Source organism: Clarias gariepinus, chromosome 6 (genome assembly GCF_024256425.1).
Source record: "Clarias gariepinus isolate MV-2021 ecotype Netherlands chromosome 6, CGAR_prim_01v2, whole genome shotgun sequence".
Taxonomy (NCBI): domain Eukaryota; kingdom Metazoa; phylum Chordata; class Actinopteri; order Siluriformes; family Clariidae; genus Clarias; species Clarias gariepinus.
In genome coordinates, this window is record NC_071105.1 from 25,731,333 (window position 1) to 25,867,500 (window position 136,168).

Genomic DNA, 136,168 nt, shown 5'->3' on the forward strand with positions numbered 1-136,168 from the left:
TTTTTTGACCGTGGGAGGAAACCGGAGTACCCGGATGAAACCAACCAAGCACAGGGAGAACATGCAAACTCTGAAGCGGAACTCAAACCCGGACCCTTGAGGTGCAAGGCGACAGTGCTAACCACCATGTCACAATGCCACCCATCTTAAAATATTTAAAACAAAATGAAACTTTTTTTTTTTTCATTAAAAAAAAATATGCATATTGTCCAACTAAACCTCAATGAAAGGATAAACTGCTTTAAATAGCTATTTAATATTGTAAGCAAAAATGCAGTATAGGTTCACAACATTGTTTAAAAATCTGTATACATTCTCCAAAAATGACCAGAATAAAACAATTAATTCAAGCATAAACTGTGTAACAGCATTTAATTTTAGAATAAAAAGCTTCATAGTCAGCTTAAATTAATCTGGGTCCCACAGTCTTTTCCCTACCCATTGTAGATTTTTGCCGGGCTGATGTTGTTTAAACCCATAAGTCATATCCTAATCTGAGTTTTAAGGATTACTTTTGTAAACAATAAAGCAGTACAGGTTCACAACATTAAATAAAAAGCTGTATAATTTCTATAAAAATAAATAAGAGAAAGCAATTAATTAAAGAATAAACTCTGTAACAGCATTCAATGTGTCACTTTCACTAGAAAAAGAGCTCCACAGTCAGCTAAAATGTCCGGGTTCCACAGTCTCTTTCTTGGCCGCTGTAAATTGTAGTGGGGCTGATGTTGTTTAAAGCTAGTGAAGAAAGCTAATTTAATTGTTATAACATGCTTATATAATCAGATAATCTATAATGCATGGCAGTCATCGTGATCAAGAGCTTTTAGTCTCATCTCATAATTTCATCTGTTGCACAGATTTGAACGTCTGCGGTTTAAACAGTGCATTTGCATTAGATGAATAATTAATAGACTGCTGATTCTCACTATCACACATTCCCAACATGCACATTTTTTTCTTTGCAAAATTCTTTGCATCCCAATGTGTCATGTCACAATGCATCGTTACACCTCTGCTTAAAAGTTATACAAGAGTTTTATGGTTATATTTGCCTTGAATTCATTTTATCATATAATTTAATCACGCTTTCTCCTCTCGTTTTTTTTTTTTTTTCAATAGCTACTAGGACAGGACTTTCATGTTAAAGATGACTGTGTTGCTTATTTAAAATTGGAAAAGGTGACATTTCTGTACCACTGGCAGGCCGTCTGCATAAGGAGCAGCATCATTGCTGGCAACACAGTAATTTTTTAGTTTTTTTTATCTATAAATAGAATTTTAGCAGTTGCACTAAATCCCCCACACTTACTATAAGCCATTGATTGTGTTTCTGTGCTATGTCCCTATCTGCTGTCATGATCAAAAACACAGTAAAAGATGAAACATCACAGTGTACCATGCTTCTAAATAAAACTTTGTGGATATTTGTGTAAATAGATTTATATATAGATTTATTATTATATGCAGATCCATGCGATAGGTATATTTGTTTTTAACCTGTTTTTTTTAAGGATTAATGTCTTTGATTAAAAGAGGAAATTATACAGCATCTGAATCTATCAAGAAAAAAATCACTCAAACATGTCCTTGCACTGCTGCCAGTCGATAAAGAAGGTATGTGAGAGTAAATCAAAATCAAAATCCTATTGCACACAATTTCCATAGGATGTCCTTGCATACCATAACATTGTAAGTCACCTTCAATGACCAAAGTTGTAACACACCCTTGCACAAAGCAAGGTCTAGTAAGTCAAATTTGGCCAAAGTTAGATATAAAGAAACACAAGTGACCTACACTGAGCCCTGACCTCAACTCCACCGAATATTTTGGGTTTATATTTAAATTTTACTGAGAACTTTCTAGCTGAAACAGTCATGCTTTAGAATTTAGTTGAAAGAGTGAAGAGTATAAAATTAGCAAATGGCAACTAAATTTAAAATGGGATGTTTAAAAAGCACACATGAGGGGTCAAAGTCATGTGTCCGAAATTTTTTGTCATATTTTGATTTTTATATATACAATGCGGAACTGTGGCTAGCACTGTGGCTAGCACTGTGGCCTCACATCTCCAGGGTCGAGGGTTCGATTCCCAACCCAGGTCTGTGTGCATGGAGTTTGCATGTTCTCCCTATGCTTGGTGGACATCCTCCTGGACTCTGAAGGACTGGCACCCTGTCCAGGGTGTACTCTGCCTTGAGTCTTAAGCTTCCTAGAATAGGCTTTAGCCTACTATTTCCCTGTACAGGATTTATGATATAGAAGACAAAAATTAATGAATACTGTATACCATTATATTCATTAAACAAGGCCTAGCTATTAACTATCATTAAAATTGTTTAAAAGTAAAAAAAAAAAAAAAACAATATTAGAGAGAGGGAGAACTTTTCTTAGTTTCCAGGCAGTAATCTGTGTGCCATATGGACAATCCCACTGGCTGGCCTAAGCCACATGAGCAAACCTGTGTATAAACCCACAACCAGAGCTACTGTTTGTTTATTTATTTATTTATTTATTTATTTATTTATTTGATTATTTATTGGCAAATAATACAGTATATTACTCAGACAGGAGTTAGTGAGTAACATCACAATTGTGTGTTATGTTGATTGAATGTGAATTTTTGATAGGTTCACTTAGTTGGTCAAGTAACACCATACTGTATGTTCTTGTCTCATTTGATAAACGTTGTCTCAGGTTTGTGTGCTAAAATTTTATTAAGCAATTCAAATGAGAATTATGTAAATTCATGTGACTCAACTAACTCTTCAGTAGCCTATCCATCCATCAATTATCTATACCCCTCATCCTGTGTAGGGTCATTGGGGGCCCGGAGTCTATCCTAGGGAACTTAAGGCACAAGGCGAGCTATACCCTGGATGGGGTAACAACCTGTGGCAGAGGACAATCACACCACACCATTATATATTATAGGCGATCTGGAGACACCAATTCAGTCTTGGATTATGGGAAACAACTGCAGTACTCTGAGGAAACCCACCAAGCATGGGAAGAACATGCAGACTTCACACACACACACACACACACACACACACACACACACACACACACACACAACTTCAGATGTGATTCAAACTTCCATCTCTTATTAATTTATCAGACAAATGCATAGCATTCTGTCTAACAAACATAGTTGGTAATCCAACTTTTAATGCAGTCATCCATCCGTTTTTAATAACAAAAGAGCTTACAAATGTTCTTTTTAAAACCTTCAGAACTTGAAATGTGATATTGCTTTCTGCAATTTGCTCCTTCAGATGGGACTGTTTTTCAAATTAACATTTGAGAGGAAGTACTTTATAATGAAATGCATAAACTGCCTGGCCAAAATAAATGTCACATACTCCAATATTTTGTTCAGACATTTAGATTTGGTTACGGCGCATGTGACTCTTCGTTTTCCCAGAAACTCTCTTTCACAATTTCAGGTCTGGAATATGCTTGTGCCATCAGTGTGGGGAAAAAAAAAACCTGTAGGTTAGTACCTGTAGGTCATCAGATGACACATAATACTAGACCTGACCAACTGAAGCAACCACAGATCATAACACTGCCTTCAGAAGCTTGTACAGTGACCACTGTGCATCAGGGTGCTTCATGCACTTCCCTTCTTACCCTAAAAAAACCCTTTGCTCTGGAATAAGATGAAACTGGACTCATCAGACCTTTTTCATTTGCATGTTGCAGCCCAAGAATTTGACCCTTTTGAAATGGCAGCCAGACTGTGTACATTTTATAATACTAGATTACTGTGCAAACTGTTTCATGCAGTACACAATATCTCTGCATGCTGTAATCATTTATACAGTACACTATGTATAACTGTTGTTTTGGGGCTAGTAAATGAAGCACTTTTTAAACAGCATCACCTCACAGCAAAACACTGTGGGAGCAATGAGGATGTTATAATCTAGATAGGTTGCAGAAATATTTATAACCCTGAGGTCTGTATAATTGATGAAATAGCATGCATTTGTGTGTCTGTGTGTGTGAGTCAGCTAGTTGTGTGAGTCTGATGGGGGTTGGCCACCTGTGCAGGATAGGAACACCGTGGGTGGATTTTGATGATGCGTACCAAACTTGTTTCACTATCGACACCTTCCCCACAGACAGCTATGTGAAGGGATCTGAATGTGTGTGTGTGTGTGTGTGTGTGTGTGTGTGTGTAAGACAGAGGAGAATGAGAAAAGAGAAAGACAGAATGTGTATGCGAGGAAATGAGAATACAAGAGAGAGTGCAAGTAAATACAGCACTAATGACATACTTTAAAACAACTGAATATTTAATCATTTTGCAGTAAAATAAACCATATCAAATTTGCATTCTGCACACTTTTAGAAAACAACTAATAATCTTAATAGGAGGACAATGGCAAGATAATGGAAAATGAGATTAGTATTCTAATAATTACATTTTACACATTAATATGTTTGCAAATCCATTTCACTTTATTTCACTGACGCAAGCATGGCACACACAGCTGTAATTGGCCATTCTAAAAGAAATGTTGTAATCCTTTGTAACCTGTACATTTGAACCAAGTAAATATACAGTACTGGATCTTTTTCCTGACTGAAAAAAGGTATTGCATTAACAGATTAAAGAGATATGTCCAGAGTGTAGGAATGATGCTTTTCCCATCGAGTCATTTAAATACCAATTATACGACTATGTCACCCATAAAAGAGGCATGAGAACAAGAAATTCGATATGCAAGTATCACAATACCATTAGGACACTGAGCTTTAGAAGCCAAATACAGCGGCAGCCAAAAGTATTAAGACAACATATGCCATGTCTTATAGTTTTTTGCATAAACCATGTGATGTCACTAATTAGATCTGCTGTGCAAATTAGAATTATGGGCTTTAGTTAATGGATGGAACAAATATGTGGCAGGAATTTTACTCTTCGACTTACTTTTAATTAAAATTCTTAAGTGAACAGCACACTTTTGTGGCACCCTTTTGCACATGATCTTCAAAACAATCAGGCAGGCATGGATTGAGCAAGTGACACCAGAGTAAGATGCTGACACAATTTTGACTGTATGTCCAGCCTGATCCAGCATAAGAAATACGAATAAAGGCCTTAACTCAAAATATTCATTGTTGCATTGCAATGTCGTTGCATATATGAATACAGACTAATATAGACTAACGACATTAACCAAATTAACATGATTTAAAAAAATATCAATTATATTACCATACCTGTTAAACAGTTCCAATAACAACTTCAATTGCTCTGTATATAACCGGAGGAAATGGCATGGTTGCATTTTGGAAATTTGGTTTTAAAAAATCGCTTTGTTTAAGTTCATTGAGCTGGTTGAGTCGTACAATCCCAGACCACTGATTAACACGGAAATAACTGTCTGTACAAAAAGTTGATTGAAATTGATGCTATATTCTAGTTTTATTGAAATCCTTCAGTATTGTATCCCAAAGAGCAACATCATGTTACTGCTTTGTCTGCCCAAACAACATTATTATGGATAGTACAGTACACTGCTTATAGCCTCTAGTCTTTTATGTTATTCTCACACAACATTATGTTTTGTGCCTCTAAGAAAGAACTAAATTGTCTAGTGTGTTTAGTGAACACCAGGGGTTTGCAAGTGTACAGTATATATTATCAATAAGACAGCTGGCATTAGACAACTGCAAGTTGTTGTTGTTTTTTTTTTGGTAATTTTTTTTTAAGGTTGCTGTCATGTGGATTGCTTCGGATCAGGTCATGTCATTCCACAATCAATACTTTACACTGTGGGTCATCCACTAGCATGCTGCACAACCCAGCAATATACAAGAACGAAGGTTACAAAATCTCTCTGCTGTTCTTTCTCCTCCTTTCCTAATATTAATTACGGCTTCTTTGTAATTCAATCAGCTGAACTGTCATTTACTTTATCAGAGCAGTACAGATGGGTACATCAGCCTGCAGAGAAGACATGTTCCATCAGTGTCACATTAGCACTCTTCATCTTCAGTCCTCACTCTCCAGTCACACCAACACAAATATTCAACACCAAATGCTCGGAAGCAGTGGATTCAATCCAAAGACATTTAGGCAGAAAGCACTGAGAATGTTGCCAGCTATGATGCTGATAATAATGACAACCAGTATATACGTATACACACAGGCACTGTGTACAATAAGTGTGTATGCTAATGCATGAGGAGAAAATGTAAGCAATTACTCGTAGTGTTCACATAAGTTCATTTTAAAAGGTACGTTGTTCCTGAAATGCCAAACTAATGACATAGTGCTAATATTTAGAGATGCTGTTAGAGCAAAGGATAAAATGATCAATTTTCTAACTATGGTATGGAAAGGCCTCCCATAAATCTCAGCATAATTGACTTCAAGCGATTGAGCTGACTGCCATTATGGGCTCTGCTTGGTTTCCTTGACAACGATTGTCTAGGCTTTTTCCAGCATCATAACAGCACAGAGCTGAGAGAGGACAAAAAGCTTTTAATAACTAACAAGCCAAAGCTCAGTGAGAACAAACTGTCTCTATCACATGGGTTTTATGAATCAATTTAACACAATGGAGAGAAATAAAGGAAGTTATCGTGACAAGATGAGTGGTGCAATATGACTGCGTGCCTTTGTTTCTTAACCCCTGCATTTAACACGAATGCATCAAAGTGTAGCTTATTGCTAAAAAGAAAAAGTGTTTCATAAGCAACTGTACTGTACAGTAAACTTCATTTGGATCTGTTGTATAAACATGAAAGTTTACTGTAAAACAAGTAAGTGCGGTCTGATTGGATTTAAGGGTCTTTGCATTCATGTCTGATGAATTTTATGTTCCACTTTATATGTTATAATTCATATGTACACAATTTTTTTTTTTTTATCAAGTGCACTTAAGAATTCTTTAAATTGTCCCTTCAAAAGCCTTGAGGTTTCTATGCAGAACTGTGGAAATGTTTTTCTCTTTCAGAGGAGTGTTATAACATATGAATACAGGTTCTTGGTTTAAACCAATGTAGGTAAATAGTCAAATGGTTGGCAAACAGCATAAAAAGTCAGTAAACCAAGACATAATTTTGCAAAGTGACACGGTAAGGATGAGAAACCTTTGGGGATTTGCATTCAGCAAGTGACATTCATGTTCTGCGAGGTTCAGATTAGGATAAATGATTAGCCGCAATATTTAGCCTTGATAATTTTAGAAGAATTTTAAAGAATTTTTATAGGGTTTTTAACATCATAGTTCTGCTGAAAAGAGAAATTATACCCATTAATAATATCGTATTTGATTAAATCTAAGCAGTTAATGCGATTTTGGTCGCTTAATATTTATCTTTCAAGCAAGCCAGTTTGACAGGTAACCATCCGTACCTGACACAAATTCATCATACTGGTACATCTAAATGTTCCGTCCTCAATTCAATTCTTTAGTTTTTAGTCTTTAATTTCCCATTAAACCAACTGTAAAAAAAAAAGGCCTCTGTGCTCTAATCCTAAAGAAGATGAAACAAATTTGGTTTTTGATATTTTTTTGTTAAACACACCCTAGAGATTAATTCAAATGAGTCATTGGTCCACTTTTTGTTCAGTATTTATTTGCGGGCTATATATATATATTGTTGGAATGTCTCTGATCAGGCTTAATCTCTATTGGCATGTCAGTATTTGCAGAGAAAATAATAAACAAAATGAACGATAAACAGGAAAGTTTTGAGATTTAGTCTAGTGCAGTGCTACTATACTCCTGTATGCATATCCATAATTAAGCAATATTACACAACAGGGAGTGCTTTATTGCTGAATATAGCATAGCTGTGATGTGGTCGTAAGCTCGAAGATGGAACCTACAGTACAGTAAGTGCGAGATGCAACACAGCCATGCTATATACAGCAGTACAGCACAACCTCACGTGTGTAATTGCTTTTATACAACAGTTTCACAAACACCATTTGTTATCACCAGATTATGATTTGTTTGTTTATTAAACGAGTTATTTTGCTCCGCCAACACAAATCCTTCTGCATCTGGCGAAGCTCATGACCGGAAGTTAATGACTGAGAGTTAGTGTAATTAACAGGGGTGAAAATAGTTTTAAATTCTTACCGGTACTATGTAGCCCAAAGGTGAGGAGAATGAACCATGGACGGGGTGGACAGTTCTGTAAATCTTCATACACTTCTCTCTTTAAAATTCCACTTATTCTGCTTTAGAATATCAGCTACCTTATCTCTGGGGTTTCGAGGTTACATCCCAAATAGCGTTAAATGAAAAGCTAATTCATTGGGTGTACAATCACTTGACCAGAACTACAGAAGAATGTTTTTTGTTTGTTAAGCCATTCATGACTTATGAACCATTCAAGCATTAAGAAGCATTTAAATTAAGGCATAAACGAGTGAGAAACAGGTACAGATGATGAGAGATGATTAAGACGGTGCTTAGTATACTGATGATGCGGAGTGCTGAGGAACAGACGAGAAGGGAAATGAGGTTGCTGCTGAGGTTGTTACATAGACAACCAATTTTTAAATGACATCTTTAGGCATTTTGCAGACTTTTAAAGTAAAACACTATGTTCCCATATTAACGATATATATAAATGATATAATTTAATTTAAAATGAAGAAATGAGGAACTGAACATACAGCACTATGAGTCTGTTCGCATGTTGTACTGTATATGCAATCAACGGGTGAACCATAGAGAACCACCGTTGCCATCTCAGGAAATAAAAAAAAATAATTCAAAGAAAAAAAAAGGGTAGGCATGCTGAAGTTAATACTGTATAGTTCAAGAAAGAAAAAAAAAAACAACAGAAAATATAAACAGAATTAATCACCACAAATTTGCTTTAATTTTAAAAGATGGCCTCCACCACCAGTATTTGACAGCTTGATTCAGCACATCCTCATGTTCAATAACTCATTGCCCATTTTCTGGCTAGCTAGGATTTTTGCCATCAGTCTATCTATGCGTCCATCCAAGACTCTCATTTGTGTAATATGTTGAGAATAAATGGTTGAATATTTTGTAGAATTTATGCAGCAATCTCATTGTAAGCAGCAGATGTGCTGATTAGATTTTGGAACTAATCCAAACAGGATTATGTTCAAATGCCTGCAATTTTTTTTTTCAATAGCTTTGTTCCTGTTTAAAGTATATTTTAAGGCTATTTAAGGCATACAAGTTAGTAGCAAGAAGAACTACTGTACAGTTCTTGGCTGCAGAGGCATCTGTGTCAGCACAAGTGAGTTATATTTGCTTTACATTATTCTCTGACAGGAAATTGTACAAAGAGCCTAGATTCTGTTTGTGGGATGTAGGTTATTTTATCAAGCTTTTAATTTGCTATTTTAAGTTGTTGATGTAATAAAATAAAGAAAAACAAAATAATGTTACTTTAGTGTGCTCATCTGTCGATAAAATGTGGCAAAGGTTTGAAGAATAGGCTGATCAATTCCATCCACTACGCTGACGGATGTAAGCATAGTTCAAAGTCTTATCAATAAAAATGAAATGTATCCATTGTCTCCAACCATGACATACAATTATGGTCTCCTTCTTAATATGTCAATATCAATGCATACATGAGCTCACAGATGCCCATGATTGTCGAATGTCAGTGTTGATTGATTGACAGGGGAGAGAGTATGCCACCCACCTAAGATAGCTTGGATAATTTTCTCCCTTGACTCCTGGGCACAAATGTATATGGTATTGTTGGAATGTGAACTCATAAGTCGGGGTAAAGCTTTTCTCTTGCACCACTTTTAATTTTTATTTTTATTTTAATGTTAAAATGCAATTTTATTCCTTATGTTTTGAAAAAAGGTACCATCAAATTCTAAATCCAATTAAGAATGAATGTAATGTACACAGGATCACAGCAGGATAATCTCTTACATTTTTTTGTTTCTTTTGTGTGTGTATGTGTGTGTGTGTGTGTGTGTATGTGTGTATGTGTGTGTTGGTTGTCACACAGACATTGAGTACATAATACCCTTAACACTTAGCCACTGTTGGTGACAAACGTGTGTTGCCATGGTTACCACAACACTGATGCCCTAGTTATGTCCAGCGCAATGAACATTGGCACATTATCTATAATGTGTGTTACTTACACACAAACGAATCCTTCATAAAGTGTGTTTTAAATCAGAGGTTCTGTTTAAATACTCATCACCTGTATTTGGTTTGAGTACGCTAGCAATGCTTTTTGTGTCTGCTACAGTAGGTGAACCAAAGTAATAGTTAAAGTAATGTGTAAAACAATGCAAAAGCATGCAGTAATTTTAGCTAACTAATTTAGTTACTTGTGATAAAATCGTCCATGTCATGAAGACTGATGTCATGATGCTGGTTGTTGATGATGAGGGATTATTAATGGGAATGATTAATCCAGTAATCTTGATTCATAAGCAACAAACATTTTAAATAATGTTATAGATGACTATAAACCTTCATTGACATACAATATAATCTGTTGTTTGTGTGTGTGTGTGTATATATATATATATATATATATATATATATATATATACACTAACACCACCACCAGGTGAATTGAACACTGTTTATCAATGATATATCCCAAATTGGTTGCATGGCCATGTAAGAAATGTGTCAGAACACCCAGTGTATCAGCCTTGCATATGGGCTTAGCAGACAAAAAAAATCAAGATGGTTGATCCAGCTTCCAAATTCTCCAGATCTTAATCTGACCAAGCATCCATGAAATGCAAAGGACAAAAAAATCCAATCTGTGGAGGCCGGATCTTGAAACCAACAGCACCCAAAGGATTTGCTGCTAATATCCCAGTGCCCGACACCACAGCACATACGCAGAGGTCTATTAGTACAACATATTAATAATTATTAGGACACCTGACTATCACACACGTGTTTTTTCCCCAAACTGTGGTCACAAAGTTGGAAGCACACGATTGTTTGTATCTAAAAACATTACATTTCAATTCAAGTCAACTCAATTTTATTTATGTCACACTTTTAACACCATTCATTGTCACAAAGCAGCTTTACAGAATCGAAAAAAAACAAAAACAAAGGAAATGAGCATGAAATGTGTGAGAAAATATATGTAAATAAAAAATTATAAGATTTACCCCGATGAGCAAACTGAGAGAGACATTGGTAAGGACAAACTCCCTGAGATGTCAATAGGCAGAAACCTTAAAAAGAAACCCAGACTCATCAGGGAACCCATCATTATTTGGGTGATAACAGATAGCAGGGATTAATCAGCAAACATACTGAGTGTTAGGAGCCAGTATAACAGAAGATCAGTATAACAGGAGATCAGTATAACAGGAGATGTGTTTAAGTTATATGGAGTCCACTTTCATTATTGGATCAGGTACAAAACTGTTTGTAGGAATTTCCATCCTTAACTATTTTGCTATTGCAGTCACAAGCAATTAGGGAAGAGCTGCCTGCATCAGCTAAATCCAAGACCATTTTCATGGTCAAGTGGAACTGTCCCCAGTCACCACATGCAACCCAAGCACAGGGCCACCATGCGATGAGATCATCAACCAGAAGCGGGGCACCAGGATTTTTTGTGCAGAGCGCAAGCAGCGACTTCAGCAGGACTAACTGACAGCATAACTAAAAGGGAGAGCCAGAAGAATACACATACAGTACATGAGCTCTCACTGGGTAGTAAAGCAACCAGTCACCTTCAACAAACCTGAGTGATCAATTTCCCTTCACTTGAACTTAAAAGGGAGACACTGTGTGTTAGTGGTTAATACTTTTGCCTCAAACCTTCAGGGTTTAGGATTCAAATCTTGCCATATGGCCTGTCTGTGTGTGTCGAGATGACATGTTCTCTCTGTGCTCAGTGGGTTTCTTCTGGTTGCTTCGATTTCCTCCCACAGTCCAAGGACATGCGGTGTAGGCTGATTGGCATTTCTAAATTGCCCATAGTGTATGAATAAGCATGTAGTATGTGTGCTTGTACCCTGCAGTGGGTTGACACCCTACAGTATACAGGGTGAATCTTGCCTTGTGCCCTAAGTTCTAGTTTAGATAATGGTTGAATGGAACTAACTGTTTCCATGTAGGTGAAATACTGTAAAAATGACCAAAATACAGTAATCATCACCTAAATTGATATGTAGTCATTTTATGTTAATAGTCCCAGTAATGAACACTACAACACATTTCTTCCAGCGCAAATGACTTACATTAGCTGGTGAAGTGGCTATATTACACCATGCTGTGCATTTATCTCTGCCGAATATTTTGCAAGTAAAATACTTCACTTATGTGTGGATGTCCAGATTACATCACCCTATAAGGTTTTGTCATATGCTCACTGAATTTTCAATCACAAAATGCCTGCATTATATGTGAAAAGATATAGCTTTCAGTAGGCTGCAAATGTTTCCTGGTTTCTTCTATAGATTCACCTCAATGCATCATGCTATCAGAGAGCTTCTCAGGCCTAGTAGTATTTTAATTTGAACTTTTTCTAAATTGTGTGACCATAGATTAATGAACATTATTGAAAGCAATTTTCTAAGAACCTTTACTATGCTCAAATCAACCTGATGAGTACATTTCTCATATATTTAAAATGAATAAGGCCATATGTATCTGTAAAGCTTTGCTTTTACCTTCCTACATATTTAGAGTCAAAGCAAGGTTGCCATGGCAATGAGCTTGGAAGCCAAACCAGGGTCCTTGGATGACAAGTGTGCCTGTGTAGTTGTGTGTGTGTGTGTGAGAGAGAGAGAGAGAGAGAGAGAGAGAGAGAGAGAGATAGAAGACTAGACTAGGATTAGGGGAAATAGAATTAAGCTCTCACTGAAACCTTACCTCCCTAAGTACTTAAGGTCTTTCAGGTCAAACAGTTACTTATATAAATGTTTGCTTAGTTGAGTTGTTTTGCAAGCAGTTTGATGATGCACAGAGGACATATCAGACACTGCAGCTTGTCTCAGGCTGGTTCTTAACTATCATATAATATCATCCTTAAGTGTTTACTATTACTGTTGACCTGTTTTTGCTCCTGACCAGCTCAGCTCATTCGGGCAAATGTATATACTGTCTAGCAAGATACTAAGATAATATCTTAAAGTAAAGATATTAAAAATACTGCTACATACATAAAAATACTGATACATATCTGCACTAAAATCCTTAAATAATGCTCTACAGAATTTATATACAACTGTATGGGGTTTTAATAGAACACTTGTTTTGCAATGTAATGAGCATCGCAAAGCAATGATCAGAATCCAAGGGTACAGAATTGGTACTGAGTTTTATAGAACTCCATAAGCCTGCAGTAGGACTCTATAGAATGTTTGCTTTAAGATTTGCATGATCTTTGGAATTTGTACTCTATAGACATGCAATAGAACTCTATATAACGCTGTAGCCTGCATATTTAACAGAATTCTGACTTAGTTCTATAGACCTCTAGGACGTTTTTGAGATGTAACCACAACACTGATGCCCTAGTTATGTCCAGCACAATGAATAACCCTTAATAAAGTGAGTTTTAAATCAGAGGTTCTGTTTAAACACTCATCACCTGTATTTGGTTTAAGCATGCTACTGTAGCAATGCTTTCTGTGTCTGCTAGGTGAACCAAAGTAATAGTTAAAGTAATGTGTAAAACAATGCAAAAGCATGCAGTAATTTAGCTAACTAATTTAGTTACTTGTTTTCCTTTAAAACAAACTCATCAGCTGTTTAGAATGCCCTTATATCTTCATTGCTCTAAAATATCGACAAGTTACACAAGAGCTCTTCTTGTCCTTTCAAGTAATTAAAAAAGATTGTTGCTCAGTCTTTGATGGATTATAGATTATCTTTAATTCTTTATTCGCCTCTCGCGAGATCTGCTCATGGATGTGTTTAGCTCAGTTTCAGTGGAGGCCTCTGGCCACGCAAGGAAGTTCTTCTATTTTTCTTCTACTCCTTTTAAACTATGTTTTTTATTTGTTGTTATCACATTGCTTTATTTATTGGCAATAGTGTAGATTTTAAAATAAATTATTTTGCGGAGACAGTACTTGTTTATCCTTGTTTAATGTTTATCCTGATTTAATGCTGTGGACTGGGACAAGAGGACTGAGACATTAGGTGTCTTGATGGACTTGTGTTTAGCATTTGGTACATTTGGCATTCACTACTGTGATCATTTTACATTTTTGGCTTTATATACACCAAACTAACAATAAGATGGGAAAAAAATGACCATGGTCCAAAAAACAGACCACTATAAGTGTTTCAAGCTGTGGATAAGCTGTGACATCAACTGCATAAACCTTTTTTTCAATCAGGGCACCAAGCCCAGCTCCCAGGGGTTTCGCAAGCCAGTGCACTCCCAGTGCCAGTCACACTGGATAAATAGGAGGTTTTAATCAGGAAGGGTAAAGCTTTTTTACCTTACCCAACCCCAAGCCAATTTACAGAACTCTTTCTACCTTACTCTATTTCTATACCAGTTATTTTCTTTTTAAACTTTTTCTTTTAGTTTTTTTTTAAAATAAAAATCCAATAAAATCTGTCATTTAAAGACCAAAACCAAGGAGAACTGTCTGCTCTTGGCTGGAATCAAATCTGCAGCCACACTGACCCCCTGTGGATAAGACAGAAGACCCTTTAACTTTGTAATCAAAATTTATTTGAAAATCTAAATCTATAAGGAATGAATTAACATATAATTAACATTTCTGTTGTGTGGTAAGATGTATGCAAAGAATCAGGGAACATACAGGTAAAGTTGTCAAAAGTCAGGATCAGAATTAAGACAGATGTGCTGGGATTTAAATTACGTTAATCAACAAAAGGAACATTATATTGTCACCTACAAGCTGCTTTTACCTAGGTAGTTCATTTTCACTAAAACAAGGAACTAAGAAAGATCAAGACATGTATGCCTTTATACGAGTAGATTATATGATTATGTAGACAGGGCTCATCATTCTGAAAATCTCTCTAAAATTATATTTTGCTCTTGCTGTGTCTGTTACATAACTAGAAGCAGATTATTGATGATGAGCCCTCTATTGGATAATTACTGCAGTGATTAATATGTTTCAGGTGGCAACAACTTATTTAACCCTAACTGATGCAAAGAGTAGCTGCTCATTTATTAAACGAGCATGTCAGAAGACATATCCTGTGGTCATGCAAAGTAACTGTGTTTCAGAAGGATCAAATTAGTTCCCTACATCAAAAAAAGAAAAAGATATTTCCTTTTCTTCTAAAAACTTCTAAAATCGAGGTAAAAACTGTAAACGGCATAAGAAAAGTAGAAAGAATAGTGGAAAAACCATCCTCTTTAAAGAAGAAACGAGGGTGGGAACACATCCTAAATACGTAAGCATGATGGGAGAGCATTTAAAGGCTTAGTGAAATGAAATCACACCACAGAAACAATTTGAAGAGAACTCAAAAGATTGGGACTAAACAGCTGTGTAACTTACTCATCGTCTACACTGCTTATACCGTATACAATATATATAACATATATATAAACATATATATATTCTGTTTCAGGAGCATTTTCATAAGTTGGATTTGTACAGTACTTAAGTCTGATACATTGAGTTTGTGCAAGTTGAAGCCAATCAAAAGTACTGTAACAGTGTTGTCTCTGCACCTTTAAATCGCAAGGAAGATTCCCGGACACTATTTTGTCTCAGAGCTGTGGATTGCGGGCATAAATTGTTCCAAAAATGTGTTTGTAATTCCAAAGCACTTGTATATCAAAAATATGAAATTTTAGTGGAAAGCAAAAATTCATATAAAGAAATGGTTTTAAAAAAAGAATTGTAGCTGGTGTGAGGGAGATGTGAGAGAGGAGGAGGAGGAGGAGAGGGCAGGGGGTTTATTGTGTAGGACGACACACACACACACACACACACACACACATACACACACACACACACACAAACTAACTGAATCACTACTGCCTGGCTCAGTGGAAACTTGTTCTTTTTGTGTGACTTTCTCTCCAATGACACTTGCTTTAACCTCCTTTTGTTTTTTGTTTTTTTTCCAATTTTCTCCCTAATTTAGTCGTGGCCAATTCCTCCCCGTCACTAGGGGGCTTCCACATTAAGGCTACTACTACCATTCACCCAGGAGGGCGAAGACTATCACGTGTTTCCTCCAACCGCGTGACATCAGCCGACCGCATCTTTTCGAACTGCTCGCTCACGCACCGTTAGGGGCGGACCTCCTTTTGAGGACGTTGCAGAAATGTGACATTGCATTGTTGTGGACACAAATAAAAAATACACGTCACACAGGTCACAAAGCTTTAGTAAACAGTAGCTGCATACAAATATGTTAATTATATGAGTGAGGCCGCACTGAGACCGAGCATGGGAGACGATTACCCACAATCCCGTAGCATGAGAGAGAGAGAAGAATCATTTGCTCAATTGTGATTATGTGCACTCGGCAGACAAAGCATATACAGTACGTACTGCTCGTAGTGCAAAACATAACTCATTTATTAAGTTAAAATGTATTAAACATTTTTGTTTGTCTTACAAAACACTTGCAGACCAGGTTAGTTGGTTTTACTGTTTCAGGCTGTGAACTCTGTTTTGTTGAGGATTTCCCAAAATTAGGTTTATTCAACATCAAGACAGCTTTACAGTACAGGACAGCCATTTTCGATCATCGGGCTCCCAAACTGATTTACTGAAACCAGTGTTTCACCTACACCCCCACGTTTCATACAATTACTTACACACTGAAAATATTGTACATAAAAGTAAATATTGGTGTCTGGAGCAATGCAATGTCTATTTTTTGTACAAGTTACTTCTATGTTAGTTCATAAAATGTTTGAATGTTTATAAACCGGGGACTACCTGTTATTTTATGCACACTTCTATACAGTATATCATAACAGAACACAAGATGTAATCCCCTGATACACTATTGCACTTTCCCCAGCATTTCACTAGTTATTGTGTGTGTGTGAGTATATGGCATATATTGGTATCAAAGAAGACAAGAACAAGATACATTTACATGTAATGTAAATGTATCTTGTACATTTACATGTAACAGAGAAATGGAGAAATGTTTAATAAGACCTGTGAAAAAATGTGTTTCTTAGTCACTGGTTGATTATAACTGTGACTCATCCTTGCGTGTCTCTCTGGGAGAAATAAAGAGCTTGGATAAGATAATCATGTCCACTGGTGACCGATACTTTAAAAGAAACATTAACAAATTAAAAGCCAAAATTAAATAGACTACATTATGTGCACAAAATAATCAACAAAAACAACACCTCTCCTGAAATAGTAACTTCACAATATATACGTAATAACTCTGTGAGAATAAAAAATAATATACCACTGGCTTCTCCAGGTGGTGTATCACCAGTTTACTGCACAGAGGTCTGAAATGTAAAAGCTTTAGACAAGAAATCCTGAACTAAAAAGATCAACAATATTTTACTGTCTCACTAGTATGTACTGTAGTTCCCATAAATAAGAGCAAATGTAAGAAAATTTTTCCTTATCTTCAAGGTCTTTAAGGTATGGTGTACAAGAAAACCTTGCCTTCAGTTATGTGGCACCTGTGAGCAGTATATGAGCAGAATACATTCATTCTACAAACATGTCCGACATCACCCTTCTGTGTCGGTTTCTAAGAACCACTTCAAATACATTTAGGCAGTCTTTTCTCTGACTTAATCCATGGCAAAGAAATCACAACAGCTCAAGTTTACCAGTATAAAACTATTCAAAAATGCATCTCTGACTTCAAAGAGTCACGAACTTGACATGAGTGCTAGAGTAAAATATTTTGGTCCTTATTGGTGAAAGGAATAATCTAAACCTGAAATGGACTATTAGAAATACTTACATTCCAAGTTGAGTGAACGTTGCAGGTTAACAAGAACATCAGTTCGTTGCCAGGCAAAGACTTGTCAAAACTTTAGCTGGAAGGTGAAGAGCGATGTTATGAACACTAACACAAGGACACAAACCCTGGCAAAAGTTTTGAAGACTAGGCTGATTGCTCACAGAAATAGCACAAATGTTCATTGCAGCCTGACAGATGCAGATTTATTAACGACTTTACCACAAAAATTTATAAATATATTAAAGTGTGACTACTCTGAGACTCCACCATATAAGGCATAGTAAATTACTAGAATAATTAAAGGTCACAAAGGACAGAAACTGAATCATAACCAATTCCACAATATATTATGGTCTATTTATTAATGCCTTACTTTATTTGTGTGCTCAGGTCAGTATGATTAAGTAAGTATCAAATTGTCAGTGGAAACTGCATAATTTTTGAGTTCTGGCATGATATAGCTGTGGACTTACTAGGTGTACTGAGGAATCACTTGACGAAAAAGACATTTGCTTGGATTTGATACAGATGCATGCAACAGTACATTCCATACCTCGACAAAGACAGTTACTAAGAAAAATAGATTTTAAAATAAAGTGTATTACTAGTATTGAGACCTGAAAAGTGCAAAATGTTTCACAAAGAAGTCAGGTTGTAGGTAGCCTCATATCTGCAGAAAAAGTAAAACTTTTATATACTGTAAAAGCACCTAGAAGTACCTATCCCTGAGGTACAAGGTCCCACAGAGTGTTGGTTATATAAGGAGACTCCAGGGATTACTTGGCCACTTCCTCAGCACAATCAGATTTAAGACTGTTATCCCTCCAATAAAATTATAATAAATAAATTATATATGAGTTCAGAAAACATGCAATATTGCCAAGACAATTTAAAAAAATCAAAGCCCTTTTGTTGTCCTCCAGGCTACAATAAATTGGAAATAGGCACATTTTAAAATGCTGCCTCAGCTAATCTGCAAGCTTACTGTACCAACCTATCATTCCTTTACCCAGAGATCAGGTTGCAAATCACACTTTATACTGACTTGTCAAAATAGACCTTTAAGAAAGTCCAACAAAAACAAAATAAGATGCAAAGTCATAGGGTTTTATACTAAGAGAATGAAATTACTGTTAATGTAACTGTGCACAAGCGAGCTTCATTAAGACATGGTTTTTAACCCCACTAAACACCTTTGGTATGAACTGTGACCCAAGCCTTTGTGACTCACTGCCTGATCTCACTGATCCAATTAACATTTTATTTTCTAAAAACAGCCAAAAGACATTAATACTGGATGGCTATAATGAGCTAGGGTGTGTTTGATCAGGCAACATTCATAGAAAGACAGATTTTCAGGAACAGATCAGAACTTCCAAATAATGTCTAGATTGCTTTTAGAAACACTTTATAACATTTCATTGGATAGTCATTAAAATTACAAAATACAATATTCACAATTTTCTAATTATTATTATTATTATTATTATTATTATTATTGCAACAAATGAACTTGAATATGAAAAGATGTCTAAATTTACACACATGCAAAAAATAAATCCATGGACACTAATTATGTCTTTATGCATTCTATAATAACTTATGCTGCATGTCCTGCAGTTTCTTTACACTAAAAACTCCAAAAATATCACGTTAACCATCACGAGAGTTCATACTGTAGTTCATTCATAGTGTCTTCAGTAGTGGCATCTCTTAACCTTGCCATGACAACTAATTAAAATGATATACAGAACTTTTGGAGGTAAAGTTTAGATTTAGATACAGCCATGTTTGTCTTCTTTTTGTGGATAAAGATTTTTGATAAACTTCACTTTAGTTTAGCTTGATCTTCACAAGGTCTTTCTGTTATGACATTTCTACCATGTTACAATAAAACATGAGGAGGAAAAAAAAGTAACTGCGAAACACACCACATCTGATATTACAGTCACTTCCGCTAGGTAACAATTTTTCCAGCGTTACCTTCAGGAATAAAATAAAAAATATATATAAGTCAAGAGCTCTGAGCTTTTTTACAAGCAACCCACCACAATGAGCTTATCAGTACAGCCACTAGATCTAATTATGATTTAATATTTTTGTTGCATTTCACATTCATAAAAATAAAATAAAACTTGCAACCCATGTACATGTACTTTAAATTTTTGGTGGCACGATGGTTGTGGTGGTTGGCACTAGCCCACCTTGCACCCCCAGGGGCTGGTTTCGATCTCCACCTTGGGTCTATGTAAGTGCCTGAGGGTTGCATGTTTTCGCCAGGCTTGGTGGGTTTCCTCTGGGTTCTCCAGTTTCCAACTACAGTTCTAAGACATGCGGAGTAGGCTAACTAGAGTTCCCAAATTGCTCGTAGTGTGTAAATGAAAATGTGAGTTTATGTACTGTATGCGTGTGTGTCCCCTGTAGGGAATATATACAAGACAAAGAATGCAACTTACATTGTTTTCTTAACCCCCTGAAAACCCTGAGGAGTTGGGCACGTTAAAATGCCTTCGGGAGCAGAAAAAGAGAATATTGCATGAAATGAGAGAGAGAGACGAGGGGAAGGCATTACCCAGTTTGTAGGACTAACTTAAATGTACAGTACACAGACCCTAGGCGAGATTCCAACCCATGGGTGTTGCATGGTGATAGTTCTAACCACTAAGCAACCATAATCCTATATATAACATGTTTTATATCACGCACTCACTCAACATGTCAGGGTACACCCAGTATGGGGCACCAATCCATCACAGGGCACACACATACAGTACATAAACTCACATGCTTATTCACACACTACAGTACGAGCAATTTGGAAACACCAGTTAGCCTAATCCGCATGTCTTAGAACTTAGAAAACTACAGAACACAGAGGAAACCCACCAAGCACGACGAAAACATGCAACCCTCATGCACATACGTACATAGACCCAAGGTGGAAATCGAACCCGGCCCCTGGAGGTGCAAGATGACAGTGCCAACCACTACACCATCGTGCTGCCAAAAATTAAAAGTTAAAATAATATTTTAAAAGCACACTAATTAAGCATGCAGTCATTGCAAATGTTTACTTAACTGCATACAGTATATCTTCATAGAAACTGTTTTAGAATAATTTTGAGAGAGCTTTGAATGGAGGAGATTTCATTACATTGGAGTGTTGATAGTTTGGTTATGACATGGCCTACTTTTGTAGGTTGTTTTTTCAATATTGCCTCATTAAAGTGTACTGCAAGATGTTCCTTTTAAATATTACACTGCATTTTGCAACAGCAGCCATGCTGTGTGTATGATATTTTTGTGCGTATTTGGAGTTTTGGAACCAATTTGCACTTTTTTTTTTTTTCATTTTATTTAATTTTAAGTAGAAGAAGAAGAATTACATTTGCTTTGATTTTTGCCTCAAACGGAAAAAAATCCGAGCTGGAAATCAAACTGTCACTTCATGTAGCAACAAGCAACCATTTTATATTTAGAATACTCACAGGCAGTGGAGGTCTTACAACAAAAGACATATTGAGTAGTACGTTTGTCTTTGCAAGGCTTTATATAAGCTTATAAGTCCTTTATATAAGCCTAGTGACAAAAAAAATCATGAATAAGAAAACTGTCACTTCTTGGGAGATTTTCATGTACATTACCTCCATCCAACCATCAAATGTATTACATCTCCACAGTTAACAGCCACTTCCAAATATTTCTCTACACCCACGTTTCTTCTCACTTTATGAATAGGAACATATTCTTCCCTCCATGCAACCTTGTTTTTATTTTTTTGAGCTTCTTTTCAAAAATAACTTTTTGTGTGTCTCCACTTAGGTTTGTTTTATTTATTTTTTCTATCTTTGTATCTTTTAAGCAAATTCTAAGTCAGGTCTTAAGTCAGACAGTACAGAGGGTTATACGCAATATCTCAATATATACACTATTGTACTGGACTCCTTTTGAGTCGCAGGCTAGCACAGAAAAATGTGGCCTTGTAATGTTTCCCTTGGATTGATGAGAAGGTGCTAGACTGAATGCGGTGTTATAAATAAATAACATTCTCACAGCCCGAGAGCACAGTTTTCTGCTTATTGCTTATTCAATCTTATTCAAGAATATTGCCCAAAGTAAGACAAAAAGAACATGCTAAGTATTTCTTGAAATATTAGTTTCATATCTCATTTAATGTAGTTATAGTGAATGATAAAATAATAGGGTAAGATAAAAGACACCAAGTTGGCAACTGCTATCCCTGAACAACCAGTCCTCCTTTTTTTCTGTATAGGCAGTTACCAGACATAGTATCATTCTTTGTATTGTATTTTTGAGCTCTTGATTATGTTGCAAGAGTCAGCTATGTTCGTTGGGGAATTGTGTATGTGACATGTTGACTGTTGTCTTGGTATCACCCTCCATTGCTATACTATCATAGTGGATAAGCCCCAGGGCTTCTCTGTTTTTTACTCATTACTGATGATCACCTACAATATAAATTTCGTCTGTAACATGCATCGAAATGAAGCAGTTTCTGTGTTTGATTTCAACCCTTGGCAGAGAGACTGCATAATAACACAAACCAACAAAAGAAATAATGCATTTAATGTTAGAATTAACTATGGAGGCTGTTTCATATATTTAAGCAGCATAGTGATTAGTGTATAGTACATTAGGTCTGGGAATGGTTCAGCATTGCAGTCAGTGTTGTAAACTTCATATCTGACCTGCTTGCTTACACCTGCATAAAAGTGAAAAACTCCTGTTTGCTCAGCCTTTTAAATTCCAATACAACAATACGCCTCAACCAGATGCCCTGTGAACGTTTCTGGCAATCTTTAAAAAAATGAATAGACAAATTAGAATATATGTTAATTTTAAATAATGTATTTGTATGAGGGCCATTCAAGTCAAACCAGGACTTTTTGAAGTCAAACCAGGACTTTTGAATCAGAATAACAGAACGAGGTTATGGGAATAAAAACTATTTTTTTCTTTATTTCTCAATTGCACTTATTCCACTCCCAGCATTTCACTAGTGCTTGAAAACCGTCAATGCAGAAAAATTTCTCAGTATGCTGCAGCCATGATCAGACTGCCTTCATCACATCTGAAAAGCGCTTGGAGTGTGGTCAGGATTGTTTGGGGACATGGCAATAATTCCCAGCCAAATTCTTGTAATTTCTAAGTGGTATTTGTGAATGATTGTGTGTATAGTTCCCACAGACAGATGCGTCTCTTGGCAACAAGTTCGGCTTCCATTTTCAAAGATCAGGCATCGCACTTGCAGAATGTATATGGAATGGACTGCAATGGGCTCCAAGCCACCTCGGCCAGATGGGAATGTATGGTGTCTGTAAATGTCAATTACTTTTACTCTTTAATAAAGAGAAAAATTTCACAAAAGTCCGGTTTGACGTGAATGCCCATCACATTTGGTTTGACAGTGGTCTTCTGTGATGCGTTTGTCTTCTTTTCTCTGTCTGTCAAAATCACATTACCCCGTTGTTTCTGTAGATCTTTTGCCCTGTAATAGTATATGACTAATGTGCATGCTTGTGTTTTGATCAGCAAGATGTGTATGAGAGCCAGGACACGTAGGATTTCAGGGATAAATCTGACCATTATGCATGGCAATGTAATCAAGCCAGGGAGATTCTTCTAAATTCTAAATTATTTTTACTAAGCCAGTTATTTCTAAAATCTTTTACTGTTAAAATTCAATTTAGGTTTAAAGCTAAATGGGTTCTAATTACTGTATGTAAGCATATATATGCAAAAATTTTTAGCACTATTCCTGTGGGACCCAAGAAATGCAAGCATTTGTACTTCTCTCTTAATATATAGAAATACAGCTCTCAGATACTTATGCATACATTTAGAAACTGTATAAAATATAAGAAATATAGAAAAATATATAAAACTTTCAGCAGGCAAGCTAAGATCATCTCTGGCTCAGAACTGTTCTCCTCACTGTAGATATTCTCTATTCTCCAGAGTGCCCACATTGGCCTTGAATCTTTCAAAAGCTCCTTTTCATGTTGCAGCAAGCATTTTTCAATTAACTCACATTTACAGACAGATTCAACTCCTGAGAATATGTCAAATACCAGCCTTGGCTCCCTGGGACTTTTGAGGTTTTTTTTTTTTCAAGACAATAATCACGCTCACTATTGTGTGATAAAACTGAAAAGATGCGGAGGAGGTTAAAAAAAAACAGTTCTACTCTAGCTGCTGCTCACTAGTTTTACACCAGCTAAGGGCGAAATGAACAGAATCTAAAAAGAAAGGGTTGAGGTAACTCAAGTACACACAGGAGGATGCAGTGGAGTTAAGCAGGTCCATGTGTAGAGTGTAGAGGTTAACAAAATCTACAACAACTGAAGACTGAATCACATTCCTGTGATCAGAAGCTGTCCAAGTTTAAACTGAAAAAAGAAGCAAACAGAGTCAATTGTTAGAGTTCAGTAGCATAGGGGTTTAGTGGTTAACACTTTTAACCACTCCAGGGTTGAGGTTTGTAGAGTTTTAGCGAGTTGGTGGATTTCCTATAGATAATCCAGCTTCCTCCCACAGTCCAAAGACGCACACATTAATTGGCAGTTCCAAATTGCCCATAGTGTGTGATTTTGTGTGAGTGTATGTGTGCTAGCGCTCTGTGATGGGTTGGCACCCCATCCATCCTTGCCTAGTCCCATTGTTTCTTGGTTACCCCTTTATATGTTGACAGGATCTTGAACACCCAAGGCTCAACAATAGGGAGATAGGAAGGCACCAGCTCACCCAGTGAACCACATCCCAACATTCATGTGGTGCATCAGGCTCCTCAAAAAACCACGAGCTGAAGCCAACATCCTGGTGCCAGACACCACAGACTTTGAATTATGTCCTGAGGGGCCAAAGCCAGCCCAGTGGCACAAAAACACAAAACTGGGTGGTTTTGAAATTAATGGTGTAAATACTATTATCCTGCGAAAATTGGCCAGTGCTCTCAGTGAATACTTGGTCTTAGTAGGTGTTATGTGTCAAAGTAACATTCACATAAATTCCAGGACTCTGTTTTTTTTTTAGCAGAACACTGTCCAGAGCATCACACTGCCTTCATTGGCTTGCCTTTTTTTTATAGTGCACCCTCGAGTCAGCTATTCCCCAGGTAAGTGAAGCACACACACACACACACACACACACACACAGCTATCCACATGATGTAAAAGAAAATGTGATCCATCAAACCAGGCACCTTCTTCCGTTACTTCATGGTTCAGTTTTAGAATTCTCATGCCGTTTTCAGCAGGAGACAGGGTTCAACATGGGCACTCTAAATGATTATAGTCATGCAGCCCTATACAGCAATATTGGTGGCAGCAGCAGCAATGTGCCAGAGAACACTGCTGTGCTAGGTGGACATGTTGCAGTATATGGCAAAGACAGGCCCAGGCAAGTCTTGAGTGAAGCAAGGTGTGCCTTACATGCATGAAGCATGGTGTGGCTCAACTGAAGCAGGGCATAGCTCAGGTGAAGTAGGGCTCACAGAGAGGGGTCTTACAGGCTACAGCATTGGCAGAAAACATGAGTGCACTCAGGAAGTGCTTTAGTGTTAGCATTGCTAACAGGAAGTATCTCATTGCTGAAATGGGTAACAGGAAACAGATCATGGCTGTAAGGTTTGTCATTAATGTACAGTATTGGTGCAAATTTTGTTTTGTTTTGCAGATATCCCAACACTTCTTGCCTTGAGTTGTAATCATAAGTGGGACACCCATATTTGCTCACACCACAGTTACAAATAAAAAGTTGTAATACATTCACACCTGCACAGCAGTCACTGGGGAGACTATAGCCTTGTACAGAAAGTGCTGATAAGACAGCCAATCCGATTGTGATTATATTAAATATATAGCTATTATTAAAGATAGCTTTGTATCATTTAACTCTGGCAATGGAGGTCTCCTCCTTCTCAGAATGAGCCAGCTGGATGTGCTGAGCTGTTAGTTCTGCATGGCATATGTCCATTTGGATGGTAAACTCCCTTGCTTGCTGACTAGTGCATAGCTACCTCTGTACTTCTTTGCTGTCTGCCTTCCTTCACCACTTGGCATGGGGATTCTCCTCACGCTGAACACCACTGTATCCTGCATCCCTCTGAAGTGTCAGTCTTGCATTATGTCAGGAGCTTGGACTGCAGGCATGGCATAGTTGCAAATATTAAGACATTTGGTAAACAATAGATAATATAAACAGGATCAGAAACTAGAAAGAAACCCAGAACTACTTAAGAAAACAAGAAATCAACAGAACAGATGCAAGGCCAGAACATAACCAAGACCAAACCTATTTATACACAAGCTAATCAAGCTAAACTGGATACAGGTGCCTGCAAAGGAGATTATATAAATCTGGTAAAAAGCCTGCTGGGAACTGACGCCTAGTATCCTAATTTAACACAAAAGTCCAAACACAAAACATGAAACCTACATGAGATTCAGAGGTTATACCTGACATGAGGTGGCATCTCTCTTTCACTGCAGTAATATGCAATTTTACTGACTTAAAGTGCTTAAAAGAACATGAGAGCAAATACACCATTACTTTTTGAGTGTTTTAAACTGTACTATGACAGCATACTGTAAATAGTAGTTCAAAAAAGACATTACCTGGAGTTCCATACCCTCCCTAGCCGGTAGCTAGTAGTTGATAGCAGCATCGCTAGTGGGTAAGATTTGGCAACACCAAATTAAGGGGAAAATGGGGGGAAAACACACACAAGACTCCTTCCTTTCCATTATTTAAAGTCCCCATATACACAATTATACATGTTTCTTTGTAAAACAGCATTTTTCAAAACTATTCAATACTTGTCTTAGACTTTGTGTGGAAATTAAATTAGCTGTTAGCCTCATGTACATGTAGCTGTTACTGTAGAAACAAAAACATATTAGCACAACCACAATACTGTATATAAACCAGTCATTTGTACCTGAGGTGTTACAGTTTTAACCAATCAAATCTAGCAAGCTATTTTTTCATGATAAAAATAAGAATTATCTAAAAGTCAGTTGACCTTTGTACAAAAATGAAAGCTCCATGTTTCTCCTGTATGGAACTCAGAATGTTAGCAGCTAGCTCTGCACCCCCCATTATGTCTTGTGCAAACTGCATTTTAGAAACAAATTAGAACGATATGACATTTCATTTCTGTTTTACACCTTAATGTAAGCATTTCTCCTAAAAAAAAAAAAAACTGATAGATTTGGGTGTGTTTTAAATTGAATAAATCCCTAAATAATGCAATGTTAAATACATCATGTAATTAATAAAGGCAATAATGTTCCGTCTACATATCACTTGAAGATATGCAAGCTAAGTCTAATGTACCGTGGATATTTTTACAACCGGGGAAAAAAACCCAATCCAATTTGTCAGCTGTGTCTAATGTTTAATATCCTTATATTTTGGTTAAATATAGTGCAATAGTTTGGATATGAATATCCTAAGAGCAAATGAATGCAGATTTATGTGTGACACATGAGTGTAATTGAACAGATATACCAATTATCTACTGTTGGTGAATTGCACTCGAGTTCTATTTTCATAGACACACTAAACCCACCCAAACACACAAGCTTCAAAAGCAAAGAAGAACACAGTATCCTAAGGATGACAGATACCTGCAGTGCCAAGCTTGGTGCTTGAAGAACAATGTGCACAGGCAACTAAAATGTATGATCATATGTAACCATTTACAGTACCTAGAGTTTAGATATTATTAGCTTCTTTGCATCCTGGCCAATAAAGTCATATTCTAATTGCAAGTAAAGAGTTTGCAAAAGCATTTTACATAAATATACATTTGCTGACCACTCTATACACTCACTCACCTTCTATAACGCTGGAGCCTATCCCAGGAGGCTTAGGGCACAAGGCAGGGTACACCCTGGACAGGGTGGCAATCTATCGCAGGGCACACACATACTCACACGCTATGGGCAATTTTTAGGAACGCCAGTTAGGAAACCCACCAAACATGGGGAGAACATGCAAACCCCATGCACACATAGACGGGATTCGAACCTGGATCCTGGAGGTGCAAGGTGACAGTAATAACCACTACGCCGCTGTGCCGCCTCACTCTATAAAAAAAAAGGATTTAGTCAGCCACCAAAAGTTCTCCCACTTAAATAGATGCGAGAGGCCTGTAATTATCATCATAGGTATATCTCAACTATGAGAGACAAAATAATAATTAAAAAAAAAAATCCAGTAAATCACATTGTAGGATTTTTTATGAATTAATTGGTAAATTCTTCTGTAAAATACAGTAAGTATTTGGTCACCTATAAACAAGCAAGATTTCTGGCTCTCACAGACCTGTAACTTCTTCTTTAAAAGGCTTAAACTTGTTTAAACTTGTTATCAGTATGGAAGACACCTGTCCATAACCTCAAACAGTCACACTCCAAATTCCACTATGGCCAAGATCAAAGAGCTGTCAAAGGAAACCAGAAACAATATTGTAGACTTGCACCAGGCTGGGAAGGTCCTGGAGTGGCCTAGGCAGTCTCCAGATCTCAACCCCATAAAACATCTTTGGAGGGAGTTGAAAGTCTGTGTTGCCCAGCGACAGCCCCAAAACATCACTGCTCTAGAGGAGATCTGCATGGAGGAATGGGCCAAAATACCACAACAGTGTGTGAAAACATTGTGAAGACTTACAGAAAACGTTTGACCTCTGTCATTGCCAGCAAAGGGTATATGACAAAGTATTGAGATTTAGTTATTGACCAAATATTTATTTTTCACCATAATTTAATGAATAAATTGTTTAAAAATCCTACAATGTTATTTTCTGTATTTCCTTCTTATTTTGTCTCATAGTTGAGGTATAGCTATGATGAAAATTACAGGCCTCTCTCATCTTTTTAAGTGGGAGAACTTGCACAATTCGTGGCTGACTAAATACTTTTTTGCCCCACTGTAAGGCATGTTGTATTAATACTGAGTAAAACCTTTATTGCTTAATAATTTTTGCTCAATAACTGGTTTTCCCAATGTGTTGAACATATTTGTCCAAGATTGATATGATTATATTACTAACTTGTCAAAGATTTTTTCAACTGCACATTCATAGAATTGCATGTTTTGGCACATGTGAAAGAAGCTTAATTGCATTTACATCTGATGACTGGGAAGGTCATTGTCACTTGTGGTTTGTGACATGGTTTGTAATAATACTAAAAGGAGCTAAAAATGTGTCCATAAAAAGATGCAGATGGATGCAAATGGTCATCAACGGTGAACATCAACTTATGAAGGATGTAGCTTAACAGTTCTTGATTAGTATTAAGGGATTAGAAAACCTTCTCCACATAATTACACCACCCCTATTAGTCAAACTGTTGACCCAAGACAGGCTGGATCCATAGATACAAGCTATCTATTATAATCATCATTTACTATTTTATTTTGATCAGGGTTGCAGCAGTGATGAAAGAAATTGGGCCAAAAAAACCTTTTGCTGAAAAGTGCCTAACATCATGGGGCTGTAAGGCATCAATGTTACCCTCTGTGTTCCCATGGGAGTATGATGTTAAATGAGCTTATAACTACTAGAGTCACAAAAAGTTACAACTGTGTTGCTAATGTTAGTTTTAGCAAGCTGAGTTCATTAACCAGCTGCATGCAGGGATTGATCACTGACCCTTATTCGCTTCAGATTTTGCATGCTACAGACGAACACCAATTTAATTCATTTCGTTAATACTTGCCAAGTCTCGCCAAGATTATTTAGATTAGATATTACTAGTCAATTCATGAATATTCTTCTTATTTATTGTGTACTTGTATAGTCTGAATCAATCTTCAAGTCTCTAACAAGCAAGTTACACATTATGTCAAGTGGGTGGACCTGGGTTCTCATACCTTTTACTTTTTCTTCTGCTCAGGCAAAGAATAAGACTGTGGTAACTTAATAGTTTAGCGATCCAAAGGCTGCTAATAAGTGAGATTTGGCAACACCAAATCGACTCCTTTCATAACAAACCTTACAAAAAAAGTCAACATATACACAATTATACATTTTTCTTTGTGAAACAGCATTTTCCAAAGCAATTTAATATTTTCCTTAGATTTTGTGTGGAAATTTAATAAAATTTTAAACAACTATTAGTAGAACCACAATATAGTCCTTAATATTTAATGAGTACACAAATGTCCATTTACGTGCATTTATTTTGTTATATAGCACTTTATCCAAACATATGATTGCAAAATGTTATAAACCACAAAATTAAGTCAATTGCCAGCTCTTTAGTTTACCAGCATCTGCAGAATAGGCAATTAAATTAAGACATTAACTATGAATTAAGCTGAAGACTACAATGAAGAACAGTTGATAGTAGGATCCTCATCTGAGTCATTTTATGTTAGTTTCTAAAGTTTGCTACAATACAAACAAAAAAAGCTATTTCATACAAATGCCTTAGCTGCCAGCAAATGTAGTAAACAGTCTACAGCAGAAAGATTTCCCTTTTTAGATATCCGAGTTATTGTTGGTCTTTTGGCTGCTCTTGTCAAGGGGTCACCACAGCAGAACATCCGATCCGCATACAACTGGTTTTACACCAGATCCCCTTCCTGACGCAACCCTTCCATTTTATCCTGTCTTGGGACCAGCACTGCATCCAGTGGCTGGGGTTTGGGCATTGGGTGGGAATGAACCTTGGACTTCCGTATGACAGGAGAGAAACCAACCACTGAGCCACCAACTCCACTAAGTTGTGACCAAAATAAAATAAAAATAATAAAGTATAAGATACACTCCAGTTTTATGCCTGCATAATATTATTATATTTAAAAATATGACCAGTAAGACATTGTACTGTATGTGTGTACTAAAATTTCAAGGTTTACCTGTTTTTGCTAACACACACTAACTCACATGGTTTAGACTTTACTGACCTCTGTTGGTGCATAGAATCAAGACGAGCACAAACAACATCCTAATTGTATTTACACCATTTAGAAAATGTTAATGGTCTCAGTTCTAATCTCATTAGCATTATTAGTGTTTATGTTTTGTTTTGTTTTGTTTTTATAATGAAAAGTGAGAACTGGAATTGACATGACCGTATAACTCCTCATAAGAAATTGCAATAACAAGAAGAGTTCTTTTGTTTTAGATATAAACTAAATATATTTGTGTTTGAGGTCACAAGGTCAATATACAATTTGATAATTAGAAATTATTTACCTGTTATATGTTTCAATACTTTCGCTCACCTAAAACCGGATGGTTTGTCACCAAAGATGGCATTTTTAATTAAGTTGTTTATCCTGTCTAGATGAAGATTTCAGAAAATAAACACTGAATTTCTAAACTACTGTCTCATATTCAACTTTTAATTTTAATCCCGAAATTCCACAGTCAAAATAATTAACCTTCAAATAATTTAACTTCGCAATAATTGACCTTGCCGTTCTAAAACTTTTAGAAGGGGGCTGTATAAATATTTATTGATTTATTTATTTATTTTTCGACATACCAAGAGCTGAGGCCAAAAACAAATTTTCATTTACAACCGCAGATTTTTGAATGTATGTAAAATCAGTTAGTATAAAAATATTAGTCAGTTTTATAGGCCTCCTTACTCAGGCATGCTTTTTTAGTCCATAACTGTTCTACAGGATTTAGGTCAGGGATTTGTGATGCCATTTTAATACTTTCTTGTCTTTAAGCCAGTTACATCTAGTTAAGTCTTCTGAGTTATGCTCAGGGTCACTATCCTGCTAAAAGATACTGTTGTTTAAACATTCTTGCTGATATTAAGGTTTTGTTTGACTTTTTCTAGATTATTTTTTCATCCTAAAGCCATTTTATTTCTAAAGTGCACCAGGTGTTTTTCATTTAAAATAACCAGACAACATGCCTCACAATTGGGATGATGTTCTTCATATTTAAAGACTAAGTCCTTTACCTTCATACATAGTACTGGCCAAACAGTTCTCCCCCAAAAGGACATCTGCAAGTTATAGTCTGACCTTTTGTCTAGCGATAGGGGCTTCTTCCTTGCATGCTATTCTTTCAAGTCATGACAATGTCTTCATGATGCACCTTCTGTATGTATTTAAAATCATAAGGCCCCCAAATCCAGACCCCTTGGTGTAGGCCTGGGTTTAGATGAATATTTTAGACCAAAGTTTGTTTATCCATAGGGGTTCATTTGTGCTCCTTTTCTGACTTATGCGTGATTGTACAAATGCTTGTAGTACCTTTAGTTGTTGGAAAAGTCTTCCTGTTTTTCTGAGATCATGGCTGAACTGCTTGTATTTTAAAATTTTTCCATGCTCTTAATTCCAGTGTCTAGCCTTTAAAAGTCATTACATCAATTCCTGGAATCTTTCAGGCTGTTTAATTTTTTTTTTAACTGCCTCTGAATTTGGCAAAATAAACGTGAAACGTTTAGTCATAACATGAAATGTACGATTTGTTTAAAGAAATTAATAACCCTAAATAATCATACATAATTTGGCAAGCTTATTTTAATTTGGTCATGTTTTCAGGTAATTCATTAGAAACATATGTAATCAAGACCAAGTTATTGGATAATCAGAACTGTCTGGTTTCATTGTGTAAATAGAATATGATAAGAACATTGCGTAAACATCAGGGTTATGTAACTGTTTCAGTATGACATAATTGCTATATACAGTACATCTACATTCAATCAACATAAAATCTTTGTTAACATTCCTTGCATGTGTAATTAAAACAATATGATGAGAAATACAGTATGTAAGACATTTGTTCAAACTCAGTCAGAAAACAAGTAACAATTAAATGCTACTGTAAAATACAAAAATAATCTACTGTTCAGTGCAAAACAGCATTACATGTCTTTTCAACACAGTAAACACCTAGTCCAGAAGGACTAGAGCAAACCTGAGAATAAATGTGGTACCATATTCCAGTGTCATGCTCAGTGTGATGGCTCATGTATGTGATGTTACTGTAATGTGAAAACTCTTTGGAAGCTACAGTCAAAAATTTACACAACAAAAAATATATATTTTATAAAAACCCTGAACATCAAAATCTTTAAGAATTAAACTAAGTAAGAAGTAATTCTAACTTACAAAAGAAAAAGAAAATTATAAGCTCCCTTAACTATTGTTTCTATCATTTTCTTTTTCAACAGAGTTTTTAATTTCACTTCCTAGTACATCCTTAATTTTCATTTAATTAATAATAAATTAACGTCTAATAAAATAAACGTTTAATGGTCAGTTAAAATTTGGAGTAATGTCCTTTTAAGATTAGCCACACCTACTCAAGTGACTGTGGCATTTCATTGGATTATATTTAATACTTCTGGCCAAGTAGTAACTCCATACTGAAAACTGACACACTGCTGGATGCCTCAAAATCTGTCCAAATGACACATTGTTTCATACATTCCACAAGCGTCGTTAAATGATCCCTTCAGCGATGTTGGCTGAAAATTAAGTTTCTCCACTATTCTCCAACCTATCCAGTGTTTCAGTGCTGTGGCTCTCGGGCAGTGACGGAGAGGCAAAAGCAATAGAGGGGTACGGACGTCCTCGCTCCAGGTTCACATAATTCACTTGAAGGTTAACATAGTGTTCTCCTTCCAACATTGAGTGAATCTCCTGCAAATTCTTCACCAGCATGGAGAAAGTTGGCCTGAAATCAGGCTCAGGATTCCAGCACTGCAACAGGATACACCACCTGCAGTCATCCAAAAAAATAACACTTTACACAGAACCAGTATAACGGACTTTATGTAAACATAATAGAAGGATGTTACGGAGAGATACATGGAAATAACTGCTTAAAGTATAAAAATACAATCTGACCTTTAATCCTACCCTGAACTAAAGTCAAAACAGCTACATTACAAGTTAAAAGCTAAAGTTAATAACAGAACAATAATAAGTAGCAGCGGAAGAAAGCAGTTTAATGTAAATTACATACTGTATATAAACATTTGGATGAACAGTTAAATCATTATGAACAGTTATAATAGCAGACTTCAATGTTCTCTTACAGGGAGTCAAGGCAGTACTGAGGCTGTGGCAGTCGCCGTCCCTGTAATAGATACTGTGTCATATCATAAGGGTCAACATCGGGATATGGACTCGCCCCTCTGGTCAGCATCTCCCACATTAACACACCAAATGACCACTAAAGAACACACCAGAAAAAAGTGTCATCATTTAAATTGACATAATGTTGGTCATGTAAGATAAGATTATCACTATATTGTAAACATATTTACAGAAGCATTGAACCAGTGCACTTCTAACAACTTTTTACTAAACCATTACAGTTACTGACCACGTCAGATTTGGTGGTAAATTTTTGAGTCTGTAAACTCTCTATGGCCATCCATTTGATAGGAAGTTTGGCTCTTTTATGGTCTTGAATGCTGTAATACTCTTTATCCAAGATGTCCCGTGCCATGCCAAAGTCAGCCACCTTGACTGTAAACGTCTCATCCAGCCTGGAACAATAATTTTGAAAGACATCAAAATTATTTAGACATGTAGCTCAACAATACTCTATGTCTGTTTAATGTCATCCACTCTACAACTAGTTTCATCATTTCTTTACTTTAATTGGGTAGTGTGATCAAATGAACACATGATGCAGATATTCTGGTCTGAAAAAAAGAAAAACAGTAGAATGTCCCTGTGGTTGATTGACAAATCAAAATTAATGATAAAGGTGTAATTTTGTGACTATAATTGAATATCAATCGTCAGAAGTGGTTAGAAAACAGTCAGGTAAAAACATACCAGGATAATCTATAAAGTTGTCTTAACAAGACAACGAGACACAAGCATTTCTGACCATGTGCATTAGACACACACATACATTAAGACAAACACCATTTAAAATTTTTAAACACAAGCACGATTCAAAAGTGATTATAATGTAAAATAAAATTAGTATTTTATATATAAAGAATTTTATTTTTAATATGAATTGTGCTTATGTTTAATGATTATATTTTAGATCCTATTTACACTATACATAAAAACTTTGCAACTATATTAGTATCTGCAGAATCAAACTCAGAATGCATGCAAAAGTTCCTATTTAAAAAACAAAATAAACTTCTGGTTTTAATTTAAAGGTATTTTTCAGATATTTTTAATGTTTTAAACCAGCAGCCTAAAGAGCACCTAATTTATACCAGTTGCTTTTTACTAAACAGTGTTTCTCATTACAACATTGGAAATAAAAATAGATACTCACATGCAGTTTCGTGCTGCTAGATCCCTGTGCACAAACTTCTTTTGTGCTAAATACTCCATTCCCTTAGCAACCTGAAGCCCAAATCCTATCAGGTCCTTTACTGTGGGATTCTAAAACAAAAGCATATAATTTTTTTGTCCTTCAGTACTTGGGTTATTCAAAAAAATAGTGTTTCACTGATAGTTCATAGTTAGTAACCAAGTAACCAGTGTAAGGATCATTCCAATGATGGAAACTAAAGCACTTTTGTAAGTTGATCTGGATAGGAGTGTATGCCAAATGCATAAATATAAATCTTGATATATACTGTATGTTAAACAAAATTGGACCCAGGACACCCTCTTTGCTTTAATCATAGTACAGCTGTACATATTGTATGCGTAAACCAGAAATAAAACAGGCAAAACTGTAAAAAGTTATACTTTATACTTTTAGACATTCCTAAACATACACTGTATGTCTTTCTGTTTTGCATGTATCTCTATGTACAGTTACTGTAAGCCCAAATGTTTACATACATGTTACATTCCATGTTTACATGCCAATGTTAAGTCAATAAGGGTATCCACTTTATTTACACTACAGAAGAGACAGATTCATTTCAGGTTTAATAGATTATAGCATAGTTTATAGAAGTATTATCGTTGGGTTAAATGTTTATGTACACGTTTGTTAGTATTTATTGCTGATGTTTTTTTAATTGCTTGAACTTGAATCAAATGCTTTCCTCATTCCTCTGGTGCAACTTGTGCATCCTCTGTGGGTCTCCTTATTCAGAATTAATCATTCAGTTTTAATCTTTAAACACTTTGCAGTCTGTTGCAGTAAAACATTTGTTCCTGTTTCTTCAATATGTCAAAATAAGGGGTGGCTTAAGACTTATGCACAGTACTACCTTACAGGCCATGTTTTTACTTTGTTGTCTTAAACCAATTTTATTAGGTGGTAAAAGATTGAAAGGTTAGATTGAAAGAATGTTTCCACACTATTGCCAAACTGGTCAGCTTTTGTTTTAAGTTACCGGAAAAAACACATTCAAAATGCTGATCACTTGCAAAATTCAGTCTGGCTTGCGTTTTTATGCTGCTTTTAGAATAGGGTAGGACTTCGTGCACAAAACCCTTACAGGCCACAGAGTTACAGGACAATTATCAGTCGATGTATATACTTTAGTGCCCAGTTCATCTACCTACTTCATCTGTTTTTTATTTTTTGTTACCTTACAGTAAACCCTACTACCTATATGGAGGAAACCGACCCAACCCCCCAATGTACCCAGTTACTAACTGCATACACCTGGATTTGAATCACTACCACACACAGCACTAAGACTAAGACTAACATATTTCAATATATAACTTTATATATATATAAACACACACACACAATATTTCAATTTTAATACTTGCTTTAACCTAAAACTATCCATGTTTGCTGTTAATATATATTCCTTCTGTGCCTGAATGGAAAAGTTTAATAAAGAATAATAAAATAAAAAAAAACCTAGCCATTCCTACCCTTGTTTTAGAGCGGATAAAGTGTCTGAGGTCTCCGTGTTTCATGTACGGCAGGACCACAAGGGGAAGGCCATCAGCAGGTAACAGGATACCAAGCAGTGAGAGAACATGAGGGTGGTGAAAGGCTTTCATCAGGATGCCCTCTTTCAAGAAAAGTTCCACCTCTTCCAAATCTGTAATCCCTGTCAATGCAGAGCAAAATCTTTTATATCCTGTACTGTACAATATCACTAATAATCCACTATCCAAAACGTACTCTATTACCTGTCTAATATTAATAAATTAATGAAAGATTGACTGTGTTAAATTGTGCATTATCACTTTTACCATAGTATTAATAGATAATAGTTGTTTTATTCGTAATAATGGAGATTTACTGTGGGAAATACACTCTGTCATGTGTCTTACATTATGCTGTCATAATGACATGAAATTACATGATTTTGAAACCTACAGTTAAACGAATAAAAACAAGTATAATTATAGGTCTTACTGTTTAATGACTTCACAGCACAGTGAATTTCATGATTGTCGCTGTCTTTAAGGTGGCCATGATAAACAGTTCCAAAATGACCTGCAGAGATCAGATGAGTAAGAAAATAGAAGAGAATGTCAAATAAAGATAGGGTTTGTATGAAAGGATGATGAATAAATAGCACTAGAAAAACTAGAAAGAAAGGACATAAAATGCAACATACAGGTGTATCGACATGTACCTTTGCCAATGATGTCATCATGCTGGATGCTGAGCTGCTCAGGAGGGATCAGAACATCCTTTACCTCCTCCAGCAGCTCAGGCCTCAGGTTCGACAGTGAGATAATTTGAGGTGACATAAGGGGAGCAACAGCAGGGTCTACACCACTGGCATACATCAGCCCTGGGAATGCCATGCCTGACCCATGTGACGTACCAATGGACATTTCTAAATTACAGAGAAAAATATGTACAGTTATGTTAAGGTTGACATCTTTATAAACCTTACTCTCATGCCAAAAAGATCCCTACATATTTTATTATTATATATATTATGAAAATTAAATTAAACAATAGCTTTAGCACTGAATTGTACAATTCTTTATAAGGTGTAGAAAGAGATCTAAATGAGCATCATAATAATTTCTACTTTACCTCGTCTGTAATCTCCCACAGGTGACAGTTCTCCAGTGCGAGTGGACAACATCGACAATCGAAACTCTGCCTGCATAGCTACAAATGTTAGATAACAATTAATATTGGCATTATATTTTGTGCAGGTTTTTTAAAAACTTTCTGGTTAAATAAAGTCACAGAAGGGTTAAATTATTGGCCTGCATCAAGCAAAGTGAAAAATGTGGTTGGAAAAAAATCATGATGGCTTTAAATGCTTGATGAAGTTTCATCATACATACATACATACACACAAATAAATAAATAAATAAATAAATGAATAAATAAATAAATAAATATCCACACACAATATGATATGAACTCACAGAATTGAAATTAAACAGCTGTGTGGACATAAGAAAACCACTTCTTTGTGTATTGTCTGATTAAAAACTTAATCAGAAAAAAAAAATTCTAGGAAGCATAAAGCCTGGACTTTGGAGCAATGGAAAAAGATCAAGTGGTTTAATGAGTCCAGATTGACCCTATTCCAGAGTAATGGGTGCCCACTGGTCAGGTCTAGGCTCAGCAATGTCATGTAGCAATAAAATGAAATCAGCTGATGGCCTGAATGTACACGAGTTTCCAGTCCATGATCTCACATTGGACACCATAATTAAAGCTAAAGGCAGTCGAATATTACGTAGAGAATATAAAACAAGAGAAAATAATTCATGCAGATTTCATAAAGAATTATGATTATGAAGAATTAAAGATACAGAGCAAACATGCTAACTTGACTAACTTTTCTAGCTAGATGATTCCAATAAGTCGTATTTTGTTCCAACATGAACTCTTAAAATCATGGGTCACAAGCAGCCCTTCTTTGTCTTTCGGACTTGTATTTCGGCATTTCATTAAAAAATTTTGTTTAGATACTAGATGGCTAAGGTAGATTTATAATGACAAGATATTCTCAGTAGAGAATTAGTATTTCACATCATGCACATCATAAGATTTTTTTGCATATCTATACTTTACTTAAGTATTTTGCATATTTAATACTTTTTTCTTATACCCAATACATTTTTTAAGAAAAACCTGTATTTAACTCACTACATTTTAAATAGATACTTGTTTCTTTTAAGATTACAATCACAAAAAAAGTAAATAAAAAACATAATATTTTATAATAATAATATATTTTATAATATAATTTTAATTTATACTTTCGTGATTGTAAAAAAATAACATTTTAGATTGATTCAGAAGACAAATCTCTTGTACTTGTACATTTATGCTATTAATGGCATCAACTTCATTAGATTTTTTTTTTCAAATACTTTCAAATACTGTTTATCAGTAACTGCATATTTTAATAATCTGTTTGTTTGGGGAGTACTTTATAATAATGAATAAAGAATGTACTTAGTCCAGTATGCGCCAAAATATGCAGTGCTGAAATGAAAAGACGATTGATATTACCTTGTCATCTGTGAGTTTATTAGCTGTGAGGTTATTATAGTTTAGTAATCTATTAGCCTGTTTACTTAACACAGCATGTGTAATGTAAGTGTTCGAAGTGTGTGCAGTGCCTCTCTGTAGACAGTGTTCATATCGTTAATGCAGATTCTCAAAAATATCCCAGAACAAACACGTGGGTTTTTTTTTGTGGCTGGAGCAGTGCCCGTTTAATATGCGCATGTTTCAGTACTGTATATTTTGGTGAATACCGCACTTCTACTTGAATAAACAAAAAAATGAAGTTGCATTTTTTGTTGTAGAGGAGAACATTTTTACTCAAGTCCTTGTTCTTTTACTTAAGTATTGAGTTTGTGTCCTTCTGCCACTTCTGTTTACAAGGCTGCTGAGGATTTAAACATGATTAACCTAAAATTTGTTCGTAGTTATCAATTATATAGCCTCACCTTTCTTCCGCTTGCGCAGTTGGGTCATTACTATGAAGGCTAAAGCAGCCCCTGCAACCAGTGCTGCAAGAATACCCAAGACGATGCCAACAGTGTGGTTGCTACTGGAATATGCTACCCGGCCAACGTCATATATCTCCCCATTTACTGACACCTGGAATAATGAGAAGAATTATTTGTTTCGCTTTATTTTATTTGTTTCATCATTTGTTTTGCTCTAGCTTGAATTTACCTGAATGAAAGTAACACAAACCAGGCTAATCCTTACATTTTGCACAGACTGAACCAACTGGTCCAATTTCAGTTACTAACTACTTGAATACAAATTTATATGTAAAAATAATGTTGGGAAATTAGATTGAAATGGCTTAAATATAAATCCAACAAAGGATATTGCCATACATACTGTTTACATTGCTAATACTTCAGCTAGGACATTTACAACCCTTATAGCTGCACTGATGTAAATGGAATAGATGAAACCAAAGTCAATGGGACATCTGTTGCTAAGCAGTAAAGAGAAAATTAATTCTAAATACAGCAGAAAAAAAATAGCAGCTGAAGTTGGTTCTTTTACCTGGACAGGTACCCCGTTCTTGGGGATTTGCATATCTTTAGGGATTCTGCAGAAAAGGTCACTTTCCCGAACGCGAGCATTGCAGTTCACACCGTTTACTGTCATAGTGATGTCCATGCATTCGCTTACTGAGTTCAGTTTCTCATGCTGAGGTAAATAACCACAATGACAATCAGTTATAAGCACTCTCAATGAATACACTTAAATAATGCTAATACCATATCAGTATTGATTGCTGCATAATTTAATTAACATTCATAAAAGGAAAACAGATGCAATTTCAGACACACATGAAGTGAGACTCTGTCCTTCCCAGGTTCAAGTAGAAGCAGGTTGTTGTCATATTCGAAAGGGATTGGCTTGCCATTGGGGTGGCATTTAAAAGAAAGAGAAATAAGATTTTTAGCTCCATCCATATCCACTGAGAGGACACCTTCTGAATTATCCTCACATGCTGGAGTCACACACTCCATCTGTGTTGGGCTTACAGGACCTGCACACACCTAAGGAATTTCAGGAATTTCAGTGTCAGAATTGGTTGCAGCATACACAGAACTTTATATAAAACACACAATATAATAATAAAACACTTACACTTTTTTCTACTTGGTCAGAGTTCTTGGGTTTGTAATAAATTGTGGTCTGAGATACAGTGTCCAGATTTTCCCCCACTATGATGATTTTGGAACCTCTGCATAAAAATACAGCCAAAACACATATTTAAAGACCTTAAACTCTTTGTGGACACTTAAACATCACACCCATATGTTTTTCCCCAACCTGTAGCCCTATCATTTCAGTACACTAGAACTTCAATATTCCAAAAGTTTCAAAATGACATGACTTCACTATTTTGCGAGGGTTAGTATGGAAGAACTTCCGTGGTCTACCGATAGCCCTGACCTTAACCCCACAGAAAACCTTCCCCTTAAATTGTAATGCTGAATCAGACCAGTTTTCCTTGCTGACATCAGTACCCGACCTCACCAATGTTGGCTGAATCAGCACAAATCCCCATTACCATGCTCCATGGACCATGGAATGCCCTCACAAAATAGTGGAGATTATTATTGAAGAAAAGGGAGACAAAAATTATTGGGAACAAATATAAAGATGAGTTGTTTAAAAGGTGGATGTGTGTTGTTTGTGATGGCCAGCCATCCACACTTTTGGCCAAATAGTGTACAATATACTGTACAGTATATGAGTGAAAATTAGTTTTGTAAGTATAATTACATGCAATATTATCATTGTTGCCCATCATATTGGATCCCATGGCAAGAATCACTTAAGTGATTAAGTTTGTTTTGGTTTTGGTTTTGTCTCCACATCCTGCCATTACTTTGTTCATCTGTTTTTAATTTAATTTTAGATTTTTAAATTCTTATTGTGCATTTCTACTTAAGCTCAAGCCATGTTCCCAGACTTTGTTCTGTTTTATATTATTCTCTGTTGCTGGTTTAGGACTTCACCTTTTCTTTTTAGGGAACAAAAGGTGCTAAAATTCTATTTTCTTTGCTTTTTGGTGAGTTTTTCTTACTTTTAATTTTGTCCCCTCTCCTTCAGGATTTTTTGGTAGAGCACACAATGGTTCCATCAATTATGGCAAATCGTTCATGTCCTAAAGCTCCAGACCATCACAATATCACCACGTTTGGCTGTTGGTATAATGTTCTTCTTATGAAATGCAAGATGTTGTTGTCCTAGATTAGTTGTTGTGCTTTTGGACTAATTCCTGGTGGGCTGGCCACTCCTGGGAAGGTTCAGAACTGTTCCAAGTTTATTCCATTTATGGATAATGGCTCTTCCTGTGTTTTGCTGGAGTTGCAAATACTTAGAAATAGCTTCGTAACCCTTTCCACACTAATACAGTACATGTCAATTTCTTTGTTTCCTATTTGTTCTTGAATTTCTTTAGATTCCGGCATGATGTGAGATCTTTTAGCATGTTTAACTTTGTCAGACAGGTTCTTTTTAAAAGATTTTTTAATTCAACAAGATGTCTGGCAGTAACCAAGGCTGGGTGTAGCAAGTAAATTAAACTCAGCTTTCCAAAAGCTAATTGCAGTTCATTCATGATTTAGCAAGAGGGAGGTGACAGACTTTCACATAGGGACAGGCAGGTTTGGACAGCTTTTCCCCATAATACATTAAATCATAATTTAAAAACTAAATTTTTTGTTTACTTGGGTTATTTTGTGTAATATTAAAATTTGTTTGATGACCTGAACCAACTGTGACAAGTGTGACAAATATGCAAAAAAAAAAAAAAGGAAAAGAAAGAAATCAGGGCAAATACTTTTTCACACCACTGTATATATAATAATAACATTATTATATAGTATATTAAAATAAGATTTCAACATTTATTTCACACTTGTGGAATTGAGTTATTATCACAAAACTTATTAACAATTTTTTACAAGTACTAATTATGTAGGGTGCCCAAACTTTTGCACAGTGCCATAATAATGTTTTTATTTTACTTTTTGGTTCAATTTATGGCATAAGAAGTAACTATGCATCAATGTCACCAAAATCTGTTACTTATCAAGGGGTGACCAAACTTTAGCATAATACTGTATGTTTATCTATATTCTCTTTATTATTCTATGTAACTTGGCAAGAACTGACCACACTGCATGAGAGTATATGGGAGTCTCCCAAAATTACAGCCAGATCAGCAATAAACATCTTATATCAATGACAACTGGTGTCTAAACATGAGATTTGTAAACTGTTTATGCGCGTGTGTGTTTTTAACACACAATAGCACAGTGGATATAAATTTATAAGAAATTATAAGCTATGACAGCACATACACTAGCAAAATTCACATACATAAAGGCATAATATTATTCTGGGTCTTACCTGCTGAAACCACAGGTAGGTTTCAGTTCATACACTTTAGGACTCTCACTATAGCTGAACTGTTTGGTCCCAGATATAACCGACTGGTCGATTAGAAGTGTCACATTCACCTCTTTCAGATCCTCCACTCCCTCAGACACAAAGACTACAGAGGACCAGGTCCCGTTGTTTAATGTGCTGAAAATAAAAACTTTCAATGAAAAATCCTTTTCATGATAGAAGGCCAAGAGCAAGGTTTATTCCATGACTACAAACATACTGTATTACCTTTCAATGGGGCAGATCTTTTCACCCATACGGACTGTTCTTGTCTGTCCAGCATCCAGGTGTTTTCCTGAGAGTGTAATCCTGGTGCCTCCAGTCATGGGCCCAATGATAGGGCTGATATCAATGACAACTGGTGTCTAAACATGAGATTTGTAAACTGTTTGTGCGCGTGTGTGTTTTTAACACACAATAGCACAGTGGATATAAATTCTGCTAAATGTACAGTGGACCCTTGGATTACAAGTTAATTGGTCTGCGAGCATTTCGCAAGACGAGCAAAATTTATTAAATTATTTTTAACTTGATATACAAGCGAGATCTTGACATATGAGTTGTATGGATGTGCTTTGTCTCTTAAGCGTCATGTGATCACAGCTGAGGCAATCGTTCTTTTCTCTCGCAGGATTGTGGGTAATCATTGGAGTTTCCACTATTTCTTATGGGGAAATTCACTTTGATATACGAACGCTTTGATATACTTTATGAACACGCTTACAGAACAAATTAAGCTTGCAATCCAAGGTTTAACTCTACTTTCTATTACATTTTGTATGGTTTGGGTTACATAGCCTTAAACAAGCCTCTCCTTACCACAAAGCTGAAGCCTTGCATGTGTGCCTGTCCAGAGATGTAGTAACCAAGCTTTGTTCTCTCCTCATTCACGTTAACATTAATCTCCACATCTTGCGACACATCTGTGACCAGAGGCAGAATCCTGCATACCAATCTAAAAACAAAAAAAGGATGTGAATTCACTGTTGTGCGTACATGTATGTATGTTTGCGTATGTGTGTGCTACTCACTGGGTACTATTACTCTTTTGGGGTATTATGGAGCAGTTGGTCTGTCCCACACTGACTTGGTGAGTAGATGTAGAGATCGTAGATTTTAGAGGAGACTGTAAATCCCAGCCACACAGCGTGAGCTCTGTTTCACCATCAGGTGGTGCAGTGTTTGGAAAAAACTAAACAGGCATGGGAGAAAATTGGTAAAGACATAATAACTAGACAAATAAGTAATGAGTAGTTAAGTGAAAACCAAAACATCATGATTTAGAATCCAAAAGACAATCAATGTCCATCCTCTGAATTCAAAATTAAATAGCTTTAACTGAAAAAAAAAATAAATAATAAAAATAGTGTAAATTTCGAGCCCTGCCCCTCTTTATTAGGTAGACCATGATGGTACTGGTTTTAGATCTACCTTAATTTATTGAATAGATTTAAAAGGTACTAAAATACTCTTTAAAGATTTTGGTTCAAATGAATTGCATCACACATTTGCTACAGATTTGTTGGCCTCACTTCCATGATGTGAATCCCCCATTCCACCACATCCCAAAGGTGCTCTACTGGATTGAGATCTAGTGACATTTCAGTACAATAAACTCAATGTCATGTTCAAGTAACCAGTTTAAGAGGATTTTAGATATGTGACATGGAGTGTCTGAAGTGGCCAAAGTGTGCCAAGAAAATATCTCAGACAGCATTACACCACCAGCAGCCTTAACCGTACAGGGCGGGATCGATGTATGCTTTCATGTTCTTTATACCATACCAACATGACCCTAACATCCAAATTATAAATCAAGACTTATTAGACCAGGCAACATTCTTCCACTGTTACAATGTAGAATATTTGGTGAGCCTATGTGAACTGTAGACTCAGTTTCCTGTTCTTAGCTGACAGAGTGGCACCTGGTGTGGTCTTCTGCTGCTGTACCCCATCTGCTTCAAGGTTCAATGTGTGATGTATTTATATATACTCTTCAGCATACCTTTGTTATAACAAAGTGTTATTTGAGTTACTGTTGCCTTTCTCTGATTTCTGCCATCAAAAAATTTCACTGAGAGAACTGACACGCACAGGATATTTTCACTTAGGCATTCTCTGTAAACCCTAGAGATGGTTGTGCATAAAAATTCCTGTAGATCAGCAGTAGAAATACTCAGGTCAGCCCATCTGGCAACAACCATACAACCACATTCAGTCACTTAAATCACAATTTTCCCCCCATTCTGATTCTCAGTTTAACCCTCAGCAGATTGTCTTCACCATGTCTACATGCCTAAATGCACTGAGTGCAATGCAATGCTGGCATGTGATTGGCTGATTATATATTTGTGTTAAAGAGCTGTTAACCATACCTAATGAAGTGGCCAGTGAGTGTATACATAGGCATTTGAGAGCGTGATTTACTCCTAGTCAACAGGCCCAGGATTCTTTGCAATGCAATAACAATATGGTTCCCTCTTATACAATAACAGCATGATTCTTAGCCACCAAGTGAAAATTAGATTTCTTTCCACTCACTTGACATGATTCCATTCCCTCAATGACAACATGATTCCCTCCTATTCGATGAGATGATGGTTCCCTTCCCCAAATGACAACAACTTTTCCCGTCCCAAATGAGAACATGTCTCCTGGCTAAGGACAGCATGACCCTTCCAGCCAATGAGTAGTCCAGTATTCCACTCAATATTCCTACCCAGTGTCACCACTAATTCCAGTTAAATATCTGCATTTGTACTGTATGTGTGTGAGACCACATGAGAAAAGAAGCTACAAAAACAGAACATGTTCATCATTTTAATTTAAAATACGGCCTTTTTAATACTGCCTTTTTACTCTGAACACTTGGACACTTTTCGGACGGTTTATACTAAAAATTAAACATGAATTAATGTAGCCATTGATGTGGATTTTTAATTACCTATGCCACTATATAATGTACCATATATTGACAGCACAATATTTACGCACAAATGTATCCAATTCCATTCTGTAATTAATTAGGATTTATGTCATGTTTTTTGTGTCTCTTTTCATTTTCCAGAGTGAGCAATGAATGTGTGACATTAACATGACTAAATCAACAACCAAGTTGTTTTGACAGGACTCTTATATGTTTGTTCCAAATCCAAACAGACACTGAATTTTAGACAACGTCATCAGCTACCATTGCAACATCAGTTTAAATCTGTCCAATAAGTTCCTGCAATTTTAGCATTGTAGATTTTGCACTGGTGTAAAACTTAGAATTATGAATCACCTTGGTGATAAACGGAGGGCAAGTGTTACTATTCCACTGGCCCTGGCACTCAGTCGCTTTTGAGCAGACCCCATTACACCATCCGCAGCCCATAAAGCGAGGAGCCTGCATACACTCTGAACAAGTTAGCAGATGTCTGCATCCAGGTCCATGAGGAGACACAGTCACCAGCTACACACATAAACACAGACACACAGAGACAGTGCTACAAACATTTACATACATTTTCGCAAAGGACAAAATACAGTACCTTATAAACAAAACTTAGGGAAAGAGTGTAAAAAAATAGGAAAGAAACAGGATGTATTAGGCAGAGGTTTACAGGTGAAGCAGAACAGAAAACATTGCATATTGACCTTTACAGATGTGTTAGTCACATAGATACTGCAAATATTTAGATGGAAATATTACAACCTTAGTCATTTCTCTTTGATTCTTGCTTGCAAGTTAGTCAAATTACATACAAAGTAGTTACAAATCCTGTTTAATCAGTCAGGGTCCACAACAATGAGAATGCAAAACAGAGAGGAAGAGATAGACAAAGAGACTTGAACAGCATGACCTTAGTATTGTGAGGTTTTCACAAGATAAAATGAAGGAGAAAGTGAGAAATGGGACCTTGTTTCCAATCACGAAGAGCAAAGATTCCTCAGACTGTACAGCAGCAATGCGGGACACTTTCTCTTCCTCTTCCACAAGAGAGTAGTTAGCAAAAACAAGAGGGCTTGACTTAGTCAGAATCACCTGCATGAAGACAAATACAAATTCATTCACAATGGTATTACACATGAAATTAGAGGACTTTCCACTTCTGAAGCAATGATTGAGTGATCACCTGAAGCAGTCTTCCACGCTCAGTCCCAATATGTGCTATAGTGTCATTACCAATACTGGTAACCAAAATGGAGGTGAGTATGTCTGTCATTTGCCCACTGAAGAAGTCTGCTCTGGAGTAAGGAGTAGCCACCATGGTGGGTATAGCTTCACAGATCTGTCTATCCTTTCCCTTCAAGAAAACATGGGAGATAAATGGGTAAAAAAAAAATCATATCAGCCCCCAAAAATCTAATATCAGTTTTTTTTTAGAACATACTGAATATTATTATCATGAACAAATCCTTTGCTGCAAGTTGCCTTGACTAGCCTATTCTGTAATGTATGGTAATTTAATGATGATTACACAACAGTAAAAACTTGCACAACCTCCCAAGACAGCAACAGTTTCTAAACTAACACATGTCCCAATTATCATTCGGTGGAAAAACAAAAAATTAAAGAAACATAAGCCTGCGCATTTTTGTTCATGTACTGTATGTACCATATTAAATGAGATATTTTAGATGCAAGTAAACAATAACAATGTTTAATATTCTAATAGCATTACATGAATAAACAACGGAGAGAAAAACCCTGAGATCGAAAACATGGATAAATTTCACATTCGAGCCAGTTGGATGATGGCCCCTAAAACAGGATAAAGGCACTGGATAACAGGAAGTCCACAGATTCCAGCTGGCTACTTTTCAACTCTTCTAGAGTCATAAACCCCATAAGGTGAGAACAGGGCATATATAAACAATGACACTGCCACTTATTTTACGGCTTGTACTACAGTATAGGAAGTATTCCACTGAAGCCATACATGCTATACAATATGATACTGTGAATGTGGTTTTGGAGATACACCCGCACACAAACACACATCATGTGTTACATTTTAATTAGCTCTTAGTGTCATATGGGATAATTGTGCTATACATAACCGTGTAGTACTTCTTTTAATAGAACAACATGGATCTAGCTGAAAAAAATCAAGCTGTAACTCTCCCGAAAAGATATAATGGAACCTAATATTAGTATTTCTTTTAATAATATTGGCAACCTTACACAGGATTAAGCGGTATGGATGGATAATTGACTACGTTGATTATTAATGTTAGTCCTTGGGCCAATCACAGTAAAACATTTAAATAACAAGTATAATCTAACAAAATTAAAGAATGACTTGATACTTTTTAAAATCTTTTTATCTATAGTACAACGATCCAACCAGCCACATTGCCACATGGACATTAAAACAACAACAACAACAACAACAACATGCAAACAATCCATCAACTGTACAAATAAAAAAATTACTGCCTATTCTTATAAAAAAAAAAAAAAAAAAATAGACCTTCATCTGAAAACCATCCATCACCAGTTTTAGATAAAAAAAATTTATGGGGAGATGAGGGTTTGTAACCCCCAATAATCAAAACCGGCCAGTTAAAAGGGAGGGTTAATTACCATTGCCAATTACAATAAACTGAGAAGTGGTAAATAGAATGTTTTATTTAAAAAGCTCCCTTCCCAAAAGCAGGTATGCTATTTACTAATACTGGATCAACAAATGAATACATGACAAATTTGGTGCTGTAATACAAAGTGAATGATTTTATGCTATTCAATTGCACTAGTTGGGAAACAGTAAGTAGAGCATGTCTCTAACTCTTAAAATTCACGGAAACGGTCTATTTGCTAAATAAATAAATAAATAAATCTCTGCATGAACACAGGTGGAGATCTCAATATTAAACTCGTGATTACGCCCTTTACTTTAACATTTCCCTGTGCTGTTGGATTTTATGACCTGTAAGTTAGCTTGTTACGTGAAAAGCTAAAAGCCATAAACTGTCTCATAATCTGTCTCAGCAGGTGTAATATACTGCACTTGTCAGAACAATCAAATACTGATAAGTTTGAACATCAAACCTGTACAAAAGGTCTGTAAGCAAAGCTCTTTAAGATCTTGACTGCATACATTTAATATAAAAATCTTTAGTGGTTTTCAAACTTGTATTCACAAGAGCTGGGAAGGTTTGGCATCATAACGCAATCAGTGTACACAGGTCCAAGTCACTTCAACAAACAATAAAATGAGTCATTTCCTGGTACCAGTCAAAATTTTATCCTCTCGATTTGTGTAACTGTAAATGTAGCATTCCACATTACTTTTCCAAATATCAACAACTGACTATAAGATCAAGAAGAGATTATATAAAAAAAACACATATGCATTGTCAAATGAAAAATTTTAACCACTAATTAAAATAACTGTTTACCTCATGAGGACAACTAGTGCTAGGCTGGAAGTGAGTCAAGCCCCGGGAGAGTCGTCCCGACTTACTGCTGCAGCACGCATCCATACCTTGTTTGATAATTTGGTTTACAGTCACTATTGAAAATGCACAAAGGGCGGACCTTTGAGTAAAATTTCTCTCTTTATTGGTAACAGCAAATACTATGTACAAGACACTATTCTGTTTCTCATACATTATGCCTAGTTCATTTGCAAGGTTCTTCTCTGCTATGCTGAAATGGGCTGCTTGGGCTACATTGTACACAACATTGTCAGAGCTCCTCCTCTTCCGTTTGGGCCTGAAGTGGCACTCTAAGATGACCTCTCGATACATCCAGGATTCACTATCAACATTTGGCAGTCTCCCCAGATGAGTCTGGAGATCTGAATTTGTGTCTGATGGGTTCTCTCTTTGCACGGACAAGAAGTATGTGTATTCCTCGGTAGAAAAAGTATAAATATATTCAATAGGGTATGGATCCTGAAACTTAGGAAGTACTGTCAGGCCCCTGATGTCGTGATGGAATCCATCTTCTGTAGAAAGTAGACGCCGCACTGAGATAGAACGTCTGCCATCTCTTGCAGTTGTGCTGTTGATAGTGGCAGCCACAAAAAAATAGGATGTGTGGCCATCATCTACAATGCTGACTTTTGTGCCTAAAGGACTAGCTATGCAATCATGACAATCTGTCGGTGAGTTCCTGGATTTATTAAAAAGACATTTGACTTCAGATGGTATTTCATTTTCGGTAAGTTCAACAAAACTACAGCTCCCATACTGATTGCTCCCACATATGTACAGCCATGGCAAAACAGGTAAAGTGTCTACAAGTAGAACTTGATTTTCTGTGTCCACTGAGGCATTTGGATCAGTAATACCACAGTGGCAGGTCTGACAATCTGGACTGCCAACAGGACCAGTTCGCAACTCCCATATCTTCTCAAGATTGCTGTCCAGGGCCTCGATCAGGTTCTGTGAGGCTATATATACCTCAGGAAAATCTCTGTACACCACTACGTTTTGGATGGGCTTTAAAGTTTGGAAATGATGTGAAGAATACAAAACAGTAAAATCCACAGCCTTTCGCTGGTCTACAGGACAGGTTTCAGCATTTGAAGTCACATGGATCTGGAGCCAGACACATGCTAAGAAAGCCCAGGCCTTAAATAGCATCTCTGTGTCTGCTGTCCTTTGTGCAGTTTAAGGAAAACCACAGTCACTGTTCCTCAAATCCTCTTGATCATCACCAGGATCTATAAATAAACCAGTAGGTCAAAGTTAAAGGAAGGAAACACAAGTCAACACAACACAAGTTTTATTTATAACCTAATAATTTAATGCAACTTCTGATTAGAAGCCAACATGACAGGAAACAGAGTGGCCAGAAATGTCACTGTCCATATATTGATATAACAATTCTAAAAGCTAACAACATTTAGGTTAATAGTCACTACTGAAGCTTACATTTCCTCACTTTTTGTCAAAATCATCCTGTTTACTCTATATAAAATAATGGCTTTTGTTATTTGCACATACATATACAGTACAGTATGTATCAGTAAATGTAAAAAATCAAATTATGTATAATATTACACAAATAGTGATATTTGTGATGATTTTAATATACATGACTTCAGCAACTTTCAGTAGGCAACTGTTGAATATGTGAATACAGCACATACATGCATTTATCTTATTACAACAACCTAAAATATTGCTTAAAAAGCTGTTAATGCACAAAGGATTAGATATTAATAGATATTTATTGCTTTTCTAAGAAACTTTTTTACTGTAGGAAGATTGCACGGCCAATTCTTAATGACTAATTAATTATAAATAATGCTGAATGAAATTCTTTACATGTAACTGTATAAAATTGGACAAGCATTAAAGTGAAATTAGCAATTGAATAAGAATAACATTTCTTTCGCAAAACTTGAAAGTAAAATTAATTTCCGTGGTGACATTGAGAACTCTCAAACCCATTAGAAATTAATGAATGTCTTCGAATAATTAAATTACATTTTCTGAATGGGGAAAAATGGCAGAATAAGGACATCCCATATTAAACTATATTTACTGTACTTGTGGATGTTACAGGTCTCTCAGCCAGAAAACATCTCTAATATTGCTTTGTTTGGAGATTTTTTAATTTTCTCTCTAAAGGTTATTTAGTTTATTAACCTGTCACATGTTTTTGCACTAGCGATTAAGCACTAAGCTGGTTAGATTATTTTGTTGGTTATCTGATTAAACACATAATAATGCTTCTCGTGTTGACACAGACTTGTCAGTTCATTAAATTTATACCAAAACCTCTTGTGTGCTCAGGGGATATGGTGGCTGTTGAGGATGTCATTGTTAACACAACAAAGATCTCTTATCAATAATAAAAGCTGACTATTTCCCCAGTACTACTGTATACACTGTCTCCAGCTGAACTATACGCCCAATTAAAATTCACATTATCATATTTATGCTAAGGAATAATGTTTAAGTTCATTTGTCTTTTGTAGCCATATGCTCAATAGAAACATGATTATTCTGTTATTGTGTATAAGAATAATTATTGTAATATTATGAATAGTACTGTACAGAGCAGTGCTATGTATATAATTAGTATTAGCATTTGCTTATACCTCAGAAAGCACAGCCTGTTTAAACCAAAAGATATTGCAAGAAGAAAGAAACAGTAAAATTACAGTGTAATCCACTCACCATCTATTTTAATACAAACACTACCACTGTATAACAATACAATTGCTAATCCATGTAGTTATTTAATCAGCCAGTCATAAGAGAGCAGCACACTGGATAATATTATGCCGATACAGGCCAAGAGCTTTAGGTAGAAAAGATATAGTAACTCATACCTGTATAATCACTCTTTATAAACATCATGAGCAGAAAAGCATCTCAGCAGGGACAACACATGAGTGAATGGGCTACAAAAGCAGAAGACCATGTACTTGTGTTAGCTGGGGTCATAAGTCTAAGGTTTGGGGGGGTGGAATTACCAGTCTTCAACCGTCTGTTTCTCATAAATCAATGATAGCTTCAGGTTCTTGTTCTTGGCTGACAGAAGTGAAACCTGAGTGAGACATTTGCTATTGCAGCCCATAAAACTGCAATCTTCTGTTTTCTGAGATTTTTCTTCGTGTTACTATAGACTTCCTGTCAGCTAAGACCAGTCTAGTAATTCTCCTCTGATCTCTCTCATCAACAATGTGTTCCAGCCTGCAGACCCCCACTTGCAGGATAAGTTGGGGTCTGCACTTTGATCGATTTTTCCCTGTGTAATTCTGAATAAACTCAACAGACTGTTGTATGTAAAATTTGCACGGAGCTCTTGGCCTGTACATTATCTGCATGATGTTATGCACTGTGCTGCTGCCACAGAACTGACAGAACTCACTCTTTCAATTTTATATATACGTTTCATACTGTACATTGGAGGACCTGAAATCAGTCATTTTCTGTCTGTATGTCTGTCCATAAGTAAGATCTAAATGTTGAGTAAAAGCAATGTTATGACCAGTTATGTGCAGTTATGTGAGTCATTTTAAAAAAAGACTTAATCTTTATCTGATCTACATTTTTGGTTTCTCACCTGTGATTCACTCTTTGTTTACCAAACAGGGAGTGTGTTTAATTGACATAAGACACTCAACCTAACAAAATTGTAATTCTTTTTATTAATAAGTTAGACAGAGAGTTCTTTCTACAGAAAGACAGGCAGACATGTACGTGGGCTTCAACCTAAAATAATAATATCACTCATTACATCAAAGCTGATCGGCTTAAATTTATCTTTAACCTTATACCTATTTCTATGTATAAACGAAACACTTTTCCTGCAAGCACAGGTACTAACGCTAGTATAAACAAAACTATCATGTTACTTAAGGAATGTTCCTTAAGTATAATACTGTGTTTTATTTTAATAATATTTATAAATATATATTCAATTTTTATTGTCTCAGGCATGATTTTTAGTTTATTATTACATGTTTTTTGCTGGAAGACTGTTGATTTGCTGGAAGACTGTTGATAGACTTATGGTTCTATGGATCTAATAAGTTTGTTTTTTTCTTCAAAGTGTCTACATATTTGGTTTACTGCTTCTCTAGCACATGTATGAATTTTAAGTTCATAAAGATGAAACTAATTTAATACATGCATGAGCTTGTATTAAATAAAAATGAAAAACTTTGATTATACAATAAATTAAAATAAAGAAATGAAAAAATGTTTTACTTATTTTTAGTAAAAATTATACCACTTTGATACCACTTTTTTTAGTTTTAAATTGTGTGCAGTTTTATGTTCTTAATAATAATAAGATGAAGAAGAACTAAAAACATCTACTGCTATTATTATTGTTGTTGTTGTTGATATAATGAGAATTGGTATACATGTATGAAAATGCAAATAAATAAATGTAACTTGTAAATGTAAATTGTATCTCAAATGTTAATCATCTAACTAAATATTTCTAGAATTACAATAATAATAATAATAATAATAATAATGTTTTATATTATTTTTATTATTATTTAACTATATTACTGTAGATTGTAAAATTCAATTTATTACAATTTTATTTTATTTGTATTGCGTTTTAACAATTGTCATTGGAAATAGGTAAGAAAAAATAAGAAAAAGTTAGAAAATATGTATACAGTACATTAAATGTAAACAGTTTCTATTGGCACGCCGTCAAGCTTTTGGCCCTGTAGTGTGTTTGTAATTCTTAAAGTTTTGCAAGCTTTCTGTAGCATTGGACATGTGTAATTAGTAGATATTAGTATATAGTATTAGATATTAGTATAAGGTCACGAGAGAAGGTATTGTGTATGTACAGCATATAGCATGAATGAAACTTAAAGGTAATTTTGTCTGCCTTGGTTTTCTGTAATCAGCGTCCATGTACCATTACAGAATATTTAAAAGAAGATGAATTCTTACATTTGTGACCGTTTGATTTCGACAAGCGTTTCTGTAACCAGTCTGAACCGGTTATCAGCCCCTCAGAGCGGATTTGGCCTACCTGTAACCTGCGTGCTTTAGTAATTGGAATTCCCATTGATTCAGATCATTCGGTTCATTTCACCAATAAGAACCGAGTCTCAAACGCCCTATTGACGTTTTGTCCTGAAGTGGGACAGTGAGTTTTTCCGCAGAAGTCACGACACATGCGTTTAAAACACAAACATGCACGAAGATGGCATTTTGGCCAGATTTGACAGTTGAAGAATTAAAAGTTTATTTAGTTTAATTAACAAATACAAAACCAATACAACCTTACCGCGAGTGAAGCTTTGTGAAGATGAACGAGTCACACTAACACACAGCTCACACACAGCTCAGACGCTGAAAACAGGCTTCCAAAGTGCACGCCAAGAAAACGCCATAAAATACGTTTTTTTTTTTTTTTTTTTTTAAAGTTTCGTCTAGTTGACGCGAGTCACATTACAGAGTCGACTCTTTTACGAACTGTTCATGACTAACACACAGTGTAAAAACCTTTAAAAAAATTATATAAAAAGTGTGCGTATATAAAAAGTGAGCCCGTGGTGTTCCTCTGACTCGACATTATTAATAAAAGAGTGTGTGTATAAACCTGTGTGATTTGAAATGAGAGTCCAACTCACCTGAAGAGCACCTCTGACACCCCGAGAGACAAAATCTCAGCCTGCTCGTAAAGACACCAGGCGCTTTTTTCCTTTCATTAATAATCCATGTGAAATGCAATATCAGTCAGTTTCGTTTCCAAAATAAAGTTAGTTTCCCAAACAGGCAGTAGTTAGACGGAATAAATCGTCCTCAGAAGGAGCTCGCTTTACGAAAACACTCCTAACAACTCATGGACTGGTCCACGCCTTGACCGAGCTTCATAAGGAAGTAATAGGGAGATTGCATAATCTTTACCTCTAGTCAGTATTCCCTCTCGGAGCGAGACAGGGGGATTGAAACTATTTCCACACCACAGCACCCGCGTTGATTCTGCAAAACCTTTATTAGCTACAGGATGTCCTAAGGGGTTGTTGGCTTTCAGGGTTTCCTAAAAGCATGAATGGAATGTGGTTTGGGAAAAGGGGAAGAAAGAAAAATGAGCTGCATGTAGGCATGTAAAGTGGGACTGTCCTAAACATACACACACACACACACACACACACACACGCACACACACCTGCAACAGCTGGAGTAAAGCAGGAAATATAACATTATTCAACCTCAGTTTAACTGCTGTGCCATCAGGCCACCCTTTATATAGGGCTAGCATAAAGTCTTTACCTCATTTTAAACAGACATTAAACCAAATCTATGCTAAGTACAAAGTTGCGCTTCATTGCAAATTCGAAACAAACAAATATAGCAAGAAATTCTATTAACTGGTCACATAATGCGACATAATTTATCAAACATAATTTTAGGATATTATTGAACATTAATTATGATCATTCTATGCTCCAATTTTTTTTTTTTACTAATTTGTGTATATTGTGTTTCATCTGGCCTCTTCTCTAAGGAGGCAAGTGGGCCCAAAACTGCCTACTTCTACAATGGTGCACAGATGGAGGAGGGTCTCCACCTGCTGGTTTTCTCTATTAATTCTTGGAACAACAAAGTCAGAACAGAGACATACAATGCATGGTTCAAAGCTATAACTAATGCATTTTGCAATGAATCTAATTCGTGTGGGTCCCAGGAGTCAGGAGAACCCTCAAATCACTAGCATTTTTTCAGGAACAAAAGTAAAAACTGATTTTTACTATTTGTAGTGTTGTTGCAGTATTGTATGTCCTTTAATATCAGTGAGACGGTGTAAGCATACAAACAAACACCAGGATCCCATAAGAGATTCATTTTCAGGATGACTTAAACACTGAGGACTCTTTCAGAAAAATGAAAGACTGCCTCTCACTCACTCATTCTCATGTACTGCTTATTCTGTACAGGGTCATGGGAAGCCTATCCCAGGGGACTCAGTTATATTGTGTGTTTTGCATTGAAAAAAAAAAAAGAAGAAGCAAATTCGGATAATAAAATTAGTTCTACAGTATGCAAGAGCATATAATCATGAATTCCATTTTTTAATTTTGCCAAGCTTTGGTTACAGTGTAGTGCAAATTATGGAAAAGTATGAAAGTATAAAAAAAGCAAAATAACTGCATACATTATAGAGCAAGTTAAGAACAGGTTTTTAGAGTCAGATTGCTTAAGGGGATAAAGAATAAATTAATAATAAAAAAAAAAACAGTGACATTTGCACTGGTATTAAACTTTCACTGTGATGGCAGTTTGGTGTAGAGCTAATTGAAATATAAAAAAAAAGTAGTAATTTTTACTGTCTTTTTATTCATTAAACAGAGAGAGCAGGTCCATGAACAAGAAGATTTTTATACATAGAGTTCATATCTGGCTTATTAAACAAAGTTATCATTGTCATAAAATTTTGAGCTACTGGCCTGTAATCAGTTATACTGTAGCTTTCAAGGATGTGAATAGTTACAAGAATTGCAAGTAATACAGAGAGATATACTTGAAATAAGGAGTAGTTAAAGTTTCCACGTGGGAGTGGCTGAGTATTACTGTAAATCTAAGAACTGTCTGTGCTATGTCATTCTTCAAACATTCTCTCTCTCTCTCTCTCTCTCTCTCTCTCTCTCTCTCTCACACACACACACACACACACACACACACACACACACACACATATATATACAGGAGTTTTAGGTTAAAGTTGATCTTTTGAAACACTAATTCCATAAGTAATAATATAACAAGGTAACATTACAATAGCATGATTTATTAAATATATATGATATATACTGTATAGTATAATATTTTGCTTTTAAAGAACTAACCTTTCTTGTATTTTTCCTTTCTTTTATTTAGTCTTGAGGAATAGTTCTACAGGCTTCCTGGAAAACTTGTTTGGCTCTCATTTTTGGTAGGTTTTTTGTCCTTTTTTTTCTTTCCAGTCCATGTACCCAAGTAGTTTCAGATCAATGCTTTTTGTTTGAGACATGCAAATAATTTAAGCATGAAAAAAAACCATCTTACTTACTTAATTTAATTATATACTATGATACTGAATGACGACTGGTTGGAACAGACAAGAGGGGAGACGAGGTTGCTGCTAAGTTTGTTTCTAAACAATCAATTTCAGCACTCAATTTCAGCACTTTGCAGCCTGTTGCAGTTTAAAAACATTTGCTTCTATTTCTTTAATGTAATGTAGTGTAATGTATGTATGTATATGTATGTACGTAAAGACTCAACATTTCTAAGACTCACAAACAGCACAAAATATATTGGCCATTCACTCTCCTCAGCCAGCTTCAATGTGCCTCAGATGACAGCCCTTAGATTAACACCTTTTGCTGACCACATCATATTCTACCTAAATCTCAGGTGACCTGGTGTCAATCCCCCACCCAGCATGTTTCTGTCCTTGCTCCTCATTGGCCATTCACCCCCAGGTGGTCAACCACATACCCAAAATCCCAAATCCCTCTAAGGCACCAAACAACTGGTCAACTCACCATAGAGAGGGAGCCAGTGTAGGTGAGAACTGCATAGTTGACCACACTTGCTGGGCCTAGGAGGCAAGTTTAGTGGCTCTACATTCCCACTAATTTTATAGTGAACATGGGGGCTGGGGCAAGCGCTGAGGAAAAACACTCCCGTGAGCTAGAAAAGAAGCTAAAGGAAGATGCTGACAAGGATGCCAGGACTGTCAAACTGCTGTTACTAGGTAAGGATCTCTGAGCCTATATGCCTGGGGCGTAGAACAGTACCTGAGTTAGCAGCTTGAGTTTATAGAGATGGATTATAGGTCTAAATATTATACTTACAGACCTGTTAAATGATATGGCTGGACATATTTGGAGATTTCCACTGGTTTTTGTTAAAGCAGCAGGACGTTTTATGTTTTTTGAAAATGAGCTTTACTGAAGAATGTATCTTAAAAAAATGACACCAGACAGATTTCCCCCTCTGTACTGAATTTGACTTGTGTGGATCTAGGTCAAGGATAAGAAACTCTATGAGTTCTTGTACACATCAGCTTTGAGAGGCTTAGTGCTAAGGTAATGATCCTCAAGCCTCTTATTGTAGTCCTGATAGAGGTATACAGTAGATGAAACAGAAGGAGAGGAACTTTTCTAGATTGGATGAATTCCAAATTGATTGAATTGCCTCAGCAAAATTGAATATGTAAAAAATGTAGTTTTTTTTGTACTACATGTAGTGAATGTAGTCACAGAGACCAGAAAAAGCTACACAGAACTTCATTAATATACATTCACTGCATGTCGAAGATATATTTTTGTGTACATGTAAATTTCGCCAGATAATCATTGCTATGACCTTTTATAAAGTGACTTTCAATGCGGGGAAAATCATCGTTTAATTTAAATAGCAATGGAACATTAAAGAATGAAAACGCCCTGCTAGCTGATTAATGAATTATCCTTCGGGTAAATGCAAGCTACTTGATTAAATGAACCAGCAAATTGAAACACATATGGATTTTCTCCTGTCCTTTACCTAATCACTCTGAGTAACGACCAATTAACAACATAGACGCCCTTTAAAATTTAGTCAAGTGAGACCTAGTGAAAGTGGACTAATGTGAGGGATTTGTGGTCCAGTTTTACAAATGGACAAGTGACCTTGTTTTGGGTACCTGGGACATTGACTCTTCGTGTTTAAATAAAAAATAGCCCAAAATCAACAATGCTATGTTCTGCACAGCTGCTTTTAGTAGATTTAGTGCGTTTAGTGTGTTGATGGTAATTGAAAAGTGGTGATTTTACCAAGTTGTTCTTGAATTAGTTATTCAGTTGATTAATATAATTTCTCTTAATTTTCTTTTAATGATCTCTCTTATTAACGTATATTAAACATATTCAATCTCAAACCTTTATTACTTTGCATTACATTTTCACAGGTGCTGGCGAGTCAGGAAAAAGCACAATTGTCAAACAGATGAAGTAAGTGTTTAGGAAATAAATAGTTCTTTGTTTTTTAGTTTCAAAATATGCATTCCTTCATATATGTGTCTGTTTTCTCTACAGAATTATCCATAAAGATGGTTACTCCCTAGAAGAGTGCCTGGAGTTTATCACCATCATCTACAGCAACACCTTGCAGTCGATCATGGCTATTGTAAAAGCTATGAACACCCTCAACATTAGCTATGGAGATGCTGCCCAGCAGGTCTTGATATCATGTGACCGAAAGTTTCTCATTATGATTGTACATAAAATATGTTGAATATTTCTGACAGTATACTGTACAACCAGCTTTGTGTGTATGCATTTTGTTCTACAGGACAATGCCAGGAAGCTAATGCATTTAGCTGACACGATTGAAGAAGGCACCATGCCCAAGGAGCTGTCTGATATTATACTGCAGTTGTGGAAAGACACTGGCATCCAAGCATGCTTCGACAGAGCCTCAGAATACCAACTCAATGACTCGGCTGGATAGTATGTTTTAATATCACTGTTTAATCAGTAAAAAAAAAAAACTGTTATATGGTTAAACATTTGTGGACATTTAATAATTTAAAAAAATCTAAACGTTTAATTAATTCTGTTACAATAACCACCACTATTTTGGAAAGAATTTCCACTAAATGTACTGATGTTAGAGCGGAGGCCTGGTATGTGTTCAGTGGGGATGAGGTCAGGGCTTTGTGCAGACTACTTGAGTTTTTATTTGCAAACTTGGCAGGCCAGTTCCCTTGATGTACAGGGGCGAGTCATGCTGGAACATGCTTGGGACCCGTCATTCCAGTTATCATAATGCAACAGCATACAAAGGCAGCCTAATACAACTGTGCTTTTTTGTCCAAATTTTTGGAAACAGTTTAGGGAAGGCTTACATACAGTACAGACGTGATGGTTATGTGTCCACAAACTTTTGCCCATATAGTTTATACTCTCCTAGTTGGATTAGAAGCCCCTTAGTGGCCTATTCACATTTTTAGAAGCATCTAAATGTCTCCAAAAATTTTATCAGTGACATAAAAACCAGTGACCATAAAACTCCCTCTATCATTTAGTTATTTGAATGATTTGGAAAGATTGATCCAGCCCGGCTATGTCCCAACTGAGCAGGATGTACTGCGATCTCGAGTTAAGACGACTGGTATCATCGAGACCCAGTTTTCCTTTAAGGACCTCAACTTCAGGTACAAGCTAACAAAACACACAAAAAATTTGTTAGAGGGGAGACGTTTGCATGGTCTTGATTGCCTTATGTTGTTGGGTTGTTATTAGCAATGATAACGCTGGCATAACACTGTACATAGTAGTTTTAGAAGACTGTTTGTGAAGACATCACTGACTAGAGAACATCTCACTAACGTTTGTGCTTAGGATGTTTGACGTAGGAGGCCAGCGCTCTGAGAGGAAGAAATGGATCCATTGCTTTGAAGGCGTTACCTGCATCATCTTCATTGCTGCTCTGAGTGCTTACGACATGGTGCTGGTGGAGGATGATGAAGTGGTAAGATCACATGAATGCTAATGTCAACCTTCAGGGATTGCTTTCTGATTTGTTCAAATTTCAGCTGAAGCCTTGATAATCATGGAAAAAAAAACTTTCTTTTTGTCCCTTGTAGAACCGAATGCATGAAAGTCTCCACTTGTTCAACAGTATCTGCAACCACCGCTACTTTGCTACTACTTCCATTGTACTCTTCCTCAACAAGAAAGATGTCTTCGTTGAGAAGATTAAGAAAGCCCATTTAAGCATGTGCTTCCCTGAATATGATGGTAATTCTAGCAATCATTTAAAAAACGATGCTTTTCATCCTAGTCCATCACACATTTTGCCCCCTATAAAGCCCATAAGTTAGGTCCATAAGTGTTTGGACGACAAAGTAAGTTTCATAATTTCGCCTCTGTTGAAATGAATCCATCAGGTGTTTTTACTTTAACAATTAAGCAGTTGTGTGATCATCTTTAGTTTTCTGACGATGAGTTGTTTAGATAATCAATCTCATATGGTAATGCAATATTTTGATTAAAGCCATTGAATTACAGGTTATAGTCTACACTTCAATCACATACCAATTGCTTTATATGCATTGTGGTGGTGCACATAGACAAAAAATATGAAAGTTATTTAGCTGTTCAAATACTTTTGCGCTTGACTATTCATTCACTGTTTACAATACCTTGATTATCGTCAGGTTACACAGTACAATGTATATGTAGAAACACTGGCTAACAAATTAACTGCTTGACAAGGCAGTTAAAGTTGGAGCTGGCTCATTTTGTTCCCATCTTGTATCGCCTGTAACAGGAATTCGAAATATCACATTGTTAACATGACATAGTTTTGATGGCATCTCCCATGATGTAGTGTCTACTTAATAAGTCTTTAATCTGATTATAGTTTTAATACTAACAAGGTAACATATTGTCCTACTATTCTGTATAGGACCAAACACATATGAAGATGCCGGTAACTACATTAAGGTGCAGTTCTTGGACTTGAACATGCGGCGAGACATCAAAGAAATCTACTCACACATGACCTGTGCCACAGATACGGAGAACGTCAAGTTTGTGTTCGATGCCGTGACAGACATTATCATCAAAGAAAACCTCAAGGACTGTGGTCTCTTTTAAACACTCTTGTGTTTCCCACTCTTGAGAAAAAGTAAAATGCTTTTAAACTACAGCTGATAGGATAAAAGCAAAAAGGTAATTTGGTATGAAAAAATGTACAGTATTATAGTGGTATTATTAATGCTGTGGCACAAAAACAAAATGTTATGGTAGCTATAGCGAATATAATGGCCTCTACTTCCCTTTTTTTTAGTAATATTCTATTATTTATAATGTGATATAATCAACCTGTAAACACATACTACATGGTACAAAATGCCATTTATAAATGATATTTGAAATTCAGGATATCCAGATATGATTAAATATAAAAATAACCAAATCACACAAATGAAGTGTTTGCATTGGCCAAACAATACTTACGGCCTGTAAGGATTTACACCCCATGTTGTGTCAATATAACGTTATATGAAATGAAACTCTGGAAACCCAACATATTTAATTCTATTCTTTATTCCTAGGCATGAAGGGCATCTATATTTTCTTTCTCCAAGATGACAAAGTGTTCTACATTTCAAACACACCTAGACCCTAGAAAGAGAACCTGGTATATACTGCTGCTGAAGTCTTTCCTTATTCCAATAAAATAAAAAACATAGAAAGTCACAGGGTCCCAATAGTGTCTTACAGTAGACACATAATTGTAGCAGCATGTTAACATCTGCATTATGAAGCTGCGACGCTCTTTTGTCATGGTAGCTTCTTTCAGGTTAAGGGCCTTTTAAGGACTATTAGATTCACAGCTGTTATACTTTTATGCAGGGTACTGTATCTTGGGCTCGGATTTTGGTGCAAGGTATCTTTTTTAAACACCTGCATATGCACTTCATTAAAATGACATCTAAAACATAGCCACTCATGTTGCATTGCAAGCAGCGTAGGTGATATTGATATTATTGACTTATGAGAATTTTCCATTTCAGTTATGTATTCGATTACAATATCAAATCACATTGTATTGAAAAAAAAAACTTTAGCTATAAAATACTATGTTCTGAAGATGTGTAGATCATGTAATTTAATGATGTTCAGTGTAGTTTGAGCTGAGAAATTGCACAGGATATCAAGGCTCTCTTCTTTTGGCTTTATAAAAAAAATGTGGACAAGAGCATAAAAAAATACTGTGTTAAAAGAAACAATAAAGCTTCTGTAGACACAAATCTTGCAATATGATTTTTCTTTGTGTATCATTTCACACACATCTAGCTGCCTTCACAGGTTTATAATGTAACAAATATCTAATAAACAAACCCACAGAAGTTACAGTATGTTAAATACTTACAAAATTATTGAAGTCGTTTCACACATACAGGTCAAGCATTTCAGTTATCAGAATGGGAAAAATGTGTGATCTCTGTGACTTTAACCCGGGCATGGTTGTTATGAGCATTTCAGAAATTGCTCATCATCTGGGATTTTCCGGCACCATAATATCTAGAGGCCACACAGAATAGTGTGTGTGTTTTGGGGGAACTGTGGGTTTCTGTTTACTTTTTGTATGTCTGCATAAAAGTTCCTGGAACTGTACTGCAGGAATGAACACAATTATTCATAAAAGATATTCCATATCCAAGTGATTTCTTGAGAACATTTCAGTCAAAAATCTCTTGGTGTTCAACTGACTTTAGTTCTGGTGACTCCGAGTATGAGAGTCAGTTCCTTTTTTATACACTTCTTAAACCATTCCTGTAAATCTCTCCCACCCCCCACCCGCTCCCCAACAAAACAAAAGTGTTGATCAGCTAAAATATAATGCCAGTCAAAAGTTTGGACACAAGATTGGATTTATTTTCTACATTCTAGAACAATACTGTAATAAGTGAATAACACATATGGAATTAGGTAATAGAGTAACAAACAACAACAAGAGTCAGTTGTTATTTTAAGCCACAAAGGCCAGCTGTTCTGGAATATTTCATTTAAGAACAGTATTGTCACATGCATTTGCAAAACCCATTAAGCACCATAATGTAACTGGCTCTCATGATGACCATCTCAGGAAACCAAGACAAAACCTTACCTCTGATGCAGAGGACACTTACATTTAGAGTCACCAGCCTGAAAAATCACAAATGAACAGCACCTCAAATTAGAGTTGTGATGGAGCTATTAAGGCTTACAGAGTACAAGTCAAAACATCAATATAAACTGTTGAAAGGAGATTATTGCTTTACAGTTTAGAGAAAAATAAAATTCAGGAAAGACTAACGGAATTTAAAAAGTGTGTCCAAACTTTTTACTGATCATGCACCTTAGAAGTTTTATTTTATTAATTTGACCATCTGTGGAAATGGACAAGTAAATTTTACCATGGCTGAGATATACAAAATAACCTTTGCTATTATATAATTTATAACATGTCAGAAATTAATAAAACTCAGTGTTGTGTTAGTTTTAGGAAGCCCTTAAAACATCTCATTGCACATTTATTCAATTAAGTTTGAAACATCACATATGATTTCCATCTTACATTAGCCACATATGCAATCCATAACATCACTCAGTGATGGTTAGGGAATCATAACAATGACATCGACCATCAAGTTAATCAAATAAAATCAATCAATCAAGATAAAAGTCCATATACAAGATTAGAGAAGTAAAATTCTCTGATGAAGTGTTGATCGATAGCCCCTTAAGAAAACCCCAAATCCGTTTTTTGGCTTTGTTCTGAAATCACATATCAATATAAACGTTCACCAATACTTTCAAGTTCTCATACAACATTCACGACAGTCCTATACCAAATGTTGCTGTATGAATACATCATGATAAAAAGTTGATCCTGAGGACGAGCCAGAGATTGTATAAGGCACACACTCACCACATGATGCAGCTATTCCATCACCATGAATATGAGTGAGACTTAAGACAAAAAAATAAAATAAAAATTAACCGCAGCATTGCAACAGAAATATAATACGGGGGAAGGTTAAAAGACACTCAGATGGCTGCAGTGGAAAAGAAGTTCACCTTGTCTGTGCTGTGGCACTGCAACACAACGCAAAGTCAACAGCAAAAGCACAGAACAACAAGGTATTGCTGAGTTAATAAAGGTCTCGTAAACAGTTTCATTTGCGGCATGTTTTTCGAAAGGCACATGGTGCAAGCTTGTTAAAACTTCTCCACAGCTTAAGCTAAGCTCGACTATTCACGAGGGAGCAAACGACAAGCTTAAAATGCAACAAAAACTATCTAGGGTCCGTTTCTACAATAAAATTTGGCACTGAAATGCAGAATATAAATCATGGAACAAAAACACTGCTACTCTTAAAGCACCAGTCAGCCCTGAATAAAGATTTTTGACACTGAAACAAATGTTGGAAACAATCCTACAAAGCTAAAATGCTACAAATAAGGTTCACGCTCTCGAAGACTTCCCGTCATGAGTCAGACGTGTGTAATGTACATCACATGATGAGCTTCTTGCAGGAATCTTTGCAGATGTATGTAAAACTAAGATCTATTTCTATCTAGATCTTGGCATGTTTGGAAAGAACATGAACGAGCTGAAGTCTACACTGATGTTGAGTGATGATCCCTCAGTAAACTACTGGAATATACACCCTTATGTGGGTGACACAAGGAAAAAAACTGTAAGAGCGAAGTTGAAAACTTTAAGGAGTGGAATGCAGGCTAATTTGTAAAATACCAACTGGACAAACTTAATGGCAATTCACAATTAACAATGTTAAAAATAATGTGGAAATATCCTGATTTATGACATATTTTTTCAAATGATATCTTTGTTAAAGAATCTTACAATGAATGCAAGTTCAAGGTTTTTCTAGACTAATCAGCACAAGAAAAAAGTGCTGGACCACTGAGCTGTTGAGGTTCTTGTGCAAACAAACAATAATAATAAAAAAAAGATTCTCAGTTTGGACAGCCATGCTGCTAAACCTCTCCAGAGGGTTAAGCTTGTGTATTAAACTCCAGCCGAATGGCGATGAGGTCACAAAAGGCCAACCATGTGGTCAATCTGTCTCATGTACACACTCTTCAGGGGAAGACCATAGCGGCGCTCCTCAGAGATCCGCTCGCACTACAAGAAATACAAATGTACACTTATTATCTGATCATAAAAAATTTATATATATATATATTTTTTTTTACATAAAACGTGCTTATAATATGTGCTTATAATGCTTAGATATATTCTTATCATGCTTTGGGAAAAGTATTTATAATATTGTACTTCTATAATAAAACTAAAAAAAAAATTTAGGCATTTTTTTTTGACTGCAAGAGCATGGGCATTTTGGGTTTCAATAGAAATTTTAGATTAATCCCACTCAAGAGACACGTCTCAATTTGAAGATTTATGAAAAGCTTTAAGGATTAATTAGAAATGCATTTAGCTTGATTTTGAACCCCATGGCTCTGCTTCATGGCAAACTACCGTTCAAGTGCACTGTTGCTGTCAACTGCTGATATCTGAGGTTTGTGAACTTTAGCCAGTGAACAAACATGCATGTTAACAAAGAAACCACAGCATTTGATAAACATTTTCACACACTGTATGCTTACATTGCTGATGTTGGCTGGAGGTTCCTTGGTGAACTCCTTACATGGGACATGTTCTTCCCAGCTTTTCTGTCTGAAACGGGGATCTATGGGCACTACGTGACCTTCTGTTGTGAAAATGTATTTGCTCGCAAACTTGTGCAGAGGGTTGTCTTCATCAAAAAGCTGTGGAAGGTCAACATAAAGTAGCAACAGACATGGGTGTTAATTAAAGGTATAATCAGAAAAATATGAATGTGCTGGTGGATGTTACAGTCTGGAATCATAGCATTTTGTGGAAAGTTGTTGAAAGAAAGCACATCAAGATAAAGTGTTTTTTTCAAATCTTGGATTTTTGGAAAATGCTTTATAAAATTTGTTTCAGCTAATGTAGTTATTCTTGATAAAATGGACTTAAATTACAAAAACAACCAGCACAAGGACAGTGTCTGAAGACTGACAGCCGAAGAGTTTCATTATGACATTGCTGTGTTTATACCTTACTAGTTTTTTTCTACTTGCGTTTTTAGCCTTACACAGCTGTGTTGGTTTGTTATTTGCAAGTAGCAAGTTATCAGTCGGACAGTCCGAGAGTAGTGTGCACTGACATGCAGCGTAACGCAATGTTAGTTTATTACCAGGTGTCTGAGTATAAGTAGATATCCCATTTTCTGCCACTGTCCTGCTACAACAGAGAAATTCTATATTTATTGGCATTATAAACCGCATGTTGATTGTGTTTGGGTACAGTATAGTTACTTGTTTTTCACTTTTCTTTCGTACCATTTATTTCCTTGTACCTGGTATGTAAAGACCGTAAGAAAGACAAATTTATTAAGGGACATATGCACATACCAGGTACAGATATTTGCAGGTCTCACTGAGAAAAAAACTCTCCATGCGGTCCTCCTTTGACTTGTCTACGACATGATGGAGTGTGGCATAGCCACATCTGCAAAGTACAGTCAGGTATAAAAACATACTGATTATCCATTTTGTAAGGAAATCTAGAATTCAGGACATTTCATTCCCATGTGTGTGCTCGAAAGAATCCTTATGATGCTTACTTGACTTTGGTATTCTTTTCAAGGCTCTGAAGTATGTCCATGCCGACATGTAAATAGAAAGGATTCTTGGTGGCCTTTGAGAAAGTAAAAAAAACAATTTAAAAAAAAATCTATTAAATTCATATTTGCTTCCAATTTCCTAAGACTCTGATATTACACCAAGTCAATTTAATCTTTCTATTTTAATAACTAGGTTATGCAGAGTTGAATAATTTTTCATTTTAAATTTCTAAAAAACTAAAAACTAAAATACAGCTTCAACAAATCCTACACAGACCTCACAGATAAAGACAGATTGATGTTTCTTACTTCAGATGCCTGGATTCTTATGAAATGTTAAAGGTACCCCTTCCAAGAAGTTATTTCCGTTTTACTGGTGTTCAATAGTGCAGTGTTTATTATGAATACTAGACCTGTGGTGAACCAGGGTGTGCCATATTCATAGAACATGCAAATAAAATACTGAATATTTCTACGTGCCCAAACGGACTCTTCATTTGCACTTAAATCACTGCCTAGTTTAAAATCTCATGACATTTTAAAGCTCAGACAAATATTTGTTCATACTAGTTCCCAGTGATGGAATCTGCTATTTTTAGGGCTTCTTTCAGAAATAATAGCCAATGAGAGTTAAAAACATCGTAGCAAACAGAAAATTAAAACAAGTGTTTGTACCTGATACAGCAGGTATGTGGACTCAACTAGCTCAGGTCTTAAAGGGTAAAAGAGCACATCTGGAGCCTGCAGCTGCCAGTTGTACCTTTCCGGTAATGCCCCGAAACGCCTCCAGATTGCATAGTAAAAGGCATGGAGACAAATGGCGTTTTCCACGTCTCCATTTAAAACCTGAAAAATAAAAATGGAAGGATGAAAAAAAAGAATGACCTCTTAAATATGTACTAGGACATTTATCCTGCTCTACAGACATCCTGGGGACATGCAAATGAAGATCCTATGACCACAAGGGTGCCAAACCAATAATAAACAAATGACCTGCCTACAAGGTATCCAGGGTTGCCAGATACAAGACCAAATCATGGTTTTAACCCCAATTTACTGTAAACCAGCATAAAAAAAAATTATAAAAAAAAAAAAAAGACAAAACCGTGAAGAATGATAAACAAATAACTCAAGGTGATTTTTTTTCTTATGGTGATAAAATATATGCCCATTTTAAGGGCTTGTGCTCAGTTTGGGAACTGAGTTGGGAATGTCTCAGCAGTGTTGGTGCAGAGGAGATAAGCAGCTTTTCTTAAACCACTTTCTCCAGTTACTAGAGTAATTAAAACTGACGTTTACAAATTATATTTTGTGGAAAGGAATAACAGAAGAATTTAGATAATGTTTTTTGGCGGAAAATGTGAGTGCAAGGTTTTCAGTAAAAACCTCAGGGCATCCATTATGCGTTAGAAATGAAAGAGAATCAGAATACGAGACCTGCAGTCCAGGAAAAAATGCCTGAAGAGAGTCAATCCAGGTGTTCATGATCTGTCCATTAAACATGTTCACATTTACATAAAGAGGAGGGTCACCTTCTCCTTCATTGCATGCCTCTCTCCTGTAAAAAAAATAATAAATAAATAAATAAATAAATGTTCCATCACAATTACTTTCTTTGCAAAAACTTTGGCAGTTCATTACATTTGTACCGTATATACCAACAGTGATGGCTTACTATTACTTTTCTAAGGAATTCTGCACATGCACCCACAAACAATTTATGAACAGATTCAGCATCGTCAATAAAACAATCTCGACATTGATGCAAAACGCACTGGGGTTTCTACAGTGGACTCACACTGAGACAGCCACTCTCTCTCTCTCTCTCGACCCAGACTAAACTCGGGAAAGCAGCATCTTTTGCATAAACTTTAAATTAAGAACTTGGTCAATTCATTTAGAAGCCATCAAGGGTTGTTGGGAACCTGATAAAAACCGGATTTTCACATTCGTTCTGCATTCTGGTGTCGAGTTACATTCTCAGTGTATGAATCAGACATGCAACCACAGGTGTTACTAAGACAACCAGGCCAAACCATGCATCCACTCCTCACACACACAAACATACACGACAAGAGACTGGCCAGATCTTAGGGGCCCTATGGCCTACAAATAAGCCATTTTTATCGTTTGGCCAGAGAAAACTGATGCACCTGTCCACCCCACTTCTAGTTCTTTACCTCTCTTAAAAAATTTCCTTTTAAGAAAATCTTGAAGTTTTTATTACAATCGTGTCAATTTTTAAACCTACCCTGGGGTTAATACGCTATATAATAGAATACTATAACCAGCATATCCGACATCTTACAGATTACAGGGGTTATTGTACAAATACAGTATACATCTGGTTCATCAACTTCTTTTAAGCAAATATTCTGAGGAAGATGCAATTAAATAATCACAGGCAAGCAAGACAAACAATACTATGACTTGCCAAAAGTGATAACTAGTCAATCTGTTGTGACGGGTACCCATAACTGGTTTAACTAGGAAGCATCCTGATTACCTTGAGAATTGGTCAAGTCAATAACCAGCAACTGCTGCTGTTTGCTATAAAAAATGACAAGTCTATAATACTATTTTAAAATGCATGCATCACATTTTTACTATTTATTTTGCAAATATCAAACATCTTGTGTGTTTCCGAAGTTTCCATTAGTTCCAAGTGTTTTTATGAGGAGGTGAATGGAAATCACTCTGCACTCATGTATGACAGGAGCACATCAAATACACACCCTCTCCTTAGGTGGCTCTGAATGCTCTCATAAGCAGCCATGAACATCTTGTAGTCTTCTTTTTCTCCAAAGAGAATGTAAGATTTCAGCAGGTATTCGTAGAACGAGTCCATGCCTGCGCCAAGGCCACTTTGCTTCCCAACCCATTGGCCAGTCTGAATGTTCACCACATTCCCTGAAATCAAGATACGGTAAAAATGAAACACGGAAATTTAACACTACCTTCCCAGCACTGCAAATTATTAACATGCACTCTTTGGCTACCTTATCAAGTACATCTACCTTGCACTTACGTACAAGTGTACTGTAAATTTACAATGGCCGGTCTACAGCCTTGTCTGAGGTTATGGGCAGTTTGTGTCATCCCTCGACCTGTTCAGCCTTGGAAAAGGTATAGCACTGGACCACCAGGAAGGACAAATCATTAATAAAGAAAAAAAGATGACTGTGCTTTCTAGATAAGAGAGAGTACGGTTTTATCTTCAGACATTTAAATGAACATGATAATTTTTGATCAACATGATCTTTTTTTCCCAATGTTTTAAGGTATACCCTGTCTTGTCCTACTCTTATGACAAAATGTATGTCTGATTAACAAAAAAAAAAAAATGTTGCTTTAATGAGATTTTTGTAAAATGTAAAGCCTGTAGCTGGCCTTACCCAGGAGCCCTGTCTGGTTGCTCCTCAGGTTCCAGAGAGCGCGGACGGCCCTTCTTGCCACCCACTCGAACGTGGAGTCACCAAGCAGACGGCTTAAGATACCAAACTCGACTAGGAGAGAGCCTGCCCCGGCTGTGCATGTCTCGTTTATGCTGTCAGGAGGCACGCCGCTTTTCAGGTTCACCTGTCCATGCAAGTTTTCCCATTAATAGGATTAGTAACTCATTCATAAAACTCTCTATAACATTACCATAAGCAGAAAAAGGGAGAAAAACTAGAATGGTAACAAAATCAACTTAGGGTGTTTTCACATTAGGGTCCCAGGGGTTGTTTCTGAGAACATGTTACCCCCAAATCTGGTTCATTTTGATAAGTAAGAAAACAATCGTTCCAGGCTCGGGAACTTGAAGAGCTGGTCTCGGGCTTAGTATGGAATACTCTGATATGGAAGCCAATTTCACCGGATCAAGGAAACAAATTGCTGTTCACAGCATCAGTGCTGTCTGTGGCCTCTAAAATCTCCATATGCATAATCGCATTCTCTGACCTACACAGTCATGGTTGATAAAGTGGGAAGGCACGTGAGAGGCACTGCCACCTGCTGTGTCAAAAAGTGTAAATACACAAATGTACCCAAGTACGAAGAACAAAAACAATGTCAACGTTGGCCAGCAGGGAAGGGGAAGGTGGGCAATCATTCCTGGGCTCGGTACAATTCAATCATGTCTATTGTGAAAACACCCTTAAGTTTCGGTATTATAGTACTATGACTGAACTGTATTCTAATGTTTAGATGTTTATTTTCTTTCTTTTTTTTTCAGGTCACAAACAGTCATGTAAGCATTTCACTGCATATAATACTGTGTATGGTTGTGTATGTGATGAATAAAAACTGTAATTTTAATTTAAATGAACAGAGATCTGACCCTTGGGTAGGGGATGCCAGTGCTGGTGTTCTCAAAGGCAGGTAGCAGCCGCACAGCTAGGTCATGGGCCAGATGCAGCAGTTCATTATCGTAATATTCCAGCCCTATGTCTCCAAAAGGGTGCCTGGGATCGGTCAGAAGTATGTGAGCCGAGATTAGACTTCCCAGGATCCTGAGGGAGAAATTGAAAACCATCAAAATTTAACAAAAGCACTGATTTATTAAGTGATACCAGTCTTTTGGTGCAACAAATGTACACCACCACTGTAAACTCTTAACAACTTAACTCTTCATAACTCAATTTAGCCATTAAAAAAAGTTAGCAGAAACACCTTTAAGCCTGGCTTTGCAACATACATGCTTGGATGCACTGCCAAAAATAAATAAATAAATAAAACCCTCACCTGCGGGCAGATCAGAACAGCCCTCCCAGTCATCTACTCACTCGCATGAGTAAGAGCTCACACCTTGTAAAGCAGGACATTTACCTACAGACTCTTCTACCAATTGATCATACAAAAGGAACAGAATTCCCCCCCACACAGCCTGATCTCAACTCCCAGGTGAGAATATTAGACACAGGACAGTTTTGAAACTGCATGTTTTCAAATAAAATGTAAATATGGTGTGAACAAAAGCGGGTTGAAAAAATCCAATGAGATATTTTTTTCCTGTGTACTTAAGATGAACAACCTTTCATTAAACACAATAAGTTAATGAAACACAATAAGTTATAAGTGTCAGTATAAACAATAAAGTGGATAACCAGGTCCTTCTTCATGTACAGTATAAACTGACAATATATATCAATGAAACCAGTAATCACCATTTCAATACACTACTCCATAATTTTTTCCATAATAATTATTTAATTTTTTTTAAGCAGCTATTATGTTTGTGAGAGTAGAAAATTATGACTCAATCTGTGTGATTGAAGAGAATGGTGTTACCTCACATTTACCCAGAGACATCCTCCTGCCTTCCAGGCGTAACCGTGACTTCACACCGGACGCATTGCATAAGTGTTGCTGTATAGGCCTGTTATGATGGTTCATTCAAGCCCATACATCACACATAACACCAGCTTCTTTTCCATTTAGAAAAACTACCAAAACGAAAAATGTACAGCTGTGCCAGGGAAACTTGGGAAAAGATAAATGGTGTTTGCACACTACAGACTATGCACTGATTTGACCTTGATGTGCCTTTAATGAAACTGGTGTGCTTTAACGAAACTGATGTGCACTAAAGAGTCGGAACCGTAGCTACCACATGACAATTTTCCCCACAGGTTGGAGAAAAACAAATAAAAAAGTGTTACTAAATATAAAATGGGCTAACGATACTAGTAACGATACTAGTATATTTTCAGAATCCTACATGTAAGAAGGGCAGCATTAAATACCCCTGCTTTTGCCTTACTAGAGTTTAAACCCAGAAACTAATATGCTAATGTGTTTTTTCACACTTAAGACACTTAATATTCTGTTTTGTTTTTATAGTAAGGAAAAATAATATTTTATTGCAGGCAAATGTGCTTACATTATATGAAAAGTCATACACTTTTACATACAGTACCAGTCAAAAGTTAGGACACTACAACAATAATGTTTTTTTTCCCCCAAAAAACAGAGGAGAACTTTAACTGTTCAAAGGAGATCATTTCATATTATGGAGCATTGTTTTACAATTGGGAGAGAAATAAAAATCAGAAAAGACAAAGGAATTAAAAGGCTTAATATTTATACTTTTGATTGGTGGTCTACATGATCATTCTACAGTGGAGCCTTAGATTACAAGCATAATTTGTTCCGGAAGCGGGTTCGTATTTCAAAACACTCATGAATCAAAGCGGATTTTCCCATGAGAAATAATGGAAACTTAAATTATTTGTTCTACAGCCCCAAAAAAGAATACATGAAATAATTAATATAAAATATAAAGTAAAAAGAAAAAATAATAATAACCTGCACTTTACCTTTAAAAAAAGTAAAAAGAAATCCCGACAGATAAGTGTTTCCGTTTATGCGCTCAGGCGCTGTGTATATGTGTGAATCTATAGTAAGAGGAGAGGAAGAATTAGACCCTCCCGTCTCCCCCTTCTCATCTTACACAGCAAACCTTTGCTGCAAAACACAAAATAAAATATGTCTTTCGTGGTCACAGTTTTATGGTAAACAGTACACACATGCTCGGATGTTGATTATACCAGTAAGAGACGCGCACTAAGACCCAGCAGGGGAAACGATTAGCTGTTTTTCATGTCAAAATCTATTAAAAATCTTTACTTGTGTTGCGGAACACTCGCAAACTGCGTTACTTGCGATCCAAGGTTTCACTGTACTGTTATTGGTGCGTTGACATCCCAAACCTGCTTTTTTTTTTCCTTTTTTTTTTTTATTCAGCCGATTGTTTTGAGAAATTAACAATGAAACAGGTATAGAAATTGCTCACCTGATGTTGGCCTCAAACACTTGCACTGTGGAATCCTTGTCAAAGCTGACAGTGTCGATAACCAGCTTGACAGCCCGATGAAACTCGGACACATTCCCAAGCACCTGTAGAAATAACATGATCCCAAGCAGGTCCATCACAACACACTTTATTATTAAAGATCCTGAAATAAATGCTTCACTGTGTAAACTTTATAAACCATACTTATTTTACCATTCGTGATTCACACACTGTATTACTGAAAAGAAATGTAATAATAATGTATACCAGGGTCCAACTGGTCAAAATGCAAAATTGTACAACTCAGATCTACAGAACTTTAATAAGGATATCAATAGTCTGCATTTAAAATCCATAAGCATTAAGCCTTTGATACAAATGTCACTTTGTTTAACAGTCTGAACTTACCAAGAGAGTGTCAAGAGTGTCAATTAGTGTCAGGGAGTAGTTGCCAAGCACGTCGTTTATGTTGATGTTTGACCTGACAGTGAAAGCAGATTAGTCCAGGTGATGAATCACATAATTGGTTCAACATCACGTTTTTACTATTTTATACTTTTAAATAACAGGAAAAAGAGAGGTGATCTGCAGATAAAACAGGATGCCATATAGATACATCATGTGATTTTTTTTTTTAATGTTTATATTAAACATTAAAGTTTAAAATAAAAGTCCCAGAGTACATCCTGCAATACACTTTTTGTGTCCAGATCACCCAATCATCGGTTTGGGTTAGTAAGTTGTACACAAAAAAAAAAAAAAAAAAAAAAAAAAAAAATCACCAGGTGCTAAAGAGTGATGCTTCAGCAGGGATAAAAAGATAATTGTAGATTTTAATCGCAGGTAAGCTGAGGCACATGTAAGAGCAGTGAACATAGTTTTTATTTTTTAACAGCGTTTTGGGCTGGTTCACACTAGGCACGACTGCTTTGTATCATCCCAGAGTAAGAATGCTTGCACATTAGTTACACTTTTCTATATCCTGTACACTTGCGTTTTTACACTCACCTATAAAACAAATGACAGTATGCATGCACCTAGTTGTTTTGTGAGCCATTGTTCTTTACAAAGTAAAGAAGAGTACAACTTTCAACCTTCATGCTATCCTTAATATTTTTTTATGTTTTGGAAAAATAAAATGTCAGCAGTGACCCTCTTGTGTACATTCCTACTTTATTAGCTATGTATTGTGCGGTGTATTTTTGAAAAAGAGAACTGTGGCAGGTGCTGCACGCACAATGAGATTTTGGAGAAGACGGATGGCGCTGATGTCTTTTTTAACCAGCAGTCCTCTAGATTTGGCTTTAATTTTTGATTCGAAACATGTTAAGGTGGGCACTCAAAACCACCTTTTCAAGTGAACTCCAGCATAGTATGCGGATCCATGCCAGGGCACCATACGGAGTGTTCACATTTCAGTCACATGGCCTGGAATCCCTGTAGCATGAAAGCACGCTTCCGCTGAAACTAAGATATGTGGTCTTTGGCTACAAAACAAGCACAGTATGTAGTTGCTGTGACGGGTAACATTAAAATAAATTAAAAATGTTTTGTGGTTACTTAACTAAACTTATCCTGCTAAAATTCAAAACCACATATAATTTAATTTATGAAGTGATATTAAGTAACAGCTGAAAAAAAAAATTACAGAAAACGCTCCAATTCATTTCCAAACAATTATATTAAATATATAAATAATAAAATGTAATTTACAATTTATTAGTTGTTTCAATTACATTAGGTTCCTGTAATAGTGAAAACCACATAAAAAGTCCTGTATTCCCTGCATCGACTTGACTTGATTTGGATGGAAATGTTGTTATAATACCCCTGGCCTGGAAAGTTCATATGAGTGTTTGAGGATTTTTAAGCAGTCTTGGCCATAACGATGTGGCTGAAAAAGACCCACATTCACTATCAGGACAAGTTTAAAACAATCAAAGCTGTAATGATGCTTTAATGAAGAAAGCCATAGACATTTTGGAGGAATACACTGTGCCAAACAAGTATTTGTAAGATTTGCCGGAAGAAAGCTGCATTTAAAAAAAAAAAAAAAAAAATCTAACCACAAATGTAAACACCTGGAGTTCACTGACTGAAAGGATGCCAGTGCTGTGAAAAAGTGTTTGTTGCTTATATTCCTGATTTGTTCTTGCATATTTGATATACTTAAATGATTGGAATCATTAAACAAATTTTAATATTACACATGGATAACCAGAGTAAACACAAAATGCAGGTTTTTTTTAATGACAATTTAATTTTTTTTTATGCAAAACAGCTGCGACACCTGGCCTACCTGGCCTTATGTGAAAAAGCAATTGCCCTTAAACCAAATAACTGGTTGTGCCACCCTCGGAGGCAAAAACTGCAATTATCACAGTTCCTTCATTATTTGGCAAGTAGGGAAATTGCCCTGTTTTTCTACACAGGGCCAGGTAGGTTTGGACAGCTTTTTTTCCTTAATAAATGAAATCATCATTTAAAAACTGCATGTTGTATTTACACTGGCTGTCTTTGTGTAACAATAAAATGCGTTTGATGATCTGAATCATTGAAGTGTGACAAATACGCAACAACATATTCAATCCAAAGACTTTTTTCATAGCACTGTACATAGAGAAAAGATGTTTTGTTTGTTAAGAACTATGGGTGGTCTGTGATATTGTGAGGGATACACGACATTATGCACTCGCTGGAGTCTCACGAGATAATGAGAGAGCTTGGACCACAGAGATCTGTAGAGGAGAGTAAGATCTGACACACACAAGAGATTAGATTCAGTCCTGTACAAACTTCTAAACAAAAGGCTGACTTTTTATTTTATTTAATCAGAATATGTACTTTTTGACAAGGGTTTGTTTTTATTAGGAAACTTTTCTTTAGGTTAAAGGTTAGATTTCTCTTTGAGTTTTACCTTGAGTGAAGATTAATCACAGACATTTTTCCATCACCATTTTTACTCATCCTTACCAATGCCTGCTCTTTATATACAGGATTTCTCTCTCACTCACACACACACACACTGGCCTGGTACAGATTCCCTTAATGTGGTAGTAGGTTAGGTGCATGGCTGAGAACCAGTGTCACGTGGTGCCCAAACACACACACACACACACACACAGAGGTAACTTACGGGTTCAGTTTGTCTGGTCCTCTGCCCTCGCAGGCGATGGGATTAAGCTCGTCTTCAGGAAACGCGTACTTCATATAGTTGTCATATCCGAAGTAGAACATGTCCCTGGCCATTCCCTTCATTTTAATCTTGAGGGCGTCGGGAAATGAGCCATACTTCCTATCATACTCGTCCCTGCTGTCCTTAAAGAAGCTCAGGTAAGACTTCTTCGGCGTGTTCTGCCTGATCCTGGAGCAGGTTCCGACCGGGAGGTGCTCCCTGTGCTCGTACACTCGCTGCGACCAGCTGTTGGTCCTCTGCTCTGCATCTGCCGGAGGTTCTGTGTGTTTGTGCAAGTTGAAGCTGAACTGGAGCGGGAAGTGAAAGCCCCAGCTGGGTCCGAGTCCGAACGCGAGCCACAGGATGCAGTTCAGGGCCACGCGTAGCACAAGAAGACCCACTACTATTGACCTCCATTGCATCTTTGCTTGACGGCGGCCGTCAGAGTCATAATTCACGTCGACGGTGTTTAATTTTCGACGGCTCGAAGCGCAAAACGAAGCTCCCTTCACTTTTTTCCTTTAAGCTTTTCAAAAGCACAGTCACAGTTCCTGTCAACAAACCCAACCCTCTTAGACTGACGGAGCGGATTGGTGCACCGCCTATATCGTCACGAAGGACCGCAGTGATTGGTCGGTGTGAGTGTCAATCAAGCGTACACGCACAGCAGGGGTGTCGTGGCGTTGCTCAGGTTTGGGCCAGAGAGAACGATGGCGTGTCTCAAAGTCTCGCGAGATTATACGAGAACGCGGGACTGGATTTGAACTTTGAACTAGTCCCCTGGTTGTGCTTGAAATATTATAGATCCACAAAAATCCTTAAAGGTGCATTAAGAAAAAGACACAATATTGTGCAGTGCAGTTATTTATATCTTGTGCCCACAAGTTATTTATCTTTATAGGCCTTTTTTATCTTTATGTTTATGCATATAAACAGATAAGGTATTTGCATTTACACTGTTGGTTCTCAATGGATATGTGAAATACAATTAGTGATGTATCTTGTGCACACTTTATAACAGCAAAGCAAATTAACTCTACAAATAAAGCAACAAATGCCTTGGTGTTGCCAATATATTTTGGAAATAAACAAATTTAGTCAGTGTAAATGAAACTACTTTGAAGGTTTTTAAGCAAAAGCCTTCAGTCCTCTTAACCTTACACAGATAAATAACGTGTTTGCACAAGATAAGAATTTGTGTGTACAAGATTGAAAAGAAATCACAGTTTTTGAGACTTTAGGGCTCCCTAAAAATTCACTCAATTTAAGAAGATTAATAAGATTAATTGCATCTCGAAAAAGTTAAATATTGTGAAAGTTAATAAAAAAAAGTTAAGTGTAACTTTCATATATCCTAGGATTATTAGATAAGATTGAAATATTTCAATATTTCAAAGATTATGGTTTACAGATCTATATAAAAAAAAATTCAGAATATTTAATGAGCTGTACGGGGTAATCATCAAAATAAACCAAAAAGCGTTTAAAATATTTCACTTTACATTTAGAATATACAAGAGTTTTACTTTTTAAATTCAAATATGAAATAAATGTTACTTTTAAACATATTTACATTTTTGGAGATGGCACTGTACACAAAGCGCTCTCTTTCTCTCTCCTTTTTGTACACACATATTTGCAGCTGATTCAAACCACTTTTCATGTGTAAAAAAACATAAAATGTTTTACAATTCATGACACTCTTGCCTAATTTCTGAAATTCTATAAAGTGTGGCTACCAAGTTTGTGACCCCCTTACAATTTGAGTATGATTCACACTGGATGGGATGCCAACTCATCATAGGGCACAAGCTCACCCACACATACCCAATCATATACTACAGGTAATTCGGGATCACCAGTCAGCCTGCATCACATATGTTTGTTGTTTGTTTGTAGGAAACATACCAACATGCAGGGTAACATGTGCGCCCGCGCACACACACACACAAACCTCTGACCGTGGAGGTATGATGTGACAGTGCTGACTAACAAGCCACAGTGCCACCACATAGATTTCACTAGCTAACACTCAAATTCTCTATATCGCTCATCCTGTACATACACACTTACTTATAACTGATTCAATAACAATCAAACCCTGGCCACTGGAGGTGCAAAGCCACAGTGTTAGCCACTTGACCACCGTGCCACTCAACACATAGATATTAATTTCATGTAGAGAGTAATTAGTTTATTTGTGGAAACAGAAGGTTGAGGCACAAAGTATAGTTACTCACAAGATGTAGGTACGATCTATAATTTAAGGTCTGTTTAAGAATCTGTGAGCACCAAATAAAACAACTTAATGTTGCTGAATAACTGCTTCAATAACAATTTACATTAATGTACAAAAGTCAGAGCCCCCTCTTTTCACTCACATGACCATTCATACTTCCTTTTCAAAAAGTACTGATGTGATAGGCTCCAAGCCTCCTTCAACCCTGTGCAGGATAAGCGATAGAGATGAAAGCTCAGTGAAGCTATCCACTAAATAATGAATACAACTAAAGTACTTGCCCATATTTCCTGCTTTAAACTCAAGTACTTTGAGAACTGATAAAGTGAACTGACTTCACCTGCTCCCTAATATATCACACACCCAGTTTCGTCAAAGCAGCAGTGATCCACTACAACGGCACATTCTCTTGTGCAGAAAAAACAATGCTTGCTTTCCATTCGTGTGCTGATACCTACCTCATTTCTCTGTCAAAATGTGTTAGAATAGATTTACATTATACAAGTCCCTTAAGTGTAAATACTCAAATTTCAGTTGAAAACAGTGCCACCTTTTGGACAAATCAAGTATGTCCACTATGCTTTGTACAGTATTGTCTTAAGTGTCTCTGTATCCTAATGAAAGTAAAAAAGTAAGTCAGAGGAAAAAGCATCTTTGTAGAATATATAAATCAACTGCCTTAATGGCTGTGTATTCAGGACAAAGCATAGAGTTAGATCCATCCTCAATCTTGTATAGCTTATATAACTGAAATATCCTCAGGAGTTTAAGCGGACAACTAAAAGCAAGTTTACTGAAGAAAAAAAAATTAAACCTGGATGCATAATACAATGTAAAAATGTCTGGACAAATAGTGCATTGCTTGTCACATTTACAAAATTCTTCACTAACAGACAAATGTATTTTCCACCTAAGCTGTTTACTCTAAGTGCAAAATACTTTTAAATTCAAGTTTACACAGTTGGAAGCAGCCAATGAAATGGCTGATTAGTTTATTTATTAACAGTATTTTGAAATTGCTACTCTATGCATTGTAATTTTTACATTTCTTCCCCAAGTCCACCATCTTCTAGGTTTAAATCATAGTTTTCTTCTGCATAGTTTTCTTTTTTCATAATTTTCTTTGCACACTAATATTATACCTCAGGCTTTAAAAAGCCATTTTAGAATTTAACAGCAGAAAATACTGCAAAAAGGAAACTGCTTGTGTGGATGTGTTCGGTCTGTGGGGATATCGACCCATCTGTAAAAAAAAATGTTCGTTTGTGAATGTTATTTTATTCACCATGCATTTATGTGTACGGCAGCTATTGCATACTTCAATCCTGACAACTCTTACCAAGTCATTACTGAAGATTAATGAATGATTGAAGTATTGGCACACTTATAGTCCTGGGCTCAGGTTTGTTGCCAAGTCATAGAAAGCCACAGCGTCTGATCAAGAAGCGCTACAGTATAAACAATATGAAGGATTAGCACTTCACATATTATTATTGTTTTTGGGAACTAAGACTTCCCAAACACATCTTGTTTCGTCATTAGAGGGACATACTCAGGCTGAGTTAATTTACAATATTCTTTTTTTTTTGGATGTCAAGAATTATTTATTGATTCATATTTACAAAAGTGCATTGATAGTGAGGGGTTCAAATATTTTTCTCTTTACAGAGATCAAAGCAAAGACGTTCATAATGGCAATGGTACAATAATCTACCTTAAAAGCATGCTGATTTTATTTCTTTCGTTTCTTAATGGGTGAATAAGTTCCAGGCAGACACACCTGGCATTACTGTTCCGCTCCAGAGAGAAATCTGCTGCACAAGGCACTTTGAACTTCGCCGCCTCTCTCTCCCAGCTTACCAACAGCAAGACATCACGGAGTTTAAGAAAAGACTACACCTAACTCTTCCATACATTCACTTAAATAAATTTAGGAAAAATATTTTACGCGAACAATTTTTGTACATACATGTCGAGATATTTTGCTGACTTATCGAATCACTCCTCAGTTAAATATTAGAAACTGCTTTCTCAGGTGAAATGTTTTGGCCAAAAGAAGAGCGAGAGAAAAGCAGAGTGGCAACAGTCATACCTAATTACATTCTCACATGAGCAAGGCATGGCATACTTTAGTAGGGGAAAAACAAAACAAAAAAAAGTCTTCATTCTCCCATGATTTTGAAAAAGTACAGACTGGAGGTTAAGACCCTCAAGAAAGCGAAGCTAGTTTGTAGACTGCTGATTTTTTTTGTTTAAGCAGGTGAAAGGTCTTCTCAAAGGAGGAGGACAAGGAGGGGCACGAGGTGTTGGCTGGAAACTGCAGGCTTACATCATTTAGCGACAGGTTCAGAAGACTGGCTCTTGGTTATGATGGGTGTATCGAGGATATCTGCAACCAACAGTGATGGAGATAGTGTGACGGGACAACTGTACAGTTTCACAGAGTAAGCAGGATGGGGTGTGAGAGGAACGTGTCAGCACAGGAATCTCAAACACTGCTTTCAGCTTCTCCGCGTTTTCGAATGCTGGATGAGCCACTGCAGTGTGATGTCTAGAAGAAAAGAAAGTTAGGGTCACCACAATTTACGCTTGTTAACCATTACAGAATTATTCCACCAATTTATTTTCAATACTTCCATATCTGCTGGATAAATATATATATATATTTTTTTTTATAATTTTTTTTTTTTATAAATTAGGGAAATGTGAGAAAATATGTATAAATGTATAAAAATGCATTTTATATATATATATATATATATAAATGAAAGTTTGTAATCAGTTTCCGAATGAGCAAGTAGAGGGCGATGGTGGCAAGGAAAAAAATCTCTGAGTAATAGCAATAGAAAGAAACCATGAGAGATACCAGAATCGACAGGGTGATACTTTTGGTGATATTGGATAGCAGGGACTGATTTGCAGTCTTACCAAATTTTAGGAGGCTGGAAATTCAGTATACCATGAGAGGTTAAAGAAAAAAAAAAAAAAAAAAAGGTGTAAGTTAATATGAAGTCCACTTTTCTTATAGGAGGCTCAGGTACAAAAATAGTTTGTAGGAATTTTAGGCCTGAACTACTGGGCGTCAACAGCGTGTCCAGAGTTTTTCATTTAACTGCTTAAAAATCTCGGGTTAATCAATCCTATTGCACCTTGTAGAACCTTTTATGCTGAGCTGTTCTGTTCTGTAGTTGAACTTTAATAATGCATGTGGTTGAGGTGTCCTGACCCTCGATGACGTATGTATTTTCATTTCTGAATTGACACCCGTGCCACACAGCTGACTTTAATGTCAGAGTGGCATTTGTCTTGTCAAAATCATACAAACTGTGGTTTTAACAGAGGCTTAAAAGAAAGTGATTACTGGTTAAAGTAAGAGATTTTAACTTGTTTGAAGTGACCTTCTGAACTACTCTAATTATTCTTTCTATTTTCTTAATTGTTAGCAATAATTCTGCAGTTGACAGTGCATCCGCAGCACAGGGGGAACCATCTTACCAATGTTGTCTTTCTCTTTGCAGGAAATGGAGTAGCAGCAGATCTCCCGGTCTTGAATAGCAGCCAAGTTCCTGGAAAAAATAAATAAAAGTATGATAATTCTTGTTTTAGAGTAGCAGATACATCTCAACATTATCTGTTCAAAGGAGATTATTGCGTATTTTGGACGCCTTCAGCATTGCTTCACAATGTAGAAAGAAATAAAAATGCAGAAAGACCATGAAGTTAAAAAGTGATCACAATCATACATGCAACACAATCCCACTGGATATCTGGTATATTCTTTCTCCCTTTTTTATATCAATAATGATTCTTCTTTATATTATATATTTTTTTACAGTCTGACTCCAAGCTTTTCCGAAAAGTTGGCAGCTAGGGCAGCAGTCTGAGGTGAGGTCCTGTAAAATACTCAAATTGAGGCCTCGGTATGATGAAGCCTTAAGAGTCCTTTTACATTCAGTTACAGCCCAGCAGCATGCAAATGAAGATTTACTAAAAACAGATTGTTGTTTGTTAAACTTTGTTAGTGAAAAGTGACAACAAAAGTTATTAAAATACTATGGAAATTGTAAATAGGTAATTATTTTATAGACTAACAATAAGTGCATATATAGAGATCTGAATGACATACATGAAATTCGAACATGAGCCTTCTTAAATTTTAATTCAGGACCCCTGCTCTATAGCCTCTTTTAGTGGAAAGTGTGTTCTCCACTGGAACATGTGCATTAAACAGTGTCACAGTATTTTAATAACCACAGCAATTCCGTGGTAAACTGAGACCTACACAGGGCATGTAGGGGTGGTTACCATGTAACCACCCCTACACAGGGCATACATTTTGTAGGTCCATTAGTACTAATGAATGCAGGCATAAGCTGTAACCTAACAATAATAATTAATATTAACCTGGTTCTTACAGAAGGAAATACATATGATACTTACATTTTTTCAATAAGCTGTTTCTCATCCAATGCATTAGGTAGATCTCTCTTGTTACCAAGTACCAGTACCTGAAATACAACATTTTAAAGATTGGCATGTGGCAGAACAGTAAAATGTGCTTTAGTTGTAGAAAATGTCAAATAGGACTTACAGGGATTCCTTGCAACTGCGGTTTGTCTAACAGGTTATGCAGCTCATTCCTGGAAGCTTCTACTTTGTCTCGATCCGCTGCATCCACCATGTACCTTTCGTAGGAAAACAAGACACTGTCACATGTCCGGAATGGCAAATTCTTTAAGTACAAAGTGTTTTACACACAAACCCTCCTTAAAAACTACTACTTGGTAAAAAAGAGAAAAACACTAAAAAGGGTCTGCAAGCTACAAAGATACTGCCTGAATAAGGACACATTGCTAATAATTGTTCTTCACTTATTATTGTTTTATTATTGTATTATTTGTATTATTATCTTATTGTTATTCACTTAGTGTTTTAATAATTGTAAAACACTAACATCTTAGTTTCTGGGGTAAGGAAAAAAAAAAACTTCAGGCAGGGTACTGGACAGGGTGCCAATCCATCACAGTGGACGCATGCGCACAACGCTACAGGCAATCACCAATTAGCTTAATTTGTATGTCGTCGGGACTGTGTGAGGAAACCAGAGTACCCAGAGGATTCATTGTTGTCATTGAACTCAAAATGATTTAAAAAAAGATTATTAATTAAATTTGTATTGTTTTTGTATGGAATCGTGAGCACCTGATTATCCGTCTATTTAAAGCATATTGTCCCATCTCCAGCATGTAGTATGATCATGAGAAAGATACAGTAGAACGGCAAACTCAGGCACTCACACTATGGCGTTTACTCCTCGACAGTACCGCTCCCACATGCTCCTAAACCTGGGTTGTCCCCCTATATCCCAGATCTGTTCAAGGAAAAAAAAAAAAAAAACAAGAAACACCAGATTAGACCAGAGCACACAGCTTAGCTTTTAAGTCTTGTTGTGCACATAAATTAAACAGGAAGTGGGAAACAGTACCTTGATTGTGACATTTCCTTTTGTGACCTTCCGCATGTTGAATCCAACTGTTGGAATCATGTCTTCACTGAACTGTCCAGACTAAAAATGAATTAAGGGGGGAAAAAAAAGAATATACTAATTACAGGTTCAATTGAAGTCTTAACTTTATTGTCAAGTTGTGTTTCTCTGTCGGCTTAACATCATGAGTAACTTCTCAGCATTACCCATGATATAAAGAACTTCTAACTATCAAACGAAAACGAAAGACTCTTGTTGGGATTTTATGTTAAGAGGTTTATGCCAGCTGTCCTTTTTCATCTCTTCATTCTGATTTACTTCATCTTTCTTTTTGTGGTTGAATGACGATCATATCTGTATCCAGTTACTGTAAAGTTACACATGAGCAGGGAGTAGTTCATCTCTGCGTCATTTTTTTTTTTATCACTGCAAAATTGCAGGAAATTTGCAATAATCAAGACCTTCAATCTAAGATGTCTACATAGATCTGTAAATGGTAGATCTTAGCATGTTTAATCTGTAGCCACCACACTGCTGTAAGTGCAGCAATGGGCAAATTTTTTTTTGCATGCATGGCCAAATGTAAGAGCATCATACCAATACGTGCTTGTTGAAAACCATGAACATTAATATGGAGTTGGTATTCCTTTGTTGCATCAACAACCTTCGACCTTTTGGAAAGGCTTTACCACAGATTTTAAAACAAAGCTCTGGGGAATTTATCCCATCAAACCACAAGAGTTTTAGTCCATCCCAACACCTTCAGTGGTATTGATGTCAGGAGTCTTTGAAGGTCATCCTCGTTTTTTTCAAAACCAACACTGGCACAACATTTCTTCATGGAGCTCGCGTTGTGCGCAGGGGTATGGTCATGCTGTATCATGTTTGGGCCACTTAGTTACAGTGAAGGTGAATCTTGAAACTACAGCATACAAAGTAATGGATGGGATGTTGGCAACATTTCATAATCTCTTATGTAGTCTGAGTAAACCAATTTATGATCGATTAACAGTCAGTTTAAACGCACTGTAAAATAGCACACTCGGAGTATATTACACGTACATATGTTAAAATGTTTCCTTTATTATTGTTTTTCTTTTCTTCCTTAAACCAAAGTATACCCACATCACACAGCGAAGCCTTTTTGTCCAGGACGCCATGGAATAAATTGTCTGCCACTTTACACAAACGTGTTGTAAACATGTGAAGTTACTGGCATTATACGCAACAGATTTTGTTGAAGTACACAATTGCCTGGGTACCCAACAAACAACATTTCCAAACAAATAAAATCGATTGCCTTTTTTCATACTCACCCGCTGTAAATGCACAGGAAAACAACTGATCGTGCAATTGCGCTTTTGTTTTTTTTCCCCCAATTTAGTCGTTTCTAACCCCCTAGTCACTTGGCTATTACTACTACAAGGCTAATAATACCCATCAGTTAGGGAGGGCCGAAGACTATCACGTGTTTTCTGTGTACCATGTGATGCCAGCTGACCGCATCTTTTTGAACTGCTCTCTCACCTTAACCCTACAGTTCGGCTCTAAGCTTTAAAGTGTTATTGCAGTTTTTATAAATCAAATTCCATCCTCATGAAAACCTTTTTCAAGATGTAGATAAATAAAGATTAATACAGTGGTAATGATTAATTGTTTCATCAATCCACTGCCACCAAGAATTTAACCAATTAAAAATGTATTAATCAATAAGGTTTATTTTGCAACAGTTTGGTGAAGAACAATGCATTTTCCAGCACGATGGAGCACCGTGCCATAAGGCAAAGGTAATAACTAAGTGACTCGGGGGGCCAAAACGTTGAAATTTTGGGTCCATGGCCTGGAAACTCCCCAGATCTTAATCCCATTGAGAACTTGTGGTCAATCCTCCAGAGGCGGGTGGACAAACAAAATCCCACTAATTCTGACAAACTCCAAGAAGTGATTATAAAAGAATGGGTTGCAATCAGTCAGGATTTGAGAGCATGCTCAGTCGAATTGCAGAGGTCCTGAAAAAGAAGGGCCAACACTGCAAATACTCTTTGCATAAATGTCATGTAATTGTCGATAAAAGCCTTTGAAACGTATGAAGTGCTTATAATTATATTTCAGGACATCACAGAAACAACTGAAACAAAGATCTAAAAGCAGTTTCGCAGCAAACTAATATTTGTGTCATTCTCAAAACTTTTGGCCACGACTGTAGTGCACACAGTTTATAATGATATTTTGATCACCAGTGAATGTTGATACTGTGGTGGGATCTGAAATTATTTGGTATTGGGGAAACACCCTGAGGTAAACTGAGGGGGAAATGTGTTGTCTGGTTATTATTAATTGTTATTGATTGTCAACTGACTGACTTGTGAAATTTGTAAAAATTTTGGAGGTAACTGAATACATGTACTTTATTACTGAACTTCCGTGTATATTTCAAGTAGGTGTTTTTCACTTGAGTAGTTTTATTACAGGATACTTTTCACTTTTACTGCACTGAAAAACTACAGCAAATATCTGTGCATTACCTAAACTACATTTCTGCATGGTATTGCATTACTTAACCACATTGCAGTCTCCACATTTGTCCCATTGCGTTTTCCACATTTAAAACCCAGTCAACTTACAAACAAAGAGCACCATCAAGAAATTATAATTACAACAGGTAAGAGTTGTTATAGAGTTGTAGCAACTACCTCAGTAGTGATGTAACATGACACATCAGTCAACCGTGAAATTTTAACTCAGGTGATAAACTACAGGCACTGTGGTGGATGATGCTGCTGATTAAAGCGATTACACATTTCCCATCAATAATAGAATAGTGGTGTCCATTGAGTGGAGTTTGATTTGAAACTTTAAACAGGATTTTTTTTTCCTTATCTCTTTTTCTGGGTGAGAGCTTGGGGATTTTACTAAAACCTTACCTCTGGTTGGTTACATGCACAGCATAAAGCTATACTGTTATGTGCACTTGTACCTGTACCAATTGTTCTATTAAAAAAAAAAATTTAAATATATATATATATATATATATATATATATATATATATATATATATCTCAACACATACACACAGGCAAAAGAAATCTTGAACTTCGAAAAGGTTTACAAAGTTTACTTGCCGTGTGTGTGCATATATCTATATCTATATACATCTTGTATTTTTACAATAAAGCCCCAGAAAAACAAGACATTTATCACTAGATAATTTAGCTGAACATTGCAGCTTCTAAGTGGCGAACACACGCTCCTAACACATGCTTGGTATGCACCCAAGACTTCAGAGAAATCTGTCTTTCTAATCACAACAACATGACCGAGTGGTTTCAGTGCAAGAGTTCATATCTCTGGTAGATGCCAAACTGCAAAAAAAAAAAAAAAAAAAAAAAGCTTTTTGAACAGCATTTAATGACATTTTTGTCAAATTGTGCAGCCTCAGATCGTATGTATTAAAAAAATTCCTAAGGGGTTGTTAGTTTTTAGTTTTTGGAGTACTGTGCTTTTACATAACCAAACCTGTCAATACTCAACTACTGATGAGCTAATAACAACAATAATAGTAATATTAGAGTATAAAAACTGCCCAAGTACATCTCATTGGATTTGACTGCCTTTAATTAAATGCATTCAAATTAAATAGATTTAAAATAAAATTTAATGTAAAGTCTTATAATAGTATTTGACCCAAAAACCCAAAAGATTGGGCAGCCCCGGCTTACTGAACATGACATCGATACATCATCGCCGTTGCTTTAGTGGGAAATCGATGCTAAGATGTCATACAATTCACATCTTCTACAGTAACCTGCACAGTACTCTGTAAACCTTAATGCGTATAACACCACACCACCACAAGACGTCAAGTGGTTGTATGAGTCCTCTAACTAACAGAAACTTCCCCCGCGCGTCTGAACAAGAAGTAAACGTGTGTTTGAGCAGGCTCAAACACGCACACACCCAGCTCCTGAGATTATGGCTATGCAGTGAGTCACGTACCGTTGATGTGACATAGTCAAATACTGACCTGTATTATTTTTTTTAACCAAAAGTATTTCCCTTTAAGCATGATGTATTATGTCATGCTTTGTAAAATCCGACAAAAACTACGGGTAAAGTTTGAGATTATGTCAGGCTAAATTTGCTTTTACACTCATTTTAATAAACTAACAGTAGTAGGAGTCGTTGACTTATTTTACTTAAATCTTATATGTGTAAATTAAATTTTTTTATTTTACCAAAATAAGCCAAGGTCTTGTAAATGTACCTTTGCATGTGCTGTGTTGCATATAAACCACTCCAAAGCTAGATCACAGAAGTTAAATCATGTCACTTTCAGGTGTTCTGTGGTAAAATTCAAGTCATTTTACTTTTGAAAATGAGGAAGTTTGGTGGGGCCACAGGGTTATGTAAAAGACCAGAGTGACTCTGAAATCATTTACCATTTAGGCTTGTTTCTACACATGATGAACAGTAACAGGAAGTAGTTACAACTGACTCTCAAGCAAATGTCTCCTTGCCATTAGGGTTGCAACTAATGGCTGTTTTGATAATTAATTAATTTTGTGATTATTGAATCAATAAATCTGTTTCCAAAAAATCAATACAGCTATCAGCTTTTAAATTTTGCTTTAGGTTGTTGTGTGCATGTGGTAACTAACAATCAAGAAGATAAAGATGAATACTGCACTTTATTAAAATATGTCTTATAATGAACTTTTCTGATGAAGCAAAATCTAAAAGCTGCAATAAAATCGATTTTAATTAAAGCTTAGAGATGGCGGATGGTAATTATGGGAGTTAAGTTGAAACGTTCATAAAACTGCAATAAGTCTAGGATGAAGGGGCGTGGTCATGTGGTAGGTGGGGCTTCGCGGTGGGGATAAAATCTTTCCACACTTAGGAGATTTCCGCTCGTAAAGGTGTTTGCCATAACACTATTGCTCGTTCCACTCCAGTGAGCCTAACAACTACGCTTCAGAGAGTTCACAGTTTGCACAAGAATCAATAGTGATGTCTTCAACAAATCGACAATTAAATTTTTTGCCAAATAAATTTTATTACTGATTTTAGCCAACGATGTTGATAAATCATTGCACCCCCACTTAGGATAAAGAGAGAAATAATAGCAGCCGCGCACAACAGCAAGAAGTTTAAGTATAATAAGGTTTGATGCACCCGTTGCCTTGTTTAAACAGATCTGCACAAAATTAACATCTTGCATGTTCTTATTGTTCTGTTTAAATCGTGAATCCAAAGAGACTGCTTGTACCTGCCAAGTGGTTTAAATGACTAACTTGTTGCTATTTTGGAAACTTTCCTCTTAACATTTTTGCTAGAAATAACATGTGCAGGTGGAAAAAACGTGTAGGTGTGTGCAGAATTCCTTCCAGTTCCCCACTTGCAACTTTATCGGGACTTTTACAAATCATGAAACTAGTGTCACTGAACTGACTTCCTCACAACAGCTATCAGATTGAGTTTTTTTTTCTTCTTTTAATAGCCTGATTTAAAGGAGATTAGCAAAATATTGGTGCTTAAACCAGAGATTAGCATTAAAAACAGAAAATGATTGCTCCTGGAATCCTGGTATTAACATTTGAAATAGATAAAGAAATACATAAAAAGATAAAAAAGTAATTAAATACATAAGCAAAATAAATTGAGTAAATTGAACATTAAGTAGTAACTGAACGCTACATGTAGTGTATCTTTCTCTGAAACAGCTCACAGTCAAACAGTCCTGCCCTACAACTCTATCTGCATGTATATCTTTGAAGAGAGCTTTAACATTTACACTCTGACAACGGCAAATCATCTCTTCAGTCCTGACCGACCAGCGATAAATACCTTGAACCTCAGAATGCAAAACATACAAAAAAGACTGGAAAACCCTAAATAAGGCTTTATTAGACACATGAACCATGCAGGTCCATCTCGTAGGTGCACAGTTAGAGACATCTGCTTGTCTTTTTCTATAATCATTATCTAGTAAATCACCTCCCGATACGATATCACAATACCTCGGTGCCGATTTAATTAAAATTGCAATTCTATAAGTATCACACATATCACAATTTGATATTACATTTTCCTGACTTCATAATTTTAAATCTTTAAAAAAAACTTTAACAACTAATTAAATGTAGCCCATTTCTTATATCATTTTTTTTTTTTTACTTAAAAACCCAACACAGCATTTAAACAATACAAACTAACGTCAAATATATTTATACCTTGGCATACGAACACCCGGCCTCAGGAATTTTCGCCTTAAGGTAAAAAATTTGTGCAAGATCTTGTAAAAAATAGTAAGATAGTAAGAAGAAAATAGAGCCACTTCAGGTTCCAGGAGCAATCATAAATTAAGGTTATGTGAAGTTTAATGTCTATTTCTTTTATATTTTACTAAATTGTCTTCATGTCCTTTCTAAATGTTTTGATTGTTTTTATATGTAAAAATATAGTTATAGAGATGGAAATTGGTTGTACTTTTGGGTGGCTGGAAAGAAGTATCAGCATCAACATTATTTCTTATATGAAAAATTCATCTAGCAATACGAAATTTCGCCTTAAGAACTTGCCTCCGAAACGAATAAAATTCTTATGCCATTTAACTTAAAATTTAATTAAGCAAAAGAAGCTACATTTTTACTGAGCAGCATGAATCTCTGTCATCCGCCATAATTATAATTTCTAAACAAACAGCAAACTAGAGTTAATATGGAACCAGTAAATGTTTGTATATTAAATCTATAATTAATACTTTTATAGTTTGACTAATTTAAAGGTGAGAAGTTTTGTTTTTGTTTATTACTGATGCTGTGTGCAACCGTGCTGATTTGATGGCAGGTAAACCTCAAAATAATAATAATAATAATTATATTTATGTATATATAAGAATAAAACCCAGAGTTGATTTTTGCTTCTGTAATTTTCTTTATTCTTAAAACACACTTCCTGTTTACTTTGTTGAGATAGAAGTGTTTACTGAGTTTGGCAACCGACACTGTTGACTAAAATCGATAATCAAATCAATTTGCAACAAATTTTTTTGCAGATTTGTTGATGAAGCCATCGTGCTTGTTTCTTGTGAGAACTGTGAACTCTCTTGCATGTAATTGTGAGGGTAACAGGAGTGAAGTGAGGAATAGCACAATCGCAAACACCTTCATGAGCAAAAAAAACTCAAGTGAGGGAACACGCAACTCAGTTGTGAAGGATGTGAGTGTCAGGTAAGTGAGGAAAAGATTCACACCTGAAGAGAATGTGGATAACCAGCGCGTGCTGCTGTGAGACGGGTTTTTATTTCCAGTTCTCCTCAAATATCCTTTTTAGGGGAAATTCACACAGATGCACACTGGTGCCGTATTGATAGCTTTTAATCTTTGGACATGCGTTTTCTCTCTTTGACACGATGTTGAACTCTAGAATTGTTAGCTCACAGACAGACACGCACAAACACACACTAATTAGCTATATTCTCTTCAGGTGTGTATCTTTTCCTCTATTTCCCTCACTCCTGGGGCCCTTCACACTTCATTTGATCCTTCCCTTGCCAGTTGATCACGCCCCTTTATCAGGGACTCCATCCATCACGTCTTTGAAACTATCTTTTAATAAATACTTCATGAATTTATTGCTGCTCTGCAGCTTTTCCTTGGTTTTAGAGTTTGTTTCATCAGGAAATTCACCTTTATTATCTTGTTTGTTGGTTACCACACGCACAAAGCAACTTTAAGCTAAATTTAAAAGGCGATGGCTAAATAAGAGAAACTGCTATTTTTGATCTGATTAATCTGTTAATCAGTTTATTAATCAATAGATTAACTGGTTAGTTGCAGCCCTATTATGCAAAAGCTGTAACAAACCCATGACCAGAAGCAGACAATATTATTAGTATTTGCTTTTGCGTATACTTACACCAATAATATCTAGCCAGTCACTGGAAGTGAAAACTTAACCAATCATGTACACTTACTGAGGTGTTGCTGCTGCACCTGATAACACGTGTACTACCACTACACTTCCATACCACTACCCATGTCAGTGTCTCTGCTAAGTCAAGAACAATCCAGCATAAAATGTTGCCAATTCCAAATTAACATTCAGACATTATCTTCTTAAATCTGCAGTGCTTACAGGACAGTTTATCATTCTCAGGTCAAGCTACAGTTGAAACCAGATATTTACACAAACTTCAGAAAAAAACAAACTTTATTTTCCTTTGCTGTCAAACATTAAATCAGAGAAAACTTTGTTTTTTGTAGATAAAAAAAAATATTAACATTTTTTGCATTTGCTAAATGTCAGAATTTATGTTTTGTTTATCACTTTCATCAATGTCAGACGTATACATACATTAAGTTTATTGTGTCTTTGAAGAAGTGTGTGTGTGAAGAAAATTCCAGATTATTCCATTCTGAGCTTAAGAAGCTTCTGATCTTCAAAATAGACAATGACCCCAAGCATACCTTCAAATTTGTCAAAAAGGACAACAAAGTCAAGGTATTGGAGTGGCCATCGCAAAGCCCTGTTCTCAATCTCATAGAAAATTTGTGGCCAAAACTGAAAAGGCAAGTGCAAGCAAACCTGACCCAGTTACACCAGTTCTGTCAAGAGGAGTGGGCCAAAATTTTTGAAAAAATTTCAGCAAACTATTGTAGAAAGCTTGTAGAAGGATACGTAAAATGTTTGGCCCAGTGGAAGTCCTGGGGCAATTCTATCAAATACTAAGGAAGTGTATGTAAATGTTTAACTGATAATTTAAAAAAATTATCCATAAAAAGTCTTTCTCGCTCGATTCTGACATTTAACAAATGCAAAAAATATGTTAATATTTATTGATCTAAAAAGAAAAAGTTTACTCTGATTTAATGTTTGACAGTAAAAAAAAAATTGGGGTTTTTTTTTTCCCGAAGGGTATGTAAATATCTGGTTTCATCTGTATATAGATGTAAAAGTAGTCACTCAGTTTTATGATAAAAACATTTGCACCAAAATCTTATGAAAATACGATGACTAATTTTTGTTTCCGTCTTTCAGAATTGACTAAAAATCTTCTTTAAGCATGCCTTGAAGTGACAATGCCTGATTTCCTTTTGAAAGACATCTAACATGCTGGTTGAAGATCTGGGGACGACTATGTAATCCTAAGCCTAGGCAAGTTATTGCTCTTAAAGCCATGAAAGGACAGTCAATAAATTAACGACAATGTATTAATAGCTAAATCTTTATCCCCGACACACACACACACACACAAAAAAAAAAAAAATTGGGTTTGAATGTAGAAAGTGGTAAGGACATTGTTGTTCAGGACATAAAAAGTAGTATCATCTCCCTGGACGTGGAGCTGCCATGCTTTCTTTTATGAAAAGTAAAAAAAAATTGAAATAAAAAATGGTGAGGATGTGATTGAAGCATTAGGCAGGAAGAAACCTTAATAAGGACATAGTAATGACAGTTACACAGTTAACTGGACAATGCCAACAACTTTTAGGGACTTCATTGGTGTAATACAAGCAGAGCACAGACAGGAAAGACTGGATACCATTCTGCCAGAGTTGGTATGACCATGGTAAGGCCATAACACATTTTAGAAAGTCATATTAAGATTATATTATGTTCTTACATTCTTATAATTGGTGCTTACCACGTTGCTGGCGTGCATGCAGCAGGTTATTAAGGCGTCTATATCACGGTTAGAGAATTTAGTTAAGTTAAACCTTGGATTGTAAGCATAATTCATTCCCGAAATGTGCATGTCCAAAGTACTTGTATATCAAAGTATGAAATAATAGACATACAGACATAAAATATTTTTTATGCGCACACACACGTGGTCACAGTGTTATAAACAGTACACGCGCGCATGGATGTTGATTATACCAGTGAAGATGCGCACTAAGACACAGCAGGGGAGACGATTACCCACAACTCCGCAGCGCAAGAGAGATAAAAAAAAGGGGTTTCGTGGTAATTTTCGTTAAACAGATTATTCTCCTGCAATGCTACAGCCTTTGTAACCTTTTTCTTCACGGGGGGTGTTGACATTGAGTGCAGCATAGACAGTAACAGTCACTACACTTGGACTCAAAATATGTGGTCACAGTGTTATAGTAAACAGTACATATGGGCCTGGAGGTTAAATATGCAAATGACCGAACATGAAAGATGATTACCCATAAATCTCGCCGCGAGAGAGAAGAACCATGGGCTCGGTTGTGATCACGTGACGCTCGGCAGACAAAGCGTATACGTATTTCAAGACCTCGCTCGTTTATCAAGTTCAAATTTATTACAAATTTCTGCTCGTCTTGCAAAACACTCGCAGTCCAATTTACTCGCAATTTAAGGTTTTACTGTATAAATACTGGATCCAATTCCTCACACCATCACTCATGTATGGCAGTATTTATACGGATCTACTGGATGCAATGACAACATAGTAAGTGTGTGATAACATTCTGATAGGAGAGTGATACAAATTAATAGGACATAGTTATAACTCAGTTCAATCTCATTAGACACGGTGAGCACATGATAGGAAAATAGTGACAACATGATAAACATGTTGAGAGCTTGACAGGACAAGGTTAGGAAGCAGCATGGATTTTTTTTTTTTTATTTTGACCCCACTCCCACCATGTTCTAGATATTTTAGGGCATAATGGGAACTTTGTGGTCTTTATCAGTGTGACGGATTCTTACAAGTCTGAAAACCAAACACACTTTGGTGCAAACATTTTATCATAAAACTGTGGGTGTCGCTCTACGTCTTGTATGTTTGTTACATTCACTGGCCACTTCATTACATACACCTGTTCAACTGCTCTCTAATGCAAATATCTAATCAGCCAATTATATGACATCAATTCAATGTATTTAGGTATGTAGACATGGTCAAGACATCTCCTGACGTTCAAACCGAGCATCAGAATGGTAAGAAAAGTGATCTCAAATGTGGCATGGATGCTGATGCCAGACAGGCTGATCTGAGTAGTTCTGAAACTGCTACTGGGATTTTTACACACAACCAGCTGTAAGATTAACAGAGAATAGTCTGAGAAAAAAAAAAGATAAACGTAAATATCCTGTGAGCATCAGTTCTCTGTACGAAAATGCCTGGTTGATGCCAGAAGTCATTAAAGAATGGGCCCCACTGGTCTGAGCTGATAGAAAAGCAATAGAACTCAAATAACATCTCATTACTACTGAGGTACGCCGTAGAATATCTCTGAACCTTGAGGCAAATAGGCTACAGCAGCAGAAGACCACACACAGTGTCTCTCTGGTGAAACAGGATATTGAGGCTACATTTCATATGGCCTCGACAAAAATTGGACAATAGAAGATTGGGTAAAACATTTCCTGGTCTGATGATTCTCCGTTTCCGCTGCCACATTTGGATTGTAGGGTCAGAATTTGGCATAAATAACAAGGCAGGATGGATCCATGCTTCCATGAATCAGTGGATCAGGCTGGTGCAGTGTTGTAACTGTGTGGAAGATATTTTCTTGGGACACTTTGGGCCCCTTAGTAACAATTAAGCATTGTTTAAATGGCACAGCCTACCTGAGTATTGTTGCTGAGCATGTCCATCCTTTTATGACCACAGGATAACACTTTGCGTCACAAAGCTAAACTCATTTCAAACTGATTTCAGCACGAGCCACAAACAATTAAAGCAGTTCTAAATGCAAAAGTGGGTGCAACCCAATACAAGCAAGGTGTGCATAGTCAGATGATAAGATTCAGATTTTTTTTTTTTTGACAAGACAGTTTTCAGGATCAGAATAGATGCTGGACTCAAAGCTTTGTCTGGGAGATAATGCCTGGAGCATTATAAATGTGACTTAATGAGGCAGGACAAACTTCAAAGACCCATAGACGCAGGACATTTATCGCACAGTGAGCAGGTTTACAGATTAGATGATGACAGATTTTATTTTGCATCATAGCCTGGGCATTAGTTTAGTTTGTCTTCACGCACAATGCTGGCAGAATGGCAGAACATGTTGATTGTGTGTTCTGGACTTTTACAGAAGCCTGAAGCAGAACAAAAAGGGAGTGATGCAAGAGCGGGACACTTAGATCACAAGCAGAATTCACATTACTGAGGTACTCGGAATAGCAGACTTCACACCAGAGAGCACGCAACACGTCTGAAGCACGTGAAATACCTGTGATTAATTGGATCTTTTATCTGATTTCCTACCCAACCCTAGAGATGCCTGGGCTCCATTTGTCACACCTTCTACCACAGCTCACATGACGTCATCAAGACGAAGTTAACAGACCATGACAAGATCTAGCCATACACTTCCAGTAATGTAGCTTTGTTCCCCAAAGGCCGTGTGTAATCACATTTAGGTTAGGATTAGCTAGCCAGCACCATGACACTGACTGTTCAAAACCTGCTAGCTTGCTAGTTAGCTAGCTAAACTGCTGCATTTAGCTATTAAACTATTCTTTAAACAGTATCTAATATATGGGAATGACTTGACTATTAAACCAGCTCTGAATACATGATGTTACATATTTATTATCACCCTCTTGTTAAAATGACAGCTGCAGTGTTTAGGCCACAGATAACGTCAGGTCAGGCTAGCACGTCAGGAAGTTAACTAGCTGACAGACAAACGTCACTGCTGCTTCTTCATATTTTTAAACTTCCATTCGGTAATTAACTTAACGTGGTAGTTTATATCCTTATTTTTTTTAATATTTTCTCATCTAATTACTTTCCTGAAAACCTCAACAGCTTTCGAAGAACAGGTTAGCAAACGCTAGCTAGCTAGCTAGCTAAGCTAAGCTAAGCTAAGCTAATCACAAAAAAAGGGGGGGTGATGCAAACACTTACAGCTATCACATTGACAAACGTGGTTTTGCCCGAATACTGAAGACCAACCAGGGTTAACTCCATCTCCTCCTTCCAGAACAGGGACTTAACCCAGTCTAGGAAACGGTTAATCAGCGCCAACATGACTGCGACTGACAGATTCCAGCGCTTTGGCTTTGTTGTTCTCGCGCACTCGAGCTGTAAGCGGTAGCACGAGCGTGATGTTTGGGAGGAACTGCGCGCGTGTCATATGACCCTGATGCTGCTCTCCACACTACCGCTACTCATTACACACCCGCTGTCTCCAACGGAGTTAAAACACGCACACACACACACACACACTGTACGAGCTTGGAAAACAGTCACACTCAAGAGCAAAGATATTGTTTGTAAAGTAGGTGGTATAATACTTAAACAGTAACATATGGTATATATATATATATATATATATATATATATATATATATATATATATATATACTCATCTAAAGGATTATTAGAAACACCATACTAATACGGTGTTTGACCCCCTTCCGCCTTCCGCTGAAAGCATTCTTTAGAAATGTTGGCCATCTTGCAGTTGATGGAGATTTGCACAGGGCACGAAGCCCCCGTTCCACCACATCCCAAAGATGCTCTATTGGATTGAGATCTGGTGACTGTGGGGGCCATTTTAGTACAGTGAACTCATTGTCATGTTCAAGAAACCAATTTGAAATGATTCGAGCTTTGTGACATGGTGCATTATCCTGCTGGAAGTAGCCATCAGAGGATGGGTACATGGTGGTCATAAAGGGATGGACATGGTCAGAAACAATGCTCAGGTAGCCCGTGGCATTTAAACGATGCCCAATTGGCACTAAGGGGCCTAAAGTGTGCCAAGAAAACATCCCCCACACCATTACACCACCACCACCAGCCTGCACAGTGGTAACAAGGCATGATGGATCCATGTTGTTATTCTGTTTACACCAAATTCTGACTTTACCATTTGAATGTCTCAACAGAAATCGAGACACATCAGACCAGGCAACATTTTTCCAGTCTTCAACTGTCCAATTTTGGTGAGCTCGTGCATATTGTAGCCTCTTTTTTCTATTTGTAGTGAAGATGAGTGGTACCTGGTGGGGTCTTCTGCTGTTGTAGCCCATCCGCCTCAAGGTTGTGCGTGTTGTGGCTTTACAAATGCTTTGCTGCATACCTCAGTTGTAACGAGTGGTTATTTCAGTCAAAGCTGCTCTTCTATCAGCTTGAATCAGTCGGTCTATTCTCCTCTGACCTCTAGCATCAACAAGGCATTTTCGCCCACAGGACTGCTGCATACTGGATGTTTTTCCCTTTTCATATCATTCTTTGTGAACCCTAGAAATGGTTGTGCATGAAAATCCCAGTAACTGAGCAGATTGTGAAATACTCAGACCGGCCCGTTTGGCATCAACAACCATGCCACGCTCAAAATTGCTTAAATCACCTTTCTTTCCCATTCTGACATTCAGTTTGAAGTTCAGGAGATTGTTTTGACCAGGACCACACCCCTAAATGCATTGAAGCAACTGCCATGTAATTAGTTAATTACATTAATGAAAAACTGAACTGGTGTTCCTAATAATCCTTTAGGTGAGTGTGTGTGTGTGTATAGATTGTTTGTGTATACAGCGTCATTGTCACAACAACCTTGCGTTTAATCCCAAGGATAGGCTTTAGCTCTTCAATAAGCATTTCACTGTAACAAGCGTTGTTGATTATTGAATCTTTTTCCTAATAATGTTCCAATACTGGCCCTTGAGAATTCTAGAAATCTGTAAGAATTAATGTTCCAACTGATGATTGACCTTTGAATTTTTCTTAATTGAAGATTGAGGATGCTTCCTTTCTATACTCTGACATTTTCTCTTAGGCTTGCAGTGATGAAGTCATGTCTCATCACCAGTAATGACTCTCTTAAAGATACTTTCACCTTCCTTAAAATATCGGTCCAAATTTTGGTTGCAGATATTCAAACGTTTCTGTTTATGCACTTCCATGAGTTGTTTTCGCGCCAGGTACACCCTTGGACCACAAAAACAAATCACTGCATGCTCCTCTTCTGTAATTGGGGAGACAGTATTACAGTGCGTCCAACAGAAGTTTTAATATAACTGGAATGCGGATAATTTTTGGCTCACCCAAGCTCATTGGCCCTGTCTCCTGGAATAGGTCACAAGGCCCCTGTGACCCTGCATAGGATAAGTGAGGATACAAGATGAATAAATGCATGGAGGAAATCTGAGGTCAGTCATGATGAAGGGTCCCTAGATAGGGATGCCAATTTTTACATACAAAAAACACTTAAAAACTGACTGACCAACAAACAAATAGATTGACCTTCCTATAAGACCTAATTTGGGGAGGTGACTTATAAATGATGAAATAAACTAAGGCAATTAAAAACATAAGGACTGCCTTTCATACTTGAAAATCACTTTCAGTCAAAGACTGTCTGAAGTCTAGAACCCATAGACATAACCGAATGCTCGAGATTCTTAGCCAGGGCTTTACTGTTGCTGCCTTCAGCTGCTCGTTGATTTTGGGTCTTTCTGTTTTTAGTCTTGTCTTCAGTAAGTGAAAAGCATGGTCTGTTGGGTTGAGATCAGATCACTAACTTGGCTAGTGAAGAATATCCCATTTCTTTGCCTAGAGAAACTCTTAGGTGTTTGTATGTTTTGGGTCATTATCCATCTGCAATATGAAGCAACACCCTATCAATTTTGCAGCATTTGGCTTAATCTGAGCAGAGAGTATAGCCCTGTACATTTCTGTATATATCTTGCTACTTTAATTAGCAGTCAATAACCACCAGTGACCTGGTTGCACCAGTGACCTGTCCATGCCATCACACCGCCTCCACCAGGTTTGATGGATAATGTGGTATGCTTTGGGTCATCAGTTGTTGTTTTCTTTCTCTTTACTTTACTCTTCCCATCATTCTGGTACAAAAAAATTGTGGTTTCATCGGCCCAAAGAATCTGGCAAAGTTTGGCCTTTCTGTTCTTGGGGATTACCAGTGGTTTGCACTTTGTGAAGTCTCTATTTACTTTACAAAGCTGTCTCTTGACTGTAGACTTTGACAATGACATGCCTACCTCCTCAGGTTGTTCTTAACTTGGCTAAAAGTTGTGAAAGGGTCCTTACACTTTAGAGTTCTTTCTATGCCTGTGGATGTCTTCTGTGGTCTTCCAGGCCTTGCTAAGCTTGCCAGTAAATTTGTTCTTTTTAAGATTGTCCCAAACTGTTGTACAGTACTGGCGACTCCCAATGCTTTTGCTGACTCTTTGCTGTGTCTCTTTCTGCCAATTTTGAGAGTTTGAGTAAAAAGCTACTAAATGCAAATGTAACACTTAGAACTGCCCCCAGGCCCTAGTCATGGCACCCCTGGCCTTGCAACTGCTTGTCAGACATTTGTTCTATTATATTTGCCCCCAAAATCCCCACCCAAATGAAGGATGTGTGTATGAAAAATGGAAATAATTCCTGGATGGTTAACAGAGGGAGAACATGAATGAAATAAACAGTAATGCTGCAATCGAGATTCCTATATTCGTAGAAATTTGCATACTTGGATTGTTTTTAGCACAACCCATATATATAAAATACTGCAGAATCAGCAAACTTAAAGTATAACAAAATGTATAATTAGCCCAAAGTTGACAATTGTGGCCTTGGAACAAAGCATTATGTTTGATGGAAACTCAACATTTTATGCACTATCCCTGAAGTGAGGTATGGTGGTGGCAGCATGATGTTGTGTAGATGCTTTTCATCCGCAGACTGGAAGTTTTTTAGGTTAAACATGGGATGCACATTTCATGCTCTTTATCATGAGACAATTTTTGGACATTCCTGATGAAAAGTTTCTCCACAATGTGATAATACCACCATCATGCTTCATAGTGCTCTTAAAATGTTTTTACCAAATATAATGCTTTAAGCCAAAATATCTACTTTGGCCTCATTGCTGTATATGGTCTCATTGAATGTTTGCTGATTCTGCAAAATTTCATGTTGTTGTTGTTGTTGTTTTAACCATATTGTCTTCCATAAAACTCATCTTTGTGGTGTGTTAGTGCTAAGGTTGTGCCTGCATTCCTATCAGAGTTGACCTCTTGATTGCACCTCTTCTAATGCCATTCTTACCAAAACTAAATTAAGGTGCATGGCCTCCTCTATTCAGTCACAGTTATGCCACATCGTTATATTATCTAATTAATCTATGCGTGATGGGTTCCCTCTAAGTACTCCAATTTGCTCTTACAGTCCAAAGGCATGCAGGTAAGGTTAGTTGACATTTCCAAATTGACTATAGTGTGAGAGTGTATGCATTCTTGTGCTCTGCAACGAATTGGCACTAGGCGTGTACCCTGCCTAGTGCCCAGGTAGTCTCCTGGGACAGGCTCAAAGTTTCCCACAACCCTGTACAGGAAAAGCGGTACAGAGAATGAGTGAGTGATTCAAGCATTTCAAAGGAAAAAGGGCAATAACAAAAAAAAAAAACATTTTGATTAATTGCCCCAATCTTTCAATATTATGGGTTATTTTGTGTAGACACATAATGTATAAATCCAATTAAAGTATTTCAGCACTATAAAAAGTGTAAAAGCTAATATACTGTGCACTAGAGCTGCAAAACTAGCATAATAATATATTAACAATGAGATTTGAAAATGTCAATAAAAAGAAAAACAAGTGTTTATTACAATTACTTTGTTTTCATTATAGCCAACACAGTGGCTGATATCACAGAAACAATCAAACATAACCAAACGTTTGAACAATGGGTTAAATAAAAATTTTTTATGTCATATTTACAAAAAAGTAGTAGAAGTCTTAATGACCTTCTAAAGGTCTTTAAAATGTCATTTTAAAATAGCTGTGCTAACACCACAGCACTAATCAATGTTCAAATACATTTACTGAACTATTCAACACCAACCAGAAACAAATGCAAGACAGCTGTATAAAAAAAATGAGGGTAGGTGCTAGAATGTAATAATGCTACAAGCAATAGTCACACGAAAAAACAATCATATTCCATAATCAAATGATGCAAACGTCTTATGCGACTAACTTGAAAGTAACCAGGTTTGCATAAAAACTGAATAAATATGGCATAAATACAAAATTGAGAGATGAAGGTGTTTTGCATCAGTGCTGAGATGATGTCAGAGTAGCTTTCTCCTCAGAGATTAGTTGAAGACTGCAAGGGAATATAAAAAGATGAGAAGTTCTACTGTATTCCTTATTGCAGATCCACAAGTGAAAAGTCTGCTTTAAAGACCTTTCAACCATCTGCTTCTGTTTACTTGCTTTCCAGAGTTCCCATGTAAAGCTTCAGAGTTGTTGGTTCACTATTTAGACTGCACATCTTTGTTGATGTAGCTGAAATCCTAATGGTTTAACTTCTCCCATTTCTTCTTTAGACAACTTGCAGATACATTCATCAGATGTCACGTTCAGGGAATTTGAGGTTGAAGAGTATTCTGCCAAATGAAATCACATATTCCAGTTCACTGTTTTTTATACACCTTTGCCTCTGCTAACAACACCTGTAAGATTTCCATTTGAGTTGACATTTTGTGGTACGCTGTTATGCCAAATTTGTTTCCACTAATCTCAAAATCACAGCTTCTAGCCAGAGATTCTTGTACACATGACATCCAGCTACCCACCTTTTCCATTTTTTTTTTTAAACAAACACAGATTAATTGCACCTAAAGCCTATTGGGTAAGGTTGCTCATAGTTTTGTTTCTTCAATTTAGAAACCAGCACATGGGTGAACCAGAATTAAAATTTAAAGAACCTGGTCCTGTATTCACAAAGTCGAATTGAACCTAAAAGTCGAGGCTCCTAGTGATGAAATTCTAAGAAAAGTCTTAGAATTGTGACATTTTCTTAGAACTCCCCCTTAAATTTAGGACTAAATCTTTGTAAAGATAAAAATGATTCACATACATCTCAGACCTAAAAACCTAAGGTAAAATCCTATGGTAAAAATTGTTAAGAGTAGAGAGGAGGAGAAAAATGGTGAAAAGAAGAAATATTCTCCAAACACTGATTGTAAAAGTAAACATTGCCCTTCGGTCTAATTTGGTTTTCTTGTTCTTTTACTTCCTTCTATCTCTCTTGGATTCTTGGCTACCTACCATCCAAAAGTGTAACTTAATAGACTGTCCTGCAATCATGTAAATTGGTAAAAGGTGAGCCATTTTGCTCCCATCAATCAATCTGCTACAACAATTGTTGTAACCATAACTGCGTTAAAAGCATTTTAGGGTATTCCTTGCTTTCCCTTACTCCTCTCAATTCAGAAATTTTGCTGATTGCTGAATTTTACTGGAATTGGGTTAATTCAATACAATACAATACTAAAAACCTGGAAGGATGGTGCTGAGCCATCAACTTCACAAAATAAATCTGGTCAGAAAAAAATAACTGGATCATGATCAGTGATCATGTAAACACTTGGGTGAAGTTTCGTTAAAAAATCAAGAGTAGAAACAATAGCTATTTTTATTAGTGAAAGTAAGAGCATTTGCAGACAGACAAGAAGACAAGAAGGACAAGGATTGAGACTAAACAGCTGTGTGGCCATAAAAACCACATGTTACTGATGCTAATCAGAAAAAAGGCTTCAGTCTGCAAGGAGGCATATAGATTGAATTTTCGACCAATGGAAAAATATGGTCTGATGAGTCCAGATTGACCATGTCCCAGAACGAGGGACTTGTCAGTGTAAGAAAGAAAGCACCTGAATTGATGCACCCATTAAACATAGTGCTCACTGCACATGCCTCTGGAGGCAGGGTTATGATCTGGTTTTGCTTTGTTTGGTCAGGTCCGGCTCTGCAACATTATGTGGCAAAAATAAAGTCAGCTGATTACCTGAATGTAATGAATAGCCAGCTTATCCCATCAATACATTTACTTTTCTTCCCTTGACATGGAAAACTACAGGATGGCAATGCCAAGATTCATTGGGCTCAATTTTCCAAAGAGTGGTTCTGAAGCATGAACCTTAACCTTACTGAAAGTCTTTGGAATGTGCTAAAGAAACTTTCGGGTGTGGTTTGACTTTCTATTTACCAATACAAGCTCTTCAAAAATGTATGTCTAACGGAAATAAATGTTATGATATTGCACAAGGAGGTTGAATCAAGGCAGTGGTGAACAGGTGCTGTAATCAAAGCTAAAGGCAAACCAGCAAAGTACAGTATTTGAGTGTGCAATTTTGCCGTGCAATTTTGCAGAGTATGCAATGTGCCTGCTGTATGGCTAAGGGATCTGAACACATGCTAAAAATATAATTTCCATAAGAACTAAAATTAGGGTATGCATTATTGCATTCATTACTCCAGCTGCAACGCTAAGTGACCCAGAACTAATCGCATTAATAAAATTGTATCTATAATTTTCTATGTGACATAGTATATCGTATAGTTCAATCAAGTCAAATGTATAAATAAATGTTTGAAATTACTTACTTTTCTTCATTTTCTGTTCTCTGCTCATTTGAATGAATATGTAAACAAGCATTGCCAGGCAAATAAAACCAGTGATGGCTAAACCCACCACCAAGCCATTAAAAGTCCTCAAGCCTTTATCAGGATTGACTGTAAAGACAGGAAAGTTAAATGTAAGTCATGGAATTTAATAAAACTAAAATATAAAACTGTAATTTGTTTATCATTAGGGTTAGGGTTAAGTAAACAAATAGATAAACTAGTCATTCAGTAGTCTGCAGAGTGGATTTTATTGCCATATATCATTACCTCCACAGCAAAATTATTATTATTTTTTTTTTATAAATTAAGCTTTACTGATAAATTACTTTCTTATGGTTTATGCCTTAAATAGCCCACAGCTATTTAGTCCCAATGCAGTGTGTTATTGTGTTTGTGTAAATGCTCCTACTTTCACTAATAAACATTTACTTCACTGATCGTTTTTATGTAGGTAATCTATGATCATGATCATTCATGATTTTTCCTACCCACACTTCCTCATGACATTGACAGTTCTCCTCTATCATGCAACGTTTTAAAATTGCATAAAGCAGTTCTTAACCAATTCCAGTAATTCCAGCAATTGTATCTGTATTTACTTTGCAACTAATAATTTGACCGTCTCCCAAAACACAGTCTCAGCGTGTTCTTCATCATAGGATTTGTCTTTCAACATGGTTGTGTATTAAAAAAAATGAGAAGCTACTAACTACATCAGTTAGGAGTAAAATAATTATCAGTGCTGGAACATATTAATCACTACAGTAATTATCCACTTTAAGGTTTTTATTTGCCTATTTAAATTACAGAAATAACTACTGAAACTAAGAATACCTTTTCACTTTAATGTTTACAAAGTATGTAAATGATCTATGAACAGGAATATGAACACAATTTGAAATAATAAAGCAAATGCATATAAGAAATGCTCCATATCCTCCTACATGGAAAAAATTATTAATGTGCCAGATAATATAAATTAAGGGATTTTTTAAAAACCAAAGTAAAGTAATACATGTAAGTTAATCAAAAATAAGTAATGATAAGTAGTGGTATAATAAGCATGTTTATTGGACATTGAAAACATACATTATTATATGTCCTAAGGTCAATGAGGAATCTGGAGAGTACCAAAATGTTTGATGAATAATAATTGTAGAAGCAATAAATGACCTACAGTAACTGACATTGTTTGTTGTTACAGTGCATCTGTATTGTACAGTGACATGGGTACTTTTTTACATCTAGTTAGCCTCCTAGTTAACTCTTATTTGTTACACATTGATACAAGTAGAATTTCAGTATAATAATTTGCATCATCATATTTTAAATGGTTTATATAACAGTCACAATGTTAACTATCCTAAAACACAGTTTTTCAATAGGATTGTCCAGAATCTTGCCTTACTGTAATCCTATAATAAGCATATCTTAGCATATTTGACCAGGATAGTATATACTTATGCAATATTTATTAATATTAGTCACACAATGACTAAAATATTTATATCAGTATGGAAAACCTAAATGGCAAAAGTGTTTTCCTGCTTGACTTATAAAAGGCACTGACCTGTACACCTGAGATTTACCCCTGGAGTCGTGTTTCTGAAAAAAAAAAAACATGCAAATCAAGTTTTTTGCAGTTGATTTTCAACAATATAATATCATTCTCAAAATATGAAGGAGCTTAGCAAGAGAAGAGTAATTCTGAGTTTAGTTGTGTACTGACTTACCTTAGCTTGGACAAATTGTCAGCCTTATCAGTGTACGCTTGTTCACAATTATAACTAAATTTATATGAACCTGTCAAAAGTGCAAATGTATAAACATTTAGTTATTTGGTAATTATGGGATGAACATTGACAGCTTTACTTCTACTTCTACTCCTCTCCATATACTCCTAGCATGGTATGACTCATTAAAAAAAATCCATTTTTAACCACATATTACACCCTCACCACAGCCATATGAGGTATGACACCTAGGGGATAGTCAGACCATATAATACGTTTTGAGGAAAATAGTCCATCTTCTCTTACCCTGTCTGCTTAGTTGTCCCTGTGTACACGTTGGTTTGGATGTACATTCTGAACATGTATTATCTTCACACAGCATATTTTTACAGAAGCAGTGCTTACTATTTTCTGGGCACTTCTTACATTCTGTTGTAAGACTGTTATTAGGAGTACAGTGTTTTGCAGGATATTGTCCTGTAAAAACCACACAGATAATCTTTATTTGAAAAAATTATGATTTGTAAATAATTATTTAAATGTAGATTCCTAGTATACATTGGAGGAAAAACATTCAGGTATTAACATGTTTATATATTTAGGGGAAAAATTCTACTTAAATAAACCATATGTGATGAATAAAAATTTATCATAGTAAATAATGCTTAAAATGTGTATAATATTGTTAGAATTATAATTAATTACTTAATAATAAGTAATAATCAACTCAAAATGCAGAAAAGAAATACTCTCTTTGAATGAAAAGTATTATTATTATTATTATTTTAATTATTAATAAAATAAAGAGTAGGGTAATAATAACTTACCTGAAAGGCACATTTTACAACATCTCCCCTTGTATTCATATTCTGTCTTCCAGGTACACTCCAAAGCCATGCACATGGACAGGACAGCGCCTGCCACAAACAGTACCACATAGAGTTTCACACTGGCCATTTCAGCAACATACTGAAAGGTAATGTTGTGTGTTGCTTTTATAGGCTGAGTCACAAGGTTAGACCGAGAGCTGTGGGGAACTAACATGAAAGAGAGAGACCAAGAGAGAAAGAGCGGCTGTGGGAGGAGCTTATCAGAAAATGAAGAGCAACTGAAGTTTGATTTTCTGCCAGAAAATTTGGACATTTTCCAGGCAAATGACTGCTTATTGCTACAGCAATGAGTCAGTTAAGAACATATTGCTCTATTGCTCATCATTCTAATAAATAAATGATGCTGATAATAAATACACTTTCAAAAAATACCTGGTAATAAATACATTAAATTTATCATAAGGCTGAATTAATGAATGAATTTATACAAATAAAGCGCCATCTACTTATTTTCAACATAAGCTTGTTACTACTTACAGTATGTAACTTTTCTGGTGAATTCACCAACTGTTATAAAGTTCATTATTATTATTATAAAAATTTTACTTGGCCACTTAGCTTCTGATTTGTTTTAGACCAGGGCCTAGTCACACATGTACACAGGATTTTACTTTCGGTCTTAAACACAACATGAAAAAACAAATACGACAACAGGTGGCGATATAACCCTTGCACAGCAAATTCTCCAGTGCAGCACTTAGATTGTTAAATTAACACCTAGCAGTGTTTATATGAGTCCAGTTAGACTTAAATACCCACTGAAAGTGTTAACTCAACACTGTGAATTTTACTCTGTACAGTAAAGCTATGTTGGCCAATAAGAAGCCTAAGAAAAAGTTCTGACGGTGTATGTCACATTGATGTCAAACACAGGAGATACAGTGCATGCAGTGCACCCACTCACAAGGGGAAAACAAGACCTTTGTTTTCTGTTCATACATTACCATAAAAATCTGAGTTTCTAAATATCTTCACTCAGGAAGGAGTGTTCCGAAACCTTTGTTACAGTCAGTTAAAACACCGAGTTTAATTAAGAAAAAACCTCAAAAAAGTGTATGTTGGTGTTAATAGTAAGTATTTCAACTTCACATTTTTTCACTTTGAAAGGGAATTGGAATTGTCCGAAAGACTGGACTACTCTTGCAATAGTCATAATCTCCACTCTTTACTGTAAAAAAGGTAGATAAGTGTTCTACAGCTTGGAAATCTTTCCAAGTTTATTACCTAATTTTATAGCCCCAATTAGTTAATAAGCTGCTTACCACCATGATATACATTATGATAGGACAGATTCAATATTTAAAATTTTTTATTTAAACTTGGGCTGTCAATATTAACACGTAAACACATGTAAGTAATCTAGGAATTTTAAACGCATTACAATTTTTTACGCAAATTGATAATATGACCAAGTTTGACCCCAATGGCTTCCTATAACACCTGGCTGACTGTGATAATGCCACATTTAACAAAAATATTATGATGACTGAGGAAGCATCACCACGTGTGCTAAATGACAAATCTTGTTATAAAAAGCTTTAGATGGAAATTTGAATAAAAAAAGTCATAGGGGACTATTTTTACAAGAATACATTAAACACATGATTTGGGAGTGTTGGCTTAGGTAGGTTAAGGCTCTAAATTGTTGATTAAAGGATCCGGGTTCAAGCCAGACCCCATACTACTTGCCACACCCCCAGCCACTGCTGCAGCGCTGGTCCCATTGCGAGATTTCGATTGAACATTTGTTAAATGCTAATATAGAGGTATTATAAAACTGCGTAATTTGTTTCCTCTGACCAGTTTGTCATTGCTTTCTTTATTCCAACATTGCATATGTTTATAATAAAAGTAAATCTGAGTATTTTAATATTGTGATTAATCATGAATTATCACAGACTATTACTGTGATTAACTAGATTAAAATTTGGAATCGATTGACAGCACTTAAAAACACGTTAAGAAAAAAGTTAAGCATGAGCTCATACATGCTCTTTTGATCAGTACACCTTTTAACCTTATGTTGTCAAATAGATGCTGTTGCCAATTAATGCCTTTTACCTTGTATTTGCCTGGTATTAATTGGGGCTTTATGTTTATTATATTTTAAATTAAACTTTGGGCAACTCCTACCTAAAATACCTAGCATCTTCTTACATATATCAGGTGTAAATATATATAAGGGCTTGCTGTATTTTTGGTGTGGGGGATTATGCATATTACATTCCACTTAAAGGTCAAAATATTATTTACATGCTTGCCTCTTATGTCACCAAAAACACCTGTTTAACATCTAGCTTGTATTGAACAGTCTTTAATACAAGCTGGGACTATCCAATTGTTACTGATTACTAGTACTGCAACTCATTACAGTTTGTGGCAAATCACAGTGCTTTTTAGAACCACAGTTTTAAATGCTAAAATGTGTGCGTGCGCATGTGTGTGTGTGTGCGCACGCGTGTCCACAATACCAGTCAGTCAAATTTGGACACACCTTCTTATTTAAGGGTTTTTCTTCATTTTGTATTGTTTTCAACATTCTACAGTAGATTGATACTGAAGCCAAGGAAATTATGACAGAACCAATATAGACTTACGTAGTCAAATAGGTTAAATGACAAAGAGCATGTTTTATATTTTGAATTCAACCATGAAGGCTTGAATCCCGCAGTCTCATGTGAACAGTAAGTGTTGAAATATGTTTTTTTTTGCTTAAAATCCAAAAAGCATTTACTGTCCTGTATATGGGCACTAATCGAAGGCTGTAAATCTGCGGTTTCTGGTCAGCCTGGTCATTGTAATAAAAGTGTCTTCTGCAGCAGAGGTAGCTCTTGCTCTTTTTTAACTAGAATAATAATAATAAATTACAAAAAGGCAAATTAAAATAAGATAAAGTGATGAAATGTGCAAATTGTCAGTGTATGTGTGTGTTTAAAGTGAGTATTGTCATTATTGTCATCTGTTACATAGAGGTGAGTTGTTGTACAGAGTAATGGTGAATGGTAGGAATGATTTATTAAACTGTTCTTTGTGACAGCGAGGCTAGATCAGTCTTTTAGAGAATGAACTCGGCTGCCTCTGTCCATGATCATGTAGTGAGTGGGATGGATTTTCCATGATTGACAGGAGTTTGTTTAGTGTTCTGTTGTCGCTTACGGTCTCCAACATGTCAAGTTTGTGTCCATTTACGTAGTTTATTTTATTATTTTATTTATCCTCTACGACTCTTGTCCATCCCCAATACACCCAAGTCATTAGAGAACTTCTGCAGGTGGCAGGACTTGTTGTATTGGAAATCTGCAAAGGTGGAAACAGTAATAAACTTTTGTACTGAAGTACAAGTACTGTTACTTCAGTGAAATTTTACTGAAGTACATTTAAAGTTACCATTATAAAAAATATGCTCAAGTAAAAGTAAAAAGTAGCTCATTAAAAATGTACTCAGAGTAAAAGTTCCTTTTTTTAACAGCGGGGGTGGGATTCTAGTGTAGTTTAAAAAAGACAAGTGGATATACGCTACTGTTTAAAAGTTTGGGGTTACATGCAAATTTCTTTGTTTTTGTTCAGTGATTTATTTTCTACATTCTACAACAATACTGGGGATTTCAAAATTATAAGAAACACATATGGAATTAGGTAATTATGTAACAATAACAAAAACAACAGTTATTTGTAATTATAAGACACAGAGGTCAGCCTTTCTGTAATAGTTCTTGCAAGAACAGTAGTGTCAAGTGCATTTGCAAAATCCGTCAAGCACCATAATGAAACTGGCTCTTATGAAGGCCATAAGAGCCAGAAATAAAAATCAGAAACGATCAGGGAATTAGAAAGTGACCCCAAACTTTTGAACGGTAGTGTAAATCTTAAACTAGTTGTTTTTAATTGAAGGAACCCCTTTGCATACTAAAGCTGTTGCCTTTTTTGTGCTTAAAATTAAAATGGTCGCTTAAATATGGTGTGACGCTTTGCACCAGATAGATGAGGGGAAAAAAAGCTTAGAGCAAAGACTAACGTTTAGCACAAAACTTTTATCGGCCTCTTTCAGCGTCACAAAAAATATAATACAAAACATAAAATCCAAAATCTTTTAACTTTTTCACACTCGTTGCATTATTTAAATGATTTTTCATTTTCATTCATTTATTTTTTACTCAGTAGCTAATATGATTTCAAAGTACAATACTTTAAACAAAACATACTTAAGTAACAGTAAAATTACAGATTTTAAAAACTACTTTAAAAAGTATTAGTCCACAAAAAAATGTGTACTAATTCTGTAACTGTTGATCTTTATCGCTATTTCAAAGTTATCATGGGCCACTTGGCTGCTTCTTTAATTAATGCTCTCCTTGGTAAGTTTGCAGTTGTGCCACACTCATTTTTGGATGATTTTTATTTTTATAACCTAACCCTGCTTTAAACTTTTTAACAACTTTATCCCTGACCTGTGATCCTTGGGCATCTTGACACTGTTTGTTTACCAATGTTCTCTAACAAACCTCCGAGGGCTTCACTTAACAGCTGTTTTTAGAGTGAAATTAAATTACAGACAGGAGAAATCTATTAACTAATTAGGTGACTTTTGACAGCAGTTGGTTCCACTGGATTTTAGTTAGGGGTACCAGAGTAAAGGGGCACAGCACACTTTTCAGATTTATATTTGTAAATAATTTTGAGAACCATTTATAATTTTCCTTGCACTTTACAATTATGTTCTACTTTATGTATCTTGTTAATCAATTACTTGGTCCATAACATAAACAAAAATTCAAGGGGTGTGCTTACTTTTGGATGGCACTATATTATATGTATTGATGTCTATGGTTATACTTCCCATCTTTTTCTGACTAATACCGCCTTCTGCATTAAGATTGGTCATAACATTTTGGTCTCATCTACATTTACATTTACATTTGGGCATTTGGCAGACGCTCTTATCCAGAGCGACTTACATTTTTATCTCATTATACATTTGAGCAGTTGAGGGTTAAGGGCCTCGCTCAAGGGCCCAACAGTGACAACTTGGTGGTTGTGGGGTTTGAACCTGGGATCTTACGAACCATAGTCCAATGCCTTAACCACTGAGCTACCCCTGGCCCTGATCATCTATGGCCCTGATCATCTATGATCGGTTAGATCCCAAATGCATGTGAAATGCAAGCTGATCAGTTTCTCCTCCTCTGTTAAAGATCATGAGCATGGATGCCAGGAGCCAGTAAATAAAAGTTCAAAGCAAAGACAAGTAGGAGAGAGTCACTCATCAGAAATGGAAGGAAAATATCTGTCCTGGAAACTCTTCACATCACCTAATGTTATGTTCATATGAGGCAAACATGCACAAGAAAATAAACAACAACAACAGATTGTTGCAATGATCAAATGTTTGTATGGCTAATTATTTCCTATTAAGTGCATTATCTAAGGTTTTTTCCACAGGTTCATTTCTAGTTAATGTAAAGATCAGGGGCTAAGTCAAGTTTGCCTAGGGGTTTTCTCTTTGCTTCCTTTTTGTACGAAGTTCAGCATCAGTTGTATTAGTATATCTACCATTATAACAATTCAATATTTTAATGACATTCTGAATATAAAAATGACAATATTTATTTATGTCGTTTATTAAATGACAATATAATAAACTATTTTTTACATTAAAAATCACTATACAACAATACATTTTCATTATGAACCTGCTGGGTCTGGCTGGGTGTAGAGTCAATTCCTTATTTTTTCCACTCAACGTAGACACCTCAGTTTCATTAAGTAAAAGTTCTGCCAAATATTTGTTCCATTTATTAACTATACCAGGTGATTCTTATTAGCACAACTTTTCAGATAGATCGGCCTCAAACTACTTAGTGACATCACCCATTTTGTGCACAGGGAGAACAACACTGTCTGGCCAAAAAAAAGTCTCACACACACTAAAATTTCATTCAGTCACCTGTAGAAAGTGTAAATATGATTCCTCATGCTCCCAGAACCACTCTTTTAAAGTTTGTGTCCTGGAATATGCCTGTACCATCTGGAAAGAAAAACTCCATTGATGTAATAACCTGGTCATTCAGTACACTCAGGTCATCGGCTGACTTCATTTTTTTGCTGCATAATGTTTCTGAGCCCAGACCTAAGCAACTAAAGAAACCCCCATTCATAACACTGCCTTCAGAGGCTTGTACAATGGCCAATATGCCAGGGTGCATCACTTCACTTGCTTCCTTCTTACCCTGACAGGTTAAGATGTGGAATAGGGTCAATCTCGAACTATTAAACCACATTCAAGTTCTAGTTCAAGTAGGCTTTATTGTCACTTCAACCATATACAGTTAGTACACAGTGAATCAAAACAACGTTCCTCCAGGACCAAGGTGCTACATGCAACATAAATTAAAAAAATAAATTAACAAAAACTAACTAGCTAAGGAAGACTATCTACAGGTTTTTTTTTAAATAATTTTTTTACAGACAACAGACAACATAAAGTGCACGTGCAAATGTGTAAATGTGCAAACAAAAGCAACAAAGTGACAGTGCAACAAAACACAACGTAACATAATAATATGGTGTTGAGGTGATGAGTTGAGGTAGTGGAGAAACAGTAAACATTCCTTAACGTAGCAGCAAAAATTAAGAAGTAAAGAAGTTAGTGCAAAAAGTAGTCCAGTAATGAATATTGTGCAAAAGAGCATTTACAGTTTGGTGTGTACAATAGTTGGGTAGTGTAGATCAGTGTGTTTGCACTTGTGTTGATTAGTCAGTCCAGTCTCAATGTTTTGAAGTAGTTGAGTTAGGCTGAGTGATAATGTTTGTGTGTGTGTGTGTGTGTGTGTGTGTGTGTGTGTGTGTGTGTGTGTGTGTTTATCAGTCCAGTCCCTTTTTGTTGAGAAGACGGATAGCTTGTGGAAAAAAGCTGTTGCACAGTCTGGATGTGTGTGCCCGAATGCTTCGGTACCTTTCTCCAGATGGCAGGAGTGTGAAGTGTGTGTGAGAGGGGTTTGTCCGATAAGCCACAACGCTGGTGGCTTTGTCGTTGCAGCGTGTGGTGTAGATGTCCTCAATAGAGGGGAGAGAGACCCCGATGATCATCTCTGCTCTCCTCACTGTCCGCTGTAGGGTCTCGCGGTCCGATATGGCACAATTCCCAAACCAGACAGTGATGCAGCTGCTCAGGATGCTCTCAATAGTTCCTCTATAGAAGGTGGTCAGGATCGGTGGTGGAAGCTGGGCCTTTGAACTTTGTTTCACAGTTCCAAATTGAAACGTATACTGTATGCTCCCTAGTAATTTTTTCCCCCCATTTAGTCTCACTAACAAGTAGTTTTCTTAGTCCCAGTCCTGTGAGTTCATGTCCCATTTTGCGTGTACGGAAATGCTCTTACTTTCAATATTAAACATAGCTTTGGTTTTTACTGTTGATTTTTTTTACCATGCAACTTCATCAAGTGTTTAAGTGATTTTATTCATGATTTTTTCTGACAACATTTTTCCAGAAAATTGACAGCTCAGCACTATCCTTCGAGATTTTGATAATGTTTTGAAGTGTTCTTAACCTAGTTCCAGTAATTTCAAATCTTCTTATTTGACTTTTTTCTGGCTAAACTGTGTATAATATATAGCATGTGAGTGTAAAACAAAACTGATTACTAAGACTTAAAATAAGTCAATTGGATCACTGGTAAAAGAGACTTGTAACTTTTAGCAAATAATGGAAACCATGCTTAATAAGTAATTAAAAAAAAAAGTCTCCAGCAATATACTGTACAAGCCTCAAGACTAATTAACATGATTCTAAAAAATGTAACTCCACAGATGCAAGCATTTTGGGTACACACATCCCATGTGGTTTCAGTCATTTTTCCCCACTGATTTAAAAATTTTGAATTCAGACTTTTCCCCACTTCGGATAAATCCCATGTGAGAGAAAGTATGCATTTAGTGTCATTTGGAAAATTTTCGGTGACTGAAAAATCTCAAAATTAAATCTTATAAAAATAAATTTTTGCAAAATTCAACCACTGTTACGGGAACACAGACTCAACAGACAATGATCTTGGTAGTGATCCCAACTGGGCGTTTTATTGAAAGTGGGTGAAGTATAGTAAACAAAGAATGAATGAACCGGAAAGTCTTAGCTGTATGGAGAGTGGAGCTGGTGGACGTGAGTCGACAAACTGGTGGAGTGACGAGTAACTTTGGAGCACAGACAGGGAGGCAGGAACAGGAACCAGGAGACGAGGAGAAATGGACGACACGGCACGGAGGGATGACCAGGTGCGTGAGGGAGTCTGTAGCCTCATGGGAAGTCAGACGCTGAGTGAGGGGAAGTGAGGTGTATTTAAAGTGTGGTGCTAATGAGGGTCAGGTGTGCTTAGAACTCAGGTGATCGGGAACGAAGGTTGAGGGTGGAGCCTGGTGTTTCCGTAACAGAACCCCCCCCCCTCCACGGACCGCTCCTGAGGGCCGCAGGAACAGTCGTCGGGGCGGACGTCCTCTTCCCCTGGGAGCTGGCATGAGCGGGTGTTGTTGGTGCAACTCCCTGAGGAGGTTTGGGTCGAGGATGTCGTCCCGTGGGACCCAACTCCTCTCCTCAGGGCCGTAGCCCTCCCAATCGACGAGATATTCAAGGCGACCCCCGCGACGGCGGGACTTTCGGATTCCTTCTATGGCGTAGATCGTTCCATCTTCCAGATCCAGTGCTGGGGGGTGCTTTGAACACTTATATGTGACACGGTTTATTTGTGCGAGGATGGTGAATGGGCTGATGAACCGGGGACTCAGCTTCTTACAGGGCAGTCGAAGATGGACGTCTCGTGTGGAGAGCCACACGTGTTTGTCCCGGTCGGAAGGTCGGCGTATCTGCTCTCCTAACGTCTGCAGCGATGCGTTGTCTTCGAACTGCCCGTTGTAGCTGTTGATGAGCTGAGTCCCAAACCCTCTCACTCTCCTGGAACCAGTGGGTCACTGAAGGTACCTCGGATGGGGTTCCGTTCCATGGAAGAGGGGTGGTTGGTACCCGAGTACGCACTGGAAGGGGGTGAGTCCGGTAGTGGGGTGTCAAAGTGAGTTCTGTGCGTACTCGGCCCAGGCGATGAACTGGCTCCAGGAGTGTTGGCGGTCATGGCAGAAGGTACGGAGGTATCTACCTATCTCCTGGATTTTACGCTCGGTCTGACCGTTACTCTGAGGATGATATCCAGAAGACAGGCTTACAGTCACACACACCCATTTTTAGAATGCCTTCCAAAATCTGGAGATGAACTGGGGTCCTCTGTTGGATACGAGGTCCTCGGGGATGCCATAAATTCTGAAGACCTGATTGAACAGTGTTTCGGCCATCTCCTTGGCTGAAGGGAGTTTCTGCATTGGGATAAGACGGCAGGATTTAGATAATCTATCTACGATTACTAAAATGCATGTATTACCTTCTGAGCAAGGGAGATCTGTGACAAAATCCACTCCTAGGTGTGACCAGGGACGCCAGGGAACGGGAAGAGGTAACAATTTCCCCGCTGGCAGGTGTCTGGACGACTTGGTGGAAGCACAGTCCTGACATCCCCTCACGTACCTTCTGACTTGTTTTGCCATGTGGGGCCACCAAAAACGTTCTTTCAGTAGTGAGAGGGTTTGATGCATTCCAGGGTGACCAGTGCCCATTGAAGCGTGTGCCTGATGGAGGAGGAGATCCCTTAGAGTGGTTGGGACATAAAGGCGGTCCGTCAGACAGTCTGGTGGAGAGGGTTCATTAATCGTAGACTGACGAATTTCTTCTTCGATCTCCCACTGAATCGGAGAAACAAACAGGGTGGAGGGAAGAATGTTTTCTGGGGTGTCTGGAGTTTCTTCCGAGTCATAGTGGCGAGAGAGAGCGTCACCCTTGCCATTTTTTGTTCCAGGTCGGTAGCTGATTGTGAAACGGAAGCGTGTAAAAAAAAAGTTAAGTTCCGGATAAGTTCCCGGAAGTTAGCGAAACCTAAAAAGCATTGGAGCTGTTTGATGTTAGTGGGAGTCGGCCAGTTGCGAATGGCTTCCACTTTACTTTCATCCATTTTGATGCTTTGCTGGCTAATATGGTAGCCCAGAAACTGCACAGAATGTTGATGGAATGCACACTTTTCGGCTTTCAGGAACAGATGATGTTGTCTGAGTCTCCGGAGGACTTTGGCTACATGAATGCGGTGTTCCGATTCGTTCTTGGAGTAAATTAGTATGTCATCGATGTAAACAATGACAAATCGTTTCAACAACGATCAAAACACCTCTTTCATGTAGCCCTGGAAGACGGAGGGGGCATTGACTAGACCATAGGGCATGACCAGGTACTCATAATGGCCAGTAGGGGTGATAAACGCGGTTTTTCATTCGTCCCCCTCTCTTATCCGGATGAGATTGTAGGCGCTCCGGAGATCCAGCTTGGTAAGGATACACGGCCCTCGGAGTTGTTCCAAAGCCGCCGGGACGAGAGGGAGCGGGTAGCTGAACTTCACCGTGATTTGGTTAAGGGCGCTGTAATAAATACATGGACGAAGGCCTCCGTCCTTTTTAGCCACGAAGAAAAAGCTTGAAGCAGTAGGGGATGTGGATGGCCGGATGTACCCTTGTTGGAGGGCCTCCTCAATGTAGCTCTCCATGGCTTTTTGCTCTGGGACGGAGAGAGAGTAGATTTTGCCCTTGGGCACTGGTTCACCTGGACGGAGATCAATGGCGCAGTCCCATGGCCGATGGGGTGGCAGCTGCGTGGCTCGCCGAGGGCAGAACACGTCCCTAAAGTTGGAGTAGCATTCGGGGAGAGTCAGACGGAGCTGATAGTTGGGACTCTCCACTGATGTTGTATGGACGGGGAGGATTGGTGCAGCCTGTAAACATTGCTTGCTGCATTCCGACCCCCATTTCAATATCTCTCCATTTTCCCAGGAGATAATAGGTTGGTGCTCGGCGAGCCACGGCCATCCTAGGATGACGTCGGAAGTGAATCATTCCAGACCCAGAAATTCAATGTGCTCCTGATGTAGCCAGCCCACTTTCATGTCAATCGGAGGAGTGGTGTAACAAACTCATCCTTCCCTAGGGGGAGTGCCGGTAACGCAGCAGATTTTGAACTGGGTTGGATGGAGGATCATGGGGATCTGGAGTTGGTGACACAGAGCAGCAGAAATAAAGTTTCCGGCTGACCCCGAATCTAGGAGTGCCTTTACTGTAACAGAACGAGTGGCAGTATCAAGAACTTCATCAGTGGTTAATGGAGCCATATGTTTGCTTAGATAAGATATTTTGCTTACCAGGGGACGTGGGGGTCGTCGGGGACATGTCAGGCGGACATGTCCCTTTTCTGCACAGTAAAGGCAGAGACCTTGGGTCAGCCGGCGCTGTCTCTCGGCGGGTGTGAGCCTAAAGATTGACTGTGGGTCCACTTGCATTGGTTCTGGAACAGATCGCACTCCTGTTGGGTGAAGAACTGCAGCAGGTTTGCAATGCGTGGTGGCTTCGGTGGTGCATTCCTGGAGACTGTTTGCCACTCGGATGGTGGTTCGGATGAACTTCTCCAATCCCATCGAGTTGTCTTGCGCAGCGAGTTGCAGCCCTTAGGTGAGGGTCCAGCTCTTGCCGGAACTTTGTTAGGAGAGCAGCTTCATTCCACCCACTGGCGGCAGCTAATGTTCTGAAAGTTAACACATAGTCATTTATGGAACTATTACCTTGTTGGAGTTGGAACAGCTTTTCACCAGTGGTGGTTGAGTCGGCTGATTGAGTAAACACTTCATGGAAATATGTTGTAAATTCATTATAATCATGCACTACACTGCCATCCTGCTGGCAGATAGCCTCAGCCCACTGAAGAGCTTTATTATAAGCAGAGAGATTATATATGCAATTTTTGCTCTATCAGTTGGGAACCTGTGAGGCTGCATCTCGAACGTGAGAGAGCATTGGAGAAGAAATCCATTGCAGTTTTCGCCTCGCCGCCGAAGGGACTGGGGTGCGCGGTTGGTGTCGGCGAAGAAGCGGTTCTTGCTGAAAGTGGTGCAGTGGAGACGACGGCTTGACGGAGTAGATCCACCAGCTCGCGTAACGTGTCCGGGGCCGTTGGGGTTATTGTTGTGGTCTGACTTTCTGTTACGGGAACACAGACTCAACAGACAATGATCTTGGTAGTGAACCCAACCGGGCGTTTTATTGAAAGTGGGTAAAGTATAGTAAACAAAGAATGAATGAACCGGAAAGTCTTGGCTGTATGGAGAGTGGAGCTGGTGGACGTGAGTCGACGAACTGGTGGAGTGACGAGTAACTTTGGACGGGGAGAAATGGACGACACGGCACAGAGGGATGACCAGGTCTGTAGTCTCTGAGTCTGTAGCCTCATGGGAAGTCAGACGCTGAGTGAGGGGAAGTGAGGTATATTTAAAGTGTGGTGCTAATGAGGGTCAGGTGTGTGCTCAGAACTCAGGTGATTGGGAACGAGGTTGAGGGTGAAGCCTGGTGTTTCCGTGACAACCACATTACCTGTTTTTGGATTAATCATTTGTTGTACTAGCTAACATAGATTTTCTGTACCATCACAGTTAATAGTCATAGTTCTAGGCTGTACTATTTCTGTGCCAGACTGCTCACATCAGTGCCTCACCTCACAAGTATTCTCCATAGCCACATTCAAATTACCAGTGGTAATTCGTGCTGTGGAATTGTGGGTAATCATCTCCCCTGCTTGGGCTTAGTGCGTGTCTTTTACTGGTATAATCAACATCCGTGCATGTGTGTACTGTTTACTATAATACTGTGACCACACTAATACTGTGTGTGTGCATAAAACATTTTATTTTGTGTCGGTATGTGTCGTGTGTGTACAGCGCGCTTGATAAATAAAGCTAAAACAAGTCTCATTAGAGAGGTTAAAAATCCATTTTCACTCTCTGTATCAACCTGCTCTTTGTGTCTGTGTGCATGCACGGCAGTGGACACCGTGCCACACACACACAGACCCCTCCTACTTTCGGCTTTACAGACACACACAATTACTTTGTTTTATTTTTACTTTATATTTTGTGATAATTATTTTCATGTATTTATTTTTTGGGCTGTGGAATGAATAATTTGAGTTTCCATTATTTCTTATGAGAACATTTAATTTGGTTTACAAGTGTTTTGGAATACGAGCCCATTTCCTGAACAAATCATGCTCGTAATCCAGGGTTCCATTGTATTTTTCCTTAAAGTGGTCGAACACTGCTTTTTTTTTTTTAATATGACCACACCAACTTTCACATTTGCTACACTTCTAACATGCAGTGCTGGTTACTCACACAGATAATGTATATGGAAAATAATAAAGTCCAACGTGACTTAAAAAGGTTATGCATTTAGTGTGATTTAAAACATTGTTTTAACTGAAAAGTTTAGCATGATCTTTTGCAAGATTTAACCAGGTTTTCTCTTAAGTATTGGTTGTATAAGCTTACATAAATTTTCCCCTAAAGTCACAGTGAATTGTACTAGTTCTGGGTTGTACAAATTAAACTCATTATGCTTTTTATGAGAAATACCTTTAGAAATACTGACATACAGGCACCTTTGTTTCATTTTGTAGTCTAAAGCTACTTGTATTTTTGTACATTTTGTACAACCTTCTTTTGTTCTGAAATTACTGCTACATGCTTTGTTTTCTTAATTCCAGTAAAAAAAAGGTTTTGACTGTAAGAATTTTGTTACAAACAAACAAGACTCAAGACTGATTAATCAGTCTCAATAGTCAATTATACAGATGATTTAAAAAAATAATGCTAAATAAAAAAGCCTTATAAAAGTGTCACTACAACAATAGTTCAACATCAGCATAATCAAAATGAAGGAAATAATGGTGGACTACACAGTGTTGCACATCAGATGAGCTTTTATGTCATAAAAGAGTCATTAATTCATTGGTAAAGAGGACAGAATAGACACTTAACTATGCTAGTGTCACCTATTTACAGGTCCACAGGTAAACTGACTAAGAATTGAGTGCTGTCCTGAGCAAGAGGCTGTCATTCAAGGAGATCTGACTGGACTCAAGAAATATGAAATTTGCACAGCTGAAGAGACAATAGGAAATAAAAATAGTATGTTTGTACCTTTGGAGAACAGGGAACCTCTATCTTTGACCATAGTAACAAGCCTTATAACAGTGCTGATTCTCTTCTTGTAATAAGATGAGATGAGATGAGATAAGATATGATATGATAAGATAAGATAAGAAAATTCTTATGCTTGAAACTAGACAAAAGAAAGTAAAAAATATACATTCTGATAACAATTTACGTAGCAACAATGGCACTATTGCACGTTTTATTGCTAAATGATGTTACATACTTTATGATATTGCTAATTGATATATCACATGATTTGCTAAAATTTATTGTACATGGTATTGTTAAATTACTGTACAGGGAAACCTCGGCTTGCGAGTAATGCGATTTGCGAGTGTTCCGCAAAAGATTTTTAATAAGGTTTTTAATAAATTTTGACTTGAAAAATGAACAAGTCTTGGTTTACGAGTACCGAGTATCATGTATCACACATGCATTTCGTGTTTTGACGGCGAGCGTCACGTGATTACAACTGAGCCAGTGGTTTTTTCTCCCTTGCGCTGCAGAATTGTGGGTAATATCTCCCCTGCTGGGTCTTAGTGCGCGTCTCTTCTACTTTCGACTTCACAGACACACACACAGACACACACAGTCTTTCTCTCTGCTCTACACAGAAAAACTGCTCTGTCGCAATCTTTTTCAAAAGTAAAGTAAAGCACGCCCAAATTGAAAGACTTATCTTTTGGGATTTATTTTTACTTTTTTTTTTAAAGATAAAGTGCAGGTTAATTTGTTTTATTTTTACCCAACATTTTGTGTTAATAATTTTTTTGTGTTAATAATTATTTCTTATGGGAAAATTTTATTTGTTTTATGAGTGTTTTGGAATACAAGCCCCCTTACAGAATGAATTATGCTCATAATCTAAGGTTCCACCGTATATTGAACATGACATGACATTAAATTATATGGCACACAATATTTAAGAACCCAGGCATACAAATTGGGTAAGGTAAGGGTAGAGCACTTCTTGTTTATAGGCTGTGACCATTTTAGCTCTCCTCCCTAAAGGGAGGAGTTACAATGTTTGATGGCCACAGGAACGAAAGACCTCCTATGGTATTCTGTGGTGCTTCTCAGTGATCTCAATCTATGGCTGAATGTGCTCGGGTAGGACATCAGTGGATTGGACATATTGTTTAGCATTCTCCTTTTAAACACCTCCACCAGAGACTCCTTCAATGACAGACTCCTAATAAGTTTGTTGAGTTTGTTGAACTCAGTTGGCATCGGCTGTCTTTACACTGCTACCCCAACACATTACAGACGGCACTGCTAATTACTGAGTCATAAAACATCTACAGTATCTGCAGCATCTGCAGCATGCAAGCCCAGAGTCTCGTGGAAAAATACAAAGAAAATGTTATGTATAATAAGATTAAACTTGTAAAGGGATCTTTTTTTTTTTTTTTTTTTACATCCCAGTCTGGAAGACTTTAAATGCCTTAATATTCTATGTTTTGCGCAAAACAGTTTTTTTCAAAGGTCTGAAGATGTTTTTTTTTTTTAACATTTTTTTAGTGTAAATAGCATGCAACTGTTTAATGTCTTTGTATGTTGTAATATTACAATTTCCTTTGACCTGACCTAAGCCCAAACATATTTCAGCATGACAGTGCCCCTGTGCACGACAGTAGCTTTCTGAATACATGGTTTACCAATGTGGGAGGGGAAAACTCAAGTGACCTACACAGAGCCCAGCTGAACACCTTTCGGATAAACCAAAATACTGACTGTGCACCAGGCTGCTCACATTGCCTGACCTCACAAGTGTTGTGGCTGAATGGGTATATCTCCACAGCCATGCACAAAAATCTTTTCAAAAGAGCATAGTGCCATTTGACAACCCATGTTTGCTCATACACTACCTAAAATATTATATGAATGAATGATCTGTTATGAATTTGTTAAATAAGATTTGAACTGTTTTGGAAAACATGCACAATACATAAATATGTATACATGTTTTTTAAAAGAGAACTTATTTTACTAGAGAGAAAAAAAAGGGATTTACGTTGATAGTTAGTAGTCTGTGTCATAAACCTCAAAGCATGTCGTCAAACCACATCCCCTAACCCCAGTCTCCACCTCGTTCTTGACGTTGTTCCATTTCAAATGCAACAGACCAAGCCACAAACAGTAAGTGGTCTTGAATAGAAAGAGAAATGTTTTGACGTACACACTGTATCTGTCTTTCTCACTGCTATTTTTCTTAGAGTGGGTGAACACAGTTTGATTTCAATCCCCCCAGGGCCAGGTTTTCACTTACTAGGGGCTTACCCTATTGAATTTACATAATATGACTGCACAGACTTACATCTTTGCCACACTTCAGACAAGCAGCACTGAGTTCACACGCTTGTGATTGGGTGATTTTGAAATTTGGGTGTAATTCATAAATTATACAGTGTATCTGTCAAGCTCTGCCAGTAGCATTTATGTTATCCAATGATGGAAAATTCAAAGTCGCTCTGGATAAGAGCATCTGCCAAATGCCGAAATGTAAATGTAATGTAAATGTATATTTAAAATTTCTCCTTTTTAGTCTTTGTTGTCTTAGATATAATCTTCTAAGATCTTATTGTCTTAGATATGATCTTCTAAGATCACTTCTAAGTGATCTTCTAAATTCTTCTAAGAAAGTAAACATTTTGATCACTATCTTTTTAAAAAAAACCTTAAGACATTCCAACATTAAAAACCAGAAATGTTGACATGAACACCTGAGACTTCTTTGAAACAGCAGTCAAAACCATTAATTGTTCTGAGAAGGAAACTGACATCGTCATGGAGGTTACACAAGGAAGTATCTAGTGCTGACTGTGCTCAATAATCAAATGCAACATGTCAAATAACAAAACATTTATTTACATGACTTTAATTTTTAATAACACTAAATAATTCAACTGTCATTTTGTGGTCTGGAGTAGATTTAAGAATATGAGTGAAACATTGGTATCAAATATCTACTAATATGACTAACTCTAAATTGGTCTGCTTTTATGTCCTCATACACATGTAAAATAAAATAATATAAATATATTGATAAATTGTGCCTTTTACTAACAAATCAGCTTGACTTTGGTTTGTTGATCTTCGGTGCTTCAAGAGAAAAGTACACCCATTCATATTCGAACGCTGAAACGTGACCACATATGTAACTGGAAAATTATGAGCACAAGATCCAAAACTATGTTCAACTTCTTTTCTGTGGTTTTCAAAAAGGGAGATTATTAACTTAAAAAAAAGAAAGAAAGAAAGAAAGAAAGAGCACAACCTCACTGTAGGAGGGGTAATACCCAAAGTGCACTGTGCCTCCCACTATTGCTTAGAACTCATTTTTCAACAGGGATCTTGAGTATAAAATCTGGTTATGTAGACAATGACAGAGTGATGGAGTTTTATGTCATATGGTTAACAGGTAGTGTAGTCAGCCTAAGAAAACCTCTATTCAGGTTTTTTAACTTCATTGTTAAAGTATTTTTTTTTTCAGACTGGCTCTTTCTCACATCGGTTTAGCATCTTATTCATTTTGTGCTCTATTGATTTTCAACGGTTTCCTTAAAGCACTGCACTTCTAGTTGTCAGCATGTTTTACAGAAATCCACAGACATGCAATCCTGCAACTAGTCACCAGCACCTATTCTGACTATGTAAGCTGTATTTAGACCCACGACGCAATACTAGTTACAGTAGGAAGAGTCTTTCAAAAGGGACAGGTATGCAGAAACACTTATTTGATCTGACTGGTTTAATGTTATTTTGGTCCACAATGTATTTTGAGACCAGATGTACTCTTCTGAGCAGATATTTTCCTGGCATATCATAAAAAAAAATTTGCCAAATGAGAAAAATGTTTTGATTCAATATAACACTAATCTCACCCTTTAAAAAAATACCCAGCTAATTTAATTATTTGTACATTTTATCTGTTTGATCATACTATTTATACATTAACATTAAATATAGTATCTTGGGCTAAGAACTGCCAACTTTTGGTGGCTTAGTCATTTTCAGGGCACCCCTGTATTTCCCTTATATATTCAAGAGGGTATTTCCGAACTACATGTTACATTTATCAATATGTAACTTATTTTACATTTTTTAAATTACTTCTAACTTCAGGTACTTTAATCCTATGTGATTTAGGGATTTTGCACAGTAAATTTTTTTTTTTAACGTTGTGTGAAAGTGTTTTTTCGTTGAACCCACTGACGCATAACATGACTGCTCACAACAAACTTTTGGGAGTTGCAACCTGTTAGAACCCTTCATGATTTGAATCAGTATTAACAAAGGAAAAATATCTTGATAGTTTTACACTTGTCCAACAAGAACAATTCACATTAAGCACACACACAAAATATGTAATATATAAAATGTGTTTTAATACATTGTAAAAAAAAAAAGAAAGAATAAATAAAATCCAGTTTTGTAAAAAATGCATACATTATAGATGTCACAAGAAATAACATAAAAGAAATCCCAAAGAACATGTGAACTGTTCGTGTGGTAACTTCAAACACCAGAAGAACTATTTTAATTTACATAATGAGAACAAGAAGGAAAAAACCCAATTTAATAAGCATTCTCAGTTTGTCTTAAGCACGCAAGTTATCCAGGTTTGGTATCTCAGGAGCTTGTGAGTCATCAAAGGGCATAGATCCATTTCAGTGGTAAAAACAGAAGGGCATTTTGGAAACATCAGTAAAAGGTCATGGCTTCACAGTAAGGTTTATTTTTTTCAGCAGCTACACACTGGTTTCGAAGTTAGCTCAAACAGTCAACATCTTTCTATGCATTTCTCATTATATGTATATGTTAAATAAAAGACAAATGACTTTCTTTAATGAAAGAAACTGACTGTATATGAGATATTGATCCAGTGCTAATATACAATTTTAAATAATTTCATGAGCACTTTATCATCATACTGTAAGTTCATAAAAAATATGAAACTTAAATAATTCCTGCTATAGGATAACATGTCATAATGTCTCATCCTCAAAAAAAAAATCAAGAGAGACATTTAAATGAATTGAGGGAAAAGAACCATATGACAATTAAGTTTCCTTACATGGGGCATCTGACGATCATATCAGTTTCAGTTTCCTTTAATCATGGAACAAACTGAACGTACAAGGGCTATAGCAATGCAATGTGCAGATAAATCATTGTGAGTTTGACTGGTATATAATACCTACTGCTATTTTTCAGTCATGTTAAACAAAAGCATGTGAAGAGCAGGGTGGGAGGAATTTCTCACCGGATTCCTCAACTGGCTTACCACAAGCACTACCTAGAGAAACAGACAGAAAGAGGACAATGGGAGACTGTATCTGATACACACAAAATCCATGCTATCTTTACTTAGTTCACCAACCCTGGGGTTCCCTACCTTGTCGTACAATGTCTGTCTTTTTCTTAGGACACCTGCTAATCTTCATTATGAGGATGAAAAGCACAATACCTGCGAGAGAGGCCAGCCCTGGAATTAAAAGGGAAAAAAAAATATATATATATACTACTGAAGATTCAGCTTATCAGCACATAAGTTTATTTTTAAGATGCTGTTAATATTATAGCAGTTAAAGCAGTGAAGGTTACATAAGGCATGCTTCGTGCTGTCTTGGGGCACAGGAATTGAGGTTGCGGGGGTAGAGATGGAGTTTCTGCTGGTGGTTGAAGTCATGGTTAATGTACTGGTGGATGTCTGAGACAAAGGCAAGGCAGGAGGTACATCTGTTTTCGCTTCATTTCCGGAATTGACGTAAGTGGTGACATTTCCTGGAATAGTTACACTGATCCGAACATACCTAAAAAGGAAACCACAAAGATACAAATGAACACATATTCACCAGGCTTCATTTTTCATAATGTAATCATACATGTCACTGAACCTTTTTGGTTTTGTATGAAATTAATATTGTCTTGAAATGACTTACTGTGGCTGTAGTTGACATTCTGAGTAGTTGAGATTAATGTCAATAGTGGAAGTTTTTGGTGGACATTTCTCACAGATCACATTTTTACCTTTAGAACAAACAAAAACTTTAGTAAAAAAAAGTTAAATTCTGTGGAGAAAAAAACATATTTTTCGTACTATAAATTCATATGTGTTATACTGTATGCTGATAAGTATATTGTTACCTGCAAACTTTATCCCTGAACCTTTTTGGCAGTAGCATCTTTGTTGTGTGTTGTCTACAGGTTCAAAACCTTTTAAGCACTGACACTTGGTATTACTTTTTCGTGTGCATGGTGAAATTTGCTTACTATTGGAAACTAAGATAGAGAATCAAAAGTAGTCAAAGAATTAATGCAACAAATAAGAGAAAAAAAATCATGTAAACAAAATTTTACTCTTTTCCAAATTATTATTACCACTTCAAATAGCAACGTCTTACACAGACAAGACATTCTCAAAGCTTTTAAAATAAACATGCAAACAAATATCTGGATTTAGGTTTTACTTTATGTTTTAAATTAAGATAGAAATGTTAATTTCATGTTCAAAAGTAATTTTAAACCACCTATTAATAAAGTGATGGCACATGCTAAATAGTAAAATGATGACCTACCACAAGGGTCACAGTTATGACATTCTTTACTTTCAGTCTTGGCAGGGTTGTATTGGTCCTCTGGGCAACGTTCACAACGATTCCTATCGCTTGTGGCCTTTTCACCTGCATGATAGATCCATTCAGATAAAACAATACAAGTAACAATATCAGAGGTACTAACAGATCATAACGGTCTAAATCATAGCACATATTTACCTGGGTCACAAATGATTCCAGATGCAGCAGGAATTTGATGAAGTGTTAACAAGCACAAGAAGCTCCAGATAGAGTAAGAGCTTTGCCACAGCATGGCAGTGCTGGATAAGCGTCATACAAGTGTGTTCACAGGTGTGCTGCGTCTTTCAGAAAGAAACAGTGAATCAATCATTTTATCCCACACGTCAGTTTCCACCTCCCACAGAAATGGTTGCTTACTTTAACTATTAATGAAATAATAAAATAGTTTATATGTAATTGACTAAATAATAATGTTCATTTTTAAAGTGATTTTTTTAATGCTACTTTAACTTTCATGACCTAAATTTTAAAAATAAAAGTAGGTTAGCTGAAATTTGCCACAGAATGAAGTAACAAAAGTAGTTTATAAAATACTAAACCTTTAGAAATCAAAGACAGATATATAATAATCTTATGTGTACTTAATTCAGTCATAATACAGTATATGTAATATTTCTAAAGCTATTTTACCCAAATCTGTTTTTGAGTACGTGCACATTCGCTTACTGACACTAGTTTAAACAGAGTTCACCTAATTATGCTACTTTTACAAATCTTCACACATCACAAAGGTCTCCATTAAATAACTGAAGTTTTGTTAAGGAAAATTATAAGACCAATAAGTGCATGCAAATTCTTTTGCCTGCTGACTGAACACAGGCACCAGCATATAAGTTCTTTTGTGTTCATTCAATTATTACTTTTTATTAAAAAAAAAGTATGTGACTCATTGCAGTGCCTGTGGCAAATGAATGAAACTTTTTTTTCAATGGCGACTATTGCCTCGAATATCCTATATTATTGTTACGTTGCAGGGGTACAGTACTGCAATCAATTCTGCACAAATAAAATAGTTAAGCCTATTAGTTTCTGTTTATTGTGTCATTGACAGTGACACATTTTTCAATGTAATGCAACAATTTAAATTTATCTTCTAGTCCTAAAGGATTGTAATGGCTAAAACTTTAAATTTAAGTTCGCATTCAATTTTCTCTTCTTTTTAACAAACAGGCAATAGTATTTCACTAGACTGAATAAAGTCCATTGCAAAAGAAATATTCAGCACTCAGGACAAATTTTACCTTATGGTAAAAAAAAACAACATTATCTTAAACTTATTGTAAACTTTGTAATTCATCACTTTTTTTCCCCAAAAATGACATTTTAAGATATGGGCATTTTAAGGTAAACGTTTTCCATTTTGAAAATTTTTTATATACAGTATTAGCTAACTTCAGTTGTTTCCAGTCTATCCAACAAAAATAAACATTTACATGGTTCCCCATTTCCCTGTAACAAGTCATACGCAGTGTACTGGAAAAAAAGACATAAAAAACACGCCTCTTTACTCAAAACAGCCTGACATTATGAAAGCTGCACTTTGCAGAGCTTCCGTTCTTTGCTTGTTATGGTGGTTAGAATTAGCAGAAAATTTAGGACAGTTTCTAATTCTTTAAACAGGTTAGAAATATTTAGTATATATATATATATATATATATATATATATATATATATATATATATATATATATATTTTTTTTTTAAATAGAATAATTTTTAATTATTACACTAATGTATAAGGCCTGCTAAAAGTGTAGGTTTTTCATGGTGGAAGACAAATACCATTTATCACAGATGGAAAACAGTGGTTATATTTGAAGGGGAAAACCATTTAAGTTTTGGAGGATTATTATATCCTCATCTTTGTAGATTTTATCTGAAAAATAGTTTTCTGTTCCACTGCTAAATGCTGAGAAGCACATTCATGAAATTGTATACATAAAAAACACAGAACGTAATAATAATATTTTAGATACAGTAAGAATAAACATAACATTTGGTAACAAACAAAATTGTTTCAGAAATTTAAGTCCACAGTTCACTGTTGAAGTCTTAATTCTAAAGTTGCTCAAGCCTGCAACACCACCAGTTCTACCAGTTTGACCATTATAAATGCAATTCTGTGTAACTACTGTAATATTGCGCTTGATAATGTTTCCAGAGTAATTAGACTCAGGATAGTCAAATTAAATACTTCACAGGGTGTTTTATTATGACATTGTTGAAGTTTTGCAATCATTTTTTTGCAGTGTAATTGATGTTTTGCAATGTTTAAAAAAGACACATGATGTAACATGAGTGATATCCCTTTATGAGCAGAATGCTGAGTCAATCGGGGTACCCATATAAACATCCTGAACAGTAACTGAGGGCACAAATAATTCTTTGGAAAGTGTGTTTTAGTGTTCTAGGGAAGAAAAATAAGCTGTCAGGTACATAGAATCGTTATGTTAACCTTAAGGGTTATACATTTACTGTAAGCTTTTCACCCCCATTATAGCTTACAGAATTATCATGAGCTTCTGTACATGACTGATGTATTTTGCTTTTTTTTCTGTGTGAGCAGATGTTTCCTTTGTGGTCTCCTGTTGCCTTTAACTGTCCCAAAACAACATGTTGTCAAAGAGTTTTAATTAACTAAATAAGGAATTAGATTTAATTAGCAGTAGACCAGGAAACCTTTTCAACTATCTAGCTAAAAATCTTTTATGAGGATCATTTAATACCAATTCGCATTTGAAATGCACTATTACCATGCAAATATCTCATATCTCATATTACAACATTTGTGACCTAAAAAAGGCCTTTAAGTTAAAGAAATTCTAAAATATATATATATATATATATACAAAAAGCTTAATGCATCAAGACATAACCAATTGTTCATTATTAGTTAAAGTTTTAGTTATGCCAATTGATATTTCATTTAATAGATTTCTTACAGACACAATGAAGCATTAAGAATGCTAAAAAAAAAATTTAACTCAAAACTTTCAGTCTTACTACTAATAGGTCCATTAATATAAGAGCACTAATATAAAACCATCACATACTGTACCTTTAAAGTATTAAAATATGATGATTAATATAAACATGATGAGCATAATGAATTAATGCCTGAGTAGCATGTAAAATATTAAATCAGCCAATGTCTAAAAAATGCTCACAATCTGAAACGTTGTCATAGTCTTCCAGAGATATCAATTATTGAAGCCTTGTTTCAGCCTTATGTTTGCCCTTCTGTGTAACTGACACATAAAATATGTATTATACACACAGAGACCACGGTGTGAGAAAATTCGACAAACTGTTCTTGTAGATACAGGAGTTTCTGGTGACCAGTTGTTATGTAGCCCTGCTGCCTTTGAAAATGTGGACTTTCGAACCAATAATCGGTCCTTGAGAACAGTTGGCATACGGGTTCTGCCTGACCTGGGTCTGTCATAAACTTCACCAGTTTTTTCAAATCTTCATCTTAGCAGGAGACTTGGTTTTCAGGCTCTTGATGATCAGCACTTTGGTTTGTGGTTGAATCTTTGGCATGCTGTCAGGTCAGGATGTATTTCAAGTGAAGGTTGGATGTGCTGGGGTTCTTCTTTTACACACCTGGGAATGTGTTAATTACAGTATTTGTCACAGGTGATGTTCTAATCTGTGTTTGGTTGAATCCTTTAAAGATTCAAAACACAAGTCTGACCTTTAAAGATCCTCTAAACAAAGTCTGACCTTTCTGTCATAATTAAATAATTAAAAATCATGACATGGTGAGATTTTATTTTGGTAAAATAAGCGTAATCTAGAAGCCTTTCATACAAGCCACTTCTAATTCCAAATGATGAACTAGAAGTCAAGTTATTATTTGTTGTTCCTACAACTTGGATAGGCGACAAGACTTTTGTCAATATGTACTATAATTCTTATGAATTATTAGTTTAATATTACTTTAAAGTTACTTTAATATTTACATACATATGTGAATTTAATTACAAGTTATGCTTAATTTTTTGTTCTCCTCTTTCAGGTTGTGCAAATTTCTGGTGGTTTATACAGTTTCACAAAATAAGGAAACATCCAGGACATTGGTCCCATATTATTTAGTGGCTGCTGAATCATTAAATGAAATGATTCAGCTTCTTCCTAATTCTCTGTTCATGAAACATGACTGTAAAATGTAACGATTCTATTTTTTTGTGTGTGTAATTATGAAACCAGGTAAGATGAAAAATAAACTAAGCAATATTCAGGAATTAAGTTACCTCTAATTATGACCTCTGTGTTTTAGTGTTTACCGGAATAAGCAGTGAATCGACCCTGATCGTACTCATTTCATTCCACTACATTAAAGGACATTAACTGCATAAATTCGTTGACGCCATTACATTACAGACTTACAGAAATACATTCTGAATCATTATTCATTTGGACAGGTGAAATCTCTGACGTACCCCCATCTTTCCCACACAGGGCAATAATTTGTTATTGTATTGTCATTTCCATATTGTGATCCATTAACACAGGAGACACTCAGGCATTGTATACCACTACTACTATTCTATCTAGAGAAGCAGATGAGGTTAATTAATTGGCAATTATTTATGTAATAAGTAAATGATACTGAAATTTTATCTCAATCTGCAGCTGTTTAGAACTTGAATCTTGAATCCCCAGTATAACATATCAAAATAACATCAGATATTATGATAAAAAAAAAGAAATTAATAAAAAATAGGGATTGGAAAATTATGTCTTGTGACAAGGCATTATAGAACTGCTTTGCCATTTGGGAAGGATTACTTCTTTTTCTACATGGTACAAAACTATTTAAAAATAAAACTAAAAAAATTTAACAGATTTGATTTTATTCTGGTTTTGCCATACTTAAAATAGAATCATAAAATAAAGGTTTTTATCATATCAAACTGCAGAGGTATGTTTTATTGTGAGTTCCAAAAAACTGTACCGTAATGCTCTGGATATGACATCCTCCTAGAGTCCTCTTGCATCTTTTCATATCTGGTGTGTGACTTCAAATCAACAATTTACCTGAAAGGGTGCTGTTTTTCTAGCAGCTGTATGCAGAGCTGCTGGGGATGCCTGCGACGGCGGACGTAGGTTGCCGGCCTGGCAGCCGTACTGTTCCGGGGTAGGTCCGAGGCGGGCTTGGGGTTCTGGGGGCGCTCTGCCTCCGGGTTGGGGTTACGGCTGGGCCTGGGGGGCTTGGGTCCTGTTTGGTGTGCTGTCGGGTGCATGGGTTGGTGCGTGCGCTTGGACCCTGCCATGGTGGGGGGTGTCTTCGATGCATCGGTGCTTTGGGGGGGTTTGTGGGTGGGGGCAATAGAGGCGGGGAAAACGGGCTTAACCTGGGTGTCTATTGTCTTATGCAGTTTGGGAGGTGACTGAATGATGGGGGGGTAGTTTTTCCACTGCTGTGGGGTCTGGTGGGCCGCCCCGGGCTGCCATGGGGCAGATTTGGGGAAACAGGGGTGCCTACGGGGGTCAGCGGGGGAGCTGGCTCCAGAAGGGGGGTTTTATTTTTTTTTTGCCCCTCTGATGCTTTCCATCCCATCCCTAAGGCTTCACTTCTCCCGCTTCATCACACCAACACACAGGTAGGGTTTTGAGGTGTGGGTCGCTGGGAGGCGGGGGAGGTGGTACTCCTCTGTCTCCTCGTGTCCACCTGCATCTCAATCACACATTACAACTTAGACACTCTCATTACTTACTGTCACATGACACATACATATAGGGCCTTGGGGGGTGGGCACATCGAATGACATCCAGGGGGTTGTCTGTTCATTCACCCTTCCCTCTGGTGCCAGTGCCCACTTCTCAATTTTAAGCCGCACATAGACATTTAGGGCTCTGGAGAGGGGAGCTGACACAAGCTTGTGGAGGGTGCCCCTCCCCTGTTTTAAAGCACCCCTGTTTTAAAGCACCTTAAAACAACACACAACAACACTACATTTATGCGGGTGGGGTAAAGCACGGGGTCTTCCTTTTTTTAAATGTATATTTTTTATTTTATTTCTTACGCCCCTGTTCTCTGTTTTCTGTCAAGGGCTGGGGGCTGAGAGGATGAGCTGGCAACCCGATCGGGGTCGGGACTGGTGGTCTTCTCTGCTGCTGCGGGGACCGGGGTGGTCTTCCTGTCCCCACGCCAGAGCGAAGGGAGTTCACCTCCGGGATCGGGCGCTGATTGCCCCTCTGGGGGTAGTGTTGCCTGGATCTAGAAGTATAGAGTGCATATGGGGAGTGTGAGTGTGTCTACATGTGGGGCGAGGATGTGAATATTTGTTTGCGTGCATGAGGGTGGGAACGTATGCTTGTGTATGTGTGTGCTTGTTCGTCTACGTCTATGTGTCAGGTCGGGCCATAGACTCCGCCTCACTCATCATCTTATTGACCCCCACCCCACCACCATGCCCTGCCGTTGGAGGATGCCCCCGGCAACCGGTGCGTTGGTGATTTCTCTTGCCGGGGCGGGATGCTCGGGTAAGCGCCGGCCCACTCTCGGTGATCGATTGCCGGGGCCTGGCCCTCCTGGCTTTGCTGGGCCCCGGTTGGGGGGTGGGGGTCCCTTGGATGTTTGGGCCCAAGAGCCGGTCTGCCCTGGTGTGGTCGGCTGCCGCCACAGCACCCTGGGGCATCTAAATTGTGGCTGTCGGATGACCCACCTTCGGGCTCTCCTTTGCCCCTTTCTGAGTGGGGGTCGCGGTTGTCTCTTCTCTGATGTTGTGTCCTCTGGTGTTTTCTTTTTTGTCAGCAGGTATGGAAGCAAATTCTTTATTTTTATTTTTATTTATTTTTATTTTTTTCTGTTTTTGTTTTTCTTTCTATCTTTCTATATTATTATTGTGTGTATGTATGTATGTGTGTATATGTGTATATGTAGGTACATATATGTGTGTATGTATATATATGTGTATATGTGTATATATATA

General features: G+C 36.7%; 6 protein-coding genes across 7 annotated transcripts; 1 reads left to right on the forward strand and 5 right to left on the reverse strand.

Moving 5' to 3' along the window:
- Positions 1-32,385: 32,385 nt before the first annotated feature.
- Positions 32,386-55,619, reverse strand: mst1ra (macrophage stimulating 1 receptor a). The gene is made up of 21 exons (XM_053498930.1): positions 55,222-55,619; positions 49,550-50,820; positions 47,281-47,451; positions 47,064-47,189; positions 46,446-46,616; positions 44,194-44,354; positions 43,982-44,117; positions 43,391-43,527; positions 43,124-43,300; positions 40,847-40,943; positions 40,543-40,755; positions 40,253-40,399; positions 39,676-39,829; positions 37,790-37,867; positions 37,377-37,583; positions 37,154-37,234; positions 36,661-36,842; positions 35,144-35,253; positions 34,220-34,385; positions 33,930-34,066; positions 32,386-33,610 (listed from the first exon to the last, which is right to left on the reverse strand). The coding sequence occupies exons 2-21, from the start codon at positions 50,738-50,740 to the stop codon at positions 33,364-33,366; spliced, it is 4,089 nt and encodes a 1,362-aa protein (XP_053354905.1). The 5' UTR covers positions 50,741-50,820; positions 55,222-55,619; the 3' UTR covers positions 32,386-33,363.
- Positions 55,620-58,126: 2,507 nt separating this feature from the next.
- gnat1 (guanine nucleotide binding protein (G protein), alpha transducing activity polypeptide 1) lies at positions 58,127-63,383 on the forward strand. Of its 2 annotated transcripts, none has more exons than XR_008360802.1 (9): positions 58,127-58,331; positions 59,529-59,571; positions 59,656-59,797; positions 59,912-60,069; positions 60,648-60,776; positions 60,964-61,093; positions 61,209-61,362; positions 62,033-62,298; positions 62,685-63,383. XR_008360802.1 is itself a non-coding variant. In XM_053498375.1 (9 exons), exons 1-8 carry the CDS (start codon positions 58,226-58,228, stop codon positions 62,221-62,223), a joined length of 1,053 nt encoding a protein of 350 aa, XP_053354350.1. In that variant the 5' UTR covers positions 58,127-58,225; the 3' UTR covers positions 62,224-62,254; positions 62,685-63,383. The 2 variants fall into 2 exon arrangements, 1 of the variants encoding a protein (XP_053354350.1); XM_053498375.1 differs by having other exon boundaries at positions 62,033-62,254.
- A 2,443-nt stretch (positions 63,384-65,826) lies between these two features.
- Positions 65,827-78,417, reverse strand: edem1 (ER degradation enhancer, mannosidase alpha-like 1). Its single transcript, XM_053498940.1, has 12 exons — positions 77,708-78,417; positions 74,980-75,052; positions 74,572-74,675; positions 72,118-72,289; positions 71,192-71,375; positions 70,532-70,706; positions 69,234-69,354; positions 68,472-68,642; positions 67,797-67,870; positions 67,585-67,681; positions 66,754-66,915; positions 65,827-66,268 (listed from the first exon to the last, which is right to left on the reverse strand). The coding sequence occupies exons 1-12, from the start codon at positions 78,166-78,168 to the stop codon at positions 66,179-66,181; spliced, it is 1,884 nt and encodes a 627-aa protein (XP_053354915.1). The 5' UTR covers positions 78,169-78,417; the 3' UTR covers positions 65,827-66,178.
- Positions 78,418-81,560: 3,143 nt separating this feature from the next.
- Positions 81,561-98,560, reverse strand: arl8ba (ADP-ribosylation factor-like 8Ba). The gene is made up of 7 exons (XM_053498828.1): positions 98,330-98,560; positions 85,471-85,551; positions 85,283-85,356; positions 84,577-84,670; positions 84,426-84,493; positions 83,481-83,551; positions 81,561-82,536 (listed from the first exon to the last, which is right to left on the reverse strand). Exons 1-7 carry the CDS (start codon positions 98,450-98,452, stop codon positions 82,487-82,489), a joined length of 561 nt encoding a protein of 186 aa, XP_053354803.1. The 5' UTR covers positions 98,453-98,560; the 3' UTR covers positions 81,561-82,486.
- A 4,467-nt stretch (positions 98,561-103,027) lies between these two features.
- On the reverse strand, positions 103,028-108,553 carry tnfrsf18 (tumor necrosis factor receptor superfamily, member 18). The gene is made up of 6 exons (XM_053499306.1): positions 108,408-108,553; positions 107,887-108,057; positions 107,581-107,650; positions 107,418-107,452; positions 105,827-105,955; positions 103,028-103,824 (listed from the first exon to the last, which is right to left on the reverse strand). The coding sequence occupies exons 1-6, from the start codon at positions 108,535-108,537 to the stop codon at positions 103,697-103,699; spliced, it is 663 nt and encodes a 220-aa protein (XP_053355281.1). The 5' UTR covers positions 108,538-108,553; the 3' UTR covers positions 103,028-103,696.
- Positions 108,554-126,969: 18,416 nt separating this feature from the next.
- si:ch73-361p23.3 (tumor necrosis factor receptor superfamily member 3) lies at positions 126,970-129,499 on the reverse strand. Its single transcript, XM_053499253.1, has 7 exons — positions 129,367-129,499; positions 129,169-129,273; positions 128,738-128,872; positions 128,533-128,620; positions 128,195-128,403; positions 127,986-128,075; positions 126,970-127,886 (listed from the first exon to the last, which is right to left on the reverse strand). Exons 1-7 carry the CDS (start codon positions 129,458-129,460, stop codon positions 127,810-127,812), a joined length of 798 nt encoding a protein of 265 aa, XP_053355228.1. The 5' UTR covers positions 129,461-129,499; the 3' UTR covers positions 126,970-127,809.
- Between the last annotated feature and the right edge of the window lie 6,669 nt (positions 129,500-136,168).

Coding starts and splice junctions, on each gene's coding strand:
- mst1ra (XM_053498930.1), bottom strand. CDS start 50,740: ATGCTATTTAAGGCCTGGGCTTTCTTAGCATGTGTCTGGCTCCAGATC. Junction 47,452..49,549: donor GCACTAGTTGTCCTCATGAG/GTAAACAGTTAT, acceptor GTTTTCTTGAAG/GGAAAGGATAGACAGATCTG. Junction 33,611..33,929: donor CAGTACTGCCTTGACTCCCT/GTAAGAGAACAT, acceptor GGATGACTGCAG/GTGGTGTATCCTGTTGCAGT.
- tnfrsf18 (XM_053499306.1), bottom strand. CDS start 108,537: ATGGCCAGTGTGAAACTCTATGTGGTACTGTTTGTGGCAGGCGCTGTC. Junction 108,058..108,407: donor TTGTAAAATGTGCCTTTCAG/GTAAGTTATTAT, acceptor TGGTTTTTACAG/GACAATATCCTGCAAAACAC. Junction 103,825..105,826: donor AGAACAGAAAATGAAGAAAA/GTAAGTAATTTC, acceptor TTCATTTGGCAG/AATACTCTTCAACCTCAAAT.
- si:ch73-361p23.3 (XM_053499253.1), bottom strand. CDS start 129,460: ATGCTGTGGCAAAGCTCTTACTCTATCTGGAGCTTCTTGTGCTTGTTA. Junction 128,621..128,737: donor TTCAGGGATAAAGTTTGCAG/GTAACAATATAC, acceptor TTTGTTCTAAAG/GTAAAAATGTGATCTGTGAG. Junction 128,404..128,532: donor GAATGTCAACTACAGCCACA/GTAAGTCATTTC, acceptor TTTCCTTTTTAG/GTATGTTCGGATCAGTGTAA.
- arl8ba (XM_053498828.1), bottom strand. CDS start 98,452: ATGTTGGCGCTGATTAACCGTTTCCTAGACTGGGTTAAGTCCCTGTTC. Junction 83,552..84,425: donor AAACAGCTTATTGAAAAAAT/GTAAGTATCATA, acceptor TATTTTTTCCAG/GAACTTGGCTGCTATTCAAG. Junction 82,537..83,480: donor CAAAGAGAAAGACAACATTG/GTAAGATGGTTC, acceptor CTTTTCTTCTAG/ACATCACACTGCAGTGGCTC.
- edem1 (XM_053498940.1), bottom strand. CDS start 78,168: ATGCAATGGAGGTCAATAGTAGTGGGTCTTCTTGTGCTACGCGTGGCC. Junction 68,643..69,233: donor CATTTTTTCCTGGACTGCAG/GTCTCGTATTCT, acceptor TTTATTTTTCAG/GTTTTAAATGGAGACGTGGA. Junction 66,269..66,753: donor CTCCAGCCAACATCAGCAAT/GTAAGCATACAG, acceptor TATTTCTTGTAG/TGCGAGCGGATCTCTGAGGA.
- gnat1 (XM_053498375.1), top strand. CDS start 58,226: ATGGGGGCTGGGGCAAGCGCTGAGGAAAAACACTCCCGTGAGCTAGAA. Junction 59,572..59,655: donor ACAATTGTCAAACAGATGAA/GTAAGTGTTTAG, acceptor TTTTCTCTACAG/AATTATCCATAAAGATGGTT. Junction 60,070..60,647: donor CTCAATGACTCGGCTGGATA/GTATGTTTTAAT, acceptor TCTATCATTTAG/TTATTTGAATGATTTGGAAA.